The sequence below is a fragment of the Xyrauchen texanus genome, chromosome 11 (genome assembly GCF_025860055.1).
Source record: "Xyrauchen texanus isolate HMW12.3.18 chromosome 11, RBS_HiC_50CHRs, whole genome shotgun sequence".
NCBI lineage: Eukaryota > Metazoa > Chordata > Actinopteri > Cypriniformes > Catostomidae > Xyrauchen > Xyrauchen texanus.
In genome coordinates this window covers 21921145-22065323 of record NC_068286.1, presented here as the reverse complement: position 1 = coordinate 22065323, position 144179 = coordinate 21921145, and the positions used below count along the sequence as shown (strand labels likewise).

The window sequence follows — 144179 nt, the reverse complement described above, 5'->3', positions numbered from 1 at the left end:
GCGCTCTCGAAAAGAAGATCGTTTGTGGGGCTCTTGCATGGTTTTGGCTGAGGAGCAAGACACGGGTTGATCCCTTTCTCTCACTCTCTCCCCAAACCCAGCTGTTTCTTCACATGATCTCGACGCTTCTCGGATCATGAGGTGGATCGCTATTCTCTTCCCGCCTCCAAGCTTTCCGTCCGCGATAAAAAATCTACGGAGGAATTGCTCGATGTTGTTACTCGTGCGGTATCCAAATTAGGGGATAGATTTTATCTTCCAGTCTAAGAAAGGGAACGCCTCTTCCCTTCTTTGATAAACCTCCATTAAGAGCTTTTTCGCTCATGGAGAACCCCTAAAAAAAAATAAATAAATAAATAAAATAAAATATATATATATATTTTCTTCCCGTGTTCACATACCCTCGACGTCATTATATTCGACTGTCGTGGGTGCTGAGGCACGGCGGTATTCAGTGATGCCGCCAGTCGAAGAGACGCTTGCGGGCTATCTCTCGCCGGGCTCGGCATCGTCACTTAAGTAGCCCAATCTCCCCTCAAAGCCTTGTAGGACAACCTCCACTTTAGTGGGAAGGGCTTATCAAGCAGCAGGTCAGGCTGGTGCTGCTCTGCACACTATGCTGTTTTACAGGCGTACCAGGCTGACCCCCTGGGCGACCTGAGTGTGGGTTCTGCGCTTGACGAGCAAGCCGCAGACCCGCCTCGGTCCTGACTGAAGGGAGGCTCAAAAACAAAGCGTGGCAAGTCGTGCTCCTCCTCCCAGTGATTGGGGACAGTCTCGCCGCCCTCGCCAGCCCCGAAGCAAGACCCAAGAGAAAACCTTGATGGTCTTGCACCTAGATTAGGGGGTAGCTCCCCTCGGGACGGGGCGCGTGTTTCACTTCACCCCTCCCGGTACCCCCTCGAAGCCCTCCATTCCCGCCACCTCTTGGTGTTTCGGGTTGCAGAGGCTTCCACCAAAATTGGGTGTTTTTGCTGTTCCTGCATCTTATTCAGGACGCGAAGCACCCGACAACCCCTCAACAGGAAGTTTTAAAATATAATACCCATCTCAGAGATCCTGGCAGCGTGGAAACTCCTGCCGGATATATTCTTTTTGTGGGTCTTATAAGGGCGTCAGGATTTAATTCACTCGCCGTTTTTCCAAAAACTCATTCTCCTGGTTAAAGGGGCCACGGTATGTGTTCCCCTTCCAGAGAGAGAGTTAGGTTATTACACTAAATACTTCCCGTTACCCATGGAGGGTGAGGGGTGGCGTCTGGCTTAGATCTTAAAGCTTGAACTACCCGTGGGTGTTCAAGTCCAAGATGATGCCTGTCAAGACGGTCGTGTCTCAAGCCCTACAACTCGTTTGGCTGGTCACCATCGATCTTATGACGCACTTCTATACTTCATTTAGAAGTTCTGCCACAACATGGAAAGTTCCTGAGGTTCACTTCCGGGGGCGAAGTCTTCCAGGGTCAGGTTCTTTCACTCAGCCTACCCGCACATTCACAATGAATGATGTAGCGCTGGCTCCTTGCGACTCCGGGGCATCTGCATTCTGAATTATGTAGACGACTGGCTGATCCTAGCGCAGTTCCAGGAACTGGCAGTTCAGCACAGGGACATCGTCTTAGCTCATCTGTTTCTCTGGGGTTGAGGCTCAACGCCAAGAAAAGCATCCTCTCTCCCACTCAGAACACTGTCTATCGGGGCATCATATGGAGTTCAATCTCAATGCGGGCACAACTGTCTCCCGATAGGATTGAGTCCATTTAGATCGCCCTGAGCAAAGTCAGGCTAGGTCAAGGTTGCACTGTTATCAGTATCAATGATTTCCAGGTCTCAGGGTGAATGCGTCCACAGTGATCCCTCTGGACCTTCTGCTCATGAGACCGTTTTTGTTGTGGCCAAAAGCCAGGGGATTCTTCCAAGGGCCAAAAGCCCTAGGCTAAATAGGGTTACGAGCCTCAGGCTTCGTTCCCTTTCTATGTGGTTCAGACCCCGGTTTTCTGCCTTGGGTCCCACTCTAGGTGCGTCTTGTTGTCGCAGGCTGCTAACGATAGACGCCTCCCTGATGGGCGGGGTAGCGGCTTTAAGTGGTCGTCCAGCTTAAGGGGATAGGAGGGTCGTCAGCTCGGTTGTCACAGTCACTGTCTCGGGTTGATGGCTGTATTTCTGGCCCTGAAATACCTCCTCCTGAGGCTGCCATGTCTTGGTGCTTGGTGGACAATGCAGCGGTAGCCTCTTACATAAATCATCAAGGAGACCCACGTTCTTGTCAGCTGTATTTCTGACACGTTGGGTTCTCCTTAGGGCCCAGGGCAAGCTCCTGTCACTCAGGTCAGTTATATCCCTGGATGCCCGTATATGGGAGCAGATTTACGGTCCAGACAGAAAATACCAACGGGGGAGTTAAGAACTCCACCCTAAGGTAGTAGTTGCCCAGAGTTCGCCAGCAAGGGTTTCTGCCTCTTACTGATAGCACTGCGCTGGCCGAACAGGGCTTGGTTCTCGGAGCTAATCTCTTCCCTCGACGGCTCGCTTTTGGCGATGCCGAACAGGAAGGATCTTCTGTCTCAGGCACAGGGCAATATTTCATCCCTGCCCCAAATTGTGGAATCTTTCATGTTTGGCCCCTAAGGGTACCAACTGAGGGACACAGGGCTCTCTCCTGAGGTTATCGAGACCTTTTTAAATGCCGGGCTTTTTCCACTTGGAACAAGTTTGGGTGAGATCTTAGGGCAGAAGAGGACCTCTTCGCCTCTATGAATAGCACAATGTCTCCTCTACTTCTCCCTGAAATCACCCAGCCCCCTTGGGTCTGGACGTTAAGACACATACATGACCCAGAATGCGTCTGTATGCATTTCTTTCCCGGTTTCTCTGCTCCCGGAGTCTTGGCAATGTTCACCAGCAAGGGTCTTGCCTCCTATTAATGGCTAGCGCTGGCTGAACAGGATATGGTTCTCGGAGTTAATATCTCTCCTCGACGGCTCGCCTTGGGCAATTTCGAACAGGTAGGACCTTCTTTCTCAGGCTTGGGGACATATTCATCCCGGCCCGAGTGTGAAACCTTTCATGCTTGGCCCCTGTAGGGTACCAACTGAGGTTCACAGGGCTTTCTCCTGAAGTTATCGAGACCATTTCAAGTGCAAGGGTTCCCTCCCTTGGAACTGATCTGGGTAGATTTTACAGGGCAGAAGAGGACCTCTTCGCCTCTGTTGATAGCGCAATGTCTCCTCTACTTCTCCCCGAGTCACCCAGTCCCCCTCGGGGTGCTGATCGTGGTGGCGCATACATGGCACAAATGCTCCTGCATGCGTTTCCTTCTAATAAGTTCAAATTACAGAACCAGCTAACTGCCAGTTTGCTTCAGTTCTGGATTTTCTGTGGAAAGAACTGTCAGCGGGCACTTGCCTCGCCACTGCCAGGTTCTATGTGGCTCCCACTTCGGCTTGCCACGCCTTGGTGGGCGGGGTGCCCTCTAAGAGGCATCCTTGCTAGGACCTCTTCATAGGGTAAGACCCCCCCTTTTTAAAACCTCTAGAGTCAGCGTTTGGTAGACTTCTGACTCTCAAGGTGGTTTTTCATGTGGCAATTACGTCTCTAAGGAGACTTGGGTACCTACAGGCTCTGTCTCTTTTGCCAGCCTGTTTTGAGTTGCCCCAGGTAGGACCAAGAGCATTCTTTGCACCCTCACCCTGACTACCTGCCCAAGGTGCCTTTCTCGACCCTTGGCCAGTCATTCTCTAAGCCTTCTGCTCCCTGCCATTTGTAATGCCAGAGCAGCTAAAGACTACTCAGACTTTGTCCAGTCTGTGCCCTTCAGAATTATGTCCAACGCATTTGCTAGTGGCGTAAAGTCAGGGCAGCAGTTCTTCACTTTGAAGCCGTGACCGGGTTGTCACTTTGGGTGAGGGACCTTACTGCCCGGGCCTACGAGGCGCTCAAGCTTCAGCCAGTAGGTTTTAGGGCGCACTCTTCCAGAGGGCTCTCCTCCTCTAAAGCCTTGGCTAGAGGTCTCCCTCTGCAGCAAGTTTGTGGTGCGGCAGGTTGGTCCTCTCCGCGCACATTCATTAAACTTTTATAGTTTGGATGTTCTTGCCACTCTTGGCTCTTACGCCCTTGAGTTGACACCGAACAAGTTTGTGGTGCGGCAGGTTGGCACTCTCTGCACACACTAATCACATTTTATGGTTTAGATGCTTTGCTACTCCGGACTCTTATGCCCTTGAGTCGACATCTCAGCTCATGCCTGAACAAGTTTGTGATGCGGCAGGCTGGTCCTCTCCTCTCACATTCATCAGTTTTTATGACAAGTTTGTGTTGCGATAGGGTTCTTTTCGCACACATTCATCAAACTTTGTGGGTTAGATGCTTTGCTACTCTGGGCTCTTATGCCCTTGAGTCGACATCTCAGCTCATGCCTGAACAGGTTTGTGATGCGACAGACTGGTCCTCTCCGCACACATTCGTCAAAAAATTAATGGTTTAGATGTTTATGCTACTCCGGGCTCTTATGCCCTTGAGTCGACATCTCAAGCTCATGTCTGAGACCTCTCGCGTTTTTGTGAGTACACTGCACAACCGTTGGTGTCCGGACAGCCCCAAGTGCGGCGGCGTGGGTATTGCGTTCCCCGTAGCGCTTAGCAGCGCAACATCGTAGTGAAGCCTTTTGTAAAGGGAACGTCTCGGGTTACATGTGTAACCCTTGTTCCCTGAAAAAGGCGGAACGAGATGTTGCACTGCTTTGCCGCACTGGGACGTCCCAGGACTGCTCTTCAAAAAGAAGTATCTGACGACACCTGGTGACGTATCCATTTATAGCCTGGCCTCAGGTGCATCTAATGATTACATCAGCCGAGGCTATAAATTCCGGTCAATGTCCATTGACGTGTTCCACACATTATTCAGCTCAGCTCACAGCGAAAGCTGTTCCCCGTAGCGCTTAGCAGCGCAACATCTCGTTCCGCCTTTTTCAGGGAACAAGGGTTACACATGTAACCTGAGACGTTTTTTTTCTCTCAAACAATAAAAAAAAACAATGGACTTGACAACACAATGTTTGGTTCCAATGCAAAAAACTATGCAGTATTTATAAGTTATTATTCACCTGTCCTCTGTCAAAAATGACCCTAAATAATAGTGGGTTAAACACAAAAAGAAAACTTCATGGAACATTAAAAAGAAGCAACAGCTCAACTAAGTTAATTGGAATGCTATATTTTACCATGTTCTTTTAATCAAGTTGTTCAACTGTTGAATTTCACTTTGAAGATTATGTATTTAAGTTCATCACCAGGTTGCAGCAGTATACCAGTGTTACAGTAACAGACTAATTAGATTCAGACTAATTCTTAGCAGCTCAGATGCTTTACTGAACTGAATTTAAGCAGTGTGCCTTTTAACTGACATTTAGTATGACTGTGACAACAATTTCAGCTAAATTAAAAAATGCTGTCCGTTTTCCTTGGTGTTGTCTACATAAAGTGATCATGAAATGCCTCTTGTTACTGTCCTGTTTTCTCATTCATGTTACAAGAGAGGTTAAATCACCTTATGGGACTTAATAATTTTTCTGTGGCTATCTTTGAGACTGCTTATATAATTAAGATGATGTTGTGAAAATCAAACACAGTTCAAGTTGCATATTGGCAAAATATGTTCTAAGTAATATGACCGGTTTTATATAATTTTTTGTCATGGTATGAAGTGCCAGCGGAACTAGCTGATGACTTTCCTGCTTGATAACAATTAAGTTTCAGTATTTTATAAATGCACTATTTGTTTCTAGACTTATATACTGTAATGTAAAAAAAGCAGCTTCATAAAGCATGTTTTGCATTAATCTACAAGGGCCAGTGTGTCACCTCCACAACTGTCAGGAGGAGAGGCAAATAAATTGAGTGTGTTTGTGTTAGTTGGAAATAGATCCTGCATGTCTCAATCAGTACTTACTCTCTGATCTGAGAGGATGAGAAACACCTTATGAAAATATTGTTAATCTGACAGTAAAAACAGCAGTAAGGCTTGTTGTTCCCCTTTCCTCTGCCTCATAATCCAAACAAAATAATCTCTGTCATAACACAACCGCTGAGTTGTCTGCAAAACAGAGAATGTGTGTGTGTGTGTGTGTGTGTGTGTGTGTGTGTGTGTGTGTGTGTGTGTGTGTGTCCGTGCGTGTTTGTGTCCGTGCGAGTGCGTGTTTGTGTGTGTGTGTGTGTGTGAGAAAGAGAGAGAGAGAGAAAGAAAGAAAGAAAGAAAGAAAGAAAGAAAGAAAGAAAGAAAGAAAGAAAGAAAGAGAAAAATGGTGAGAGAGAGAATGGGAGGCAGGATGTTCGTATTTTAGTTGGCACATGCTTTGCTCTCTTGTCTTTCTCTCTTTTTCTTACTTTATCTCTTCAGAGAAAAATAATAGTCATAATTTTGGCTGCTGACTGAAAAAGTAATTCCACCTTTGACATTGCCTGTGCCTTTTACAGATTGTGCCCTGTTGATCAAAAGGCACATTTGCAGAACTAAGCCATATAATAAAAAATAAAAAATATCAGTGCTAAATAATATGCAGAAGCAAATGCATGAAACTCAGACGTTTGGTGAAGCACATACAGGTTTGAGCAAGAATTAGGTGCCCTCCCAAATCTCTGGTGCAATGCTACAGGTTTCACAACAGACCCCAGGGTGTCAGGAGAGCGCCAAGTCAACAAAACGTGATTGCAATACTCACACAACAGGTTGCCAGACTCCACAAAGTCTCTGTCGTGTTTTAGTCACAATTATACTGGTGCCATTATAGCAAAATTACGCCCAGAGGTTCAAAGGCTACACTGATAATTGTAAAGGTGTGCTTTTTATAACCACCCTATGAGTCACTCTTTGTTACACATAATGTTACTAAATGAACAAGCTTGAAGGTTTTGGGAGGTTGGTTTTATGGAGAGAGAGAGAGAGAGAGAGAGAGAGAGAGAGAGAGAGAGAGAGAGAGAGAGAGAGAGAGTAAATGTTTGGGATGTTGTCTTTGTATGGTGCCTCAAAGAATGTTTTTGAAGTCAAAGTTATATCATATTTTCAAGTTTGCTGTCCCATTCAAATGCCTTTAGATCCTTATTATACACAATAGACTATGAAGTCTGATAGCCTATACACTTCTCTTTGAAGTGAACATATTTGACCAAATAGAGTACACCAAGTAAAGTTGTAACACAGTACAGTTTTGACACTGAATTTTCTACTTCTAATGGAACTTTGAACTTATTATCAATTAGCACGTTTACATTAGTTTTCTCTCTCTGTGTGTGAAAATTGTAGCACATACAGTTGAAGTCAGAAGTTCACATACACTTAGGTTAAAGTCATTAAAACACATTTTTTGAACCACTCCACAGATATAATATTAGCAAACTTTAGTTTTGGCAAGTCGTTTAGGACATCTATTTTGTGCATGACACGAGTAATTTTTCCAACAATTGTTTACAGACAGATTGTTTCTCTTTTAATTGCCTACATCACAATTCCAATGGGTTGGAAGTTTACATACACTAAGTTAACTGTGCCTTTAAGCAGCTTGGAAAATTCCATAAAATGTTGTCAAGCTTTTGGACAATTAGCCAATTAGCTTCTGATAGGAGGTGTACCTATGGATGTATTTTAAGGCCTACCTTGAAACTCATGAAACTATTGAAGCAACATCTCAAGACATCAGCAATGAAATTAATGCTCAGTCACAAATGGGTCTTCCAAATGGACAATGACCCAAGCATACCTCCAGATTTGTGGCAAAATGGCTTAAGGACAACAAAGTCAAGGTATTGGAGTGGCCATCACAAAGCCCTGACCTCAGCATGATAGAAAATATGTGGGCAGAACTGAAAAAGCATGTGCGAGAAAAGAGGCCTACAAACCTGACTATAGTTCTGCAGCAACTTATTGTGAGAAGCTTGTGGAAGGCCGTTTGACCCAAGTTAACAATTTAAAGGCAAATTGTTTGTAAACTTATGAAGTATGTAAACTGGGAATGTGATGAAAGAAATAAAAGCTGAAATAAATCATTATCTCTACTATTATTCTGACATTTCATATTCTTAAAATAGTGATCCTAACTGACCTAATAAATGGAATGCTTTCTACAATTAAATGTCAGGAATTGTGGAAAAACTGAGTTTAAATGTATTTGGCTAAGGTGTATGTAAACTTATGACTTCAACTGTAGTCCACAATGATGAGCAATTAGAGAGCATCTGTTTCGGGGGTGTTTTTATAAAAAAAAAAAACATTACTTCCCTTTCAATGTGAATAAATCATTATTCTTTAATGACCATCAATGGAAACTTTCATTATAAGTAATTGATAGAAAGCCAATAAATGAGATATACTGTATAGTAAACAGGTATGTATGGATGGACGGACGGATGGTCGGTCTGTCGGACGATGGGTAGGTAGGGAGGGAGGAAGCAGGGAGGGGGATGGATGGCTGGCTGGATGGATGGATAGATAGATGTAAAGTGTTGCTGTACTCAGTCTACACCCTACTGTCCATCTCTAGAAGACAGAAGAAATTACACAAAATTGAACCACACAATTTTTTTTCCACTAGCTTCACATTTTATTTGGCATTGCGAAATCTCTGTCTCTGAATGAACAAACCCTTTTACTGACTCAGGAAAAACCACACTGTAACTGAAGTCACATATAATTGTGACAGAAATCTTTGAAAGATTGTGACAGATTGTTCTAAAGACCCTCACTCCTGGGTAACCAAATGCAGTCATATAAATGTTTACTTCCCATTTACTCCCTTTACAGGCAGCTTTGAGACTGAATTTGTCATTTCTGGTACATATCTGACAATTACTTTCTGTGTCAGAAACAAGCTGAGCCATATTTGTCCATATTTTTCAACTATGTTTAAGATCTTCAGATTGCAAGCATGGCTAATGCTGAATATTCAACCTTCAATCATAACAAATGTATGCCATGGTGATATTAGAGAGGAATTTATTAACAGGTTGTTAAATCGTTACAGGAAAGCAGCAGGTGTAGTGGTCAACAGCAAATGTGAATGACATAGAGTTGATTGACGTCAGGTTTTCTTTCAATCCCTCTTTCTCACTATCCTCTCTTTCTAACCTGTTTCCTCACTCACTGTCCTTAATGAGAAATGAATACTCTTACAGAAATAAGGGAAGCAACATGAGGTAGCCAAGGACAAACTGTATCTGCCTATGGAGAGATGTCACATATCCCTGCCTTTCCATCCCTGTGTTGACTCATCCACCTCCACCAGGTGTTGCCTTTTCCAGATTAGGAAGTTACTTCCTAAAGTTATACTCACCCTCATGAGGATCCCGAAATTCGCAATGCTGAAAAAACGCTAGAAAAAAAGAGACATTTTTTTATTCTCAACCATATAATGATTTACTGATTCTAAAAATGTCTATTTAAACAACCTTACAGCTCAGATAATACACAAGTTTTAACAGAAGAATTAAGTGCTGTTATGATATTATAAGCTTCAAATTTCTACCTTTAAACCCTCGAAAAAATTGCCACATTCCCTTTCATTAAAAGTCCCACATTCCCTTTCATTGCCTCACTGTAACTCAATTTTTGCTTTTTATAAAGAAAAGGAGTTACTAGTCTACATACATTTTTGTGTTAATCAACTGTATGCCACAAATGCTGTCGATTGAGCATAACTTTAACCTGGAATATTCCTTTTAAGTTTTTGCGTGTTAAGTTTTTAAGTTTCTTTGTGTGAGGTACAGACCCACATTTATGTTGTTATAAACTGAAAATATTCCCCTCCCCATTAGACCCGCTGCATCAGGTTTGACGTCATGACGTTTGGTGCTGAGACCGCAAGCATGTTTTGTATAAATGACATCAAGTTTTGTTAACTGGCTATTTTTGTTGTCCCTTGAACTTTTGTTGTCCATAACAGAGTTTTAGCAGAGGGGAAGATTACCAGTCAAATTTGTGTCTGTATAGCTTCAGAAGAGTCATATGGACAACTTGCTTTAATGACACTTTGGTGTCATTTGGAGCTTGATAGGGTTTCATTCACCTCCATTCTGGAAGTGTTGCCAGTATATTCTTCAGTATTTTTCCTTTTGAGTTCTTTGGTAGATAGAAAGTCATATGGGTTTGGACTGACATAAGTGTGAGTAAATGATAACAGAATTGAAATTTTCCTTTAAAAATTCCAGCCACAGGCTAGTCATTAAATCTTCTAAATTTACACTGTAGGCAAAACACATGCACAAAATATGTAGCTATCAGTTTTCTCTTGCCTGTGCAAGAGGATAGGTTTAGATATGTCAGTAATGCATGTTCAGCTGTCACAGACCATGAGAACATTCAAAGCGGTCTGAAAATCGTAACATTAAGCCTGATCTTACCAGTGATCCTGATGGGAGTGATTGAGGAACATCTGTATTCTTTCTAATGTGGAAAGAGCTGAGGAGCTTCATCCCACTCAGGTCAGTAAGTCAGTGAATATGTGAGCGTGTGTGAGGGCAGGAGGTAGAGGATCAGGGGTCAGCAGCAGAATTCTGTTAGGAGTTTTTATGCTATTGTGTCCAAGGTCCCCGATGTACAATTAGAAAGGGAGTTTTAAATGCTGTGTTCCATCAACACTGTAGAGAATGTGGAAAATTAAGACTCGACAGCTGTGTAAAGGGGTACAAATAAATAAACACACACACTCTTATACAGGTTTGTCAATCGATACCATTTTTTTAACCAAGTTAATTACATGACATGCTCATTAAGTAAATTAATTAAACAAATTTATCGGATACACTTTAGTTTAGGGTTCAGAAATTGACAGGAATCCATGACTAATAATTACACTTGTGACTATTTTGTACTTGTTTGGCATTATAACATTTTCATCAAGCCTTTGTTGGCTGATTTCTTATTCTTTATAGCCACTTTATATTTTCTTTTGTCATAACAATGAATTTCTTAGCTAAAAACAAAATGTATAAATAGCTAGTACGATACAAAATACATCCTTTATATGTTCTCAGTACTGTGTGAATGTGCAGCTTATAAGTTTGAAATACATCTAGAATGCATATAGTATTTCAACAAAGCAAGGAAGGGTAGGTTCAATTTAAACAAAAGAAGAGGATGCAATGTTGAAGGAATACTAAGAAGGTAACAAACCTCTAGAACAGTATGCTGGCAACTAATGCACTACATACAAACAAGAATTGACACAGGAGTAAAGAACAAGAGGGTATATGTAAACATGGAATAACAAGAAGATGAGGAACACCTGAGATACAATAGACAGGAAGACAGATATGACAGAGGAAGATCAAAACTTAAAACGAAGAGTCTCTTCATACTTTCAAAATATGAGTCCTAGGGGATATCATAAGAATGACATGACATGGCACCTATATATTGTATGGTAGAATTCAATCAGGGGTGAAAATAGTATCTAACTCTATTTGCCCTTAGTGCAAAGAGGACGTATTTTGTTGATATTTGCATTAAGCATCAAATATCTCTGCCTTCTATATTTATTTTATACTTATGATTAGCACATTCACATGGTGTAATGAGAACCAATAAAGGATGTATTTTGCAACTTACTAGCTATTGGTATCTTTTGTTTTTACCTAATAAATATTAGGTAAAAAATAAAACACATGGCAAGGGTAAGAAATTAACAAACAAAGGCCTAATAAATACCTTCTAATTCCAAACAAGTCCGTAACTAGTCTCTTACAAGTCCAGTTATTAATAATTAATTACAGTTGAATTTCTGATCCCTAAAATAAATACTAACTGAGAATGGCCCCCAAACAAAGATAATTCAATAATAGTAATTAAAATAATTATAAATATAATATGTATAATATATTCAGATTGAAATATATTGTATTATTGTGACAGATGAGAAAAGTATGAATTGAAAAATACAAAAAGTAGCTAAATCATTGAACTCAAGCTGCAATCCAGTTTGCTATTGAGTACTTCAATATTTTCTGTTTAAAGGAGTTCTTATGTTCCCGACTGTCCGTCGGACACTTTTGAAGGTCTCACTCTAGGACACTGCATTTTTATGATGCTAAGTCAGGTTACAAGTAGCTGATATTTTTAAAATCTCTAGATCCTTGCATTCTGTTGTGCTTCATAAAGCTGTCAATAATTCTGTGACTGTGCTGCTTGTGAGGCTCTTTGAGATGTTGAGGTTTGTTGATATTTACTTTTATTAAAGGGATAGTTCACCCAAAAATGAAATTTTCTTATCATTTACTCACCCTCATAACATCTAAGAGCTAAAAAGGTCTGATCACCATTCAGTTGCATTGAATGGACCTACCGAGCTGAGATATTCTTCTAAAAATCTTTGTTTGTGTTCTGCTGAATAAAGATCCTTTATGGCATGAGGGTGAGTAAATGATGAGAGAATTTTAATTTTTGGGTGAACTTTCCCTTTAAGAAATTAACATGTGGGTCTAGGGTGATGATTAATTGTGTTAATCTTTAATAACACATTCTTTTTTAAATAATAATTGCACTAAATTAGAATTTTTAATCGACAGCTCTGATATGTATATTGTATATTACATCCATAACCATAACATCAGTAATGGCAATTTGGGTATACTGTAAAAGGCAACATAGAATGATTTTTACGTGGGTAGATAGGTGGACCACTTTTGTGTGAGTTTGTGAGTGCGAATGGGTGTTTGTGCTTATCCACATGTGTATCGTGTTTGTGCGTGTGTGTTAAAAGTGAGGGCTTGTGAGAGCATGGGAAAATGAGAGCGGTCAGTTCATATTATGGAGCCCTCAGGAGAAGAATGAGGGGGAAGAGCAATTCTCTCTGAAAGTTTTGGAATGACTGTCCGCCCGCACGCTCAAATTGTCTTGCCACCTCCGAGACATATAGGCCTATGCATACCATAAACTAACTGAAAAGACATGTCTTGGGACTTTGAAAGACAAACAGACCCTTTTAACATCCTTACCACCCACACAAGCCCAGCTCCAGATTGTTGGAGTTCCGGCTGGGTTGAATAATTTTCTTTATTTATATATATATATATATATATATAGTATTGTTTTTTATTTTTAATGGTGACCGACAGTTCTGACCCAAAGGACCCTGAAAAAGGCTTTAAGCACATTGTTCATGCCTCATCAATCCATCTGCTGCTATGTCTTAGATCTTTAAACTGATCAGTTTAGTGTTACACCACCTTTCAACATTTGAGTCTATAAGTGGAGAGAGAGATTTATTCAGTTCATAAATGCCACAATACCTGCATGAGTGGGGTTCAAGAGGAAATCTGGCATTAAATAGCCTATTATAGGTTTTCAGCTAAATGTTAACAATAAAACAATTATAAAACACACAACAATTTATGAAATAACAAAAATGTAAAAGGTAATACAAAAAGGTAAACAAAAAATTTAAACCAAGATACCACATTGAAAATCTGGGATTCATAAACTAACCATAGTAACCTAACCCTAACCCTAACCATAAACTAATTTAAACTTGAAAAGATTAAAAATTTTGCAACAAATGACAAAATAAATATTTTAGAACACTATTTTAGGTCACTTCAGTAATCAAATAAGCAAATTAAAGACATTGACATTTTTTTTATCTTTTCTGCAATAGGTCCGATTTTCTTCAATTAAACCATACAGGATTATCTTTGGTATATTCTCAAATAATTCTAGGATATTATAGGTCATCATATTTTGCACATTTTAATGGAGTCTGTCAGCTCGAGTACATGCTGTTATTACAATGCAAATTATGAAAAGGTTGGGACAATATGAAAAATGCTAATAAAAAAAAAATGAGTGATTTGTAAATTATAATCACCCTTTGCTATATTGAAAGAATTATATGATGTTTTACCCTGTGAATTTCATTGTTTGATTTTTTTAAAATGTAAAGTCATTTCAAATCAGATGATTGCAACATGCTCCAAAAAGTTGGGACAGTCGAGTGTTTACCAATGTGAAACATCACCATTCCTTCTAATAATACTTATTAAGCATTTGTGCACTGAAGATACAAGTTTAAGTTTAGAAAGTGGAATTTTCTCCCATTCATTATGTAGGTCTTTAGCTGCACAATTGTACAGAGTCTTCATTTGCATCTAATGCGCTTGATAATGTGCCACACATTCTCAATTGGAGACAGGTCAGGACTGCAGGGAGGCCAATCAAGCACCCACACTCTCTGCTTACACAGCCATGCACTTGTAACTGGGCAGTTTGTGGTTTGAAGTTGTCCTGCTGGAAAATGCAGGGACGTCCCTGGAAAATACGGTGCTTAATGGCAATATATGTTGCTCCAAAGTTTGTACATATCAGTCTGTATTCATGGTGTTCTCACAGATGTGCGAGTTACCCATACCATGGGCACTGACACACCCCTGGCCCATACAGACACTGGCTTTTGGACCTGATGCTAATAACAGCTTGGATGATCCTTTTCCTCTATGGCCCGGATAGCACGATGGCTGTGTTTTAAAAAAAATAAAAAAATTCGGACCAAAAAACACAGTTCCACTGTTCTACTTTCCATCTAAGATGAGACTGAGCCCAGAGAATTCGGCAGCGCTTCTGGATAGTGTTGATGTAGGAATTCTGCTTTGCATAGTAGTCTTAACTTGCATCTGTGGATGCAGTGAAAAATGGTGTTGACTAACAAAGGTTTACAAAAAATTATCCCAAGCTCATGTTCATGATATCCATTACAGATGAATGACGTATTTTAAGACAGAGACATCTGAGGGATCAGAGATCATGTGCATTCAGAAATTGATTTTCCTTCACACACCGAGATTTGACCAGATTCCTTGAATCTTTTAGCTATATTCTTTGTCACTGTAATGGGTGAAATTAACCAAAATACTTCTAATTTGTCTTTGGAGAGCATTGTTCTCAAAGCTGGATCATTTGCTGAAGCATCTGTTGGCAAATTGACAAGTCTTGAACGATCCTTGCTTTTGAAGGTCTAGGCTATTTTTTGGAGGCTCCTTATACAGTATAAATTACTATGATATGATTGCTTCACCTGTTTAAAATCTCCTGTTTCACAACGCCTTGTTATTTCAACTCGTCAAATTGTTATTAGTCTTAAATTGCCCCTGTCTCAACTTTTTTGGAGCGTGTTGCAATCATCTGATTTGAAATTACTGTACATAAAAATATTTAAAACAAAGAAAATGCACAAGGTAAAACATCATATTATGTGTAGTTGTGGTGCTTTCAATTTAGCAAAGGGTGAATATAATTTACAAATCACTTATTTTTCATACTGTCCCAACTTTTTCGGATTAGGGGTTGTAGGAAAAGGGGGACATACCAAAAATACAAAATGAATGTAATATGGAAATTCATGTTACTTTTTTCAATCAGTTTCATTCAAATTGTTATGCTGATAATATAATTTGTAATGGAAAAATATATATACATTTAATTTTTTAAAGCATTGTGAAAAGCATTTTATGAGTGTACTCATAAACTTTCAAAACCCAATTTGTGTATAAATGCATTATTATGTTGTTTAATTATGGTGTTAAAGATGTAGCATCATAGTAACACATCCTAGTACCTGGAATAAAATATTTGTTTTTATTAATTTGACCTGTTTTGCACTGAAAAAAGGTCAACAACATTTGAACTTGAAGTAAATACACAGCAGACACAGAGATAAATTAAAATCGTTTTTAAATACAAGCAGCTACATCTGGTCAGTTTCATATGAGGATCAGCAAACAAAGGGAAAAACCTGACAGAGCAATTTGCTCCCCTGCGGCAGGGCAATCTGATGCATATCAGATGGATACTGATGTGTCAAACTTTGTGAATGACACACATTTAAATTCTGCAGAAATCTGATGTATATCAGATATATATGAGACGTTGCCCAGTTGTAAAAAACATTTTTCAGTGAATATCTTGACATCTGTTGCACATTTGTGAGTCCATAAGTGAACCTTGTTCACATTGGCATACATGATCACACGAGAACTTCAGTTGTTTTTGCACTAAACAATGCAAGCTCTAACATGAACACTGTGCCACTGTGAACACGCTCCTCTCATAACCCTCATGAACATGCAATAAACATCAAGATTTTCACTGAAATTATTTGTGAGTTGTTCCTCACCAAAACCTATTAGCCTTCAGAAAACCTGGAATATGACACAAGAGCCACATGGACTGTGTGCTCCATCCATGTCACAGCCGAACCTCAGTCTGCTCCATGCCATGTCTCAGCCAAGCCCCAGAATGCTCCATGCCATGTCAAAGCAAGCCTTTGCTCCCTTGTTCAGGCCCGCCTCTGCTCCACACTCCAGGCCCGCCTCTACACCAGGGTCCAGGCCCGCCTCTGCTCCACTTTCATGTTGATTCTGTTGGTTCATGTTTTCATGTCTTTTATTTTGAAAATCTTGTTCCTGTGTTCATGTCTTGTAATTTCCTGTTCCCTCATGTGATCTTGTCATGTGTTTCCCCTGTTCATGTGTCTTGTTTTCATTAGTCCATTGTTTGATAACTTTGTTTTCAGTTCTAGTTTGTCAGTGGTTTAGTTTTATAGTCTTGATATCTTGTATATATTTATGTCTGTTGATTGGTTGTCTTGTTACCCATGTTTTGTATTTAAGCCCTCATGTTTACCATTGTCTCTTGTGAGGTATTTTTAATTTAACTTTATTGTTTGGTTCGAGCAAGGTCAAGCAAGGTCAAGTTTATGTCAAGTCAAGACTAGTCTAAGTCTAGTCTAGTCTGGTCAAGTTCATGTTTATGTTTCACATTTGTAGTCAGGGTTTTTTGAATTCCACATTTGAAAAATACAACTGCACCTGGGTTCATCACTTCAAGTCATTGACTCTGCCTGTGTCCAACAAAGTTACACATGGAAAAGGTGGTGCTTTTTTGGACTAACTGGATGTAGCCTCCTAAATTATAGAGAATGTAAGTATAATGAATCATACTGATCTATTGACACACAACACCATTACAAGTTTTATCTCTTTTACACTTTTATGTGCCATTATAATTTTAGAGTTTAAACATGCACTTTGATTGCACATGCTGGAAGAACCCCCAAACTGTAAATGTACGGACTGAGATTAGACTTGCGATGAGAATATATGTTGTCCACATATGTCTTAAGTGGGATGCCATATTACTCACAAAATTAGTAAATTAGATTAGGTGGCACTTAATGTACCTGGACATTTATTTACATATATGCATCCACAGTTTGCACGTATTCAACCACAGAAAACGTAAGCACTCCCACTCACGGCCAGTTGCGCTTTGCCCTGGGCTGAAAATTAAACCTGGATGTAGCACTCTCAAGAAAATTGGATAAGATGTAGCGCATGTTCATCGCGCATAGCGCTGCTCCTAAAGCAGGTAGAAAAATAAAGCTCATTGGATTGAGAAAAAAAAAACGTATTCATTTAAGGGTTTTCTTTCACCTGGCTGCATCTTTTACAAAGAAAACAATAGGAACTGATCCATTAAATGAAAAGCAAAACTATCAAAACAGTGCTTCTCCAAACAAAACCAATACTCAAATCAATTCTCCGTAGGCATGAGTCTGTAGTGCTGATAACGCCATGAGGTCTACAGCTGGATACCCTTGTTTCCAACAATGTAAAAAAAATCATTATAATCTACAAAGGGAGAGAAAAAAGAGTGAGAGAAAAAGATAGAGAACTGGTTTGTGGCACGACACACATGTTTGGACTTTTAATATGAAAGGTTTAATAACACCTTTCACATTTGCTAATTGTGTGTGCATAAGTGTGTGCTTTGTGGCAGGTGTGTGGTCAATTGCAGACAGTGATGGTGCTCACCTTACACAGAGCTTACATAGAGTGAATTAAAACATCATGAGAACCCATTAGCTTCAATTGTCTGTTGTTATGGAAGCTTGGATTCCAGCCAGTCATCATAGCATCCGGATGAGGATTACCTATTTAAACAACACAGCTATTCAAGACAATGAACTAACTTTTTTGGATATATAAAAAAAAGAAGGTTGGACTGGTTGAACTGAGACTTTTATGAGTCTGGTAAAGCATGACGCATCTAGAGAAGCTTGCTCCTATTTGCGTGACATTTGCTTGGCATTTGCTTGTCTATTGTGCATGATTGTGTATTTTAAACTGTCATGTTGCTCACATGTGCCTAGTCTTGTTTCCAAACACCTTATGAACTAATACCTAGATAATGTGTTCACAAATTGTCCTCCAGCACTTCTCTATTGATAATGCACAGAACAAAAAAAAAAACCACTTCTCCTTGTAAATGATGTGTAATAAATGCTTTGTTTTGCAGTTATAAGGAGTTTGTGAACCCTACAAAAATATGCCACAGAGTAAGTGCAGCCATATGTATACATATCTATACAAATGGGAAATAGAAATATCTTTCTTTGAAATAATGAATTCTTATGTATGATGCTGTTTACAGGAGGGGAAATGTGTAATATCCAGCAAAGATGTATTGAAATCCCTTCACAGTTTTGAAATTGAATGGGGATTTAGCATAAACAACCCTTTCACCTCAAACTAATGCAATATCTGAATCACCACCATCAATCATTTATCTTGACTACAGGTGAGAACTGGATAGAGAGTGGGCTGTTTACTGAAGGAGGAGGTCCCCCGATCTGTGTGACTCCCTGTTCTACATTTGATAAGAGGCCAATGAGAATATCTGTCAGGTTTATGGCATGTGTTCAGTGTGTTTGTATGTGCGTGCCACAGTGGATATTAAATCAATAAATTCTCTCATTAACGTCTTGCTTTAGCTGTGGAAATGAGTACTTGCAGGCAATTCTTTTTTTCTTCCATAAGAACACTCAAGAGGGTCCTAACCTTAGATTTATATTTACAGGAACATTAACAGATAAAATGGTAACTTATTAGTTTGTACTTTGAGCAAAACCATATAGAAATCAATATAGATTAATGTTTGAATAATTATTAATGGATATTTGTAAAACTGATGTGAGGCCCACCAATCTTGACAAACTGCAAAACATATCTGGGATAATGACATGTTAAGTGTGCATGTTAACAGTGAAATGTTAACAGTGTTTTCGTTTAAATTTTTTAGAGCAGAGGGTTATGTATTGTCACTATGGATATTACTGTTAAGACAGTGTCATTTAATGATATGTTAAATTGCATACCTATAGCAAGTCAAGTCAAGTCAAGTGGTTTTTATTGTCGTTTCAACCATATACAGTTAGTACAGTACACAGCAAAACGAGACAACGTTCCTCCAGGACCATGGTGCTACATAAAAACAACAAAGGACCAACATAGGACCACATGAGACTACACAACGAAATAAAATACCTATATAAACTACCTATATATACCTATATAAAGTGCACGTGCAAACATGTGCAAAAAGTACAGGACAGTACAACAAATTACTGACAATGAACAGGACAATAGACAGTGCAGCGCCGACCAGTACTCAGTAGTGCAAAAAGATGACAGTTTCTAAAAATGTAAACATAACATACTACGAGATAATGTTCTATGCACATAGCAGTTATTGAGACAGTTGACAGTTATAAAGTGACAGTTATTAAAGTGCAACTCAGGACACGTGTGTGTCAAACCAGTCTCTGAGTATTGAGAAGTCTGATGGCTTGGGGGAAGAAGCTGTTACACAGTCTGGCCGTGAGGGCCCGAATGCTTCGGTACCTCTTGCCAGACGGGAGGAGGGTAAAGAGTTTGTGTAAGGGGTGTGTGGGGTCGTCCACAATGCTGGTTGCTTTGTGGATACAGTGTTTTTTGTAAATGTCTTTGATGGAGGGAAGAGAGACCCCAATGATCTTCTCAGCTGTCCTCACTATCCTCTGCAGGGCTTTGCGGTCCGAAGCGGTGCAAGTCCCAAACCAGGCAGTGATGCAGCTGCTCAGGATGCTCTCAATAGTCCCTCTATAGAATGTAGTGAGGATGGGGGTTGGGAGATGTGCTTTCCTCAGCCTTCGAAGAAAGTAGAGACGCTGCTGGGCTTTCTTGGTGATAGAGCTGGTGTTGAGGGACCAGGTGAGGTTCTCCGCCAGGTGAACACCAAGGAATTTGGTGCTCTTGACGATCTCCACAGAGGAGCCGTTGATGTTCAGCGGAGTGTGTTCACCTTGTGCTCTCCTAAAGTCAACAACCATCTCTTTTGTTTTGTCGACATTCAGGGACAGGTTGTTGGCTCTACACCAGTTCGATCAGCCGCTGCACCTCCTCTCTGTATGCTGACTCGTTGTTCTTGCTGATGAGACCCACCACGGTCGTGTCATCGGCGAACTTGATGATGTGATTCGAGCTGTGCATTGCTGCACAGTCGTGAGTCAGCAGAGTGAACAGCAGTGGACTGAGCACACAGCCCTGGGGGCCCCAGTGCTCAGTGTGGTGGTGGTGGAGATGCTGTTCCCGATCCGGACTGACTGAGGTCTCCCAGTCAGGAAGTCCAGGATCCAGTTGCAGAGGGAGGTGTCCAGGCCCAGCAGGTTCAGCTTTCCAATCAGGTGCTGGGGAATGATTGTGTTGAATGCTGAGCTGAAATCTATGAACAGCATTCGAACATAAGAGTCCTTATTGTCTAGGTGGGTGAGGGCCAGATGGAGGGTTGTGGTGATGGCATCGTCCGTTGAACGGTTTGAACGATACGCAAACTGCAGTGGGTCTAGTGAGGGGGCAGCTGGGTCTTAATCTGCCTCATGACGAGCCTCTCGAAGCACTTCATGATGATGGGTGTAAGTCGCGACGGGACGGTAGTCGTTGAGGCAGGACACTGAAGACTTCTTTGGCATGGGGATGATGGTGGTGGCCTTGAAGCACGTTGGAACAACGGCGCTGCTCAGAGAGATGTTGAAGATGTCGGTAAGAACATCTGCTAGCTGGTCTGCACATCCTCTGAGCACTCTGCCAGGAATGTTGTCTGGTCCAGCAGCCTTCCGTGGGTTGACTCTACGTAGAGTTTTCCTCACATCTGCCGTGGTAAGACAGAGCACCTGGTCGTTGGGAGGAGGGGTGGACTTCCTCGCCATCACGTCGTTCAGGTCATGTTGTAACATTATAGGGTAAGTTTTCGCAATGGGAAACTGGAATGACATAGCTTATTATAGGGTTTCAGCTAAATGTAAACAGTAAAACAATTGTGAAACACACAACAATTTATAAAACAGCGAAAATATAAAAGGTAATGAATAAACAATTTGAACCATGTGTGGTGGGGCACAGGGGGAGAATTGAAGTGAGGGAAAATAGAGAAAGGAAGCTGACTATGCCACCCTGGAGAATATGCCAGGGAAATGTCCAAAAGGACACACAAGTTCAAATTCCCTACAAAAGGACTTTGAGACATGGATATAAAATATTACAAAACATCTTTATTGGAACAAATATTAAAACTTAAAATACAAAACAGTCATAACAATTTCCAGGGAGCATCCAACATACCCACCAGTGGCGGCTGACACAAGAGACACTAATGACTTTAATAAACATAAATCACAGGGCTCAGGGTTACCAAAAGAAGGGCGAGCTAGGGCAAGACTTCCAAGATATCAATGAAGCACCCACACGTGCAGTATGCCTCACACACGCACTTCAATCAGGGGTCAATCACTAAAGGTTGATTGACTCACAGCCAGGAAATAACACACAGGTGCACGATTGCCTGTGTCCTAAATTAGCACGCAGGTTTACAGTGGTAAAATGAGACAATAAAATAACAATGAAACAAAAACAAACAACAGCAGTGCAAGTGGTGCTAGCATGGAAGAACGCACTCAGACATGCTGAACAGAACAAGACCGAGTAAATAAAACAAAACAAAACAGAATGAAGCCAACAACAGAAAAACAAAAACATTTAAAGTTCAAAGCATACAGCACTAGCATAGAAGAACGCACTAGGACATGATGAACAAAACAGAAACAAAACAAAATAAAAAACAAAACAACATTGAAACAACAGAGAGTTCAAGCTACACAGCACTGGCATAGAATGCACTTGGACAGGCTGATTAGTTCAACTGCAATATCAACAAAATATGAACTAAATTATACATACCAATCCAGTCATCACTGTCATACAAAGAGATTTAACATACCAAACATGTGGAGACCACGTCATTCATCCGGCAGCCAGCGGTTATTACACACAAAGACAACAGGCTGGAAAAAAAAGATCCCGCAACTGCATACACTAATATAACATAAAACAACCACCTACCTGAGAGCAAAGCAGCAATCCACCAATGACGCTTAGTGTAATACATGCAAACATACCATGTATCAGAGCAAGACGACGCAACGCTGGCAAGGGTAATATTTCAACGGGTAGCACAAAGCATTCACGCTGTAACCAGAACGGTTAATGTTAGAGGCCAAAATACGAGAGCGCATTGCTACAAATAGCAGCAGCAGCACATACATCCAGCAAGGGACAATGTGGCACCAGAAAGGTGGTCGATCAATAATGACGCAACACCCGTTGTCAAAACAGTCACCTTAATATAACTCTCCAGAATAGAATGCCAATAATCTACACATACTAGGGGGGTGGAGTAAACACATCCAAAGGGTAGAGATGCAGTAAAATAACGGCACTTCACTACACATGGTTTTGGTCAACAAATAATCTCTCACGACTTGCCAAGCATATGCCAGTGTGGTGTGAAAGTGCTCTTAGAGTGAATTAGGGGTTGGTAAGTCTGCTGTTGTTGCAATTTAACTCCTAACGCTTTCACCTAGATTTTACGGGGAGGTGTCATATCACCTAATTGACGTCCACCAAACGGAGAATGCAGTGAAATGTGCACATTACATGACAGTAGACAGTGTGTTTGTGTCCGCATTATAGTAACTGTAACACAACAAGCTATCAGAGCCACTGGGTCGCTAGCATTTTTACTGCACAGTAAAATGAGTCGCCAAACGCCCCATGTAGTCGGAGCTGAAGCTCCTCAGAGGTCAGGCGATCCAGCACTGCAAGCTGTGGTCGCTGCTGTCCTCCATCTCTCCGTAGAGGAGATAGATAACCTTAACAGCTACAATATTAGCCGTTGTGATGAAGCATTGCAGGAACTAGTTGATTATGTCAACAACTTGGTCGGGAAGCCAAAGCACACAATCCCGAACCTTGTTGGCTAAATGTTCCTCCTCCATCACCGCAGAACCCAACTGCAAACTGCAGAGAACCAGGCCCAGCTTTCCCAGAAGCAGAACAGCTACCAAGCAGTGCAGAGGGAAAATCTCAGCCTGTGTCAAGAAGGAAGGTGCTCTCAAGCTGAGAGAGTCCGGGCACAGGAAGATAATGCCCAGATGCTGGAGAAAAACGAAACCCTGTGCAGGCAGCTTCAACCTTTCCAGCTAAGAGCAGAGTCAGATCAGGTAAGTGCAGCTGAAACTCACAGCACAACATCTGCCATCGAAGAGGGCCCCCTCTTTAGCACAATGTGTAAAAATGTTTCCCTGAGAAACCCAAGGACACACGTTAGGAACCGAGCTGCCCCTAGTGGTACAGTCTCTGACTTCATCCTCCGAGACACCATTCAAGCTCCTCCAGCGGTCCACTAGTTGGATGCAGGTGCCCCTCCTTATGGTCGCCCCCTCAGTCAGTTTTCAGTAATGCCACCTTGCATTTCAACCCGACTGATTCCACACCACAGAGGGGAGAAAATTACTTCCAAGCTCAGAGTGGTGTAAGCGGCTCAAAGATCCCATTAACCAGGGAGCAGTATGCACCTGTGTGGGGGTCCACCATGTTGACATTATCAATTATCTTTGATAATAATTAATATCCTATTGAATTTGATAATTGATGGTTATCTTTGGTGATTGTTGATTTAAAGGATTAAAAAGCTAATTCTATTGATTTTAATCATTGATAATTATCTTTGATAATTATTAATTATTGCTAATAACCAAACCCGCTCCTGAACGTAGCGCACTACAAATGTCGGTTTTGAAGAAGGCAGAGAGAATTCAACAGCAGAGAATGAAGGAGCAGTAGAGGATGAAATTAGCCAAGGATCCTTTTAAATTTGCCAGAAATTGGAGTGGAAAACTGGTGATGCCGAAGCTAATTCTGGTAGATCACATGAAAGATCAACTAGGGGATCCCCATAAAGACAGCCCACTAAGCTCACCAGGATATGTCCCACAGCCAGTGAAACCAGCAGTGGGATTTGATGTAGCTCTACACAAGTTGTGGGTACCTTATAGGTTGTATAAGTGGTGCCCTATAGTTTTAAACTGTTATGGAGACTACTGAGAGATGCCTGTAAAAAGCAGTGCATACCCCTGGAATGGCAAAGGGCAGTGGCCATCTTTATACCCAAAGAACAGGAATCCACCAACAAAAGTTTAGGAGGATTGCTCTACTGAGTGTTGAGGGAAAGTTGCAAGGATGGACACTAAGGCCAACAGTTACATCAGGAAGTGGCTGGGCTTGCCACATTGTCTTTCAGATGCAGCATTGTTTGGAAGAAATGTCTTAAAACTGCCATTAAAGTCCCTCACTTTTTGTGGTTTTAATCAACAACAAAACAATTATATATACTGTGTGTGTGTGTGTGTGTGTGTGTGTGTGTGTGTGTGTGTGTGTGTGTGTGTGTGTGTGTATGTATTTTTTAATTAAAATGTTTTATTGATTAAAAGAAAATAACACAACAGACAAAAACACAACATATACACACTAAAACAACAATTAACTTTTAACCCTCATTAATATCCCTCCCTAAACACCAACCCCACCCTACCCCAAAGAACACCCCTGTGGTCACATAAAATAATAAACACACACAAACAATAAAATAAAAAATGAATGAATAAATCAATTAAAAAAATACAAAATAAAATATATAATAAATATGCATAATTAAACTAAATATCTCTCACCTCATCCCTTCCCCTAGAGTCCCCCAAAACTGCCAAATACCTACCCCACTTCCTGAAAAACAAGTCCTCCAGCCCCAGCCTTCTAACTATCATCTTCTTAAAAGCTGTCACCTTCCCCATCTCTGCACACCACTCCAGAAATCGTGGCGCTCTGTCTGACTTCCAGAATGTTACACAAATAATTCAAATATCTTGAATCTTAACACATCCACAAAAAACTTTTTCCAATTTCTGATTGGCATCGCCAGCAGGTGGGTGTGTCTTTAAGACCAAACCTATATAATCTAGAGGGGGTCAATAAAATCTTTGTAAAATCTTAAATTGCATAAGGCAAACCCTTGCATCTCTAGATGCAGACTTGACATTTTTCATAATCTTAGTCCATACTCCATCCTCCAATACCAAGTTCAAATCTTTCTCCCATAATCTCTTAATAGAAGATAAAGCTCCATCCCCCAGACTCTGCCTCATGACCTTTCCCAAAAGCAGTAATCACCTCTCCCAAATCACCTCACCCTCTCACAATCCACTCTGACCAACAGAAAGGGGACTTGTTGATACATCATTTTGGGTTAAGTCATATGCTTGAGGCAACATTTAAATAAATGTCCAAATTTAATACTCTGGCCACTCTTGTCCAAATCATGTGCAAATGTGAGATAACGGGGTGTGACTTAACTTCTGCTACAGGGTGTCTATAACGTAAATGAATCCATCCAATAAATGTACTCCAGAAACCATTAATTTCCAAAATCTTAAAAAGATAATCCCATTCTACCATATCAAACGCCTTTTCGGCGTCTAGCGAGATGGCAGCGACCGGAGACTGATCATTCCCTACTAACCACATGATATTGATGAAACGCCTAAACGCTCTGATGTTATCAGAAGAGCAATGGCCCCGAATAAACCTCATTTGATTTATATATATAAGAGATGTCATAACTTTACTTAATCAGTTAGCCAACATTTTTTCCAAAATGTTTATATCTAGCTGGATTAGGGAAATTGGACGATAACTTTTACACTTGCTTGGATCTTTGTCTTTTTAAAGAATCAGACTGATCCAGGCTTGTGTCATGGTTGGCGGAAGCTTTCTGTTCTTAAGATCTGAAAAATTCAGAGGCAAAACCATCTAGCCCTGGAGCCTTGCCTGTAGGTAAGTCCTTAATTACCTCGTCAATCTCCTCCAAGGTTATCTCAGAGAGTTTGTCTGCTCAGTCGTCAATTTAGGGAGTTCTTATGGTTCCACAAAGTTTCTAATATCCTCATCAGTAGATGAATACTTGGAACTATAAAGATCAAGATATAATTCTTTAAAGGCATTATTAATATCAATGGCCGAGGTAAACATTTCACCACTAACAGATAAAGTCCCTCACTCTTAGTTAGCTGGACAAGACCAATCTGTTATTTGAAATAAGGGAATCAACAGAACAGTTAGTGAGGGTTTGTCAAGCCCGGGTCTGAACAGGCAATGTCTGAAATGCAGAGGAGGTTGTAAACAGGGTGGTTTTAAGACTGAAACAACAAAAGATTGTTGGAAGAACCCAAGCAGGAAGAGCAGGCCTTGGATGGGAGATTGCTCCCAAACTATGGTCAGCAGCCTCTAAAAAACAGAAGAAATTTATGGTAGTGACAGAAGTAACTGAGATGGAAGAGGAACGGTATATGATTCAAGCAGTCAGTCAACAGCAGCAAATGTGCTGGACAGTATGGGAAGGTATATCGAATAGAGTTTTAGGATGGGCTGACCTGTGGAAGATACCCCAGGCCAGGCAAATTTTTCTAATAAGATCCACCTATGACACTCTTCCAAGCCCTGGAAATTTGTCTCTGTGGTATGGTAAAGAGGAGAGATGACCCTTCTGAGATGCCCCAAGAGCAAATCTGAAGTACTTGTTGGCTGGGTGCAAGACCGACTTGGCACAAGGACAGTACAGGTGGCGGCATGAACAGGTTCTGTGAAAACTGGCAGAGATCCTTGAGGTGTGTAGAATAAAGGCCAACAAAGAGCATCACTCTCCTCAGAGGAAGTACATTGAGTTTGTGAAAAAGGGAGGTGCAAGTCATGGCACGGAGGGAGGAAAGGTAAATCCTGGCACATGGAAGTGATTGGTCAATGGTGGTCGACCTTGGCCATCAGCTAAAATTTATTTAAAATCATCAGTTTGTTTATGTCTTCATGTAATGAAGTCACATGTACATAATTCTAACATTCTGGTTTGTGCCAGATGGGCTGTTTTGAGTATTTCTGTAACTGCTGATCTCCTGGGATTTTTACGCACAACAGTCTCTAAAATTTACTCTGAATGGTGCCAAAAACAAAAAACATCCATGTTGTTTACAAGCTGCATACGTGCTGAATTTTATAAAGACCTACTTCATCACTAGCAAACGATAGGATGCATTTGCAGGTTTGGTTTCTATTGATTGTAGATCAACTGCATCCAGCGTTATCTATATTTTCCGTATTTTACATATTCTGTGAGCGTGTTGGCAAGTGAGAGAAATGTAGTTAAGCTAATAGCTTCACTATTTTTAGTGCTGCTACTGCCCATCACTGCTCTTCAATATCCTGATACTGTTTTACTGAATGAGAAACTGCTACAAATTATTCTGTAAAATAGTGGTCAGAATGAATCAGACCGAATGGCATTCATTCATGAATTGGCCATCACTAGTTCTGATTCTACACACCCAACAGAAATATGGGGAACACGTGAAAGTCGCTGATATTGTCAGTCAGTGAAATGTTTTTCTGAAAAATGGGAGCGTTCATGGTATATTCTTCGAAGGGACTCAACTGGTCTCGGTAAATTCTGAGTCAGAGTCAAGACCGAGTCCAAGACAAAACTAAGTCCATACAAATATGGTCTCAAGATCAAGTCTAATACCAAGTCCTGTCTTGAGTTCTACTACACTGCCCTAAGCACTCATATGCTCACAGCATCAGCAGCTTTCTGATACTGTGAGCTGATACTGATTCTCAGCATTTCAGGCATGTCTGAAAGAGGCTGATCTCATTTCATTGTACTGTTGACTTAAAAACTGTTGCAACAGATCGTTCAGTCACATTTGTGAAGTAGTCGGTGCAGCCCATTGCAATGAATAGTTAACAAAAACAGACATCACTTATTCAAATATCATATTGCACCTGGTTATTGCCTCATTTCAAGTCAAAGTATAGGGCATGTCTTATAGACTATGATTGAGTAAACTGTGAAACAGTGTGAACTCAAGGCGAGAACTATTCCAACAGTGTGGCAGGGCGGAGGGCGGGCCAGGTTGTGATCCTACACACCCGGTCCCGTATTAGGCTAATTAAGCCTCCGAGAGGGATAAAGGTGGACTGCAGAGGATCGTGCGGGAGAGAGAGATCTTTTACGGACATGTCCGTCATGTGTGTGTTTGTCTTTTAAGTTTATCATTAAAACTATTATTTATATTGTCAAGCCGGTTCTCACCTCCTCCTTTCCATTGATCCCTTTACAAACAGATTCAGTCCAATTTGGGGAATTGGTTCAAACAGTTCACTGAAAAGAACCAGTTCAAAAGAAAAATTTGTTTACGAACCAGACATCTTTTTCATGCTATCCCTCAATAATCTTCAGATATAAAAATTCTTAATTAAAAAACACTTAATTTGTCAACTAAATTTATCTTTGAATAGTCTGTTTTGGACCATCCCTGTGACTTTACAGAGAAAGATAAATTTTAAGGCTATTAACAAATTCTTAAATCCTGTCCATTCCTACATAGATCACTGATTTAAGTTTACTTTATAAAAAGAGCCAGAATTTACAAAGCATTTACCATGTGAGAACATGTTTCTGCAATGACACAATCAAACTGAGGCTATAAAATGTTTCCATGCTAACAACTTTAGCCCCAACTGTTTTAGAACACCAGCTCATGAGATTGCCTCTTAGTGTCATGGAGAAACTGCCATATTCTTTCCTAACACAGAGGTGTTAGAGTACGGAGAGGCTGAATCACGGACACTAGCCCTGCAGGCCAGTGAATCACCCTCTGTTTAACACATATAGTGTATTCAGAAATTATTCAGACCCCTTCATTTTTTCACATTTTGTTATGTTGCAGCCTTATGCTAAAATGCTTTAAAAAAAAAATATATATACATATATATATATATATATGAGAACTTTAAAAATGTTAAAAGAAAAAACTAAAGTATCACATTGACATTAGTATTCAGACACTTTGCTGTGACACTTGAAATGTAGCTCAGGTGCTTCCCATTTCTCTGGATCATCTTTGAGATGTTCCTACACTGAGTCCACCTGTGGCAAATTCAAATGATTGGACATGATTTGGAAAGGAACACACCTGTCTATATAATGTACATTTGTGGCCAAAAATATTTTCACCCTTAGTACATATGAGAAAAGAAGACTGTGAAAAAATATATCCTTATAGTTTATCCTTTTGGTCTTTCATTCAAAATATTCACAAAAATCTATCCTCAAATATATATCAAACAATTCCAAACAACACAAATTTATACAAAATAAAAATAATTGTCAAATATATGAATGACACAATTATTGGCACCCTTGTATTCAATACTTTGTGCAACCTCCCTTTGCCAAGATAACAGCTCTGAGTCTTCTCCTATAATGCCTAATGAGGTTGGAGAACACATGGCAAGTGATCTAAGACCATTCCTCCATACAGAATCTTGCCAGATCCTTCAAATTCAGAGGTCCACACTGGTGGTCTCTCCTCTTCAGTTCACCCCACAGGTTTTCTATGGGGTTCAGGCCAGGGGACTGGGATGGCCATGGCAGAACCTTGATTTTGTGGTCAGTGAACTATTTTTATGTTGATTTTATATGTGTGTTTTGGATAATTGTCCTGCTAGAAGATCCAAACATAGCAATTTTTAAGCTTTCTGGCAGAGGCAATCAGGTTTTTATTTCTTTATCAGTTGGTATTTGATAAAGTCCATGATGCCATGTATCCGAACAAGCTTTTTTTTTTTTTACTGGCATAAAAAATGTCTTGGTTACTGTCGTAACCTCAGTTCCCTGATGTAGGGAACGAGAGGTTGAGTCGATGTAGTGACACTAGTGGTCGCTCTTGAGAGCCCCGAACACTTCTATTATTTTGAGAAAAGGCCAATGAGAATTGGCAAGTGGAATTTACATGCCACTCCCCCATACATGTGGTTATAAAAGTAGTAGGAATACCCACTCTCATTCAGGATTTGTGCCGAGGAGCCGAGACAAGATCAGACCATTTCAGCAGCTAGTACAGCGTTGTGACAAGAGGGACACAAATTCTTTTTCCCCCCACCAGGGAACGGGGTTACGACAGTAACCAAGACATTCCCCTTCTATCACTCACTTGACGTTGTGGCGATGTAGTGACACTAGGGGTCCCTATAGAAAAACGTCACAACAGCTGAACCATGTTACATGAACTGCTGATGCAGGTGCAAGCAAGCTGATGCGTGCATAATAGCAGGTGCATCAGCCTGCACGTAACCTCCCCCAATGCCCGATGTCAAAAAGACATCATGTAGCTCCCTACATTCCTGAGGGGGGAAGCAACGTAATTTGCATGGGAGCAGGTCATGCCAGCTGCAGCCTTTTCTCTCTATGTTTTCTCTCCACAGAGTATTAGATCTGGCTGAGGCCATCTAACGCTATTATACGCATCAAGCATTTCCATTCCTATTCTTTCAGGGAAAAAAGACACTGCGGAGACCACATCCTGCCCAAAGGGGAGGTCAACATATGGCAATAAGACACATGGGCTCACTAGCCGCAGATGGAAGGGCCGTGGTGGTAGGTCCTGCCTAGGAGGGGAGGAGCTCTACAAACATGGCGTCCAGGGGCAGAGAGGGCTCTGCCCAAGAGAGATGCAGGTCTGCCGACAGGGAGAACGTACAGTGGAAAATACATCAAAGGGTGTTACATGAGTAATCGGCAAGTGTGGAGCACCTATCCCAGTACAAGGCATATTATTACCCGTAGTGGGTCTGGCTGCGAACTCCCCCGCCGAATTCACGAGCCACAGGGCTAAGACTTTGTGAACTCAACTGGGAAGGGGAAGGGCGCTATATGCGAATGATACACCTGGCCAGTAGTTCTGTATTACCAAATTCTATCTGTTCGTACCTAACAAAACACGGGACAAAACTGGCTCAACACGGAGATTGTAAAATCTCACAAAAGTATTGGGTGTAGCCCAGTCCGCTGCTCTGCGGATGTCTGCTAGAGAGGTGCCATGGGCCAGTGCCCACGAAGATGCCACACTCCTAGTAGAGTGTGCTCTTCCACTGTACCCTTTGCTTGCAGGCTCTCCACCTGATCCCTGAAGGGGGTCGTGGGAACCTTGTGCACATAGCCTGGCCGGGGTCTCAGGATCACGTGAGAATCTGCTGGACTGAACTCCAGGCAAATGCCGCTGACAGAAAACTACCGAAGGTGAGTGCAATCAGGAGGGCCGTCTTCTAGGAGAGGGCTTTCAGCTCGACTGACTCTATCGGGCCCAGGAGGACCATGGAGAGATACCATGAGGGGAAGAGGCATGGCCAGTGAAGATTCTTGATGAACTTGATGACCAGGTCGTGCTTCCCTAGGGACTTACCATCCACTGCGTCGTGGTGGGCTGCTATAGCAGCTACATTTACCTTCAAGGTGGAGGGGGACAGCCGCCCCTCCATCCTCTCCTCCAGGAAGGAAAGCACTGATGCAACTGCACATCTCTGGGTGTCTTCGGCTCGGGAAGAACACCATTTTGAGAACAAGGCCACATCAGGGCATAAAGCTACCTTGTAGAGGGAGCTCTGGCTTGAGTGATTGTGTCTACCACTGCTGGTGGTAGACCACATAGGTCTTCCACATCCCTTCCAAGGGCCAGACGTGGAGGTTCCAGAGGTCTGGGCGTGGGTGCCAGATGGTGCCCTGTCCCCCTGAGAAAGAAGGTCCTTCCTCAGGGGAATCTGCCAGGGAGGAGCGTGAGGTCCGAGAACCAAGTCTGGGTGGGCCAATATGGGGCCACGGAGGTGACTCATTTCTCGTCCTCCCTGACCTTGCACTGGGGCCAGCTGTGTGCCAGTGTGTCTGTCCTGAAGGGGGCTCCTGTCAGAAAATACCAGAGCGGAGACTGGGAGGATTCCCGGTAAGCAAACAGGTCTACCTGTGCTTTGCTCAATCGACTCCATATCAGCTGAACCACCTGTGGTTGGAGTCTACACTCTCCGCTGAGCGTCGCCTGCCATGACAGCACATCCACTGTAGTGTTGTGTCTGCCCAGGATGTGAGTGGCCTGCGACGACCAGAAGCAGTGTCGTGAAATAAAGCGGAGCCATACCTGGTGTTCTGCTTGAGCAAAACTTGCCTGACAGGGCATCTAAAAAGAAAACACTATGCTGTTATATACTGTATTTAATGCATCCTTTATTAAAGTTCAAATAATAAGCAAACAGGCTGTATAAATAAGCACAAACTCCGAAACTGACATTTGTCTGTGCGGTCAAAGCCACTTATATGAGTCATGGGAAAAACAGCACAAGAGAGTTTCAAACTTCTCCCAGCTGATACACTGTCTTGCTTGGATACGCTCATCACTGGTGCACGCTTGCTGCAGCTAGATTTTGTTTATAGTGATTGCTCGTGTCATAGTGAATTACAATATGAGTGTCACGGTGTGTATCTTATGGTGAAGAAAACCAGCGATACGCAGCTCTATAAAGAAGAAAGAGTTTTTTTTTTTGTTAAAGATGGATCAAATCAAGTGAACAAAAAGATGAGAGGGGGTAGTCTTAGCCCATTATACAATGCAACAAATTATTTTGTTGATTTGTCTTTTTTGGCTTGTTTTCCAATATAAATATCTAAAAATCCTTATTTACATTTACTTTAGCATCTATACTGCAGAAGAAAAAAATTGTTATCGGAGAATTTTGAATATAATATTTAATACATTTTCATATTTTAAAATATCTAAAAATCCTTAAAACAAGATACATTACCCTGAGAAGAAACATATAAGATAGTAAGACTTGCTTTTAGAGCAAATATCTTGAATATGAGTATATTTTTTCTTTACTGCACTGGCAGAAGTATGAACAGTTGAAAAAATACACTTATCAAAATACACTTATATTTAAGACACATTCTCTTAAAGCAAGTCTAAATATCTTGTTGCTTCTCAAGTAAATGTATCTTGATTTAAGGATTTTTAGATAATGTTAAATGGAAAACAAGACAAAAACACTTAATAACAATAAGATTGTTTGCAGTGAAATTTGTAATTAATTAAACCATAAAAATCCAAGTAGTTTTTAACCTTTAATTCAGTGAATGTCATTTAAAGGTATTTTTAAAAGATGATTTTGTCCTCTTTAGTATTAGTAAGCACATTTAATACAACCTTTTAAGTCAGGCACAAGCTGAATAGTCAGTTAAAAGCTAATAATTAATATTTGCAATAATCACCCGAATAGTCGAATAATCATTAGATTAGTCGATTATAAAAATGATCGTTAGTTGCAGCCCTAGTGCCAACCCAGTCATGGTCCTGTCCAGGAACCATCTGCTGCGAGTCCGTTGCACACGGCACCCCAGCCCAACTTGGAGGCGTTTGTGATAACCACGACACATCTGGACACCTGCTGTAGGGGAACTCCTGCCCGCAAAAACATGAGGTCTGCCTAAGGGCTGAATAATCAAACTCGATGTGTGCCACGGTGCCATTTCCATCACGGGTGCGCCGGACGATCCCACCAGGTGGCACCGTTTTGCAGGCACAGGTGCATCGCATCCACCTTATCCACCTGAGGGACCTTTGTGTACACGTGGACCGCCCAGCCGGCGTGAGAGATAAACCAAGCCATAAGATCAAAGGAACTGCATGCAGAGCTCAACAGCAGGATTATGTTGAGGCACAGATCTTGGGAAGGCTACAAAATAATTTCAGCTGCATTGAAGGTTCCCAAGAGCACAGTGGCATCCATAATTCTTAAATGGAAGAAGTTTGGAACAACCAGGCCTTAATCCAAGCGTCATGTCTGGAGGAAACCAGGCACCGCTCATCACCTGTGCAATACCATGCCAACGGTGAAGCATGGTGGTGGTAGCATCATGCTGTGGAGGTGTTTTTCAGCAGCAGGGACTGAGAGACTGGTCAGGGTTGAAGGAAAGCTGTTGAAGGAAAGCTGAACGCAGAAAAATACAGAGATATCCTTAGTCAAAACCTGGTCCAGAGCACTCAGGACCTCAGATTGGGATGAAGGTTCACCTTCTAACAGGACAATGACCCTAAGCACACAGCCAAGACAATGCAAGGGAGGCTTACGGACAACTCTGTGAATGTCCTAGAGTGGCCCTGCCAGAGACCGAACTTGAACCCAATCTAACATTTCTGAAGAGACCTGAAAATGGCTTTCCACCGACGGTCCCCATCCAACCTGACAGAGCTTGAGATGATCTGCAGAGAATAATAGCAGAAAATCCCCAAATCCAGGCATGCAAAGCTTTTCGCCTCATACCCAAAAAGACTAGAGGCTTTTAGTGTTAAGGGTCTGTATACTTATGTCAATGTGATAATAATTTTTTTTTATTTTTAATACATTTGCAAAGTTATCTGTTTTTTTGATTTGTCATTATGGGTTATGTAGAGTGTAAAAGGTTTTTTTTTTTTTTTAAGTATTTTACCATAAGGTCTGAATAATTTCTGAATGCACTGTAGATGCGTACAAGCATCCAAACTGTCTAGGAGGCTTAAGTTTGTCTTCAGCTATGGCAAATAAATGTCATCAGCAGCCATGAGCAACCCACGACCCCTCAACCCCCCTCCGGAGCAGCACTGTTGATGTTTAACAGGGGGAAAGTACCCGTTTGAAACCACTGTCCATTAAAGTATTAAGAGCATTATTAGAATCATAAGCTCAAGCTCCCATGTGTTCATTCAATGCTTATTATGTTTTCACAGTGTGTTGGGAGCAGGTCCTCCTTTTCTGTGTGGGTGGTCTGTAAAGCTACACTGGAAAAATTGTACCAAAAGCAGAATGTGTTATCAGCCTGCAGACAGAAGCCCAGATGTGACATTAACTGATTTTAATCAGCTCAATAAGCCAGTAGGCCATTTTTACACTCAGTGAATACAGTATAAGGTGCACTTGACTGTTAAATAGTATAGTTTCATGTTTAAGTTCCAGAAAGAGGAACAGGAAATGTGATGTTTCCTTAGTAATTCAACCACACAGTTACAAGACCTCTACTGCGAAGACAGCCTTTAAACAAAGAATGCATATGTGATTTTGGATTGTATTGTATTTTCATGCTTTTACAGATGCATTTAAATGGAGGATCACCTTTAATATAGTAATATAGCTGAGGACTCAGTTTAAGATTTGTCCAAGAAACTCCCTCTGAGATTTTAAGAGGTTGTAGACTTGTTTTTTGAACATCTAACCCAACGATCCAGCTGCATGATTAGCACTAGAGGGCAGAGGTAATTGTGAAGTTGGGTGATATGTGGAGTGCTGTTAATCATACTGTTGTTCCTACCTAAAACATAATTAAAATGATCTTGATTGCTTTAACTTTACTGCCTTGTTTATAGGACAATTTAATCCTTTTTTGACTTGTTTTAATTTGAACCTGAATGTCTTCTGCTGATGGGTCTGAATGTTGTGACTACCAAATTCAGAAATGTAAACTTTTATTTTGCTGAGACTTTTTATCCAAAATAACTTAATTTCATTCTACTGTACAGTGCATTTTATTAGTGCGTGTGTTCCCTGAGAATCAAACTTTGACTTTGGCGATACCAGACTGATATCACTGACAAATTGGGGAAATTAAGTAAATTAGTTTTTAATTGATTAAGAAATTAATTAATTATTATTTTTTTTTTTTTTGATCTACTAAAATCAGTATATGCTTTCTGAATTTCTAAACTGCTCCACAGTGGCCGAAGCTGGACTGTCGTGTGCAAGCGAAACTGCTTTCTTTACTTCTTTGAATGGATATTATTTAAAAGATAAGCACATCATATACATGCAATACATGTACATTTTTGAAAGTTTTTTTCCTCTCTCTGTCAGACTTTGTTTGTTTACAGCATAGGAAGGCTCATTTGCATTGATCCGGCAGAGACAGGTTATGAGAAAGTGCAGCCCTGTGATGTTTTGAGGCCTGAAAGGAAAGGAAAAATAGGGGCTCTATGCATTAGAGCAATAATGTTCACCCTGGGAATTTAAAGACTCCATGTAGCTACGGAAAAGGGAGGTAGGGGAGGAAGAAAAGAGTGAAGGAGAGAGAAGTAGAGGACTTGTAGGAGTAACAATTCTCAGGATGATCTTTGACGAACCTCCTGATTGGGTCCAATGGAGCTTCCATTGTTTGCCTGTCTTTGACATCTGAAGTTCATTATGTCCAGGGTCTGAGGTTTGTCCGAGGATTCAAACTAAGAACATATGTAGCCGAGAGAGAGAAATTCCCCTTCTCTTTAAAAGCAAAGAAAGCATTTATTTTCCTTTGCGGTGTTTCCTGATCTCATATCAAAAGCTGTATTGTTTCTTTGCTCACAGGGGTCTCCAACGTTTTGGCAGCTTGTTATTCGGTTGCACCCTGAGAAACCACTGATGCCTCTGAAAGTAAACAGTGCAGTCACCAACTGTGTCCATCCACATGACTCAGGAACACAGCATTTGTATTCCACAATAATTGAGATAACTTTAAGGAATAATTGAGGCATAAATTTAGTTATAGATTTTAAATTTTAAGAAGGAACAATGAATGTGTAGGGGTTGGGGATGAGTAAGAGGATGTTTTCAGTAGTGACAGTGGACTCTGGTAAAGATCTATGAACCTATAAGCATAGACATAATCGGTTCTGGCAATGTGATCTACCATTAAGATGGCTGTGATAAGATGATAAGTGATGTTTGTGGCATCCATTCTGAACATAAGCTGCACAGAAGCCATACAAATGAAGTGGAATATTTTTACTGTAGTCATATTTTTGCCTATATTAAATAGAGCTTTTGTCAAATTACTTATTAAATTTCAACATTCATATTTTTACAGGTCACTAATGACATTTGTAATCTTTTCATAGCACCAATATATAAATAATTTCACAACGGCAGTGTTTGAAAGGGCAACATGTATTTAACCTCAGTAGCACTGAAGGTAAAATTCTGAATGGTTTGCCCTAGAAAATAAAAATAGACTTGAGACATTGTGAATACTTGTTTCACAATCAAAATTGCTCTTTTTTTAACATTGACCAAAAAGGAATTTCCATTCATATTAATTTTCAGCTATTATTTTCATTTGGGGGTTTGTTTGAGATTTTTATTTTCTTTATGATGACTAACATAAGAGACATTCGAACTTTGAGGCATGGGCCCCAAGTGATCTTTGAAATTAAAGTTTCTGCTTTGATAGTTTTATCTCTGCTTTTTGTTGGTAGCTACATTTCTTTTTTCTTGGGCTTTAGAATCATCACCAGATAGTGAAGAGATTGAACAACTACACTGCTGGTCAAAAGTCCTTAAACACTTGACTGAAATGTTTCTCATGATCTTAAAAATCTTTTGATCTGAAGGTGTATGCTTAAATGTTTGAAATTAGTTGTGTAGACAAAATTATAATTATTCCACCATATTAATTTATTTCATTATAAAACTTAAATTTTATAAAAAAATAAAAAAAAAGTTTTTGAAATTGATGACTTGGACCAAATAATAAAGAAGAGCAGCCAATAAGTGCCCAACATAGATGGGAACTCCTTAAATACTGTTTAAAAGCATCCCAGGGTGATACCTCAAGAAGTTGGTTGAGAAAATGTCAAGAGTACATGTCTGCAAATTCTAGGCAAAGGGTGACTAATATGAAGATGCTAAAATCTAACACAGTTTTGATTTATTTGGGATTTTGTTTAGTCACAACATAATTTCCATTATTCTAAAATGTGGAAAAAAAATATATATATATATATATATATTATAATAAAAACTACTTTTGACCAGTAGTGTACTTTATAGAGATTAAGAGAAGTGAACTGGAGTAAATTCCTAGGAATACACCTATGTAAACTATAGAAATGCCATTTGCCTGCTTGGGGGAGGATGATTAATGATAACTGTGTAACTTTTATTACTCCAGTGTAGTAAGAACCTGCCTGGATAAACATTATTATAGCTCTGCATTTACATAATTTCTGAGGAAATCTGAAAGAAACTGCAAAAAACTCAGTTAGTAAAAACCATTAAAAATTAAGAAGTTGATTTTATTAGGTTTCATTTCAATCGGTAGGCCAAAAAAAAAACACAAAAAAAACACTTTTGTCATGAGGACAAACAATTTAGAAATACAGTCTGAAAATCTACAAAGAAGTTTAATTGAAATATGTAATTTTTTTACTGTATTATATGTAAAAAAATAAAATAAAATCTTGAGCAATATGAGGCCCTTTTTCTGCTTTTCAAAAAAAAAAAGTAACAAAATATTTCAAAATAATATTTACAATAAAATGTCACAGTATTTACATAAAGGCATTTCAATTACACAAAACTTGTCAAATTCTACTTCACAAAGCCAATGCAATAAATACATTGATTTCACAAGAAAGAACCGATTGATACTTTAACCCTCACTTTACTCTTGAAAGGCAGCCAAATCGCTGTAATCGTGGCATAATGGTAACCTGCTGAATTTTTTACCTTCTGTCCATGTATAAACAAGAAAAGTGTAATTTTAGCATGTACTGCTGATAAAAACAAACATCAAAAGGCACTTTAAGATGAAATGTGTTTCAAAGGCATTACTTCAAAAGAACAGCCACTGTGGTCTCGCACATTCATATGAGCTTATGCATCAATGACAATAGGAAAACAAATGGTCGTCATGCTTCTGTGTGTATAAAGAAGACTGTACAAATCACACAACTGTCTAAAGCCCTTTTCCATTTCTCATTGCTTTTCTATAGCATTGTTTAATAATTCATGAAAGAATTGCTGTTCAGTAGCAGCACATTATCATCCACAGCTATAAATACTTCAGCAACTGAATCTGCCTGAAGAGGGAATTGCAGTATAAGTTGCATACTTGAAGGTCCTGTATAAGCAGTAACTATTCCAGTGATGTATATTTAAGGTCTTTATCTAACATATGTATAAATCTTTTCCAGTCTAATTCAAGTGCAAAGTAATAAGGGATTTGTGGCTTAGTGCTTTGAAAATGCACAAGATTTAACAAATCTTGTACAGTTTACAGTTTTATTAAATATGTTTAAAAACAAACGTAACTGTATATTTCCATCTTCCAGGGAAGTCTTTTTTAGGCTGTGAGTGATGCATTGAGGCTGTCTCATGTACCAGACAACTTATTTACATTCAAGAGAATGGTAAAATGTGAGGAGTGTCTTCAAGGAAATTTGATCTATGCATCCTCAAAACCATTTGTTATAAGGAGACAGAAAGAAAAAGTACAGATTATGATATCTGAAGGTATTAAACAACAAGAAATTTAATTTCATGGTAATAGCAGAAGTTTTGTCAGTTTATGGTCAACAGCTTGTTTAAACAGTGTTGACATTTCAAAGAGACACATTTTTACCCTAAATATTAGAAGGGACGTCATGGTAGAGAGGAAGAAATATGTTGTTCTATTATCTTTTCAAGTGCATAATAATAAGTAAGTGTGTGTGTGTGTGTGTGTGTGTGTTTTTTTTGGGGGGTCCTAATTCTGGTGCCTCTTCATATGCAGTGCGAGATGATCAGAGCGAGAGAAGCTTCGGCTGCACACGGCACACTGGAAGGGTTTGGCTCCTGTGTGCTTCCTGAAGTGACGCGTCAGCTCATCGGAACGGGCAAATCGCCAGTCACAGCCCTCCCACGTGCACCTGTACGGCTTCTCACCTGAACATAGAGCACAATGGGTACCAACTTTGTTGAGAGAAATGGGGTAGTGACTTGAGCAAGACAGAAACTGTTGTTACATCCAGAGTTAAAACAGGTTTGTCACTTTTCAACCTGTTTTCACATCACTAATACATTAGTAATACTGAATTAGTAATATGTGTAATCTTTATCTCTCTGTCATCGCTATAGTAACCACAGCAAACATGCATTCAGAGGTGTGGATCTAGCTCATAAAATTCACTTAAATCTATCTCTAAGATTAAAGTATTCAGCATTTCATTATGGTCATGGTGGTTGACCAAATACCCATTCAGTCATAAAAAGTCTTACAATGTTTGCCTGTGAAAAATGTGGGTTTAAAATTTTAAAAGTCTCCTTTCCACTACTTTCTTCCTTCTAAATCAGAGCCAGTCTAATAATGTCTTCAGTCTGCCAGCTGCACACACGTGCATGAAAATATAGTGCCCCTTATAGGTAAAGTCCAATGTTTGAAATTCATAAAAACATCAATAACAGATAATAAAACCTGTAACAATAAGGTTCTATTTGACAACATTAATAAATGCATTAGGTATCATGAACTAAAAATAAATATAATTTCACAGCATTTATGGTGACACTTTACAATAAGGTTCCATTCATTAACATGAGTTAATGCATAAGGTATCCTAAACAAACTATTAACAATATATTTATTCATCTTTGTTAATGCTAGTTAATAAAACTACAATTGTCCATTGTTAGATTATGTTAGTTCTTAGTGGATTAACTAATGTTAACCAATACAACTTTTGATTTTAAAAACACATTAGTGTTGAAATTAACATTAAGATTCACAAATGCTTAATAAGTATTGTTAATTGTTTGTTCATGTTAACTAATGTTGTTAACTAATGTTAACAAATGGAACCTTATTGTAAAGTGTTACTGCATTTATTAATCTTGGTTAATGTTAATTTATAAAAATACAATTGTTCATTGCTATTTCAAGTTTGTTCAAAATACATTAAATAATGTTAACTTATACAACATTTTTTATAAAAGTACTGTATATGTTAAATTATATATTTTTGGTTAATAAACATTAACCAAGATGAATTAGTGCTGTAAAGTACTGTTCATTGTTAGTTAACTAATGTTAACAAATACAACCTTATTGTAATGTGTTACCATGAAATAAATAAACAACTAATAAAATGCTATATTTAAAATACTTAAAGAGAGGTTGATAACAAATTGTTTGATCAGTACTTTAAGAGACTTAATCTTGTGTCTTCAACACCAGGGTAGATAAATAATAGTAATGTTTGTGCATTGTAAGCATTACGTTTTTAAAGATTTTATCAGATTATTTAACACCAGTACAAGCTAAACAGTACCTGCAAACAACATTACAACATGTTTTCATTTATCATGGCTCTTCCCTATAAGTACTAATAGAAAACAGGAGCAGAACAACTATAAAGAATGATGCAAGTTTAGCTGTTTCAACCTCATGCAATAGGTGCGGTGCTCCAAAAACAATTAACTACCTAAACGTCAGAACATGTGCCTGTCTTGGAGCTTTGACATGTGTGAGGAGAGCCCCAAACAGGAATCCTGTAATGACTTGTTTGGATTGCTTGTATCATACGCTGTCTGCCTAAGGCCTAACTCTTTTCTCCAAGGACTGGTTGGATTGGGTTTTTATCTTGGGTGGTTATCTGGTAACAGTGAGGTTTCTTTTAGCCAAATAAAAAGAAGATATTCCCCCATTATTAATCATAACCATTCAAATTACCAGGAAAGTAGGAGCGTACATATACACAGGTTCCAAAATTGTGCTAAAAAGTTGGGTTTCTGTTTGGTGTTGGAACACTGATATCCAAGCCACTTTTACCAGCTGTTGTTCAAGATTGCATGAATGTAATAAGATTTGTTTGAAAATAAAACCTGCAGTCTAATTGTAATGCCTTCTCTAACATGCTGTTTACTCAAATACAGCAACACTAAATTGAACAGTCTAATCCAGGCCACATCAAGTCCTATTGAGAAGAGTGAGTGGCATTATCTTATCATAATAGTACTTTAAAACCATTGTGAGTCAGTAATTAGGCTTACGACTTGGTGACATAAATAAATTTACGCCTGGAAAAATCGGAATGGGGATTGCCTGATAAGTCATAGTGATTAGGTGCTTGCTTATCCTTCACATACCAAAGGCCAAGTTCTGGAATGAATGAATATTTACAGAAATCCCTTTGGGTCAAATGAGGTGTGCTGTTCCGTTCATTTCCAAACAGATACTAAATATATTTTTGTCGACATGGGGGAGTGGAGATTAAACAATGAAAAAAATATTTTTTTCTACCGACAGTTAAAAAGTAGCCTAGAGGTCATTCAAATATTGGACGTTATAATTTGACATGAAAAAAGGAACTAGAAAAAGTTGTTATTGCTGATGTATTTGGGCACCGTTTGGTGCAACCTCATAATAGGGGGAGATGCAGGATTGCTTTCAAGCAGCGTGCGAGAATGAACACATGTGCATGCCAACAACACACTTCTGCCCAGCAACATGACAGTAAAGTGCCAAAATAGGAGCCAGGCCCAGCTTAATCGAGCATAAATAAAACCATTGTTAATTGGTGAACACTTACCAGTGTGTGTCCTCAAGTGAGCTTTCAAGTGTGATGACTTGGTGTAAACTTTCTTGCAACCTTAGAAAAAGATATGTTTTTTGTTATTCAAAACAGTTAAGTATTTTTGTGTTTAACAAAATGTTAGGTAATCGTTGTTAATAAAAAACAATGCAATTATTATTATAAATGCATAAATAGTATCACAAGGTGATTTAATATATTTTCAAAAGAGATTTAAAAACATCAAAGTCACCAACACATAATCAGTTGCTTTATTCATCACCACAGTCACAAATGAGAACATCCTGTTCTTTGGTTTCAGTTCACTTTCTTTACAATTAGGAATCCAAAAGTAATTTCATCTCATTAGCTGTAAAACCCCATTCAGTGAAGTAAAGCAGTGATGGGTTCTAAATTGCGGAGCACAATGCTTCAGACATGCAGCTTCTTAGCGTAAATGCACTATTAATGGCACTGTGAGGCTTGTCTGTTTTACAATTTGCCCAGTCAATTTGATGCAACAGGATTCAATAACAATCAGCCTGACGTCAACACTTTGGCATTTGTTTTAAGCACTGGTTAAAAGGCTTTGGCCATCTCTGAATTATTTAACAGCAGATTCAAGCATATGAGTAAGAAAGCACAGTAGAAGAAAGTGCAATGCTCCTGCAATGATACTGGGGAATGACTGTTAACAATTTCTGTACCTGGAAAATCACAGTGGTGTATCCGTCTCTTCTCGAGGTCTGGGTTTGTCCTTCGGTTGTAGCGGACAGGCATGGACCCAGTGGTACCGGGAGCTCGTGTTAAGGTGGGGGTCGGGTGACTGGGTGCATGCACAGCCATTTTGGAGGCGATAGTGGCAGCATAAGATGGTGGTGGTGTCAGATTTTGAAGCAGTTCCTTCTGTCTATCAGGACTGCCAGGTTCTGAAGAGGGAGGTGATGGGGGAAGGTAGGGCATTTTGAGCTGTGAGTGGGGCTGACCCTGGGGGTGGATGAAGTGACCCGAGCCCAGAGGGTACCCGGAGGCAGGCATGCCACAGTATGGCTTGGCAGCAGTCTGTTGTGTCGCTAAGTGCAGGTCATGGAAAGTAGGCATCTGTGAGGGCATAGAGTGAGAGTGAGCGTGAGGGTGGGAGTGAGAGTCTGTGACATTCTGATGGTGAACGTCAAGCTCTGAGCAGAGAAGCTGGAAAAGAGGCCCATCCTGAGGGATGTCAAAGCCTTGCATCTCCTGCTTGATGAAGACCCCACAATTGTCTTCCACAGTGTTGATGTCAGAGCCTGGAGTGGAATTCGAATTAAAAATGCTGGTGAAATCTGGTAACGTGGGCTGCGCAGGACCAGTTGTGCTCACCGGGCACTGCGGATGAGAGAAAGGAGCTGCCACAGGTTCAGTTTTAACCTGGCTGGGCACTGAAGGCCGTGCAGGTCGGCACAGCCCCGTTCTTAGGTAAGCTAAGTCAGGCAGGTAGACATTCATGTTGATACTGTAGGGGGAACCCTGGTCGTCCCCGAAAAACTGGTCCACTACGGAGGCACTGTCTTGCCGTGACTTGTTTGGCTCTGGGAGAGTCACATGTTGTGGAGACAGATATTTATCCATCTCTAATTTAGCCTAGAGAGCAAAAGAGAGAGGCGAAGGTTTTAAGATTGCATTGCAGCTGTAACTGCACTTAAGGACAAACACGATAAACAGACTTCAGCATAATAATTCTGCAACTGCTGAAATATCGCATACTCTGCTACTGTCAGCAAAGCTGGCAGGTGCTCCTGGGACATCTTGTGTTGGCTGAGCACATACTTATATTTATACAATTTTAGGAAAGCTTGCAAGAATGCATACTGTATATAAATTTACGGTCTTTAAAATGGCCAACCTCCCTGCTTACTCAGCAAACCAACTTGTTCAGAGACACTCTTGTGATTGAAAGCATGAGAGGCTTCAGTTTACAATAAAATCTCAGGTCTGTACATCTACTGTATGTGTTAATCACTGACATGAATGGTCGAGAATTGTCCCTCACATGAACAGACACGAACTTTGAAGTATGCGAAGCGAAATACATCATTCACATACAGTATCACTAGATTATATTGTCTAATTTAGTGAAAGACCCAAGAAACAAACCGTTCATGGGATGATTGCAGTGAAATAATTGCATTGTTACTATCTATCTATGACTACAGTGGAAAACACAGACACAAACAAGCCTCGAATGTCTCAATAAAAATAGCCGCAAATTCTAAATGCATTTCTTAATGAACCTAAAAATCACGAAATTGTGTTTTAACATATTATCTGTGAATTTGTGTTCATGAATACATTTTGTTGAGAGGATGAAGCGAGTGTCCTGCTCTATTAGGCTGTATATAGCAGTCAGAGGTAAAACATTTATCAAGTCCTCATTCAATACATTTGTGCTAAATTCCGCCTAAGACTGTAAAACAGCGCTCATACCACAAGCTCAAAACAGACTTTGCTGTTGGTGGAAAGCATGCTGAAAAGATTGCTCAGCCTTTCCAAATTAATGCCATGCAATTATCATAAAAATGTAATCAGCGGAAAATAATAAATCAGGGCCCGTTCATTACTCGCTGCTGTTTGTAACATCTACAGAGTCGCGTGTGCAATAAACAAGAGGGAAGTAAAGGCCCCGCTCGCGCACACATACAGCACACACTCGGAATGCCAGAGCTCTTTAAGTGCTCTTTACGCGGCTGCTACGCATTGCTATTTCTGGATTTAGATCTTCCAGCTGTTCGCCGGACATGTATCTCTTTCACAAGTTTTCAGATTGAGGGTCGGCGTTGCTGGGAAGTTTCAGACCGGAGCGCGAGAGAAACGCGCGTGGTGAGGAGGGGGAGTCAGTTGTTGACGGTTCGGTAGCCAAGAGACCAACTGCAAGCAACTGACATGAGACTGTGCGCTATCCGACCCAGCCCAAACTCTCCCTTCAGTGACAACCACGGGGAAATCCCAAAAAGATCACCAAATCCTTCTGAAATATACTCATGTAATGAGCAAAAAGCGCTTTTATTAGACTAGATTCTGATGCATTCGTGGAGCATGCAGACGTATAATTTACAACGGCCCATCTTTCACAAGCATCGATGCTTATCTTTAATTCATCCAGTGATGTAGTCCAACCTTCTCGCCAACAACGAAAAAGCGAAACTCCATCATACACAGAGCTCTGTTTAAAACACAATTACCTGAGAGTAGTCGTTTGGCAAGCACCTTTCCGTGATGGGATTCTTGGCTTCAAAGGAAAACAGAGAGGAGTCCTCCTGAAATCCGTCGGATAATGAGGGTTTGAGAAGGGAGAGAAAATCATCTTGTCCCGGTGCGAGCGCAGCGCTCATCGCAAGAAGCGTAGTGGCCATAAACCCGTGGATGTGACGGAGAGAGCGTTCGTAAAATGTGTTTTGATAGACGTGGAGTAAGAGGAGATGAGTGTGTGTGGTGCATGGAATGACACCCGTGCGTGTATATGCGTGCGCGTTTTCGGTTGTAATGTCTCGTTTTGCCTCCCTCCGCTCCAGGAGCTTCGGCATATGTATGAACGCTGACGGGGCGGGGCGTGACTGTCAGGGATCGAGAAAGTGAGACGGCTATACCTTACTACAAACTGAAAACAGAGTGCTAGCCTTACGTCTGTCAAGCCATATACATGTTTTATTAGAATGACATGATGGCTGTGAAGGATATAATAAACAACAGAGCTGGTTTTCACAATCCTTTAAATTGTGAATTTAAAGGATATTTTTTGACATCTACTTTCAACCTTGTTAACGGATGTTTGCCCGCAGGTCTGCTGTGTTTACAAAGCTGTAAATCGTATTTAGGCTACTAATTGTAAATCTAAGGTAGCCTACCATTCATTCTGATTGTGTCTGGCTGAAAGAAGAAAGTCATATACACCTAGAATGGCTTGAGGGTGAGTAAACTATGGGATCATTTTCATTTTGGGGTGAACTAACCCTTTAAGAGGATACAAATAAGCGTGCAATGCTGCTGCAATGTATGCACGCGCTACTCTATCTTTAACAACAGCGCGTCTTGCGTCTTACGGATACGTATGAAGGTAAAATAGTGCCTAAATGATTTGCATGCACAGAGTAACATTTGTAAAAGTGTAAATTATGTTATAATCATGATAGAACAATCTGCATGCACAGCGCTACGATTTGTGAAAGTAAATCAAATTGCAATCATAAAAATGAATTGCATGTGCATAGAATGTTTCGTAAAGGTGTAAATCAAGTTGCAAGCATAAGAAAAAAATATTAGCAATACTAATAATACAAAAAATTAACGCTTTGCATAAGTGTAATTCATGTGTTGTGAATCTAGTAACACAAAGTAAATTTGATGTGTATTCTTCTAACACTTTTGGCACTGTTTTTGTGCGTAAACATTGCCAAAAACATTTCAAACCTTTGCAAGGTTTGCAAGCATAGAAAAAGGGTGCAATGAACAGCTAAATGTATTGACCACCTGGAATCAGTCTGTATGTGTAAAATAAACTACATCAAACTTGTAAATGACTTGTGTTTGTGGTATAAATATTTTCCAGAAATAATCAGATATACACGGTTCTGTCTTCCCTTTGTTGCATTCACACTTTTGGCATGAATTTCTCAATGAAAATAGTTTTGCAAGTGCATGGGGGAAGACAGGTCTACCTGCTCCTAGTAACCAATCAAATGAGGTTTTCGTTGACCAGTTTACTTTGACCTGATTGGTTTAATAACGTGAACTGAACTAGGCACTAAAATAGTGTCAAAAGTGTAAGCGCAGTGTAAGTCAGAAGAATACACACCAAATTTACTTTGTGTTATTATGCTATTACATATTCACAACACATGAATTACACTTATGTAAAGCATTAAAGCATTGCAAAAACTGAAATTGAAACTTGATTTAGCCTACACCTTTAGAAAATGTTCTGTGTGCATGCAATTAAGGCACTATTTTACTATTTTACTGTTTTGCTCATACCACCTTTTGTTAATTGATCTAAAAACCTTAAATCATTTAAAATGCAATAGAGACAAGAATAAATTCACTTGTTTCCATAAACAGAATCAAATTATTAATAAAAAATAAAAACCTGTGTAACTAGTTATGTAATAGGTTCTCTATAACAAACATACTTTTATCAGTGATAAGAGTAACATTCTAAAACCAGCAGAACAAGTCCCTCATTTGGTTTTCCGTTTGAGTTTTCGGCACCACTCAGGAACCTCTTTATTGGTCTGTAAAAAGAAAAGAAAAAAAAAAATCAGTTAACATACAGAATTCCATGGACTTTGCTTGAGTAAATAATTCATAAAACTTAGGGTATTGCCACAAGTAAATAGCAAGCCAAATAAAAACGGAGATGAAATGTGTCAATAGTTCAAATATCTCTACAATGAGTCTTTTCTTTGTCCACAGAGAATATATTTTTTGTCATGCAATAGTGTTTAAATGGCTGTTTTCATGGCCAGCCAGGTAAAACTTACAAACACATGGGGTTTTGGTCCATCGTTGTTTTGCTCCTCAGTTGTGCTTTTTAAAAATCTGGGTCTGTGAACTATCTGCCATGAACTATCTACCATCTGTCTTGAGAACACCGTGCTGTGAATGCATGCTGATCAGGACTTGCTTCATTACCGACAGTTCCTGCAACAGGTAAGAACAAATTAGTTGTAGCCTAATGGTTAAAGATTTCAGCTGATTTAACCCAGAACATGGCCCAGTAGCACAACCCCCTCCCCAAATGCATACCATCCATACCATACTTACATAAAAAGTAACTTGTAGCTTGTTATTTAGCACTTTTTAAAAATAATTATAATAAAAAAAAGAAAACCTCCTGGAGTAGCCTGGGGGTTCATGTACCCATTATTGTACATCACTTAGAGGTGCAGTGGTAATAGGATGAAATGGAATTTGTAATTTCTCCAGTTCACAGGGTGCCATGAGAATACCTCAGGCACACAACTCTTCTGTAAATGCATGTACTTCAAAATCAATTGAAGGAAACGCCCTTTAACAACAAAGCATATTTTCACTACTCCAAAGTCATTGTATGCATAATAAAGTTCTGGGAATGGATAAAAGTTACTTCAAATGCTGGTGCTTACCGCTGACTAAAAGATGGAGAGTAAAGAAAAAAATGCCCAATATCCCATAATGTTTTAAGAAATCTTTGTAGCATTATAGACCACAGAATGTAAAGTGGTCTGAAAACAGTGAAGATACAATATCACTTTATTCTCAAGACAGCTCTGAGCTCTAAATATGTAAAAAATAAAAATAAAAATAAAATATATATATATATATATATATATATATATATATATATATATATATATATATATATATTTTTTTTTTTTTTTTCTGTCAGTATTTCTGTCAGATCTCAGTGATTTGGACCATGGCATGATTGTTGGTGCCAGATGGGCTGGTTTGAGTATTTCTGTAACTGCTGATCTCCTTGGATTTTCACACACAACAGTTTCATGTTTCAGATCTGGTCGGTACATAACATTTCTTGTTAATGACTGATCTAGTTTTATACTGTAGAGTTATAATCAATCAAAATACAGCTACTTGTTGACAACTGTGTATTAATGAGTTAATTTATGTTTGTGATTCTTGTTCAACCTCAGTCTTGTCTCAACTATAACTTATCAGCAATTTGTGGCTGCATTGAAGAAAAATCTCTTCATGCTTTTACCTGACGTGTGAATATATTAAATGTGTTTAGTGAAAAAAGTTAACAGCAAAAGTACAAAATCTTGTTCCAACATGCTGCTAAAATCATGGACCGCATAAAGCCTTTAATGAAGAAAAGTAGAAAATATACACTTCATTAATAAAAAATCTAATAAATAACGATCAAGTGATTCAATGTTTGAAGCTATTTTACACAAAAGTGCCTCATTTTATTTTTCTCCTGTAAACTAACTGTCTTGTATTGCTCTCAGAATGCAACACTATCTCTAAAAAAAATTATTGGAAAAGAATAATGAGGCCAATAATGAAAGTTTGGAAGAACAAACAGATTGACCCGAACCACTTTCACAAGCATGATTTGAGCAGGAAGTTTCACAGTTATAAGTTTTAATTTTGTGGCTTTCTTACAAGTACACTGTTGATTATTGTGAACCAAACAAATCTTCACTCTGCATAATTCAACACAGTTGTAGGTAAAAGTTGGCCTGCAGCTGATTAACAAATCTCTTTCAAAACAATAACATTAGCTAGCAGGTTAGCAGAGGCCTACAGCTGTGCACTGGGTGTGCACCGTAGCTACAACACAAAACTCTGCATTTGAACTCTCGGTAGTAGATAAATCCACAAATAATCAAGCATACTTACAGGTTGTGATCCTGAAGCACCAGATTGTCCCAAAAAAGTGGGAACTGCACCATCAGGAGTAACCTTTCAACCATCTTGAAAATCCGGCATCGGTTGTGGTTGTACTGCTAAATAATTTAAATACATTTTAACCACTGATTCTTCAATTTGTCTGCCTTTGGAAGTCCAAACAAAGAAGTTTTGCTTTCGCAGTGAAGAAAACATAGCCTTCTGGACATAGCATCAACACTAACCCAACTCATCCTGGTCTTGGCTATAACTACCTTTGTTTGAGGGTGGGCCAAAGTAGCTCTTAGGTGTGCATTATGCAATGTGTTACAGTATCTAGTGATGTAGATACTTTATGGAAGAAATGGCTGGACTACAATCCAGCCGTTTCTTGTAGTTCTTAAGCAGTGTTGTCTGTGGGAGAGAATAACTCCCTTTTGCATGTACTTTGTGCTTTGTAACTTTGCAGACCTTTTACATGGACAAACAGCTATATTACACACTAAAGGAAAGGTAAAATCCCAAAAATGTTACTAATCATGCATAGGAAAGTAATCTAAAATATCTCCTGCTAGCACATGACACTGCACTTCAGCAGTGAATGTAGATCAGCCCAATGCATACTCAGTCCGAGTCATTCAATATTGCTATTTATCACTGCATGGCCATATGCGCTGGCATGCAAAAAAGCGCCAGAGAGGAGCAGCTGTCTGTGAGGATTGCATGCTTTCTGCCAACATGCCACTGGAAGTTGTGAAGTCGGCACAGTGTGTGCCAGCAGAATTTGGTTGAAAATAGCTGCAGATTTCACCAGCGCTTAATCAGTTACGCCCTGCCCTTAACATCCTGAGAGTTCAGAATGTCAGAAGAGGTGTAATGTACCTTCACATACCTTTCAATAGAGCAGAAATAGGCTCACACCATTCATTTAATACAAACACAGCTAAAAAATAAATACCTAAAATTTGAAAAATCCAACCTAAATTGATTAAATTATCACAAGTGTAATTTCATGCACAGACTGCTGGTTTGGTGTCTTTCAAAACACAAAATTCAAAACTAATGGGTCAAGTAGATTTGACTTCACACATCAGTTCCTCATAATGAGGCAATCTACTAGCTGTCTGTCAGCAGAAAAACACAAGCTACAATGCTATTACTAATCTGATGACTTGAGCATGGGAAACAGTTGACCTGAGACACCTGAGAGACAGGATTTTCTAGTTAGTTAATGTATCTCTGAAACTTCTAGGAAATAGTGCTTGTCACAAATGAAAAAGATGTACAGAAATATAAAGAGCATCCTAAACACAAAGTTGAGGCATACATGGATTAATTGCAGAGTCACAGCTTCTTAATTTAAAGAAGCCATTTAAAAAAGGGATTACAGACAGCTTGTTTTAACATTTTACATGATGTGGCCATTGCTTGAAATTGCAGGCAAGGGTGACTGGATGACAATGAAAGAGGACACACCTAAACTACTAGACCGTGCGTTTGTCATTCTATTGTATGGGAGAACTTCCTTCTCACACTCACATGTGGATACCTTTAATGGACAATGTAAATGTTAAAATTGTAATTCCTGACCTAAGCTGAAAAGCACAGAGTCTGATTACATAGTGGCAAAAAGCGTGGAGTACTCATTTCCTGTAGAAAACCAAATATGCCTCAAAACATTTGTAATCATAACTTGGAATAGTATAAATGAAATAGGTTTTATTTGATTATTCCAATTTCCAATTGATTTGTTTCCAAAATCTGTTTTCCTTGTTTTAAAGTTTAATCAAATTGTATCATCATAAAACCTGTCATCAAATGAAAACAGAACCAATATTTAAAAAAAAAACATTATTTTTATCAAATGAAGTGCTTCTATACAGATCCTTACATCACAATCCAAAACACAACATTAAAGTTTTTTTTTTGTCAAATACATTGCTGCATCACAATACCAATGAAAATATCGATTAACATTTTGATTCAATACAATAGCAGACTTGCTTGTGAGACCTTGTTTAAATATAATGTAATTATTATTTATATATTATTATTCTTAACGTTATTGCTACATTCAATAAATCTTTTATTTTAGTGGAAAAGAAAAAGATGAACTTTTAGTTTGTATGTTTATAATGACAGCTAATTACCACTGGATAAGAAAAAGGCAAAACAGATTTATTATTCAAGTCCTCCAATTATGTAGTGTAACGGAAGTAAGGTAGGTTTAAACACTGTTAAAGTATTGTTAAATTTCTTTTTTGGAGAATTAAAAAAAATACTAAAACTTTGCCTTTTTCTTATCCAGAGGTCAGTAGCTGTCAATAAAAACATAAAATTAAAAGTCCTTTATTTGCCTTTATGCCAAAATAAAAGCTTTATTCAACATAGTAATGATAATAAAATTGAAATAATAATTCAATTATCCATCCATCCATCCATCCATCGTCAACCGCTTATCCTGTGTACAGGGTCGCGGGGGGCTGGAGCCTATCCCAGCTAACATTGGGCGAAAGGCGGGGGACACCCTGGACAGGTCGCCAGTCCATCGCAGGGCCACACATAGACAGACATACATTCACACTCACCTCCACATAATTCAATTATATTTAAGCAATATCTCACAAGCAAGTGAACTTTCATAAGGACAAGTACAATTTAGAATGAAAGGGTTTAAAGCCTGGACTTCCATGAGTTATAGACAAATTACTGTTTTTTCTCCTGTTCTATTCCACTCCTGTTCTGACTGGCCATGTCTGCCTTCAGATTTTCCAGGAGATGACTGAAAACATTAGTGTAACCCGCACAAGAAGAGACAGTCACAATGTAAGTCAAACTGCGTTTTATTGCAGGCAGGCAAAAGTACAATCAAGGGGCAAATCCAGTGAAGAGTAGTCAAGGGCAGCGAGAGGTCGAAGCCGGGGAACCGGAGAATATAAAAGGGGCAAATCCAAAGAGAGAGGTCGTGGAAAGCGTAGGGTCAAAGCCGGGGTAATCAGAATCAGCGAGACGGGACTAGAGGGAGCAAAAGACAGGGGAACAAGGGGAGCTGGCAAGCTAAGAGGTGAACGAGAGGAGGTCAAAACTAGACGAGACTAGCGGGGGGCAAAGACACGGGAAACTAAATACAATAACCAACACCCATGAAATGGATGTGCTGTGGTATTTATAGGGGAAGGTGCAGGTGTAAACAATGAAAGGTGATGAGACAAGTGCAGGTGAAACGAATAATGGGGTGATTGAGACGAGTGCAGGTGGTCATAATGTTTTGGCCATAGGAGCGTGCATGTGAGCCCGAGGAGAGAGACCTGCTAACGAGCAGGAGATCTCGAGGGAGCAAAACGAGCGTGAGAGCTCGAGGGAGCAAAACGAGTGTGAGAGCTCGAGGGGGGCGGAACGAGCGTGCGAGCTCGAGGGGGCGGAACGAGCGTGTGAGCTTGAGGAGTGAGTGCGTGTGCGACGAAGCGGGGATGGGGCAGAGGAGCGGGGTTCGTGACAGTACTCCCCCTCTAAAACGGACGGCTCCTGACGGCCGCTCGGTTGCAAGGAAGTGGTGCTGGACGATCCCAACAAACAAAAAAACCCTGAACAAACAACCCACAAAACACACAAACAAAATTGAGGGCAGTCCAAGGGGCACAGAGGGAAATGAGACAGTCCATGGGGTCAATGGGCAGTTTCAAGTCAAGGTCAGGGGGAACATAGCGGACAGGCGGGTGGTCGGGAGATCTAGGGGGCAGCCATAGGGCAGAGGCTGGGTCAGGGGGTCTGGAAGGCGACTGGAGGACAAGGACTGGGTCCGGGGGTCTGGAAGGTGACCAACGGACAGGAACAGGGTCAGGAGGCCAGGGAAGAGGCCACAGGACAGGGAGAGTGTCAGGGGGCCACCGGACAGGGTCAGGGGGACAGGGAAGAGCCGTGAAAGGCGGTGCCATCAGAGGCGGCACTGTAGGCGGCTCTGAAGGTGGGGTTCTGGAAGGCTCTGGAGGTGGAGCCGAAGGAGGCTTTAGGGGCGAAGGCCTGAAAGGCTCAGGAGGTGGAGCCAATGGAGGTGGCACCGTGGGAGGTCCCCGAGGCGACGACCTGGCAGGCTCTGTAGTCTCGGGGGGTAGAGCCATAGGAGGCCCGAGAGGCGGAGCCATAGAAAGCTCTGGAGTCTTTTGGAGCAGAACCGTGAGGGGCTCGGGAGGTGGAGCCGTAGGAGGCTCGGGAGGCGGAGCCCTAGGAAGCTCTGGAGTCTCTGGGAGTAGAGCCGTGAGAGGCTCGGGGAAAAAGGTCATGGAAGACTCGAGAGGCTCTAGAGGTGGGGCCCTGGAAGGCTCGAGAGGCTCGAGGGGGGAGCCATGAAAGACTCGAGAGACGAAGCCCTGAGAGGCTTGAGGGGAGGAGGAGCCCTGAGAGACTCGAGAGGGGAAGCCCTGAGAGGCTTGGAAGGGGGTGGAGCCCTGAAAGACTCAAGAGGAGAAGCCCTGAGAGGCTTGAGGGGAGGAGGAGCCCTGAGAGGCTTGAGAGGGGGAGGAGCCCTGAGAGACTCGAGAGGCGAAGCCGTGAGAGGCTTGAGGGGTGGAGCCATGAAAGACTCGAGGGACCTAGCCCTGAGAGGCTCGAGGGGAGGAGGAGTCCTGAGAGACTCGTGAGGCGAAGCCGTGAGAGGCTTAAGGGGTGGAGCCATGAAAGACTCGAGGGACGGAGCCCTGAGAGGCTCAAGGGGTGGAGCCATGAAAGACTCGAGGGACGGAGCCCTGAGAGGCTCGAGGGGAGGAGGAGCCCTGAAAGACTCGAGAGGGGAAGCCCTGAGAGGCGTGGGGGGGGAGCCCTGAGAGACTCGAGAGGAGAAGCCTTGAGAGGCTTGGGAGGGGGAGCCCTGAAAGACTCGAGAGGAGAAGCCCTGAGAGGCTCGAGAGGAGGAGCCCTGGGAGGCTTGGGAGGAGGAGCTCTGGGAGGCTCGAGAGGAGGAGTCTTAGGAGGCTCGAGAGGAAGAGCCCTGGGAGGCTTGAGAGGAGCCCTGGGAGGCTTGGGAGGAGGAGCCTTGGGAGACTCGAGAGGCGTAGGCCGCAAGGGCTCTAAGGGGTGAGCAGAGGCTGGCAGAGCCGTGGAAGACTCTGAGGGCAGAGCAGAGGCTGGCAGAGCCGTGGAAGACTCTGGGGGTGGAGCAGAACCCGGCAGAGCCGTGGAAGACTCTGGGGGCGGAGCAGAACCCGGCAGAGCCGTGGAAGACTCTGGGGGCGGTGCAGAACCCGGCAGAGCCGTGGAAGACTCTGGGGGCGGAGCAGAACCCGGCAGAGCCGTGGAAGACTCTGGGGGCGGAGCAGAACCCGGCAGAGCCGTGGAAGACTCTGGGGGCGGAGCAGAACCCAGCAGAGCCGTGGAAGACTCTGTGGGCAGAGCAGAAACCGGCAGAGCCGTGGAAGACTCTGAGGGTGGAGCAGAGGTCGGTAGAGCTGAGGAAGACTCTGAGGGAACCTCTGCGGTCTTGAGCACAAGACGAGACTGGGGAGAAGGGGCCCTCTTCCTTCTCTTGCATCCTCGGCCAACAGGGGACGTGGCCATGGGGATGGTCGAGGCTACAGGCGCTGGCTCGCTGACCGTGGCGGGCATGGGCGCTGGCTCGTTGGCCGTGGCGGGCATGGGCGCTGGCTCGTTGGCCGTGGCAGGCATGGGCGCTGGCTCGTTGGCCGTGGCGGGCATGGGCGTTGGCCGTGGCGGGCATGGGCGCTGACTCTCTGGCCGTGGCAGGCATGGGCGTTGACTCGCTGGCCGTGCCAGGCTTCGAGACTGGGGCCGTGACAGGCTTTGGGACTGGGGCCGTGTCAGGCTTCGGGGCTAGGGCCGTGTCAGGCTTCGGGACTGGGGCCGTGACAGGCCTCGGGACTGGGGCCGTGTCAGGCTTCGGGACTGGGGCCGTGTAAGGCTTCGGGACTAGGGCCGTTTAAGGCTTCGGGGCTAGGGCCCTGTCAGGCTTCGGGACTAGGGCCGTGACAGGCTTCGGGACTAGGGCCGTGACAGGCTTCGGGACTAGGGCCGTGACAGGCTTCGGGACTAGGGCTGTGACAGGCTTCAGGACTAGGGCCGTGACAGGCTTCGGGACTGGGGCCGTGACAGGCCTCGGGACTGGGGCCGTGTCAGGCTTCGGGACTGGGGCCGTGTAAGGCTTCGGGACTAGGGCCGTTTAAGGCTTCGGGGCTAGGGCCCTGTCAGGCTTCGGGACTAGGGCCGTGACAGGCTTCGGGACTAGGGGCGTGTCAGGCTTCGGGGCTAGGGCCGTGGTAGGCTTCGAGACGGGTCCGTGGTAGGCTTCAAGACGGGGGCCGTGGTAGGCTTCAAGACGGGGGCCGTGGTATGGAACGCTGGTTCAGTTTCTGCCTCCCCCACAGTAAACGAGGAACCAGCGTACAGTAGGGCGAGGTCAATAAACTGAGCCAGGTTGAGAGAGCAGCGACCACCAGGCATGAATGATGAGGCTGGCTCATTCAGTCCATATTGAAAAATGTCTTTTAGAGCCACCTCATCAAAATTCACCTGGTTAGCCAGGGCACAATAGTCAACCACATAAGCCTCCAAGGGTTGACTCCCCTGACGCAAACCCAAGAGTTGGGCCGCTGGGTCCATAATCTTAAGGGCACGGTTTAAAGTTCTACAACCACTGCCCTGCATAAACAACCCTTGGCAAGCGATCAAACCTCTCAGGGGGTTGAAGGCTTACGGCGCTCAGAAATGCACTGGAGGCATAAACGGGCTCAGGGGCAGACACAGGTGAAACAGGGTGACATAAATCAGACCAAGAACATACCTGCTGCCCCTGGGCATGAGCCTGGTCCTGCCTCCAAACTGTAGCTCCTCGTGCCGAATGTGACGTGCACCTCCGCTCTAGTGAGCTGCGCGAATCCTCAGCACGGGGCATTGTGACTGTCTTCGGTAACGGTTGGTTATTCTGTAACCCGCACAAGAAGAGACAGTCACAATGTAAGTCAAACTGCGTTTTATTGCAGGCAGGCAAAAGTACAATCAAGGGGCAAATCCAGTGAAGAGTAGTCAAGGGGAGCGAGAGGGTTCGTGACAATTAGCCCTGCATCCTTATTTAGATATAATGTCCAAACAAGTGCATACAGTTACATTCTCCAGTTTAGCTTTATCACTTTTTGTGGAATGGGGGATTTTGGCTTGTGAAAATGCTGAATGGCTAGTGACTTTGGAACAGCACTAGCCACAGTGACCAGTGAGCCAAGCAGTTAATGTCAAGCCTTGCTTAAAAGTATTCAGGTAGAGTAGATTGAGGTGAATCTGGTGGTGAAAGTGTCAAATAGATGTAAATAACAGGATGTGAAGCACGTCTTTTCATTTTCTGGTGTCTTTGACCATTGACTTTAGACACAGAGAACTTCAGAAACAAACAACAATATTTAAAGTGCTCACAGACAGCAACAATTCACTGACTTTTTACCAGCATGTCAATTTGCAGTGGGCCACCTTTACCTGGGTTGTTTTTAGGGCATTTTATAGAAGATAAATCTTCATCTTTTTGGTGCACGCATTCCCAGAAAAAATACTGATATGCTCGTTTTGGACATGATTTAAATCAATGAGAAGCTCTGGTAAGCTCTGGTAATCATTACATTGCCCCACATAAAATGAATCCCGTCCGTATAGTGGTTTATGACATCATATGGCTCATTGATACAGGGTTGCAATTTTACTGATGGTGTGTTAGAGGATGTATAATAGGAAGGGAATGTGTTTATTTATTTATTTTTGCTATTTGATTACCTTGACCTGTGCTATTATCATCTGTCCCTCCCTGGTTTCTGGCTTCAAGCACATGAGTAAACATTTCTTATGGGTGGACAGACAGCAGCAGAGGTTGGAGGGGGTGATAATTATGGGGGAAAGTTTAGGACAGCAAAAAAAAAAATCCCCAGATGATTCTGAGACTGCAGGAATGAACGATTCTCTCATTATCCGTTTTTCAATACTGGAAAAGCATGAAGCACAGCAATGATCATTTTCATAAAACATTAGGCTAAAACTGATTATATACTCCTTATATAAGGAGTCCCGACTGTAACTCCATTGGGATGTGAGACACAACTGGTAAAATTGGGACTGTGCCGATTTTATCGGGATGTCTGGTTACCCAATTAACGACCGACAAGCGAATCACATACACCTATATATATATATATATATATATATATATATATATATATATATATATATATATATAGGTGTATGTGATTCATATATATATATATATATTTGAATCAGCATGATTTATATTTATCAGCACAAATTCATAGTTAAAAAACAATGTACATTGTATTTTTCAATTGCCACTTGAGCTATGCATAAGCCAGGAACATATATACAAATGTAGACAGGAACCGTTGCAACCATTGCTACAAAACAATGGAAATGCTTTTACAGTGACTCCACCTTTTCTGTGTTGTTTCATCAATGACCGAATGTATCCCTAAATCCGTAATCTGTGTCCCTTTTTATAAAACATGATGCACTAAATGACTTTGACATTACAATAAATGTGTGAAGATTTACTTCCACCCTTTCCTCATTTCCTCTTCAAACTGTGTCAGATGCTCTTTCAAATTGTGGATTTGAGTTTCTCTTTGCCGCACGGTCTCAATCTGGTAGCTGTGTGGCTGCTGGGCCTGCTGATGAAGCTGGTTTGCCGCCTCCAACTGAAATACATAAAATAATCAACACAGACAGATCAGCCATTTTTGGGCGTCCTATTAATTTAATTAGTTAAAAATAATTCACAAAAGCAAATAACAAGAAGGATTTAGCTCAATTATATTTATTTATTGTTAAATACATGAACTGGTTATGATCAATGAAAGAATTAATCTAAAGAAATGTCCTTTTACCAAGCAATCATTAATCTCATCTTCATTTCACCAAAATATACAATAAATTCTCAAAATAATATCAAGCCATCAGTCAGTGACTGTCAAGGAAGATAAGATGGACCAGTTCACAGGTAGGATCTTGCTATCTTTGGAAGCAAATCTGTGCAGCAGTGGCAGGGTGGGGCTCTTAAAGTCTGCATGCAACAATAGGTTACAGCTGTGTGGGTGGCTAAGTGAGCAATCTACAGGAATTTTTGTAAAGAAAACTTGGTTTTCTTGCTCAGTGTATTACAAAGAAATTCAAAGTGCCAATCAGTCATGTCTGACATAGTAAAGGTCTGTTTGCTAACAGCGGAGGCCACCTTCATGGTAAACTCATTAACATTGCTTAACAGCTCCTCCAGTTGGCTAAGGTTAAGCCAGAGTGTGCGTCTGATAGGGCAAAAGAAAAGGATGATTACTTCAGTCACAGAACGTGAAAGAGATGAAACACGCGTCTGAGGAACGTGATGTGTGTAAACACGGTACAAGAGCCAAATACAATACATCAACACAGAGATGATTCAGGGCCTTTGTGAGAACACCAGGCATGACAGTTATGGTCTGCTTTAATCTTTTTGTGAGCATTTAAACACCAATGAAAGGAAAACCTCACACCTCACATGTTATGTCATTTTTAGCCTGGTGTGCCAGACAAACAGATCACGCAATAAAACCGTTCAGTACTATATATTCTTAGCACCCACCTAATAAGACAATGATAATTGTCTTTGTGACAATATATAAGTATCACCATTTAAAGAGTCGATCTTCTATATATTTATTCTTGAATCAATTAACTCCAAGTCGAGAACAGCATGTACCAGGGTTAAAATGTGGTGAAAAAGGGCAGAGAAGAACAAGCATAGACTTGTGGGGCGTCTGTAGTAAAAGTTGATCCTAACTAATCCGAAGACACTTTCTGTCTCTTATTTACAGGATTACAACATATCTCTTTCTATAGACAGTCAATTTTCAACAGTACATTTTTGCCATCTGTATTTGTCATGAATTTTGACTACTTTAGTGCACATATAGATGGCAATTTGAGAAATCTCTACAAATCCTCCACTGACCTCTTGAAGAGGGAGGGTATAATGACCTGACCAAGTGGATAGATCAACGTCTTGCCTTGGTGGAACTTTGTAGATGTAATCGAAGTCATAATTTTAGCAAAATATAATTTTGGTCTCTTTTCAAAAGGGACTTGCCAATAAGTTGTATTATTGGGCAGCCCAATGTAGATATTTGATGGTAGCCCATCTTATAAACAAAGTCTAAACAATCTAGGAGTCCATTACAAATTATGCAGGATCTTGAACTATAAAACTATTTCTTGAATGTAGCTCTCAAGTGAAATCAGTATGTAGCTGAGCCACACAAATCCAAAACTAGATGTGAGTCTGATATGGGTATAAGCATTATTGAGAGCTCTATAAAGAGATGGTGTGACTTTGAATTGCAAGTACAGAATAATGAAACTTTAACTTCTGGCATCGGCTTTGTATAATACTGTCCAGATAACACAAATTTAACATCAAATATTCACTCCTCTGCTGATGTGGCATAGCTGAAAGATCTTATTTTACATAGTACTCCTGCCCTAAAGAATATACACTACCAGTCAAAAGTTTTGAAACACTTATTCTTTATTATAATGTTTTTTTCACATTTTAGAATAATAGTAAAGTCATCAAAACTATGGAATAACATAAATGGAACTATGGGAATTATGTTGTGACAAAACAAAATCCAAAATAAATAAAAACTGTGTTATATTTTAGCATCTTCATAGTAGTCACCCTTTGCCTAGAATTTGCAGACATGTACACTTTACATTTTCTCAACCGACTTCTTGAGGTATCACCCTGGGATGCTTTTCAAACAGTATTGAAGGAGTTCCCATCTATGTTGGGCACTTATTGCCTGCTTTTCTTTATTATTTGTTCCAAGTCGTCAATTTAAAAAAAAAAGTTTTTCATAAAATGTTCGTTTCTCAATTAAAGAAATTAATATGGTGACACAATTATATTTTTGTCACGAGATCAATAGAAACATTTCAGTCAAGTGTTTCAAAACTTTTGACTGGTAGTGTAGATTTTGCAAGAGGTACTGTATACAACATCATTGTCTTTCCAGTAGGCCTTGATATCTGGGTACCTTTGCAAACTCCAACCACAGGCATAGCCCTTATTCTTATTTAATTGGAATAACTAAATGTAAATGGTTCCAGTAAGAAGGAAGCAGGAAGCCAGGGTTCCAGTCCAGGTAAGTGTGATTTTATTCTACACATTTAACTCAAGATGAGCTTTTCAGCAAGACTTTTCACGTCCAGACACAGCTTCACTGGCAACAGTCAGAACAAACTTAAAATTCTAAAAATAAACAGCTTCGCAGGATTCATCTTCAGGGTGTGTCAGGCTCAGACTCTCTCTGCCTCTGGTATCACCAGGTGATGGCCCTCCCCACTGACAGACACTCAACCATGTCCTACTCCACGTACCCCCACCGCCCGATTCAGGCCGGACCCCCCCCGGCCACAGCCTGTGTACCACCTTCAATTTGAATGGCTGAAGTGCCAGGTACCAACGAGTGATCCGTGCGTTGGTATCCTTTATGCGGTAGAGCCACTGAAGAGGGGCATGATCCGAGCAAAATAATGAAGGCCCCCCCAGCAGGTAATAGTGGAGGGTTAGGACAACCCATTTGATGTCTAGGCACTCTTTCTCAATCTTTCTCCCTCAAAGAGAGCTTACAACTAATGTACAGCACGGGCCGCTCCACCCCCTCCACCTCCTGTGAGAGCATGGCCCCTAACCTCCTCTCTGATGCATCCGTCTGCAAAATGAAGGGAGAGAGAATTTTGGAGCATGTAAAAGCGGCCCGCCACAGCGTGCAGATTTCACTCTCGTGAAAGCCTGTTGGCATGCCTCCGTCCACTGGACCGGATTTGGCACCCCCTTTTTAGTGAAATCGGTCAAGGGGCTGGTGATATCAGAGAAACTAGGCATAAACCTTCAGTAGTAGTCAGTCAGCCCCATAAACTGTCTTTGGCAGTAGGGCAGGCCACTATCGCCGAGGTCTTACCAATTTGGGGCCGTACCTGCCCATGACCCAAGTGGAAGCCCAGATACCATACTTTCACCCATCCAAATGTGCACTTTTCGGTTTTTCTATGAGCCCCGCCCACCTCAGCAACCTCAGGACAGCTCTATGATGCTGCATATACCTCTGCCAGTCATTACTCTATATAATGATGTCGTCTAAATAGACAGTGGCTTATGCAATATATGGCCGGAGAATCTTATCCATGAGGAGCTGGAACGTGGCGGGAGCCCCGAACAAACCAAATGGAAGAGTGACGAATTGGTGTAATCCAAACAGTGTGGAAAATGCTGTTTTTTCAGGATAATGGAGTTTAGGGGATCTGCCAATACCCCTTTGTTAAATCCAGTGTAGAATAAAATTCACCGTACCCAACCAATCGAGCAGTTCATCAATTCAGGTATGTGTCAAATTTAGACACTGTGTTGAATTTCCGGATATCTACACAGAACCGGACTGACCAGTCAACCTTAGGTACAAGAACAACCGGGCTGGCACAGTCGCTGTGCTATTCTTCTATTACCACCATCTCGAGCATTGCCTCTTATTCATCCCAAATTGTTTTCTTGTGTTCGGGCAAGCAGTATGGCCAACTACGCACTACCAATTCCTGTGGGGTCTCAATATGGTGTTGTATTAGGTTCGTACGACTGGGAAGAGGAGAGAACGTGTCTGCAAATTCATTTTGCAAATTGGCCACCCTCGTGAGCTGGGACAGTGAGAGGTGGTCTCCACAAGTAACCGGGGTGAATGGATCGGCTTTGAACTTAACCTTCTGCCTGAGCTCCACCCTCTCCGGAACTACCATCATCACGGACATGGGGACCGCCTTTCTCCATAATTTAAGGAGGTTGAGGTGGTAAATTTAACGTGCTCCGCCTCTATCCATTAGTTTAACCTCATAATCGAGATCCATGACTCGCCGTGTAACCTCAAAGGGCCCTTGCCACTTGCCGAGTTATTTCAAGCTCAATGTGGGTAGTAATGCTATACAAGTATTTTGTCTCCCGGTGCTAATTCCCATAGCTTGGCACCCTTTGTCTATCTTAAGCTTGGAGCAAATTTTCATGTGACAACCAACCCAGTGTGTGTAGCTTTGCTCGAAGTACAAGGACATACTGAATTAAATTTTTGCTTTGGGAAGGTGCTTCCTCCACACCTCCCTTATGACATCAGGGTTCGATTAAATAGTTTAACCAGCCCATCCGTTTGTGGGTGGTAAATGCTGGTGCGAATCGATTGAATCCCCAGCAATTCATAAAGTTTGTGCAGTGTACGTGACATAAAGTTTGTGCCTTGATTGGCAAGGATTTCCTTCGGAATCCCCACCCGAGAGATCATTTTGAAGAGTGCCTTCGCAACACTGCGTGCTGAGATGTTGTATAAAGGCACCGCTTCCGGATATTACATTGCATAATCCACCAGGACTAATACAAACCGATATCCGCGTTCTGACCACTCTAATGGCCACCAATTCTTTCAATGTGATCACCATCTTTCACAATCTGACATTCGCAGCATGATGCACACCATATGTGCACATCCCCGCAAATGCCCGACCAATAAAAATGGGCCATTAACTGGTACAGTGTTCTTTCTTGTCCTAAGTGACCCAAAAAGAGGATTATGATGAGCGGCCTGGAAAATTGTTTTCATGGGTGTCCTGCATCACTCAATACAACTTAATGATCTGAAAATATGGATATTCGAGGGCAACGTCAGTCTGGAGCTGCTGGCCATTGATTACACTCACTTGGTCAAAGGCGTGCCTTAGGGTTTTGTCATGTGACTGCTCTAGAGGGACCCCCCCGGGAACTCCCCTTAGGGCTGGGATGCCGGAGGGTCCCCTCCTGAGTCACTCTGATGCTGAGCAGACGTGGATCAACACACAATGCTTTTAGTAAACATTTAAACCCCGGCCAATTGGTCCCCAAAATTAGTGGATGGGTGAGGCGGGAATTAACCACAGCCTCCACTCTATGCTTTTCCCCCAGAAATTGAATAATGGCTGTCACTACCGGATATTCGTGAATATACCCATGCACACACCTCACCATCACCTTGTGTTTTGCACACAAAGCCCCATCATGAACCAAGCCATGGTGGATCGAGGTTTGATTACAGCCGAAACCACTAGAACTTGGTATGTATACCCCTTAATTCTTACTGGTATGCGGTACATCACAGCTCGATCTGGGTCAGTCTGTGGCATGTTGGGGTCCCGGATCCACGTCCCCACCTCCATTACTGGACACCGGTCTTGGACGAGTCACAGCTCCCAGAAACTCAAACAGACTGGCCCAGGCTCCCCGGCTGCACTCGTGGTGGTGAAGATATCATCCTGGGAAGGGCGATGGACAGGGGTAGGGGAGGGGGTTGGCGCATAGTGCAGCCCACAGAAGCGGTACACCAGTCTTGGTGGAAACACTCCCCATTTCTGGGGAGTGGTTATAGGGCGAGAGGGAGGAGGGGGAGGGGCAAGGCGGGAGGAGCAGCAAGAGAGGGAGAGAGAGAGATATTGAGAGATTTAGACTGCTCGCCGGGTTCCGGGTAGGCCGTCGTGTGGGCTTCGGCCAGCTGGACGATGTCATCCACTGACATGGGGCGATGGTACTGGACCCATTCTGTGGTTCTTCGGTCAGTTGCCCAGTACCATCAGCTCGATGACATCCTCCATGTTGTTGTTCTGGGGTGCCAACCTGTTGGACAGTGGTCTTCAGGTTCATGTAGTCCACGCGGTCCTCAGTTGAGGACCCTGGTAGTTGAGCCGTGAGCTGGGCCTCCCTGGAAATCAGTTTGAGGCCAGCCGGAGGCCATTTTCGAGAGCAGCAGGTGTGGCTTTATTGCTGCTTCCGGGGCCACGGTGGAGGACCCGCCTGGAGCTAACAAGCTCTGTAAGGCCTGCCGATCCTCGGCCTGGGCTTGGAGGAGATCCTAGAAATGCCACTCCTGGGTGAGGAGGGCTTGGTGGTGAGTCTCCTGGAAGCTAGCCAGGGCATAGATGACTTGGCCCCGTAGTGAGGTGTCCATGGCAGCCAGTCTTCTTTCCGGTCCCTGGTTTCGGCACCAGTGTAAAGGGTACCAGTAAGAAGGAAGTGGGAGCTGGTGTTGCAGTCCAGATAAGTGGGATTTTATTCTACATGGTTAACTCAAGAGAGTTTTGAATGTTCTTTATCGCATTTGCTGAGCTTGTAAATTGCATAGCATTAAGGTATTAAGGCATTAAGCGAAAGGTACACAATTAGTGATATATAAACATTTCTGTATGGAAACAGCTTAAGGGCAGATTTATTTTGCGATAAACCAAAACGTATGTGAAAAGTGTTTTTTAAGCACTTCCGTCATCACGCACACCGTTTTTATCTATAAAAGGCCATTTCAATGGAAACAGGCAGAAGACGGCAAATTTTGCAAAAACGTTTTATGCATTTTACTTTGTTGATAACAAAACAGTGTGAAAAGTGGATGGAAACTAGGTTTATCAGACCTGCCCAAAAAATATAAATTAGGCAGGTCAACGAGCCAGCACCCATGCCTGCCGCTGTCAATGAGCCAGCACCTGAAGCCTGGTCCATCCCAGAGCCAGCACCATAGAGGCCGTTCCCCAGTCGCTGCCAGCGCTCCAGGCCATGGGGGTCATTCCCCAGTTGCTGCCAGCGCTCCCGGCCAAAGAGGCCGTTCCCCAGTCACTGCCTGTGCCCATGACCATGGAGGCCGTTCCCCTGTCACTGCCTGTGCTCACAGCCACAAAGGCTGTTCCCCTGCCACTACCAGTGCCTACGACCACGGAAGTCATTCCACTGTCACTACCTGAGCTCACAGCCACTGAGACTGTTCCCCTGGTCCTGCCAGTGCTCATGACCAAGGAGGTTGTTCCCCAGTCTCTGCCAGTTCTCACGGCCACAGAGGCCATTCCCCTTCCATTCCCAGAACGTCAGACCCCACCACAGCCCTGAGGCCTCCTCCCAGCCCGCCAGACCCTGTGCACCCCCCCGTGACGTTTTCCCCTGTTAACCCATTTGATTTCTCTCCCCATTTTAGCCTCATCATGTGTGCTGTCCAGTGCCAGTTTGTCTTGATTGCCCCTATGCTGGTCCTGTTTGTCGGTCCTGTTTCGTCCCAGCTCAATCTTCTCGGTCCTATGCCACATTCTCTCTGCCCCAGTCTGGATTGTCTGCTTCCCCTATGGGCTAGTTTATGTTTGTTTTTCCCCCTTGTGGAGTTTATGTTGGATTTTGCCTTTGTTTTTGTTTAAATAAATCCCCTTATTTTTCTACTCTGTGTTTGGGTCCTGTTCTTCTCTGCTGATTTGTGACAGAATTCACCCTGTATGATTTACATGAAGCAGTTCTATTTGGATTGGCCACTTTGTAAAACCATCTCAAGAAAGCATGGTCATTTTTTACATTCAGAGATGTACTTTCTGTGTCACTTCACAAACTGCAACTGCACTAACAGAACTTAAGGAAATTCTATTATTCACTGCCAAAAAAATCAGACATATCACCTGGAATATGGACCTCAGAAATTAACAGCTGGATAACCAAAGAAAAAATAACTGGCTTAGAAACCAAACCAAAACATTCTCAAGAGCATGCCACTTGTCACAAACCCCGCTCCCTCGCTCCGCCCCCTTGAGCTCGTACGCTCTTTTTCCTCCCTCGGGCTTCCACGCCCGTTTTGCTCGTTCGAGATTGCACACTCGTTTTGCTATTACGAGCTCCCATGCTCATTAGCAGGTCTCCCTCCTCGCTCGCTTCCCGCTCCCAATCCCCAGAACATTATGACCACCTGCACTCGCGTCATCTGCACTCCTGCACATTAGTTTCACCTGCACTCGTCTCATCACCTTTCATTGTTTACACCTACACTCGCCCCTATATATATCACCACTCTTTCGCTGCACGGGTGTTGGTTATTGTATTTAGATTCCCGTGTCTTTGCCCCCCGCTAGTCTCGTCTAGTTTTGACCCCCTTGTGATTCGTTACCCCTTAGCTTGCCAGCTCTCTTGTTCCCCTAGCTCCCCTGTTTATTCCTTCCCGCTACTCATTCTGATTACCCCGGCTTTGACCCTACGCTTTCCTCAACCTCTCTCTTTGGATTTGCCCCTTGTTTATACTTTGATTCCCCGGCTTTTGACCCTACGCTTCCCTCGACAACTCTTCACTGGATTTGCCCTTTTTTTTGTACTGTTGCACGCTTTGTAATTAATAAAGCTGTTTGTATTCGACATTGTGACTGTCTCTTCTTGTGCGGGTTACAGAATAACCAACCGTTACCGAAGACAGTCACAATGCCCCGCGCTGAGGATTCGCGCAGCTCACTAGAGCGGAGGTACACGTCTCATTCAGCGTGAGGAGCTACGGTTTGGAGGCATGACCGAGCGCTCACGGCCCAGGGACAGCAGGTACGTGCGAATTTTGATTGGTTTCACCCTGTTCCGCCTGTGTCTGTCCCTGAGCCCGGTTATGCTCCCAACACATCCCAGAGCGCCGTAAGCCTTCAACCCCCTGAGAGGTTTTATGGCTCTTCGGACGCTGACCAAGAGTTTATTATGCAAGGCAGCGGTTGTGTAAGTCATAACCCCGCCCTTGACATTATGGAGCCAGCGGCCCGACTCTTGGTTTTGCGTCAGGGGAGCCAACCCTTGGAGGCTTATGTTATTGATTTTTGTGCCCTGGCCAACCAGGTGAATTTTGATGAGGTGGTTCTGAAAGACATTTTTCAATATGGACTGAATGAGCCAGCCTCATCATACATGCCTGGTGGTCGCTGCTCTCTCAACCTGGCTCAGGTTATTGACCTCGCCCTGCTGTGCGTTGGTTCCTTGTTTACTGTGGGGGAGGCAGATACTGAACCAGCGCTCCACGACACAGCCCCAGTCCCGAAGCCTGACACGGCCCCAGTCCCGAAGCCGGACACGGCCCCAGTCCCGAAGCCTGGCATGGCCAGCGAGTCAACGCACATGCCTGCCACGGCCAACGAGCCAGCGCCCACGGCCCACGAGCCAGCGCCCATGCCCGCCACGGCCAACGAGCCAGCGCCCATGCCCGCCACGGCCAACGAGCCAGCGCCCATGTCGGCCACGGTCAGCCAGCCAGCGCCTGTAGCCTCGACCGTCCCCATGGCCACATCCCCTGTTGGCCGAAGACGTCAGAGAAGGAAGAGGGCCCCTTCTCTCCAGTCTCGTCTTGTACTCAAGACCGCAGAGGTTCCCTCAGAGTCTTCCACGCCTCTGCCGGGTTCTGCTCCGCCCTCAGAGACTTCCACGGCTCTGCCGGGTTCTACTCCGCCCTCAGAGTCTTCCACGGCTCTGCCGGGTTCTGCTCCACCCTCAGAGTCTTCCACGGCTCTGCCGGGTTCTGCTCCGCCCTCAGAGTCTTCCACGGCTCTGCCGGGTTCTGCTCCTCCCTCAGAGTCTTCCACGGCTCTGCCGGGCTCTGCTCCGCCCTCAGAGTCTTCCACGGCTCTGCCAGCCTCTGCTCGCCCCTCTGAGCCATCGCGGGCTCCTCCTCCCGAGCCTCCCAGAGCTCCGCCTCTCAAGCCTCCCAGGGCTCCCCCTCCTTCCAAGCCTCTCAGGGCTTCTTTTCTAGAGTCTTTCATGACTCCACCCCTCAAGCCTCTCACGGCTTCGCCTCTCGAGTCTCTCAGGGCTCCTCCCCCTCTCAAGCCTCTCAGGGCTTCCCCTCTCGAGTCTTTCAGGGCTCCTCCTCCCCTCAAGCCTCCCAGGGCTTCTCCTCACGAGTCTTTCATGGCTCCACCCCTCAAGCCTCTCACGGCTTCGCCTCTCGAGTCTCTCAGGGCTCCTCCCCCTCTCAAGCCTCTCAGGGCTTCCCCTCTCGAGTCTTTCAGGGCTCCTCCTCCCCTCGAGCCTCTCAGGGCTCCGTCCATCGAGTCTTTCATGGCTTCACCCTTCAAGCCTCCCAGGGCTTCTCCTCACAAGTCTTTCATGGCTCCACCCCTCAGGCCTCTCACGGCTTCGCCTCTCGAGTCCCTCAGGGCTCCTCCACCTCTCAAGCCTCTCAGGGCTTCCCCTCTCGAGTCTTTTAGGGCTCCTCCTACCCTCGAGCCTCTCAGGGCTCCGCCCATCGAGTCTTTCATGGCTCCACCCCTCAAGCCTCTCACGGCTTCGTCTCTCGAGTCTCTTAGGGCTCCTCCGCCTCTCTGGCCTCCTACGGCTCCCCCTCCAGAGCCTCCCATGGCTCCACCTCCCGAGCCTCTCACGGCTCTGCTCCCAAAGACTCCAGAGCTTTCTACGGCTCCGCCTCTCGGGCCTCCTACGGCTCCCCCTCCAGAGCCTCCCACGGCTCCACCTCCCGAGCCTCTCACAGCTCTGATCCCAAAGACTCCAGAGCTTCCTATGGCTCCGCCTCCCGAGCCTCCTATGGCTCCGCCCCTCGAGCCTCCTACGGCTCTGCCTCCCGAGCCTCCTACGGCTCCGCCTCCCGGGCCTCCTACGGCTCCCCCTCCAGAGCCTCCCACGGCTCCACCTCCCGAGCCTCTCACGGCTCTGCTCCCAAAGACTCCAGAGCTTTCTACGGCTCCGCCTCTCGGGCCTCCTACGGCTCCCCCTCCAGAGCCTCCCACGGCTCCACCTCCCGAGCCTCTCACGGCTCTGATCCCAAAGACTCCAGAGCTTTCTAGAGCTCCGCCCCTCGAGCCTGCTACGGCTCTACCCCCCGAGACTACAGAGCCTGCCAGGTCGTCGCCTCGGGGACCTCCCACGGCGCCACCTCCCTTGGCTCCACCTCCAGAGCCTTCCAGGCCTACCTCGCTAGAGCCTCCCACGGCGCCACCGTCATCGGCTCCACCTCCTGAGCCTTCCAGGCCTTTGCCCCTAAAGCCTCCTTCGGCTCCACCTCCAGAGCCTTCCAGGCCCACCTCGCTGGAGCCGCCCACGGCGCCACCGTCATTGGCTCCACCTCCTGAGCCTTCCAGGCCTTCGCCCCTAAAGCCTCCTTTGGCTCCACCTCCAGAGCCTTCCAGGCCTCCGCCTCTAGAGCCTCCTGCGGCACCACCTCCCTCTGCCCTGTCTCTTGGGCTCCCCATGGCGCCACCTCCTCAGCCTCTCAGTACCCCGCCTGCCGAGTCTCTCACGGCTACGTCGTCCAAGGCTCCGTCTCCCAAGTCCTCCACTGCTCTGCCTTTCACGGCTCTTCCCTGGCCCCCTGACCCTGTCCGGTGGCCCCCTGACACTCTCCCTGTCCTGTGGCCTCTTCCCTGGCCTCCTGACCCTGTTCCTGTCCGGTGGTCACCTTCCAGACCCCCGGACCCAGTCCCTGTCCTCCAGTCGCCTTCCAGACCCCCTGACCCAGTCTCTGCCCTAAGGCTGCCCCCTAGATCTCCCGACCACCCGCCTGTCCGCTATGTTCCCCTTGACTTTGCCTTGAAACTGCCCATTGACCCCATGGACTGTCTCATTTCCCTCTGTGCCCCTTGGACTGCCCTCAATTTTTGTTTGTGTGTTTTGTGGGTTGTCTGTTCAGGGTTTTTTTTTGTTTGTTGGGTTCGTCCAGCACCATTTCCCAGAGGTTGCGCTCCTCGCAACCGAGCGCGGCCGTCAGGAGCCGTCCATTTCAGAAGGGGGAGTACCGTCACGAACCCCGCTCCCTCGCTCCGCCCCCTTGAGCTCGTACGCTCTTTTTCATCCCTCGGGCTTCCACGCCCGTTTTGCTCGTTCGAGATTGCACACTCGTTTTGCTATTACGAGCTCCCATGCTCATTAGCAGGTCTCCCTCCTCGCTCGCTTCCCGCTCCCAATCCCCAGAACATTATGACCACCTGCACTCGCGTCATCTGCACTCCTGCACATTAGTTTCACCTGCACTCGTCTCATCACCTTTCATTGTTTACACCTGCACTCGCCCCTATATATATCGCCACTCTTTCGCTGCACGGGTGTTGGTTATTGTATTTAGATTCCCGTGTCTTTGCCCCCCGCTAGTCTCGTCTAGTTTTGACCCCCCCTGTGATTCGTTACCCCTTAGCTTGCCAGCTCTCTTGTTCCCCTAGCTCCACTGTTTATTCCTTCCCGCTACTCATTCTGATTACCCCGGCTTTGACCCTAAGCTTTCCTCGACCTCTCTCTTTGGATTTGCCCCTTGTTTATACTTTGATTCCCCGGCTTTTGACCCTACGCTTCCCTCGACAACTCTTCACTGGATTTGCCCTTTTTTTTGTACTGTTGCACGCTTTGTAATTAATAAAGCTGTTTGTATTCGACATTGTGACTGTCTCTTCTTGTGCGGGTTACACCACAAGACCAGATCACTTCCTCTGAAACTTTTAAAATCTTATTTGCTTTATGATATGTCTGCATAACCATACAGTATATCTACCTAAATCACTATATTTCCTCCCTTTTTCTACATTGAATTAGATTCATTTTTATGTAATGTGTAGTGTAAAAAAAAAAGAAGAAAAAAGTTCCTACTGTGGATTCCTGCATCAAAGAACTTGCAATCAGTGAAGGTGATGGACTGATTTAATATGGTCTACTGAGTCTAAATGGTTTATAGTTTTCTTTTAAGAACAGTGCAAATCTAAGTACATAGCACCTTTTTATAATCTGCTGTTGTGTATTGATTGTAGCCCTGTACTAAACAGCAATTAGAAAAGAGAATCCTTGTTGACAATGTAATCTAATCCATGGGTTTGGGTTAGTCTGAAAGAAAATAAATGACTCTGATATTGCAGTGTCTGTGATTAACTTACGATATGATATGTTCCAGTCATGTGAAAATCACAGTAAATAGTATGCCTGTTATCACAAGTACTACACAATTTAATGAGTGTACACTAAACATTTAGTGTATTTATCATAGGCAATACATCATATCTATGTAATAAGCAGCTGATGTGCTTTTAATCGCCCACTGAAACCAATAACGTGTTCTTACTGATGACTAATAGCTCAAAAGTGCAAGGGCTGGACCATTTAGTAGCTTCTGTACATTTTAACAAGTCATTCTTAAACTGGTATTTAATTTAGAAGTGTATAGCCCCAAAACTGAGAAATGTATTTTTTTTTTTTTCTTCTTTTATTTAAATATATTCAGTGGGCGAAAAAAACAAAAGTTTGTCAGTGGTAAGAATAAGAGTTGCTGCACAATTTGAAAAATCTAATTGAATGCTTTTAAAGACCTGCCTTATAAGACCTTTTACACACACAGGCTCTGGAAAGGCTTTCAACTTCGACAAGGCCTTAGAACTTATAACATACTGTTTGTTGACAAAATAAACAAGACAACCAAAAGCATTCTTGGGTATGTTCACACAGTCAGTGTTTGGGATTGACAACTGTATTTACTTACAGGTGAGTCTTGAATTGTGCCATTCATACAATTGTGTACAGTAGCAGTTCAAATGATGTCTGTATGAACGAACAACCGGAGTCACATCCGTATTCTAACAGCTGTAACCATAGTGACAGTGACTAAAAATGGCGATGTCCATAACACCAGAATGTCTTATTACAATTAATCGAGGTGCAAGCTCATCCATCAAATCAAAATGAACCAACACGCATGCAGAGCACAGCTTTTGTGTGGCACGGCTCACGCCCGTGAGCAGCCAGTGGAAGACAGTGGCTGAATCTTTGGATGACATGCAGCTAATTTTCTCTGTCTCCGTGAGTTAACTAAAACCCACATAAAACAAACGACCCACACGTGTACAGTGCAGCTTGTCTCTCACTGTAGATTTACATACAACTAGTTGTCCAGTACGATTTAGATCACACAGCACAAGGTTTGCAGAGAATGTGGTTGTGAGACCTAATAATAACCCTCCTGTGTTTGAACGTGACCGTATTAAGCACTCAAAACTGGTCTAACAACCGTATTCTGCTGCTGTGTGAATGTGGCCATTCTGTAACGGTTTACTCACGCTCATGTAGTCCTGAATGATTCTCGTTTGCTTTCCATGCAAGCTTTCTTTTTATTAAATGGAGTGATACCAAGTTTGCCTAAAAATGTGGATTTGTGTTAAAGTTACAATATAGATATTGTGTGACTAGCCTACACAAAATCGTAACTCCTTAATAAAGTAGTAGTTCAATTCTAGTTATTAGATACAGCCTAACTATCTATGACAAGTGTTGGCAACCTTTTTGACATGAAGTGCAAATTTTGATTTTCCTGGTCAATTGCTGTGCTAACCCCCCTTCCCAAATCATTTATTTTTCATTACAAATTATATTATCAGCATAATTATGATATAATCATGACCCTGCATGTGAATTTTCACAGAGCATTGTGTGAAAGTGCTTTAATGAAAGAAAACCTGTTCTTTTGTGCAAAATGAGTCACAAAATTTGATTACTGATCCTGAAATTGTGTGGAATCTTAAATATTTCTTATATTATGTTATATATTAGTAAATATATTTTACTAAATCACACAGAGCTGGGTAATCACTAGTATGCAAGCTACAGTGAGAGAGAAGCAGGCTATTCTATTTATACGTTTTTCGCACCTGCATTCCAGTTTACATCTTGATGTAATCCTTCTTCATGATCACGCAGTGTGCTTTTATCAGAATGGGAGGCCAAACAAAAAGTAAAAATGTGACGTGGCATGTGCAAGCCTTTCACACATCACAAGCTGATCAACAAGCTGATCATTTAGCCCTTTTCAGTGAATTGCACCTGTAAAATCCTAAAACTGTATTTCCAGGTTTAATTTATATTTTAATAGACTCAGATTTTTGAATCCCATGATGGGGGTTTATGTTTTCTATTTGAATCGTTTAATCTACTTTTGAATGTTTGACGTGAATGACTATTGTTTATTGAGGGTATAGGCTACCTGTATGCTGAGTTAGAAATCTCAAGGATTGATGTTTTCCTTATTACATGATGTGTTGTTCTGTAAGCAAAAAGAAACAAATGAAACATGAAATGAAGGCTGTCTTCCGCTCATCCTGACCGAAGCAAAGCAGGTGCGTTTACTGGCGTGATTTACCGAAAGTGAAGGGCTGTCATGATTTGCAAATGGCTTGCACGCTTTGCAAGAGTCTGTTGGGTATACTGCAGTCTCGTCACATTTATCCTCCCATTCAGCTCATGAAAACATGCTGTGTGATCATGAGGAAGTATCACATCAAGATGTAGATTGGAACGCAGGAGCAGAATTTATATAAATAAAATAGTCTACTCCTCTCTCACCGTTGTAGGCTTGCCACTGTTTACCCCTCCGCGTGCCAACACTGGCGCGCATGCCATAGGTTGCAACCCCATATCTATGATTTTGCAATTAGATGTAAATCATCATCCTAAAATGTAATGCCGTGTAGAAAAAGAGATATACATTTAAGACATTTTATGACCTTAATTTTTAAAGATTCTATTTTCATAAGTTTTAAGCCTTTTTAATGATCTGTGAGAACCCTGTAAAAGTAAACACAATTTGTATTTTAATATTGACAAAATTCTATTGTGCTTTACCCTTGCTGTTTGCATTGACATAAATTATGTGATCATCTAAAATGTAGTTGTTAACACGAAAAACACTTTACTATTTTAAGTTAAGAACAGGCTACAAATGTTCCTAGTCTTTACTAGAGTTTAGTAGAGATATAACCATATGAATCAATCCATGTAAAGCATTAGGTTGGAATTTGTGAAGCACTATTTTAGGTGAAAGGGAAAGCTGATCCTTCTGGTAGCCTAAAGTCAGTAGAACTTTCTGCTGTTTTTAAAACCACACATTTGTACAAATTAACAAAAACATTGGAAAGCCCTAAAAGTGTTTCTAAATCCAAACATAACACAAAAATTATTTAAATAAAGAGAACTCAAAAACAAATAACAGACACTGTGCCAAGTTAAATGTAAACCCTGTTCTCCATCTTAATTCTGAAAGGTTCCAAAGTTTCAAAATGTTCCTCAATCTCTAGGGGCATTTTATTTCCCGTACCATTTTAAGATGGTTGATTTTGGTTTTGTGTGAGCTTTGGCCCAGAGCTAACAAGAAGACCGTATGCAAATAAAAAAGATCTGGAGTGAAACTGAAAACTGAAAGGTAATTAAGCATTAGAACAGACTGTGTGTATCACAGTTTACAAGGCAACAGGCAATATAAAAACCTCACCTTTTCAGTGAGAATTATAGCTTCAGAATTTGCTGTAATTATTGGCCATTTGTAGACAAAGCATGGTGGAGGTATGCATATGGATGAATAGTGTTTACCTTAAAATCCAAGGTCATGCTGACTTTTCTTTAATTGCTTTTATTATTAATGGACGATGGATGGATGGATGGGAAGTGATGGGATTGGATGGAGATTCCAACAACAAGCAACTGAATGTGAAAATTGCTGCACTATGCAACACAGTCACAGCCAGTCAGAACATATTTGATGGATAATATAAGCATGCAGCAGAGTTTTAGACCAATGACATAGAACTGTGGTGCTGGCTACCCAGCACGATGCCGCATAAATCAAAGTGACCAACATAATGCTGTGTTCTTTGCCACGATCACGGCTAGTTAAGGTCAATATATACTTCTGTGTCGAACCTTCACCATAGGCTACATGTAGCTATGGCGCTTACGGCATAGCTAACACCATAGCCTGATGTGCACCACTTCAAAAATGTAACAACATGTACATATTTTGATTAACTAATCTTTAATGATATATAATTTTAAATCCACAAATTGCATTTGCCGTTGCTTATTTATGAAATATATAATTATTTTAGAAATTAAGGCACTTTCTCTCAATATACTAATACTAGCACTTGGCTGTGTACTCACAGACACACTGATACAGATCTATAAATGCAAACCACCATGTTGGCTACTACGCGGAGCCTACTGCATGGGTTTGGCACAGAAGTATAAATCGGCCTCTAGGATGAAAACTTATATTAAAACATTTTATTGCTTGTTGCTTAAATGCATAACATGGTTAGGACACAGTGCAACACAGAGCAAGGACCAGTGCAAACCTAGTTTACTCAGTGATGAGACATAATTAAAACTCATTTATTTACCTCTCACAGTTAGTAAGAATAAAGGAAGCAAACAAATCAATTTGTCTGTTTCTTACACTTAAGCATAACATTTACGGTTTGTACCAACTATTGTTTGTATTGTCTACTCTATTGTCTGTGCTTTGAAGCCTTCTACAGAGCAGGTTTTAGAGCATTCAAAGCATTGTGTAAAAAGTGAAACTTAGCACCTGTTCAGAGATTTGACTGCTGTGCGCTGTCTGTCTGTCCAGGTCTCTCCTGAGCAGTATGTTCTGTTTCTCCAGCTGCAGAACACTTTGTGCCAAGTAAACACTACACACACACACATTCAGAAACCTATGATTAGACTCACATAGACATGAAAACATCATCAATAAATACAAAGATGAGCTTCTGTTTTCAAAGAGGAGTGACCTCCTAAGACTTCACCTTTGCTTCAGTCTTCTCTTGGCCGTTGTTGGAATTTATGCACCATAATCATATGAAAACAGCCAACTCTCTGCTTCATCTTCATTTTCCACAAAAAAAAAAAGAGACAAAAAGTGTTTAAGAGTAAGCATGTCTTTAGACCACCCAACTCGCAACATGGCCAGAAGGGAGAGCACTACAAGGACACTAAACAATGTTCTATCTTCTTACAATGCATAGAGGTGTGCATATAAGTGATGTGGTTTTTAAACATTAAGTCCTAGGGACTCGGCCAGGTGCAAGCTATTACAACCAAATAAACATTCAAGAGTGTGAACCAAAATTACATGCAATCTGGGAGAAAAGAATGTAAAAAGACAGAGGGGTTTGACTTGAGAAGCACAATCCTAAGGCCTGCATGCAGTACCAACCTGCATTCCTTTCTCATGGCATTCTTTTGATGTTAGATCTTTTTGGATTTTAATGTGGATTTGAGCATATTCACTTAATCAATACTTAAGCAGATGGTTTTAAAAACCTGTTGTTCACCTAATTAAAAACCTGGCTTGATCGTTTTTTTCACATCACCTCAGCTCAGCGTCAGCATATTCAGTGACGTTCCAAAGAGGGTTGTGTAAGGACAGGGCCCTAAAGGTATTTTGTCAAAGAATATTTAGGTCTGATAAAGTGTGGCATTATGAACATGCAAAACATTTTAGCTGTGGAAAAACAAACATGCAACTTGTTTAACCTGCTTTGAATTCAATGGCTATGATAATGAATTTAATGATAATGGCTTTTTTGTGGTATAATAGTAAGTACATTGCACTTATGTGGTTTTAGCAGAAGAACTGTTTCACAAATAGTAATAAAACAGATTCTTCAACAGCACTCATTTGACCTTCTTCCTTAATTCTAGGAACTTTTCGACATTTCCTTTATAAAAAAAAAAAAAGTGAGAGTACAAAAAAAAGAAGATAGGAGATAGGGAAACAAGATCAGAAAACTAAAGACAGGGTTGCCTTTTCAAGGCATATTTTATACAGGATATTTTCAGGACATTTTTTGTGCCCAACAAGTGTAATATTAAGCATCAAGTTAATTTAAATCGAGCTTTTATTTAGGTGTTTCTGTGTTTTTGATGGTAGTTTCTCACCTCCAGATAAGTAGTTGGTTACATGGCCAAGTGTGATTATTAATCCCTTTAAAGCTGTGATTTAATTAAATAAATACATAGTCTGTATGTGCTGCGCACTTCAGAGTCCTCTTCTCTACGTCATCTCACACATACAAGAACACTCGTGATAATCATGATGAGGTGTTTTCAGTGTATGAGCGGTGTGCAGTGTGTATCACTTGCAGGTTGTATATTTATTCAATTAAATCATAGACTTTTGCAATTTAATTACCACACTAGGACAAATCACAGTTTTAATTTTATTAATTGTGCATTCAAACATTAATTTCCATTCAAATATGTCATAGTTAGAGACACACATTCGAATGCTGGCGGAGGTCAGTGAGAAATAGAACATGGTAGACACTGTTTCAGATGCATGGAGCACAGCGAGCACCACACACACTTTGGTTCCAGCAATAGAACCCCTGCAGCTGGCTGTTTGGGTGACGTCTCGACAGCATACTCATAGGGCAAAGCGACACCACCCTCCCATTCCTGTTAGGATTTCCTATCGATTCTCCCCACCCAGTGATGCACCCACTGAGAATCATGTTGAAAGCGCCCTTGTTATTGGTGACTCTAGAGACTCCAGCCACTATTGTTAAATGTATTTCAGGTGCCAGAGCATCTAACATCAGATCAAATTTACAAGTGCTGGCTAATGCTAAATGTAGATTTTCTAAGATTGTTATTCATGTTGGCACTAACAATGTAACAATTAGAAATCTCTAAATATAATGTTAAAGAGGTGTGTGAACATGCAAAAATTATGTCAGACACTGTAATATGCTCTAGCCACCTCCCTGCTCATCATGGTGATGAGGTTTATATTAAATTAGTGTCACTGAATGGTTGGATGTCTGAGTGGTATACAGAGAATAGCAAAGGATTAATTCATTCATTTTGCTCTCCTCTCTAGTAATATGGGTCATAATCTTCATAGTGATAGTATTTGACTAACTGGGGCCCAGGTCCGGAAGCAGACAAACTGGCTAATCTGAACATCTGCTAGCTGTCTTCAGACATTGCACAGGTCACATAAACTACAACACATAGAGAATGAATCACCTATAGAGCATATCATATAGAGACTGTCTGTTCCCTGGACTACCAACAAGTATTTGATGTCAAACTTGAAAATAACAAGATAAACATCATATAAAGGTAGGGCTACTAAACATTAGATCACTTTCATCCAAACCACTAATTGTAAATGAAATTATTACAGATCATAGTTTGGATTTGCTCTGTTTGACTGAAACCTGGATTAAAGAGATGAATATAGTTTAAATGAGTCTACTCCCTCAGTTTATTGTTATAAACATTAGCCTCGTCTGAAAGGTCGAGGAGGAGGTGTTTCTACAATTTACAGTGATATTTTCAGTGTTTCTCAATGGTCTGGATAGAAGTTTAATTATTTTGAACTGGTAATGCTTAATGTGACATTGTCAGATATAAATAAAAAAATCTTTGTCATCTTTTATTCTCTTGGATAGGCTTGAAAATTATATTGGCATTTGTGGACAGGCATTAGCTTGGTTTAGGTCCTATCTCTCTGACCGGTACCTCTTTGTCTGTGTAAATGAGGAACTTTCAGATCAAATAAAAGTTAAGTATGGCATGCCACAGGGATCAGTTTTAGGGACTCTGCTTTTCTCCCTAATATTCTCTTCCTAGGAGACATTATCAAGAAGCATGGAATTAGTTTTCACTGTTATGCCAATGATACCCAACTTTATATTTCTTTGAAACCCGATGAAATTTCACAATTTTCCAAATTAACAGAATGTATAAATTATATAAAAAAGTGGATGGCTAGAAACTTCCTTCTGCTCAATTCCAATAAAAATCAAGTACTAATTATTGGACCAAAAACTTCAGGGACCAAAAACGGTTCAAGGAACGAAGTCTAAAACTTTTTTTTAGCAGAACGTAACTGAAAACTGGAACAAAGTGAGTTTCAATTGTTCTGGAGTGAAAACATTTTTAATTGTTGGTAACCAGTTAATTTTGTTCAGATAATTTTTTCATGAAACTAAAGGCCAAAGGGCCACAGTAAAGTTTTGGAACTACACCAGTTCTTGCCCAAAATAATTAAAATTTGCTTTGATCCTGAAGGAAACTGCTACATCACACATTTCTTTGCCTAATTGCCCGTTGTGGATGTCACATTCTGTAAACAACTACAATTACTACATACACATGCATAGTTAATCCAGATACAAGGAAAGCATTATTAGAGGTACAAATTACATTCCTCAGTTGTTTCAAAGTCTTCACTAAATTATTGTTAGACATAATGCATTAATACAGATTGATGCTGCTGGGTTTTGACTCAGAAGCAGATCTGTAAAAACATTAACTGTTAATTAACTGCTTGTGATGATTTCTATTCCGATAATCCACCACACAGGAAAAACATTTGGAAAAGTGTCTTATTTTGGGCTTGTTTTTCCAGACCATGCCACTTGTTTCTCTTGCGAGATCTGGCAACAATGTAATTGGTACCACTTAGAGTACTGTCATTTTAAAAGAACGCTATTAACCACTAATTTATTTTGTTCTAACTGGTAACCTTTTGGAAAGGAGACTGCGGGACTTCTGAAAAATACAGTTTTTGCTCAAAACGAACCGAAATGAAAAACATTTAGTTTTTAGTCCCTGCTAAAATATAACCTGACTCTTGATGGATGTAATGTAACATCAACTTCTACAGCAAAAAAAAAAAAAACATTTTTTTGTTATATTTGATAGCATTCTAACCTTTGAAAACCATTTCCAATATTTGTAGAACTGCGTTCTTCTACCTCAGAAATATTGCTAGGTTATGACACATGCTATCTGTTTCTGATGCCGAAAAATTAATTCATGCATTCATAACCTCAAGACTAGATTATTGTAATGCATTACTAGGTGGATGTCTTGCAGGTTTAATAAATAAACTTCAGTTGGTTCAAAATGAGGCAATGAAAGAGCCAACTAGAACCAAGTAATTCTATCATATCAGCTCCCAGAACTGTAGCCTAGTGGGCTGCACTCATGACATGTGGTGCTGACGCATTGTGGGTAACCTGAGTTCAAGTCCCAGCTCATGAGGTCCTTTCCTGATCCTATTCCCTCTTGTTTCCTGTCACCTTTCTATCCCATTAAAAAGCCAAAAGGTCTAGCTCTGAAGTATTTCATAACCTTCTATTATGCTATAATCTGTTGCGCTCACTACAAGCGCAAAACTCTGTCCAGTTAACAATACAGAGAATATCAAATCCACAAAAGGAGGGAGATTGTTTTCATATTTGGAAATGCTATGGAATATTTTTCCTAGCAGTGTTCAGAACTCAGACACACTCTCTCATTTTAAGTCTAGACTAAAGACGTATCTATTCAGCAAGGCATATACCTAATTTATTCCTCAATTGATAGTTATGCTGCTTTAGTTAGGTCTGCTGGAACCGAAAACACTTTTTTTTTTTAACCCTGCTTTAAATTGAATGGAATCTATGCTAATTTATTATATTTCTAAACCTCAGGATTATATCCAGATCAATATCCGGTCCTGCCTGATGTCCGATTCCCACTGTCGCTGAGTGATGATGACCAACTGCAGCACTTCAGTCTACTAAGATGGACTTCACAGTGGATGAATTGATGCAAACTAAAAGACATGGAATTCTTCATGAGCCACTGTCTGAAGCATGGGCTCAGGATTGATTTCACCAAAATTACCTGCCATAAGCTTCCAGCCGGATTGCGATGCTCCTCACTGAATGATACATAAATCAACTTGGTCAAAGGAAGGAATAACAAAAGCCTTCATTGGCCAAAATCAAAGGACAATGCATCTGCATGTATTTCCTCTGTTAACTCGGTATGACTTCAAGGTCTTTAATACTCAAAATTATAGTTCATACAAAATCATTTTGTTTAATCGTTGACCTACAACACTTAGTTTACTCATTTTAGCCACTAATAGTTCTAAACATAAATAACTAATATTGGAATTATATATATTCTTTTATAGCATAATTTAATGTATAGCTGCTTTGAAACAATGCCTGTTGTGAAAATTGCTATACAAATAAATTTGACTTGACTTGATGTGCTGTTTTTATCTAATCTTTGGTCTTTTCGTTGGTATTCAATTACATTGACTCATGATCACAGCAGGAGGAGAACATCTGACACTGGATTTGTCTCCTGTCTTTCTGCAGCCTGCATGGTGACATCATCTAGCTCCTTTTCCAATTGCTCGTATGTCTCGTCATGCTTGCTGCTCAGAAGTCTGGGCCTGCAGTTCAGTGATGCAGCTGATGATAACTGAATCCTTTAAAACTCTTTTGTTAGAAACTGTCTAAGGAAATGAAGAACAGGACAAAGACTGAGAAACTGACTAACAAGGGTGGTGACATAACATCCCATTCTCAAAGGTTTTATGATACTGAAAAATATGTATAATTATTTTCAGGGGTGAGATTTCTTTTCTACCCATGCCTAGTGTTTAGATGTTTGCTGTTTGAATGGTAGCGAGGTTAAGTGCAGTGCTCATTTTAAGACTTTCCCATTCAAATTTAAAGGTGAACGTGAAATTATAATACTATAAGTAAATTAAATAAATAGGTTGATACCATTAGCATTTTGGCACTGTGTAGCTTTCAAAACAGTGCTCTGTTCATTTGAGCATCTCGACCAGGCTCAACCATTGCCGTTATTCTGTCCAACCAATGCCAGACAGATGAGTGTTTGAACATTTTGTAAAAAAAAAATTTGCAATTCTGTTTGATGGTGCAAAAATTACATACTTGACCTTTAAATCTATGATGGCAGACACTAATCATAAGATAATGATAATTTGATAAACCACAATTGGCTTAAGTCTTTAAAATATAAAAACAATTAACAGCTTATTATCACTCTAATTGGGTTTTGTGGGCATTGTCTGAACCCAGCTGCAACTGCATGAACCTGGACAAAGGCACCAGATTATGCACAGTTTATCCGTTTATCCATCCATCCATCCCAGCAGAAGTAGCAAAGATTCTGCAAATTTGCTCATGCAAACTTAAAGGGATAGTTCACCCAAAAATGGAAATTCTCTCATTATATATTCACCCTCATTCCATCCCAGAAGTGTATGACTTTCTTTCTTCAGCAGAACACAAATTAAGATTTTTAGAAGAATATCTCAGCTCTGTAGGTACATACAATTAAAGTGAATGGGTTCCAAAATTTTGACACTCCAAAAAGCACATAAAGGCATCATAAAAGTAAACCATACAGCTACAGTGTTTTATTCCATATTTTCTGAAACTATATGATTTGTGTTGGGCCTCATGTATTCAGATACAAGACAAAGGCCTAACACAGTCGTAAAGCCTGACTGAGGTCCATAAAAACAAAGTCAGAAATCTTGCTGATAAAAACCGCGCAAAATCAAACAAAGGGAGTACAAAACCTACTACAAATCCCAAGAAGCCTTGCTCACTTTACAACTGTGTGAAATTTCAAAGGATCGAACTCTTAACTCCTATTAGATGAGGTACTCAACAGAACGCACCTCAACTATGATGTCATCAGGAGTAGAAATACTTCGAAAATCGTCTGTACCTCGCTTCCAGTTCTGTGCTCGCCGTGCGTAGACGTAGCTCATCGCTGCTCTCAGGTGTTGCCTCATTGCACTAGGAAGTAACGTGCAACTTGAAACTGCATCCATACAATGGACGAGTTGAGATTACATGGACGAGTTGAGATTACATTGTGTTCCACCTAACACTTTAACGGATCCAAAGGAAACCACCGAGCAATCCGCATCTTCATCCGTTTGCCTGCAGAAGTGAAGACAGAAGGATCCCCTTTCCTCTTCAATCAAGTTGACTTTGCTGATTTCTCCGCCAGCCCGCCGAGAATTAGCAGCCGTTCCGCCGGCCGACAGAGCGAGGAAACGCCCCCCTCATCACCCGAGCCTCGAGGAACCGGAGTCGGAGTCAAACAACGGATGAACACACGTTCTACATGCGTCCCCACGTGATACAAGTAAGAGGTTAACGTCTGGGCAGAGATAGGATTATTTAGGTGTGTTATTCTTGTGGATCAAGTTTATTGTTTGTACAGTTTATGGACCACGGAGTCTGCTCATTGTTGTTAATAATACTCAAGCTATTGATGTAACAAACTGTTACCACAAAAGAGAGTTTTCTGTGTTGTAATCAAACCACTGTGTATTTACGCCATCGCGGATGAGACCGGCACACTGTGTTTATCCATAACAGTTGCCTTCTCTACCACGATCGCGAAACCGGCTTCGGCGCCGCCACTTTCACTCTCTCTCTCTCTCTCTCTCTCTCTCTCTCTCTCTCTCTGTCGTACTAACCACACACACACACACACAAGTCGTACAAATGAAGACACTCTGCACACGGACAGACGCCATTACCCGGCTTCTCTCCGCCCACATTCGCGGCCATACTCTCTGGCCGGAAATCTCACGTGACGTACTCTCCACGAGAGTCACGTCCGCCATATCGTGCGTGTCATTCCTCTCACACAAACAAACACACACACACACACACACACACACACACACACACACACACACACACACACACACACACACACACATACCGTCCTCTCATGTGTTATAGGCTCATTTTGGTTACCATATCTAATCACGTCACTGTTTAGTTTGTAGTTGAATGTCTGGTTATTAGTCCCTGATTCCGGGGTGGTGCCCCGTTGACATTAATTATAATTAATATTCTATTGACTTTGATAACTGACAATTATCTTTGATGATGGTTGAATATGAAGGATCAATAAGCTAGTGTTAAGTCTAATCGATGTTTAATTAATTTTAATAATTCATTATTATCTTTGATAATCCAAAGTAATAACTTGAATCATTACTTCCAAGTTTGGTTCTGTTTGACTTCTCACGACTTGCCAAACATAGGCCAGAGTGGTGCGAAAGTGTTCTTAGAGTGAATTAGGAGTTGGTAAATTTACGATAGTCTGCTCAACGCCTGCTGTTGTTGTTATTTAACTTCTAACACTTTCACCTAGATTTTACAGAGTGGTGTCAGGTCACCTAAGTGACATCCACCAAGGAGAGAATGCAGTGAAATTGCATAACAGTGAAACATTACATAACAGTAACTCGTAAACCATAGGTTGAAGCCTCTCACCTGTGTGTTCATGTTAGCATTACAGCAACTGTAACTCAACAAGCTATCAGAGCTACTGTGTTGCGAGCATTTGTACTGCCCAGTAAAATGAGTCGCCAATCACCCCAAGTGGCCGGAGCTGAAGCTCCTCAGAGGTCAGACGACCCAGCACTGCAATGTGTGGTCGCTGCTGTCCTCTATCTCTCCGTAGAGGAGATAGATAACCTTAACGGCTACGATATTAGTCGTTGTGATGAAGCATTGCAGGAACTAGTTGATTATGTCAACTAGTTTCAGTTTCATCATACCACGGTGGTGGAATGACCTTCCCAACTCAATCAGTGAAGCTAACTCACTCTCTCTATCTTAAAAAAAGGCTAAAAACACATCTTTTCCAAAAGCACTTAACCGGTCACAAAAAAACCCAAAAAAATACAATTCTTGTTGCACTTAAATCTGTTTTGTATACTATTCTGATGATAGTGAAACTTTGTAGTATGGTACTTTTCGTACCACTGTCTCCTTAAGACGATTCGCTTATGTTTTCCTCTTTTGTAAGTCGCTTTGGATGAAAGCATCTGCCAAATGAATAAATGTAAATGTAAATATTTCAACAACCCGGTCGGAAAACCAAAGCACACAATCCTGGACCTCTTGGGCCAAATGTTCCTCCTATATTAACGCAGAACCCAACTGCAAACCGCAGAGCAGCAGGCCCTGCCCGCCCAGCTGCAGAACAGCTACCAAGCGGAGCAGAGGGAAAATATCAGCCTGCGCGAAGCAATTAGGTGCACCCAGCTAAGAGCAGAGTCAAATCAGGTAAGTGCAGCTGAAATGCACAGCACAACATCTGACAACACATGCTAGGAGCTGAGCTGCCCCTAGTGGTACAGTCTCTGACTTCGTCCTCCTAGACGCCTTTCAAGCTTCTCCAGCGGCCTGCTGGTTGGACGCAGGCCTCCCTCCTTACAGTCACCCCCTACAGTCAGGTTTCAGTCACGCCACCTTGCGTTTCAAACCGACTGATTCCACAGCATGGAGGGGGGGAAATTACTTCCAAGCCCAGAGTGGTGTAAGCAGCTGGAAGATCCCATTAGCCAGGGAGCTGTACACCCCATACGTCGACTGGACTCCACCCCCACAACGAAGGGGAGGAAGTCGTCCTCATCACCATAGCGATCTGAGAGACTATGGTGCTTCGGATGATTCTGACGACACATGATCATACCTACACCAAGGCATGCGCATTCGACAACTCGAGTCCCTCGCAAGGGACATAGAACGCTTTGACCCGAGTAATCAAAATTCAAACATCGACGACTATCTCAGAGAAGTTGAGCTCTGTCTGGTTGAATTGCCTTATGCGTCGTCGCGTGAAAAACTCAAGCTCATATGGAAGACCACGGTAAGGAGTGGCCATGTGTTCATGCTAACACTACCGACTGGTACTAGAGACCGCTACTCTGCTATGTGTAATGCCCTACGTGAAGAGTATTTGCTTTATATCGACGAAGCCTCCGCTATCATAGCCGCTTTCGCCATCACACAGAAGAGGCATGAGCCTCCGTGTGAGTATTACAGATGCCTGAGAACCACGTACTTCCAAGAACGTAACACACCAGGTCTGGAGGAGGAACGAGCTTTCAAGTCTCTTTTCCTTCACAACCTCCATGTGTGTGTGCGATATGACGTCACGATGCACTGCAGAATGGGCAACCCCAACATGCAGGAAATCAAAAGGTACAATCAACTGGCATGGGAGACACGCATGTGCCCTGCCCGATGGCATGCAGACGATGCCAGAGTCCTGGGAATCAAAGCCTCAGAATATGCAGACCTAGCGCTTGAAGGCAACTAAATGCCTTGCGTTAAGGGGAATGCAAAGACAAGACCCCAGAAGCGTCGATCACCCCGCCAGCGGGGTGGGCAACAGAACCAGGGGTTGGTGACCAGACACACCACCAGGGTCACACCAAGCCAAAACAGCTAAATGTTCGCCAGACAAAAAGAAAGGTACGGTTCGAACAAAAATCCAAACAAGAAGGTGAATGGGTAGACAAGGGTTCAAACCCCCTCAGAGTACGAGATTTGAGAAGGTAAATGGAGGATATAAGGAGATGCTTGATGGAGTTAGAAAAACAGCTTGACGCTCATCCATCATTCACCAGGTCCGCCAACTCCTCAAAGGAACACAGCACTAAACCCCGTTAGCATGACTTGACAATGTACCCCCTCCCACTAACGCCAAAGTTTACTTTGTAGGTTGGGGAAAGGGGAACAGGAGAGCCCAAGTTGCTTCCCAAAACAGTCACTCCTATTATGCCACACCTTCCTTTTCTGACCTTCTTGGGCTTCCTTGTCCATAAAATGCCCAACGCACACATACATTAGTAGTGGTAGTGGGGTGCATCAGCTCCAATGCACTACTAGACACTGGTTCCGAAATAATGGGTTCTAACACCTTCGCAGTGGTGGATGGAGCAAAGCTTTCCCATGGCAAACCGTTACAGACAGAGAGAGACCTGCAACGTAAGCATCACAAGCTACACGCAAGTTAGGTCGTCTATCATAAAACGGGCCTGGATCAACATTACCTTTCAAGGGATGATGCTAACACACCGTTTATTTATGTCCCTTTAATACAGAACCACTGTTAATTGGCCAGGACCTACTGAACTGACCTGATCCTCTCATTGACCGCCATGATGGACACATGGGCTCAGGTTGACACACCGAGACCACTTGGTTCAGAAAACAGTTTGCCAGCCTCAGGTGGACAAGTCGCCATCCAGAAATCCAGCAGAGACTCCAAGAACAATTACAGTGCCTGGGTAAAACCCTCCAGGATACTATAGTCACTGTAAATTTGTACTTCGCTCTTGTCAAAAAAACTTTGCATGCTTTAGGGACTTTAGAAAAGGTTGTCAGAAGACATAACATGTGCGTATCGTTAGATAACTAATGCAGAACCTCATCAGGGAAATTAGCTCTTCAGTCCACAGTCTGAGTGGTGGAAGGATTCCAGCTCACCTAGTCTCCCTAGACCATGTCGAACAAATCCTTAGATCTGCAACTACCTCCGTTGTGCAACCTTCACAGATACACCTGGCATATAGTCTTGGCAGTGCAATTCAAACCCATGTAAATCCTCAGAACCTCAAAATATGATTTACTCTCAATCTACCCATCATAGAAAGGCAGAATATACCGACTAAAGTCTGTATTGAATGTTGGTTTTCAGAGAGGTATCACACACGTTCACCTCGAAACACTGCCAACATTCGCCTACCATGATAGGGACCCCTCACTCTACCTTATTCCTTACCTAAGCATGTCTGTCAAAGAATACAAAGGAACAGGGTCGAGGGTAGAGAGAGCAGGCAATCGCTGGCACGTTAACACATCAGCCACCGATGTCCTTGTCATTCGACCGCCATGATACAGCCACTAAACTACGCCAACCAAACCAAACAGTGTTCTTAAAGGTTCCCCAAGGACCATGCACAGTGACTATACTGTCCTCCATTATCTCAACAGCGACAAACATGACGCAGAAATTGAGATCATGGACGCATTTAGAGGTCACAATCTCACCATTGATGACACCCTTTAACAGCAGCTTCAGGCTGAAGGGACGTAATTAGTGAAGTTCAGTCTCAAACCGACTGGCTTGACCACTATATTTCCTAGTCACATAAGCAGATTGTCATCTTACCAAGAACACCCTATCAGTTTTGTTTCAGTTATCCTCCTTAGTGGTTGGATCATCACGTCATTTATTGCACACACAATGTACAGGTACATTCAGCACCTACAGGCCAGACTGGACTCCCTCCGCATACAGCTGCATTTGAGTCCATCCCACAGGTTAACCCCAACCATTTCCAAGGAAAAGCCTTTTAACCTTTAACCTACCTTTCATTTACATTTACATTTATGCATTTGGCAGACGCTTTTATCCAAAGCGACTTACAGTGCATTTATTACAGGGCCCTGGAGCAACCTGGAATGTGTTCAGATACAAGACAAAGGCCTAACACAGTCGTAAAGCCTGACTGAGGCCCTCAAAAACAAAGTCATAAATCTTGCTGATAAAAACCACACCAAAATCAAACAAAGGGAGTACAAAACCTACTACAAATCCCAAGAAGCCTTGCTCACTTTACAACTGTGTGAAATTCCAAAGGATCGAATTCTCAACTCTTATTGGATGAGGCACTCAACAGAACGCACCTCAACTATGATGTCATCAGGAGTAGAATTACTTCGAAAATCAGCTGTACCACGCTTCCAGTGATTGTGCTCGCCGTGCGTAGACATAGCTCATCACTGCTCTCAGGTGTTGCCTCGTTGCACAAGGAAGTAACGTGCAACTTGAAACTGCGGCTATACAATCTCCATCTTGCTGGACGAGTTGAGATTACATTGTGATCCACCTAACACTTTAATGGATCCGAATGAAACCGCCGAGCAATCCGCATCTTCATCAGTTTGCCTGCAGAAGTGAAGAAAGAAGGATCCCCTTTCCTTTTCAATCAAGTTGACGTCCCTGATTTCTCCGCCAGCCAGCCGAGAATTAACAGCCGTACCGCCCGCTGGCAGAGCGAGGAAACACCCCCCGTCATCACCCGAGCCTCGAGGAACCGAGTCGGAGTCAAACAACGGATGAACACACGTTCTACATGCGTCCCCACTCGATACAAGTAAGAGATAGGATATTTAGGTGTGTTATTCTTGTGGATCAAGTTTGTTTGTACAGTTTACGGACCGTGGAGTCCGCTCATTGTTGCTAATAATACTCAAGCTATTGATGTAACAAACTGTTACCACAAAAGAGAGTTTGCTTTGTTGTAATCCAACCACATTGGGCTGTTGTGTATTTACGCCATCGCGGATGAGACTGGCACACTGTGTTTATCCATAACAGTTGCCTTCTCTCTCACGATCGCGAAACCAGCTTCGGCGCCGTCACTTTCACTCTCTCTCTCTCTCTGTCGTACTAACCACACACACACGCACACACACACACAAGTCGTACAAGCAAAGACACGCCGCACACGGGCAGACGCCATTAACCGGCTTCTCTCCGCCCACATTCGCGGCCACACTCTCTGGCCGGAAATCTCACGTGACGTACTCTCCACGAGAGTCACGTCCGCCATTTCATGCGCGTCACTCCTCTCACACACACACACACACATACCGTCCATCCATGTGTTATAGGCTTATTTTGGTTACCATATCTAATCACGTCACTGTTTAGTTTGCAGTGTAGCGAATCAGCTCTATATTCTTCCACCATTAGGTAGCGAATCAGCTCTATGAAATATTAATAATCAATCATAACTTGTTATAATCGATTATGAATATTTGGATCAGTTAATCGGGTTAACTTGATTTAGCTACATTAACATTACAACCAAATACTCGGTTCATCCCGTGAACACTCAATATTGGTTATTCATTAGTTAATTAATAGAAAGGTACATTTCCGGGGCATGGGAAATGTCTTTCTTACTAAGTATTAAGAGCAAGTAGTCAAAATCTATGATTAGTGACTTTAGATATGAGCTTGAGACACAGACAACTTTACATGTGACATGAACAAGACTTTATTAACTAGACTAAACATTTAAACTACTCTAACATACATATACATACATTCATACAGTTTACCAAGGGAAAGAGGGCTGAAGCAGAATACAGGAAGGCAAGAAGTTATAGCATTGTTTGAAGTTCAGCAGATCAACAGCCTGAGCAAACCATCATATTAGTTCTGACACGCCCTTTTTAGAAAGGGGTTAAGGATACTTAATGTATCAAATAATGAGACTAAGTTTGATACTTGCATGTCCCATTTGAATTAAACTGTCCTGATGCAATTTGTTGATGCTCCAGTTGATCTTTGATGATGTTGTCTTGATGAGAGAGAACCAGTGAGAGTCAGAGGATCTTGGTGAATGGGCAGTCGAGGCCGTAGCCTGGCACATGCTTGGGAGTCCTTGGGGCCTTTAGTTTGGCATCATTCAGCGAGAGAGTGAGAGAGCACGAGGCTCAGAGAACCAGAAAGGCAGGAAGCCGGAGGAGCATAACAGAGCGAAGAGATAAGAGAGAGGATAGAGCTAAGAAGAGAAAAAGAGCATGAGAGGAAGTGGGCGCAGCAATTTTATACCCTCGGGAAACAGGTCCCACCTCTCATTGGCTCGACCAATAAGAAGGGTTTGAGTTCTAGGCGGGAATTTGGTTTATTGCTCTTTGTTGTAAAATTGCCCATTGCATGTGCAAGAAAGAAAATAGGAAATATACTTTTAATACTAATATGTTGTTGTTATCGACATATCATGTACACAGTCATTTCGATCTTCAAAATACCAAGTTATAGAGACCAAATATGCCACACATATGATTTTGGTTAACCATAGTATGCAAAGTCTGAAACATTAACCCATTAGTTTGCAAGAAAACATAGATCAAGCACATTTAAGGGAAAATGTGAGATGGCACACTAGATATATGTCAATATTTATCACATGGATATATAGAATATATATATAGGATTAACAGGGTTCATTTCTCTTTCTCAGTAAGAGAATGAAGGGAGGGTCAGCACTTCTCTGAACATTCCTTTGGAGGTCGTAAAGGCCTCCATTACTCTGGGCAGGAGAATGATTCCTTTGTTCCGTCACGGCTCATTTGCATGTTTCTGGCTGGGTTTATGACGGTAAGAGATTTTGGGCTGAATGACTCAAAAGATGGCAAAACATAACGTAATATCATTCTACGAAGATCTTATATTCGAATTTAGCTAGGCCAAATCGTAAGGTATAATTTGATACCAAGAAAAGTATATTTAGTACACTTAGAAAGGGAATATACACTGAGGCTATTAAATATGAGGCCTCAGAGTTTAAAACACACACGAAACAGTTCTAATGAGTTTGATATACCTCAGAAATACACAACATACAGGGATTACACGTATTTCATTAGCAATATGCAGTTCTGTGTTTAACTGGAAAACACACACACACACACATTTTTACGTTCAAAGTTTCCCCCTTCCTGTCCACATGATAAGCACGTGGTGAGCATGCGGATGTCACATGCGGTTCTCTGTCAATAGTTCATTGTCTCTTTGTCAATACATTTATTGTGCTTGTGGAGGCTGGTTGGCGCTATTTCAGTAATTAGGGGGGTTTTTAACAGTAAGTTCTTGTTTGTTCGGGAATCTGTTAAGGCACTGATCCTCCGCCATACCTTACAGCAGTGATGGGAATAACGGCGTTATAAATAACGCCGTTACTAACGGCATTACTTTTTCCAGTAACGAGTAATTTAATTGATTACTCTTCTCATCTTAATAACGCCGTTACCGTTACTGCCAAAAAATGCAGCGCGTTACTATAACTGATGAAGCTGGTTTTTTTTCATCAGACCAACTAGATCTCTGAGAGAGGCAAATACTTTTTTTACTGTTCTTCCTTGGTTAGTGGGCAGAGCACAAGACAAGCGCATAAATGCTGACGATTGGCTGAGGTAGAGTAAAATGTCATTGTAAGCCAATCAGAGGTAGAGTTGGGCGGGTGTTCGAAAACACGCATAGTAGTGATGGGCATTCGGCTCTTTTGACTCAGCTCACTGAAAAGAGCCGGCTCTTTTGGCTCACAAACGGCTCTTTAAATGACTTTGACTATAATATTTCAATTTTTATTACATAATTATTTAATTTCTATAGGCTAAATTTGTAAAAATAGAGTCGGCTCTTCAGATATGCGAGCCAGCTCCCGACGTTCACCTAAAAGAGCCGGCTCTTAGAGTCAGCTCATTCGCGAATCGCGAACGACCCATCAAAAGCTCATTCGCGAACGAGTCGATCCATCATCACTAAAGCTGCGTACACACTGCCAGCGACTTTATCGCTGCAGGTCGCCAGTGGCTGGCGGTGAAGTCGCTAGTGGGTGTTCCCACTACTGGTTGCCTAGTAACGTTTATAAATGACATTCACGGATGTCATTCCATTGCTGTTGACAGCGAATCTCTTTTCTTGCCACTAAAAACAAACATTTTGTAGGGAAAAGACTAAATATAAATGGAATCAGTACATAAAATGCTTTATATCAAAGATGAATGAGAAACAAGTCGTGCTGTTTGCCAGAGTGGCTGTTTATCTGCGGCGAAAATGCAAATGTCGGTCTGTCTGGGTCCATAAAATCCCCGCGATCTCAGATACACCTTTCCACGCAGTATTTTTCTTTAAAATGTCCTTGTACGTGGGAAGAGACATATCATAGAGCACTGGAAAATTTCTAACAGCAAGAATTAGCCTTTCATCCATCTTTCCGTTACTGCAGGAGAGAGAGAGAGAGAGAGAGGGATCACGTGAGCTCTCCCGTCGTCTCTCCTATTGGCTGTCGCTTCCGTTAGACGCTCCAAAGTTGAACTTTTCTCAACTTTGTCGCGTCGCTGGACACGCCCACATCTAGCGGCAACGGTCGCGACAGCTCGTGTCGCCGGAAGTCGCTGTGCTCGCATTGAAAATGAATGGTATTGAGTCGCTGTCGCGCGTGATGTCGCTGGCAGTGTGTACGCACCTTAACGCTCATTCGTGAACGACCCATCATCACTAACGGCTAACGCTCATGAATTGCGAATGACGCATCATAACGCATAAGCCAGTCAGTCAACGAGAGACAGGTATGGCGACGAGCCCAAATAATCCAAAAGTAGCCTTCTCTAAATGGAAGTATAGACATTACTTTTTCCTTCAAGAAATTAAAGGAACGAATGTAATCGTGAAATGCACATTATGCCCTGGGCAAAAGTGCCTATCCACGTCAGTGTCAAGTAATTCAAATTTACTCAAACATCTTTCAACGTTGCATGCTTCCACGAAATTAGTGGCCATGACCACCGAAGGAGAAGGAGACAGTGCCACAAAACCTAAGCAACTGAAGCTTGATTTTAAGGCCCCACCAAACATTTTGTCTCAGACCGAACTGAACAAACTGGTAGCCAGGTACGTAGTGGAGGATATGCTGCCATTATCTACGGTTGAGTCGGACTCATTCAGGGCTCTAGTTGCCAAAATACCGGTCAGAGGAGGGGTATCCCTACCGTGTAGAAAGATGTTTTCAAACTATATAGACGCCCAATATTCTCAAATGAATGCGGAGCTCAAACAAACGTTTGAGAAGTTAGAATATGTGTCTACCACAGCAGACATATGGACTGCATGTAACAAGAGCTATCTAGGCGTAACGGCGCATTGGATAAATCCGCAAAGCATGGAGCGAGGTAAGGCAGCCCTGGCATGCAGGAGGTTCAATGGACGCCATACATACGACAAAATTGCAACGGAGCTTGATCATATCTACTCCTCATATGGAATATCATTCAAAATCACCACAACAGTCACAGATAATGGCTCAAATTTTGTAAAGGCCTTCAAAATGTATCAGATGGAGCGGGATGATGAGGATGATGATGAGGATGATGAGGTGACGTTTACTGACATCAGTGAGGCCTTGCAGACCCGTGTTGTTTTTGATGATGATGGTGGTGATGAAGATGATACTGTGATCACGTTGCCGCCACATCAGAAATGTGCATCACACACCCTAAGCCTGGTATCATGCACTGATATTGACAAGTGGTTACTGTCAACACCCGGAACAAAACCTGTTTACAGAAGTGCCACCACAAAATGCACAGGGTTGTGGAATAAGGCTAGTAGGTCAACGGTGGCTGCAGAGACTGTGCATGATGTCATTTCTAAGAAGCTGTTAGTCCCATGCACCACAAGATGGAACTCATTTTATGATGCCCTGGCTCGTATATCTGGGATTCCTATAGTTGAGCTGAACACCATCTCATCCAAGTTTGGATTGACAGCCATCACAGAACGAGAACACCAGTTTATTAGGGAATACTGTATGGTCATGAAGCCACTTACAGTTGCTTTAGACATTCTTCAGGGAGAAGATCATTGTTTCCATGGCACACTCCTACCCACGCTGGAGACATTGATATTCAAGACCCTGCAACTGAAGAGTGGCCTGCACATCCTAATTGACCTTCCAGAGGCAATTGTCACAGTAAGAACTTTAATTTATTTTAGATCTTCAACACATTACCCAATAAATTCATTTTATTATATGAATGGGAAAAGAAACTCTATTCTATTCTAGCCTAGCCTTTACAGTTATGATACATTATGACTACAGATGATGATGGACCTTTAAAGCCTTGTTGTAAAGTAATGAATGTATAGGCATATAGGGAAATAAATATAGGCTAATGTAAAATTAAACATCTATAAATATGTTCATAATGGTCTATAATGCCTCTCTCTCTCTCTCTCTCTCTCTCTCTCTCTCTCTCTCTCTCTCTCTCTCTCAGATAATATAATATTATTATAATAATTATAATAATATAATATAATTGCATTCTTATGTATCATTTCAGGCAGTCAAGACAAGATTTGCAGAGGTGCTGGAGAGCGTGTGTGCTGTCTTGGCTGCTGTGACTTTGCCCAAGTTCAAACTGCGTTGGCTGTGGACACAGGACAGGAAGGACAAGGCCAAGGCAAGTCTGCTGGAAGAGTGTCGGAAAATTGTCCAAGAAGACCAGCAAGCAGGTACCAACCCACCAACACGCCACCTCAGCACAGACTCTGCCATAGAGGATGAGTTCTTTTCCTTTGAGGATGAGGATGACACCTCTGCTACTGCTGAAAGTCAAATTGCAGACTATTTAAAATCAGGAGAACAAGGGATAGACTCTCTTAATGGTTTTGCACTGATAAAGAAAATTGCACTCCGTTATAATGCAGCCACTCCATCCAGTGCCCCAGTAGAGAGACTTTTTAGCCTGGGGAAGCTAGTCTTGACTCCACTGAGGAACAGGCTCTCTGACCAGAAGTTTGAGAAGCTTTTGGTTTTGAGATACAACCACTGGTTCAATGACAAGAATGGGTGGATGGATAGCTAGATAGGGTAGCTTGGATGAATGGGGAGAATAGAATGATGGATGGATGGATGGATGGATGGATGGATGGATGGATGGATGGATGGAGAGAATAGAATGATGGATGGGGAGAATAGAATGATGGATGGATAGATGAATGGATAGAATAATGAATGCATGGATGTATAGATGAATGAATGAATGTTCAGGAGCTAAAGTTGGATACAGTATGTCTAAAGTTGTGTTGCATCTTTTTACATTTGCAGTTTTGCACTAAAAAAGAGTGTATTTTTTTGGTTTTATACATTTTTTGGTACATTGCTTAAAGAGCATAATTTAATTTAGATTTATTTGTTGGCTGGCTGCAGCCTCTTGAAGTAAGATCAATGGCCAGAGTACGAGATTTATTGTTATGGAGATGTATTTTTTATTTTTTATGTATTACCTACCTGTATATGTATATCCTTCGTTTTGCTATACATTGCACTTTCCAGTTACATTGAAAGCACCTAATATTGTTACACAGTTCTACTTGAAGTACAGCATTTTTTCAGTAATTTTTGTTTGTTTTATTTGCACTACAAAGAGTGTATATATTTGTTATTTCTTTTTGGTATATTGCTTAACAAGCTTAATTTAATTTTGCCCAGTTGTGGCCTGTTGAGGGGCAATAAATATCAAAAGTTCCAAAACATCTATTCTGTTATTTGCATTGATCCACTATATAAACATAATATCTACATACATGGCATTTGATTGGAGGCTAGTCTCACTTTGTCCCACAGCAACATTTTTTTTTTTTAGATGTGTGTACAATACATAATAAATAATAAATAATAATGTATTGTATTAAGTGTCCATTTCATTATAATATTCAGATTTATCATAAATAATTGAACATGCACATGTATTTTAAGTTCCGTTAAAGAGGGATAGAGGTGGGGTCACATTTGAGCATTTAAAATTTAATTTTACTTGAAAGTAACACAATAATTACTTTCTTAAGTAACTAGTTACTTTTAAAATGTGTAACTGAGTAACTAATTTAGTTACTTTTTGGAAGAAGTAACTAGTAACTGTAACTAATTACTTTTTAAAAGTAACTTTCCCAACACTGTTAGTTTGTATTTGAATGTCAGAAGTTTATTGACTGCATTGTATTGATTATTAATTGATATTATATTTTCAATAAATTTTGTTATAATTAAAAGAGAAGTGTTGTGGTTTGTTTTGCATACACATGTGTCAAAGGCTGGCAGGGGATTCCAGTGCTCGAATTCAACCCTTCGTTGTTCCCTTTTTAATCTTGATGATCTACGGACATCAATTTTCCTAAGAGAACAATCTAATATTGAGACTGTTATACTGTCTGTTTATTAGTCCCTGATTCCAGGGTGGTGCCCCTTCGAAATTAATCCTAATTAATATTCTATTGACTTTGATAATTGACAATTATCTTTGATGATGTTTGAATTTGAAGGATCAATAAGCTAGTGTTAAGTCTAATCGATGTTTAATAAATTTTCATAATTATTATCTTTGATAATAATTAATATTCTACTGAATTTGATTGTTGATTTAAAGGATTAAAACGCTAACATTGATTCTAATATTGATTTTAATAATTTATAATTATCCATGATAATTATTAATTATTGCTAATTATAATCCTTCTCCCTGCCCAGTAGGTGGTGGTATGATTGAAGTATATGAATCACCAAAAACACATTAAGAAGAGTGTGAAAGTGATCTGTTTCTCACCTACACCTATCATTTCGCTTCTGAAGATATTGATTTAACCACTGGAGTCATATGGATTTTTTTATGTGGATTTATGTGATTTTTTGGAGCTTCAACATTTTGGCACCCATTCACTTGCATTGTATTGACCAAAACAGCTGAGAAATTCATCTAAAAATCTTAATTTGTGTTCAGCAGATGAAAGAAAGTCATTCACATCTGGGATGGCATAAGGTAAGTAAATTATGAGAGAATTTTCATTTTTTGGTGAACTATCCCTTTAACCTGAAATCAGAATTAAACTATTTATCCAAAATTAAATAGACTAAAACATTTTTAGATATGCCTGTGATTAAAACAAAACAAAAAAAGTTTTGTACAGTCAATTTAATACAATCTGTATAAACTTAATTGTATAACATCTTTCCTCTGGCTCTCCTTAGGCTAAACGAAGCTACTACTGAATCATTGCGATGCAAAGCTTGGATGTGGTTGATTCTGACATACAAAGTATATTTCCTAGGGCTCAAAGTCAATGTTTTATCTTGAAACCCTAAATCTTAACATGCCCCAACAAATTGAGTGTCGTTTGCATCTTCCTACATATACAGCTCAGATCTCAGAAGGATTAAACTAGTTTTACTGAAAGTGGGAGAGCTCCAGGGGTTTTGGTTGAAACCATCACCACACTTATGGAGGGGCCAAACTGGCATGTCAAGATTTTCATTTGTTTGTGCTGTTGCAAACATGCAGCCAAATGAAAGCATTTTTGTAAAGATTTCAAAGAAAATGTTACCATCATAATGACCAACACCTATAGAAATATTCGTGACAAATCGGTGTGTAATTTGACAACTCCCAATCATTTGTTGTACAATAAAATAGGATATTGTTTAGATATTTCATGGTATAAAGTCAATTAGGGTTGGTTGTTTGTATAAATTCAGAAAAAAAGAAAGGGTGAGGATGCAGGCTGTTGGTTTACAACAGGGTGTTGTAAGGAGTGGTTGCCTGAAACTGAGCACTAGTAAATATTTTTGATTGCTCAATTCACTTTACTATACAAGCATGCCATCTTGGAATCACAAACTTTTGGCACAATTGGAAAAACTTTTGAACTTCTTGGGGTGATGCATTGCAATGCAACATTTATTTCTATTGTCCCTTCCCCCAATTAAATTTGCCCGCCCAAAAATAGAGTCGTTGGTCAACATGTTCACTGCCCGTAGACTTGACCTCCCAAAACCGAGGGGTAAAGGAGCATCTGTCGTTTTTGCCCTCAATCCAGCTTCTCTTTGAATGCGAGCAATCCGTTCCCCGGTACTGAAAAATGCAGGGTATGCCCAACAACTGTGCACAGAGTATCTGCTGGTATGCAAGGCATGTGTCTGGAGCTCAGTGACACCGTGAGCCTCTGACATGGGCAAATAAGGGCTGACCACTCAGGAGGAAGGGGAGGGGCAACAATCAGTATGTCTAGACACCTATTTGAATCACTTTATTTAAGTGGGTGCATGTAAAAACTTGAGATAACAAAATAAAAAACAGAGATAATGCAGAGGAAAAGAAAACGATGACAGACAAAGAGATAACAAAGAGAAAATGACAATAAACAAAGAAAAAAACATAGAAAGTAAAAAAGACAAAGAAAGAGAAAAGGACAAAGAAAGAAAAAAATCATTGTCAAACTAAAACTAATGATAGGGAAAGGGCCGATATCTGGTTATTATGAGATGATCTGTAGTGGTTGATGGATACAGGTTTTTCAGTGGCCGATGACAACTGAATTCTACATCAGTATTGGGATCAGCCATTAAAAACACATATACTATAGGCTGACCACTAATCATAAGCAATTTTCAGACTTAAATCATCTATTGCTCATATTACACTGGCGGACAAAATGTTTGGAATAATGTACAGATTTTTCTGTTTCGGAAGGAAATTGGTACTTTAATTCACCAAAGTGGAATTCAAATGATCACAAAGTATAGTCAGGACATTACTGATGTAAAAAAACATGCCCCATTGGAGCCATCACTCCAATGCCTTATTCTTGAGTAACCATGCTAAATTGCTAATTTGGTTCTAGAAAATCACTTGCCACTATATCAAACACTGCTGAAAGCTATTTGGTTCATTAAATGAAGCTTAACTTTGTCTTTGTGTTTGTTTTTGAGTTGCCACAGTATGAAATAGACTGGCATGTCTTAAGGTCAATATTAGGTATTAATGGCAAAAAAAGAAACCGCTTTCTCTAGAAACTCATTAGTCAATCGTTGTTTTGAGGAAGGCTATACAATGCTTGAAATTGCCAAAAAAACAACTGAAGATTTCATACAAAGGTGTACACTACAGTATTCAAAGACAAAGGACAATGTGGAAGGCCAGATGTACAACTAAACAAGAGGATATGTACATCAAAGTCTCTAGTTTGAGAAATAGACACCTCGCATGTCCTCAGCTGACAGCTTCATTGAATTCTACCCGCTCAACACCAGTTTCATGTACAACAGTAAAGAGAAGACTCAGGGGTGCAGGCTTTGTGGGAAGAATTGCAAAGAAATGGTCAGTTTTGAACTCAAAAAGAAAAGGTGTGGCCAAAGAAAAATAAATTGGACAACAAATAATCAGAAACAGTGTTATGGATCTTAACCCCATTGAGCTTTTGTGGGATCAGCTAGACTATAAGGTGCATGAGAAGTGCCCGACAACATCTATGGCAAGTGCTACAGGAAGCGTGGGGTGAAATGTCACCTGAGTATCTGGACAAACTGACAGCTAGAATGCCAAGGATATGCAAAGCTGCCATTGCTACATGTGGAGGATTTTTTGATGAGAACACTTTGAAGTTCTGAAAAAATTTTCAAATTGTAATAGTAATTGTTTACGTTATTATTTACCTGACTATGCATTGTGATCAGTTAAATCTCACCTTGGTAAATAAAAGCACCAATTTCTTTCCATAAGAGCAACATCTGTACATTATGCCAAACTTTTGACCACCAGTGTACATCCAACAGCATAGAATCCATGATGTCTCCTTGCTCCCTAGATGTACATGTCTTCACAAAATCAGAACAGCAAACAGTTTCTCACTGCAAAGATCTGATCAGCACATAAACAGTATCTATATATTTATTTTATTTTTTAATCTTAGTTTAGTCTGTTGGTTGTGTTAAGACTGCAGTAGTTGTAAATATTTTTAGGTATATAAAATAGGTATTTTTTTCTAATTGCAATTTTTCAAGCCTTTGCTTCACTGTCACTGCTTCTGTTATGGTTGTGTACACAGACATACACCTGTAGAGCATGCAAAAATGCAAATACTGTTTGTGTCTTGTTTTTTCCAGACTGCTTAGCATGTTGTCTTTCACCAATGGCATTTACCAGTACTAGCCCTGCTAAAACCAAAGCTCAGAAACCACATTAGCCTGTGAGAGACACACCCTCATTGGGCTGCACTGACTCACTGCTAATGTTTATGTACTTGACTAGAAACTACATTAATTCAAATGTCCTAACTAGTCACATTAATCAATGTTTAAAATCATCTACCACAGCCCAGTATCCAGAATCTGATATTGCTCTTTTTCCAAGTACCAATCTTCACAGTTTCATTCATCACCATTGAGTGATTAACAAAGGCATGTTTGACACCTCTGACACAGTCGCTCCAAAGCTGTGGGAAATTTACTGTTCTACAAATTCCTTGCTGAAGAACGCAGGCTCCAAAAATAATTACAGCTATTATAACAAGGAGAACAACAGTCAGCATATTTTAAAATCTTTGGCTTTGATTGTTTACTTGTCACAGGCAGGCATGTTTTACATAGACAAGATTTAATGTTCACAATGTAGAACACTTTCTTTTTTTCTCAAGGCAGAAGTTGAAATAATGTGCGTCTTCCCGCAACTTCTGTCGTTTCAAGTGCTTATTATTGTACAATGGCAAATTCTCTGCTGACCTAACATGCCAAATAAATAACATTCTCAGTCACCTTTTTGCCGTATTTTTAATCGCTTTCCACTCTTAATAAATCTACAAACAAATAGATGAAAACAATAAGTTTATACAGTTAGAATTTATTCCTTGATGCTTACAGGTGTAGCGTGACAACTGTTTCACAAATCACATGCCCAAAGTCAAGCTCATTATCTGAAGCAGCGCGTGAGTTTGAGCTCCACCCTGTCAGGCCTTCAGAATTTCCACAGAATCCCTCAATAGTGCAAATGAATGGGCAACTAAAGTCAGATTATCAGGTTCATCAGTAAATCAGATTGATTTATTTGTTCTTGTTGGGTGTGATCTTTAGGATATGTCCCAGTTGAGGCCTTCTAGCTGGCCTTGAGTAAAGCAATCACCCTTTAAGTGACGTAATTTGAAAGTGATGAGCACGAGATCTTACTGATGAGTCGACTGTCATTACTGCCGGTATCGCCATTGAGAAAGATCCTTATGGATTTAAAAACCTGAGATGTTCTGTGTGATTGCTTAATTTATGAATCATGAAAGGAGGACTGATTTTCACTTCAAGTAAATTGGTAAGTGCTTTTTGCATTGTTATAGCAACATCAGGAGTTTTCTAAGTTTAAATTAGGCTGCTGGGGCATTCAGTGTCAGATCAAGTTTTAAAAAGTAGTGCTGCGTTCCATTCAGCTTGGAAAGTCAGATTTTACAAGTTCCTACTAGGAAAAGTGCAATGGAATGCATCTTGAAGTCAGAATTACAACTTGTAGACTCATGCAGAAATTCTTAACTATGATTTCGTCGAGATGCAGGTGCTTGATGTCACACAAACATGTCGACACTCAGGGAGATATACAAAGTAAGTGATAAACATTCACTTTATTAAGTAATACTGTAATGATAAATGAGTTCTTTTCCAAATTACATGATATTAAATGCCTGCAGAAAACATTATAATATAATAGTATATAATAGTATAAAACATTATAATCTCTTTTGATAATCGTACACCTGAAGCACAAATGCTAGCACAGCAGCATTGTTTATCAGTTGGGTTGCTAGGAGATATCACTTATGAGAGTCAAAGCCCTGCTAAGGAGTGCTGCAGTTCTGAATATCGGGCAATGGAATGCATTTTTGGTCGGAGATATTAAGTAGGAATATCCCACATCCAACTTGAATGGATCCAACATAACTGAGTACCCTCACAAAACAAAATTTATTGCAAGCAACATTTAAATGCTTGCTTGAGCATTAAGTGTAATTTCAAGTTCTGGCTTTCGTGCATGGATGTGTTTTTAAAATGTCAATTGGTATTTCTAGTTAGCTGCGACATAATGTATGATCAGAGGCGGATAAAGGTGGTCAGGGGCTCCTAGGCTGCTCTTTGTGTGAGGCCCCCCATTAATGATTGCTTTACTGGAAAAATGTATTTAGTGCCATACATGGTCCACACGCAAATAGTAAGGTGAACTGGCTTACACACACACACAATGAGACAGCCAATACTACAGTGTTTCCTCTACATTACTTAAGTGGTGAACCACCACAGTAAGAAAATTACCACCACATAAGTAAAATGAGAAATTGAACATTACAAACAAAACACAAATACAAACGAGCACAAGGCCCAGTGCTTAGAAGCAGCCCTTTAATTATGATCAAGAAACAGTGGCACTACAACCAAAATTAACATCAACAGAGATTTAAGTCAAAAGAATACCAGAATACCCTCTGCCACCACAGCCACAAAACAATTACAAAGGACATATGTAACTATAAACAGCAAAGCAACAGAATTCCCTGCATTCACAGTTCATCTGCAAGCTGGTAACCGCTTTTAGCTTTATAAACCAACAGGTAGGCTACAGGATCTGCATCAGTGCAGAACACCCTGTTTTACTGAGGCAAAATCACAACATCATTACTGAGACACAAACCACTGTGCAATACACTAAACTGTGTATAAAACAGCAGCACAGCAGCAGCACATATTATCACTGTTATTATAACAGCAATAATGAAACAGCAGCACAATAATACATATGTACATATTGTTGCATATTCCTACCCTACTTCTTGATTTTCTGGCAGAGAAGTCTTTAATGAGGCTGGTAAAATCCAATTTGTGCAGAACGTCATATTCAATGGACACCAGAGACAGGTGGTTTTGGGCCATCGTCAGGGCTGGACTGGAAAGATAAATCGGCCCGGGATGGGGGGTGTTTGCTGTCCTGTAGGGTATTACATATATAATATAGGGATGTGGACAGATCAGTTAAAATGCCCACATTCTCACACCATAATATGTAGGGTATGTTGCATGCATTCTACCACCATTATATGTAAGGATATTTGGTATGCTACATTTAGAAGGGAATTTAGGGTCTTGAAATATGTGAGCTATGAACTAAATTAAACTGTCCTTATTGTACCTTATTAGGTAATGAAATGTTTAACGGAAACAGTCTCATCGACAACCATTATAAATTAGATAAATTACAAATAACTAGATTATTTGTCTTAATATATATCTCCACCATTGAAATCGTAATACAACGTCTAGTTGTATCAGCTCACAATTTCTACTGTAAGGAATTAGCTTTAATAAGTGAATTATGATTAATTCACTTATTGGAGTGATATTATTCTCATGGCTTATTGAAAATAATATCATGCGTATTTAGGTACAGCTTTGAAGCGAAATCTTTCAGAAACAGGGATGAGATTATTTATCAAAATATACCACAGTCATGTCGTCTTTGAACACAGACCAACTTTATTACTATTTTAAACATAAATCTAATCTAACACATATATACATGAGACAGGTTGGTGAAAAGTGACCAAATGACCAGTACAGTGAAAATGTACTTTATGGAGTCTGTTGACGATACCTTAAGAACATTTTATCCTTCTTTGAGTCTACATCGATTTGCTATCAGATTACCCAAATTATTTAATTAATACACCAGCACTTTGAGCCCAGTATTGGAGATGTACTTGCTTGTCTTTGTGGTGTTTCCTTGCATTCTTTGTGTTGCTTGGTTCTTGGCCGAATGTTTGTTCCATCGATATTTTGGATCTCTGTATGAATGATGATTTATTGTCTGTATGAATTATGGAGGCTAGCTGTGAAGCGAGGTCTTCTCACTCCTTCTCGGGACATTGAGTCCCGAGCTTCCATGGATCTCACATCGGAAAGAGTCAGCGCGAAGTCTGAGCAGTCAGCGGAGCAGAAGATGAAGCAGAAGAGAAGAGACAGGAGAAGCGTATTCTACTGTTTGGAAATATTTGAACAAAAGAAGTGACTTTTCAGAGTCACATGGTCAACTAGGCTGTTTTTTCCAACGGTTGATTTATGGTCCTTTGTTAGAGATTCTCACTATTTTCCCACTTAAAAATAGTGCATATTTAATCATAAACTTTATATCTTGCAAATGGTACAAGAGACATGATATTCGTTGTCATCAGCTTTCTCCATGCAACAAAACAAACGCCTACAGTGGGTACGGAAAGTATTCAGACCCCGTTAAATTTTTCACTCTTTGTTATATTGCAGCCATTTGCTAAAATCATTTAAGTTCATTTTTTTTCCTCATTATTGTACACACAGCACCCCATATTGACAGAAAAACAGAATTGTTGACATTTTTGCACATTTATTAAAAAAGAAAAACTGAAATATCACATGGTCCTAAGTATTCAGACCCTTTGCTGTGACACTCATATATTTAACTCAGGTGCTGTCCATTTCTTCTGATCATCCTTGAGATGGTTCTACACCTTCAATTGAGTCCAGCTGTGTTTGATTATACTGATTGGACTTGATTAGGAAAGCCACACACCTGTCTATATAAGACCTTACAGCTCACAGTGCATGTCAGAGCAAATGAGAATCATGAGGTCAAAGGAACTGCCTGAAGAGCTCAGAGACAGAATTGTGGCAAGGCACAGATCTGGCCAAGGTTACAAAAAAATTTCTGCTGCCCTTAAGGTTCATAAGAGCACAGTGGCCTCCATAATCCTTAAATGGAAGACGTTTGGGACGACCAGAAGCCTTCCTTCCGTCTGGCCAAACTGAGCTATCGGGGGAGAAGAGCCTTGGTGAGAGAGGTAAAGAAGAACCCAAAGATCACTGTGGCTGAGCTCCAGAGATGCAGTCAGGAGATGGGAGAAAGTTGTAGTAAGTCAACCATCACTGCAGCCATCCACCAGTCGGGGCTTTATGGCAGAGTGGCCCGACGGAAGCCTCTCCTCAGTGCAAGACACATGAAAGCCTGCATGGAGTTTGCTAAAAAACACCTGAAGGACTCCAAGATGGTGATAAATAATATTCTCTGGTCTGATGAGACCAAGATAGAACTTTTGGCCTTAATTCTAAGCGGTATGTGTGGAGAAAACCAGGCACTGCTCATCACCTGTCCAATACAGTCTCAACAGTGAAGCATGGTGGTGGCAGCATCATGCTGTGGGGGTGTTTTTCAGCTGCAGGGACAGGACTGACTGGTTGCAATCGAGGGAAAGATGAATGCGGCCAAGTACAGGGATATCCTGGACGAAAACCTTCTCCAGAGTGCTCTGGACCTCAGACTGGGCCGAAGGTTCACCTTCCAACAAGACAATGACCCTAAGCACACCGCTAAAATAACGAAGGAGTGGCTTCACAACAACTCCGTGACTGTTCTTGAATGGCCCAGCCAGAGCCCTGACTTAAACCCAATTGAGCATCTCTGGAGAGACCTGAAAATGGCTGTCCACCAACGTTTACCATCCAACCTGACAGAACTGGAGAGGATCTGCAAGGAGGAATGGCAGAGGATACCCAAATCCAGATGTGAAAAACTTGTTGCATCTTTCCCAAAAAGACTCATTGTTGTATTAGATCAAAAGGGTGCTTCTAATAAATACTGAACAAAGGGTCTGAATACTTAGGACCATGTGATATTTCAGTTTTTCTTTTTTAATAAATGTGCAAAAATGTCAACAATTCTGTGTTTTTCTGTCAATATGGGGTGCTGTGTGTACAATAATGAGGAAAAAAATGAACTTAAATGATTTTAGCAAATGGCTGCAATATAACAAAGAGTGAAAATTTTAAGGGGGTCTGAATACTTTCCGTACCCACTGTACATACTAAACATGAAATTTTCATGGATGTTATACGTGTAGGTAACAAAACATGAAAATCCCTGGTTACAAAATAATACTGGTTAATTAGTTGGTTATACAACATGGATGAAACATTACACATATTTTAAAGAGGTATATGAGTCTATAATCATTAATTTGTCAGTTATACAAGTTACCACAGTTCCAAGCAATTTTATAATTACCTAGCAAGATTAGGTCTTGTATAAATCGTGGATTTAAATGCATTCTGTACATTCTAGAGGGCTAAATTGGTAAAGTATTGTGCCTTTGTGTGTGTCTTGGTATTCGAGTCGTGCAAATCTGATGGTCTTTTGGAAGCCTTTCAAAGAGAACTCTGCTTTAACTCTGTGTGGAAGATCAGAAGGTCAGGCTGCGGAGGGGCTCTTCTGACCAATGAGGATGCCTGGGCCATTTGATTTATGACGGTGAAGAATTCCAGGATTGCAAAGGTTGAAAATCCTGGATTCAAGTTATATAGTAAATTCTTCTGCATGTATAATACTACAGTCCTTTTCTGCATATCGCCGACACCATTTTGTTGTCCGTTATGCATAATGCATTTTAGCTTATCTCGGCCCATTCGGCACATTTCGCGGCCGACCCACCGGCCCGCTTGGTTCTCCCGATGGCTAGTCCACACCTGATTAGCCCCAAAGTGCGGTGGCCCACCAGGAAATGCCAGATTACCAGTCCAGCCCTGCCCTTCGTGGATCTTTTTTAATTAGTCCTTTAATTTTCAATTAGTCCCAGTTTTGAAAAAGAGTGCTCCCCACTGGCATTAGTTACAGGCAAAGTCATAAATAGCCAGAGTGCTATATCAACATTTGGAAACACTGATTGTACTTTCCTTGCTCTTATAAATTGCAGCAGTGACCTTGCTGAGGTGTCCTCGTTTTTTTTTATAAATTTTCTGAAGAGATCACCTGCATATTTCTTTTGCAGATTAGCTGCTCCTGTGTGAAGATCTTGAAGTATCCAGTCAATTTAGGGATTTTTTTCAGTATATCTTGGTCACATTGTTCCTTTAACCTTTGTATTTTCCGTTTTTGTGCTCCACTATCATACTTTCTTTCGGACATTTTGCCGCTATGCCGTCAAGCAATAACAGTGACATAAATGAACACGATTGACATGATTTGACCAGCAGATGATTGGACAGATTTGACTGCTTATTTAATTTTTTTTGTATGTTTCTTATGGGCCAATGAGGGTCTTTTTTTTGTTTGCGCTGAAGTAAATTTAAAATAAAAAAAATTGTCTGGCTTATCCTGGACCCCTGCACACGTGGGCCCCTAGGCTGCAGCCTATACAAGCCTATGCGTTAATCCGCACCTGTGTATGATACTCAAAGGCATAGGGTGTCTTATTCATTGTGAAACTGTGTTTTCTTAATGGCATGAATCACACTGAAGGCCTAGATTTAAATGCATGGGCCACCACTGTTGTACACAAACATTAAAGTAACAGCCAAACACCACTACACCCACTTTTACTTACAGTGACAATATACTGTAAGGTCATGTCAGTCATCAGTTTATTCAAAGACTACTTGTTTAGGTCTTGGAGGAATCCAGTCAAGCTTGAAATGTAAGGCTCAAAAAACAAACACAAGTCCTAAAGGAAGGTCATTTTCAGTGATCTAAAAAGTACATGCATAGACTAGAAAAGTGCGTGCCACATCTAATGTGCTTATTAACGTAAACATTTTATTTTATTAAAATTGTATTACACTAACTTTTTCATTGTTTAAAAACTTTCTCCTATTTGAGCTTAATATGCAAGACAACTAAGTAGGACATACAGTTGATATCTTCGAAACCTGTATAGATTTTAAAACATTTTGTACTGTATGATTTAAGCACAGTAAGCTGTCATGCTTCTTCCACTGAACAATGACACGGTTGTGAAAAATGTCTCAAATGCATTTACTCAATCATTTTAAACACTGAATGAATGGTAGAGAAAAGATCAGGACAGTCAGAGATTATGATGTATACTGTATGCCCTTGGGGTATTTAAGAACTCACTGCTCCAGGAGTTGATCATATTTGGCTTGGGCATCTCTTTCTGTATTAAAAGCTTTGTCTTTTCAATGACAATATTATCTTGGGTTTCACAAAGTTTTCTGTTAGAATAACAATCACATACAGATTTTGGTTTGTATTATGCTAAAACAATACTGTATTACAGAAGTGCTGGTGGAAGTGTCATTTGCAGTCTTGTTATTTGACATTAAGAATGCAGATTATAAATGGTCATTCTTTGTTATAATTACATGTAAGAAACTGGGTTTTATTTCAGTATTTCATTGTTATTTGATTCTGAGTAATATCAGAGACTATTTAGCGGAGACAGGCCACTTATATTAAAATGAATGGGAAAAATCAGAATGTCCAAAAGTCAATGGATGGTCAATGGATGTAGAAATGACGCCTTACAGGTAAAAGACCCAATCACCTTTTAGATACAGACATCAACTGTCAATCAACTCAAGAACGTGCATGCGCATTAGCTAAACAAGCTGGGAAAACGAATCGGTTACTAACGTAACCTCGGTTCTCTCTAGATGAGGGAACGAGTATTGCGTAAGCTAGCTTACGCTACGGGAAAGATTCATCTTTTCTGAGATATTGAAGCCAAAAAATTATCCTTAATTTTGTATCCATTGTCAACGCAGTGCGGCAGCTGCAGACCTTGACCGGGCTAGCTAGCGAGCTCATCGGTTGCTCTGCGGCAACTGCTGCAGCCTATAGATGAGCTTGGGCGAACTCGCATCCAATGAGAGGCGTCCGCGCGCTCACTGCATCAAAGCCCGCCAAAAAGGCGTGACTAGAGTGCATATAAGCATAGTTCGTAGGCTGGAACCCTGGTTTTCATTGAATTACGCGAAAAATAGCTCGTGGCGTGAGCACGGCCGGTTACGCAATACTCGTTCCCTCATCTAGAGAGAACCGAGGTTACGTTAGTAACCGATTCGTTCTCTTACGAGAGGTTCTCTCGTATTGCGTAAGCTAGCTTACGCTACGGGAACCCTTTGTCAACGCCATGCGCGCCAAGCATCCACTGCATGAGCCCCAGGGAATTAAGGGGGACCCAGGGGAGCCCTTGTGAGTGGGGAATTAATATTTGGCCGGCAAGAGTGCGGGCCAGTGTGTGTGTAGTACATAAGCACATAGACAGAGCGGCGGTGCCGGTCTGTGTGGACTGTGTCCCATTAATGCAGCTCACCAGGGGAGCTGTAGCGTGATAAACCGCTAGCAGTTTAGCCTGCAGAGCGGGTACTTCCAGATTGTAAAATCTGACAAAGGTGGAGGGGAAGCCCAGCCCGCTGCCACACATATGTCGTGAATGGAAATCCTGCTGGACCATGCCCACGAGGAGGCCATGCCTCTAGTGGAGTGAGCCTTAATGCCTGGCGGGCATGGTAGGTCTTTTGACACATACGCGGCAGCAATAGCGTCCACTATCCATCTGGACAGTGTCTGTTTCGAGGCGGCAAGACCTTTGGTGCGCCCTCGAGCGAAGCGAAAAGCTGCTCGGAGCTTCTGAAAGATGCGGAGCGCGCAGTATACAATCTCAGTGCTCTGACTGGGCAAAGGAGATTGGCGTCGCGTTGCTATCAGATGCTGGTAGCGCCGACAAGGAAATGATCTGTGCTCTGAAAGGAGTACCGACCACCTTGGGGACGTAGCCGTGTCTAGGCTTTAAAATGACCTTGGAGTCACTTGGTCCAAACTCAAGACACGCAGCGCTGACAGATAGCGCGTGAAGGTCTCCCACCCGTTTAACTGATGATAGGGCAGTTAGAAAAGCGGTTTTAAGTGAGAGGTGTTTCACATCCACGGATTGAAGCGGTTCGAAAGGGGGCTTTCATAGCTCGAGAACTATAGAAAGGTCCCAGATAGGAACCGATGGGAGCGCGGAGGGTTCATCCTTCTAGCTCCCCTGAGGAAGCGGATGACCAGCTCGTTTTTACCCTGTGACTTGCCGTGCAGGGGTTCAGCGAACGCCGCGACGGCCGCCACGTACACTTTGAGCATGGATGGGGATCTGCCCTTATCCAGTAGCTCTTGTAAAAACACGAGCAGCGGCGACACCCCACATGTCCGTGGGTCCAGGTCTCTGTCGGTGCACCATTTTGAAAACACAGACCATTTTGACGCATAGAGTCTTCTCGTGGAGGGGGCTCTAGCGTGTATGATGGTGCTTATTACTCCTTCTGGCAAAGCGACGGGTAGTCATTGATCACCCACGCGTGTAGCGCCCAGCGCTCTGGTTGGGGATGCCAGATCATTCCGCAAGCTTGCGAGAGGAGATCTGCTCTCACTGGGATGGGCCACGGCGCTGTCAGTGACAGCTGCGTAAGCTCCGGGAACCATGTTTGATTCTCCCAGCGCGGGCTATGAGGAGCACCGAGTGGCGCGTTTCCCTGATCCTCTGCATTACCTGTGGCAATAGCGAAACGGGAGGGAAGGCGTAAAGCGGGCGGTTGGGCCAGTCCTGGGCCAGCGCGTCCTCGCTTTTCGAGAAAAATATTGGGCAGTGAGAGTTCTCTTCTGACGCAAAGAGGTCTATCTCTGCTCTGCCGAATATGCGCCATAACGTCTGGACTGTTTGAGCGTGCAGGGACCATTCCCCTGGGGGAATATTGTCTCTGGACAGTCTGTCTAGGTCGTTCAGGTGGCCTGGCACGTGCGTCGCCTTCAACGAGCGCAGGTGGCGCTGGGACCAACTCAGTATGCGTTTCGTCAGATGGAAGAGGTTCCTGGATCTGACACCGCCCTGACGGTTTAGATAGGATACCACAGACCTGTTGTCCGAGCGGACCAGGACGTGGTGACCCTGAATGATCGGGAGGAAGCGCACGAGTGCGTACTCGACCGCTATCATTTCCAGACAATTTATGTGAAGGACCTTTTCCTGAACTGACCATAGGCCAAAAACCGGAGAGCCCTCGCAGATCGCGCCCCAACCCGTGTTGGTCGCGTCTGTCGAGATGACTTTTCGGCGAGATACAGCTCCCATCATCACACCCCGCTGATACCACTCGGCCACTGTCCAGGGCTGCAGAGCTGAAATACAGGTCTGAGTCACTCTGATTGGCTGGCGGCCTGTGGCCCAAGCCCGGCGAGATGCGCGGGTGTTTAGCCAATGCCGAAGCGGGCGCATGCGCAGTAAACCCAGTTGAAGTACTGCTGCGGCTGAGGCCTTGTAGCCTAGCACTCTCTGAAACTTCTTCAGAGGTGTGAGGCTGTTCATCTGAAATGATGCGGCTAGTCAGCTGCACACGCGCGCAGCTGTGTAGATAAGCGAGCCGTCATTGCCACTGAGTCTAGTTCTATTCCAAGGAAGGAAATTGTCTGACTGGGCTGTAGTGAGCTCTTGGTCCAATTGACTGCAAGGCCCAAACTGTTCAGATGACTGAGGAGAACTGTTCTGTGAGACAGAAGCTCCGTATGTGATTGTGCCAAAATCAGCCAATCGTCCAAATAGTTCAGAATTCGCAAACCCTGACTCCGCAGGGAGTGCGGCGCCAGCGTCCATGCACTTCGTGAAAGTACGGGGTGCTAAGGACAGGCCGAGCGGAAGGACGGTGTATTAATAAACCTGGCCGTCGAGCTGAATCTCAAGAATGGCCTGTGACGGAGATTTATCTGAATCTGAAAGTATGCATCTTTCAGATCGAGAGAAATAAACCAGTCCCCCCGGCGCACATGCGCGAGGAGTTTGCTGGTTGTAAGCATTTTGAATGGTCTTTTTGCAAGCGCTTTGTTCAAAACCCTGAGATCTAATATTGGTCTGAGGCCACCGTCTTTCTTGGGGACAAGAAAATAACGGCTGTAAAACCCCGACTCAGCTCAGGGAGGCGGCACTCTCTCTATGGCCCTTTTGCACAGAAGGTTTGCTATTTCTGAACGAAGCATGCACGCTGCTTCCGTGTTCACAGTAGTTTCGAGCCAGCTCTGAAGCGAGGAGGACGGCGATCGAACTGTAGCAAATAGCCCTGTTTTATTGTGCTTAACACCCATTCGGATATCCCTGGAATATCTTCCCACGCTTTGAAGCGTAATGTTAGAGGGTGAGTGGCCAAATCGCTCTGATTGCCGCACACAGCAGCTGAACAGAATGTGTGGCGCGCTTACTGTGCTTATGCTGGACTGCTCGCAGACAGCATGGACAGGCTGTTCTGTGAGTGACTTCCCGATTGAGGTGAATGGGGAAAGAGTCACGTCTGTTAAGTGATACGCAAGCATAGTCACGGGCACGGGACTTACATACAGAGAAGTGTTTGCTGGCCGTGTGACAGAGCGGGCAGAGAATGGGCGCGCGCACGGATTCGTGGGTGCGTTTATTAACCCTAACACTCGAGCGGTTTATGTGAGTGTGCCGTGATAGGGCCACGGGATGTGTAATGCTTGTGTGTAGGGGTGAACACTGGATTGTGGGCACATTTTCTACACATAAGACATGTTTGCTCTCTGGTATGGACACGGGATGTGTAATGCTTGTGTGTAGAGGTGAACACTGGGTTGTGGGCACATTTTCTACACATATGGCATGCTTGCTCTTTACCAGATTTATTTGGGTCGCCGTGAAAACGGCGTTTGAGCGCAGGCGTTAACACCGGCTTGTTGGCTGCTGAATCTACCACTGTAGTAGCCTGAATGAAGGGGACTGACAGGGGGCGAAGCTTTGACGGCGGTCCGGCCGCAGCGGGACTGATCCGTCGTTTTGTCAACAAAGCTAGGAGGACTTCGGTTGTTCAGGTTTCAGCGCAATTCTAGTCCGAGGCCCGCGGGGGGGCGGCAGTCTGCGGCGGCTGTCTGAGCGCGATCGAGGGCGGCCGCCCTGTCGACGCTGAGAAGTCTGGCTTTGTTGAGCTGGGCGCTGTGAAGAGGCTCGTGCAGGAGGCTCACGTGGGCGGCCTGCAGAGGAGCTACCGCGACGAGGCAGAAAGAGATTCATGGCTTGTGTGGCTTTTTGGATCTCTGAAAACCGGTCAATGATACCACTCACCGCGGAGCCGAAGAGACCGGATGGAGAGAGCGGTGCGTTGAGGAACGTAGAGCGCTCTGCTTCTCCCATGTCGGCTAGCGTTAGCCACAGATGTCTCTCGGTCACAGTCAGCGTGGCCATGCACTTCCCTATAGCTTGGGCTGCAGCTTTGGTAGCGCGGAGGGCGAGGTCCGTAGCACTCTGTATGTCTGCAACCGCCTCTGGATGCCTGCTTTCCTCATCCCACTCCCGCAGAAGGTCCGCTTGGAGGATCTGTAGGACGGCCATAGAGTGCAGAGCAGATGCAGCTTGGCCGGCGACGGAATAGGCGCGGCCAACACAGGCGGAAGTTGTTCTGCAGGCCTTAGATGGGAGCACTGGTTTAGACCGCCATCTCGCGGAGGGCGGGCAAAGGTGTGCTGCTACCGCATCCTTGACTGGAGGGATGGAAGCGTAGCCCTTCTCAGTGGCGCCGTCCACCGAAGCAAGAGAGGTGGAGACGTGGGATCGGACCCTGGCCGAGAAATGCGCGTTCCATGATTTGGAAAGCTCGGCGTGGAGTTCCGGCAGGAAGGGAGCGGCCCGGGTAGCGGGTGCTGCTGGCGGCGCTCTGTAGAAAGCAGCCGTCAAGTCTGTTGGGTGCCTGCTCAAGGGGCGGTGACCACTCGAGCCCGAGGCGGTCGATGGCCTGTGTGAGGAGGCGTGTTAGTTCCCCTCGACTCGGCGCGGGTCCTGCTGGATTCCTGGGCCGAGGAGGAGGCGTGTGAGCCTGACCACTCCTCGCTGTCCGAAGCCATGATGGAACAGCCCTTATCCTCCGCTTCTTAGTCCGAGATGGCAGCAGAGCAGCCGCTCGGCGGCAACTGCGGCGTCCGGGTGGGCGGGGAGGGTGAAGGCGATGCTCGAGGGATGGGCTCCGGCGAGGCAATCGCTTCTACAACTGTTTCCGGCAGCCTTTGAGAGCGGCGCTTTTTTCTGCGCGGCTGAACGGAAGGCGGCGCAGCGGCTTCGGTCCTGAGCGCTTCGAGTCGAGCCCGCAGGGTCGACATCGGCAGCTCCTCGCAGAGATCGCATCCGCCTTCGGTGAGGGCGAGCTCTGCATGCCCCAGTCCCAGGCAGAGAACGCAGAAGATGTGGCTGTCTCCGGTGCTGAGAGGAGCGAGGCATCTTAAAAAAGATGCTCGTACTCTTTTGTGAAGTTCTTTAAGAACTAGCTTGCTTTTAAAAAGGATACGTCGCCGGATGGCGTAGCTCGCAGGACGGCTGAAGGTGGCGAAGACGGCCGGCTTCTTCGAGCGCTGTCCACGCTTGCTTGATGCCCCCCCTCGAATGGCGACGCGGCTTCCGGTTCAGTGATGCGAAGAGCTTCGCTGAAGAGATGAAAATCAGGGTTCCAGCCTACGAACTACGCTTATATGCACTCTAGTCACGCCCTTTTTGGTGGGCTTTGATGCAGTGAGCGCTGGACGCCTCTCATTGGATGCGAGTTCGCCCAAGCTCGTCTATAGGCTGCAGCAGTTGCCGCAGAGCAACCAATGAGCTCGCTAGCTAGCCCGCTCAAGGTCTGCAGCTGCCGCACTGCGTTGACAATGGATACAAAATTAAGGATAATTTTTTGGCTTCAATATCTCAGAAAAGATGAATCTTTCCCGTAGCGTAAGCTAGCTTACGCAATACGAGAGAACCTCTCGTAAGAGAACTGCATTTTTCAGGGCAATCTTAGGTAAAGCAGCACAATTGATGGTACCATTGTTGTATGATTTTAGTGCTGATTTAAAATATATTATTTGATCGTTATCTCGACCAACCATTTTTGAGATTTCAGTGTTCCACCATTCAAGTAGATATTGTCATTACTGGAAATACCCTCCCAGGAGTGTTCTGAAGATGGCCAACAGTGGACTGACTTGCTAGAGAGACTTTGGTAGTATACTTTACTAATTTAAATAAAAATAACTGCATTGATTTAAATGTTCTTAAAGGAATATTCCAGGTTCAAAACAAGTTAAGTACAATAATCAGCATTTGTGGCATAATGCTGATTACCACAAAAATTAATTTTAACTCGTCCCTCACTTTCTTGAAAATGACTCAATGACTCAACCTCTTGAAAAATATAGGTTACAGTGAGGCACATATGATGCAAGTGAATGTGGCCAATTTTTTAAAAGCAGAAATGAGAAGCTTGTAATATTATATAAGTATACATTCATTCTTTGTTAAAACTGGTGTGCTATTTGAGCTATGTTGTATAAATTGTAATTTTTACAGTCGTTTTAGGATTTGCTTATATTAAATCATTGCAACAAAGTTGTACAATTGTATATAACTTTACACAGAAAATGTTAGTAAGCACATTTATCACATTAAAATCATGTTAACACACTTATTGTTTGTCTTGCGGCTATAATTTTGAAACTGTAAGTGCGTTCACGGTTGGCCTCATTGACTTCTATTGTAAGTGCTTCACTTATGAGGGGCAAGTCCAAATACATTTTTTGTGGTAATCAATATTATGCCACAAGAACTATTGATTGAGCTTAAATTGTATTAAAACTGGAATATTCATTTAGCTTCTGTAGCTGGATGACAATTATAAAATAAAGAAAATAAAAGTATTGGACAAGCAGTAACAAGTCTCTGTTTTTAAGGATGGAAGGAATTTGATCATCCCCAGTTTAATTGGTCAGCTGAAGGCATGAACTCACCTGTTCTCTCTCTCAAACATCTTTTTAGATGCCCTCTGCAGGCTTTCAAACTCAAGACTGGTCTTAAGGCGAATGCGCGACAGTTCATCAGACAGTTTGTTTTCATAGTCTGTCTTATAGTGATCTCTGGTGGAGGGATGCATTTGTTACATAGTGTTATACTCTAATGATTTCAAGATTTAAGAGTTTTATTAGATCTAGGATATCTATTGGAAATACAAGTATACTGAGGTTCTCATATAGTTACATAATCCTAGTTTAATGTCCTATGAATGCAAGACTTGCAAGATCAAAGAACTTTGACATGGTTCATCTCTGACCATCATATTATTAAAGGCCAATGACATATATCCACAAAAATAGACAACTGAGAAAGGCATGATTTGCATTTCCAGAAGAAATACCAGTGCTTGCAAGGCAGAAAAAGTGTTCAGTAAGCTTAGGTTTTTAGGTATTGGCTCAACCTCTTTAACATTATTGGCCATACAGCCATGCACTGACAAAACCCATTAACCACAAACTACAGCTACAATAAATTTTTAGATTTATGAGTCATGTCATAAATCAGGGCTCTTAGACTATGATCTGTCTTGTTACAGACGGTACTGGATCAACTACACTCTGATTTAGAGAAATGGACCGTGAAAATTTAGTAACACTTTCAGTGTTGGTGTAGTTACTGCTCTTTGCATTTGCAGGCCGGTTTAGATGATTAAATGGATGCAAGGAGAAGGTCAATCACAATTTAGTATGCAAAATGAATGTAGAAGACTAATTGGAAATCATATGCAAATATTATTATGACATCCTTTTTATTGTTGAACATTACATCAAATAAATTCAGCAAAAAAAGAAACGTTCTCTCACTTTCAACTGCTTTTTTTTTAAGCAAAATTTACATGTGTAAATATTTGTATAAACATAAAAAGATTCAACAACTAAGACATAAACTGAACAATCTTTACAGACATGTGACTAACAGAAATGGAATAATGTGTCCTTGAACAAAGGTGGGGTCAAAATCAAAAGTAACAGTCAGTACTGCACCCACTGCATTAAGTACTGCAGTGCATCTCCTCCTCATGGACTGCACCAAATTTGCCAGTTCTTGCTGTGAGATGTTACCCCACTCTTCCACAAAGGCACTTGCAAGTTCCTGGACATTTCTGGGGGGAATGGCCTTAGCCCTCACCCTCCTATCCAACAAGTCCCAGATGTGATCAATGGGATTGAGATCCGGGCTCTTGGCTGGCCATGGTAGAACACTGACATTCCTGCCTTGCAGGAAATAATGCACAGAACGAGCAGCATGGCTGGTGGCATTATCATGTTGGAGGGTCATGTCAGGATGAGCCTGCAGGAAGGGTACCACATGAGGGAGGAGGATGTCTTCCCTGTAACGCACAGCATTGAGATTGCCTGCAATGACAACAAGCTGTCCGATGATTCTGTGACACACCGCCCCAGACTATGACAGACCCTCCACCTACAAATCGATCCCACTCCAGAGTACAGGCCTCTGTGTAACACTCATTCCTTTGACGATAAAACCGAGTTCGACAATCACCCCTGTTCAGACAAAACCATGACTCGTCAGTGAAGAGCATTTTTGCAGTCCTGTCTGGTCCAGCGAAGGTGGGTTTTTAAAATAGTTGAGTTTGTATATTAAGGGGTTCAGACAGGCTCTATAATAAAGTTAAAAAGCAAAAACAAATTTATCACATAATCCATAATTTAGCACACACACACCTAAATGCCACATATTTTTCATAGGCATCTTTTGTAGCCTTTTTGATGTCCTCGAGCTGGGTCTGCAATCTATCCAGACGGTCTTCTTGACAAGCACACCATACATTAAGGTCCATATTCTGCCTGTTTAGGTATTCCTTATCCTTCTGCATCAATGTTACTGACTGCTAAAGAGTGGCTACCTGAATATGAAGAGAAGAGTGTGGAAAGAAAGACTAAGCAAGTAAAAGAGAAAATTAGTGACAGACTGATTTATAAGCTGATTTTCAGCCTACTGTTGACATATGTGCTTGCTTGCTTGGCCAAATAACAAATGCGAGCCTGTTCCAAAATCTACTAGCAGACAACTTGCTCTCAAGATACTGTCAATTGAACAACAGTCAAGCAATAGACAAAATAGAGTGCCAGGAAACACACATCCCTATGATCTTGAGTAATGGTTGACCGATATGGGTCTGTCAGTGTCAAATGGTAACTCGTACATTCATTGATCTTATAAAAGTTTCATTTTTGGACTTGCAAACTTAAACATTTGGATTTCTGTGGTTTATGGAGCATTATTGCAAATCCTGCTGATAATAAATAAATAAATGTCAGCTGACTGTTTTGTTGACATTGCAAGAATTACTTGTGACAGTCTTGGATGCATCAATAAGAATAACAGTCATGTTTTTTATCGTATACCATCAAGTTCTAGAGAGGCTAGTTTTTAGGGTTTTTTTCCTCAAGAAAATTTCACATTCAATGAAAAATATAAATATTATAAAATACCTTGTTAAAAATAAAATATATAACTTTTTTGTGATTGGTCAATGAAAATTTTGTCAGGGCAAGTAAAAACTAATATAATGGCCCAACTGGGCCAGTAGAAAAAAACAATAATATGGAGTCCTGCTATATATAATACAATTATAACAAATGTGTTGAAGCATCAGAAATGCACTCCTAAATAAGGGTTTTTGATTCAACAAAGAGTCAGTGATCCACAAGTTTTCTGTAAATAAAATCAATTTAATTTTGGCAAAAGAACACCACATGCCTGAACACTACACCAGGGGGTTTCAAACTGGAGTGAGGGGGCTGCAAGGGGGTGATAGTAGGTCCATAGCAAAAATGAGAGAAAGATTTTCCAAAATGTATAATAGAAAAATATAAAAACCTTATCTGTAAATGTATTGTTAATGTCTTGTTCCTTGCAGCATATATACAGGTGCATCTCCAAAAATTTGAATATTTCGGAAAAGGTCCCAGAGTCTGGGAGCAAGACTGGAAAACAGTATCAATGACATTTCTTATAATTTCATATATATAATACAGTTTTCGTGAACTTTCAGTGAATACTCCCTTTTTTACTTTTATTTGTACAAAAGCAAGAAAGTGATTGTTAACAATGAAACAGAGATTTGACAATAAATTACGATTAAACTGTGTTATTGTATCAATGCTGTTGTTTAATAATAAATAGTGTAGTGTAATATTACAGTTTATATGAATAAAAACAATTTAATTAAACCTCAATCTTTTCCTACAGAAAAATAGTGAGCTTACGAATTTGTAAACTCATCCTTTCAAATGATAATAATTTACAACAACAACTTTACTGTTCTCATGTTTCATTGTGATCATTGACACCTTGGAAATTGAAAATCTCATGAAGACGTTTATTAGCAACACCCCTGAGCATAAGGCCACATTTGGGGTCTTCAAGTAACAGGTAGGGAATTTCATAATAGCTTAATATTTTAGCATATGGGTTCATTTTAATAGCTATTTTGTCTGAACAATTATATAGTGTTTTACGGTTAACCGTTCGCCGCAGCAACCTCAGGACCGCCCTCAGATGTTGCATGTGCCGCTGCCAATCATTACTATAAATAATGATGTCATCTAAATAGGCAGCAGCGTAAGCGGTGTGTGGTCTGAGGATCCGATCCATGAGGCGTTGAAACGTGGCCGGGGCCCCAAACAAACCGAACGGATGTGTCACAAATTGGTGTAATCCAAACGGCGTGGAGAAGGCTGTTTTCTCACGGGAAATTTGTGTCATGGGGATCTGCCAATAACCCTTCATTAAATCCAAGGTCGAATAAAACCGAGCAGTACCCAACCGATCGAGCAACTCATCAACACGGGGCATTGGGTACGCGTCAAATTTAGACACCGCGTTGACTTTTCTATAATCCACACAGAACCGTACAGACCCATCACTCTTGGGAACAAGAACAACCGGGCTGAACCAATCACTGTGGGATTCCTCTATTACGCCCATATCGAGCATCGCATCTAATTCCTCCCGCACCATTTTCTTTTTATGTTCGGGCAAGCGATAGGGGCGGCTATATACCACCACTCCTCGTCTCGATGTGGTGCTGGATGATGTTCTTACGACCCGGTAGAGGGGAAAACACATCTGCAAACTCCTTTTGCAATTCAGAAACCTCTGTGAGTTGACGCTGTGACAGTTGGTCTCCACAAGTAACCAGGGTGCGAGCTCCACCCTCTCCGGAACTACCGTGGCCAATGTCACAGGGACCTCCTCCCTCCACAATTTCAGGAGGTTGAGGTGATATATTTGACGCATGCCCCCCCTATCGGTTCGTTTAACCTCATAATCGAGATCCCCCACTCGTCATGTGACCTCAAAGGGTCCTTGCCACTTGGCGAGTAATTTAGAGCTCGATGTTGGGAGCAATACGAGTACCTTATCTCCCGGTGCAAATTCCCTTAGATGAGTACCCCTGTCATACAGCCGGCGCTGACGTTCTTGAGCCTGGAGGAAATTCTCCTGTGTTAATTGCCCCAGTGTGTGGAGTTTTGCTCGAAGATCAAGAATGTACTGAATTTCATTCTTACTATTCGAAGGTCCCTCCTCCCAAGCTTCGCGGATGACGTCAAGCACTCCACGCGGGCGCCGCCCATACAGCAGCTTGAATGGTGAGAAGCCAGTGGAGGCTTGCGGGACCTCTCATACTGCGAATAACAGGGGGTCAAGCCACTTATCCCAATTCCTAGCGTCTTCGTGTACGAACTAACGAATCATATTTTTGAGCATTTTATTAAATCGCTCCACTAGGCCATCGGTCTGCGGATGGTACACGCTAGTGCGAATCGACTTAATGCCCAACAGTTCGTTAAGGTCGCGAAGTGTACGTGACATAAACGTTGTGCCCTGATCGGTGAGGATTTCTTTCGAAATCTCCACCATGGAGATTATCTTGAAGAGTGCCCCTGCAACACTACGTGCTGAGATGTTGCTTAGGGGCACTGCTTCCGGATATCGCGTTGCATAATGCACCAGGATTAATACAAAGTGATGTCCGCGTGCTGTCCGTTCTAATGGCCCGACGAGGTCCATTCCGATTCTTTCAAAGGGGACCTCGATCAGTGGAAGGGGGCGCAATGGCACTTTTGGGGTGGCCGGTGGGTTTACCAGCTGACATTCTTGGCACACCGCACACCATCTGCGGACGTCGCCGCCAATGCCCGGCCAATAGAAACGGGCTATTAGACGTAGTAGTGTCTTCCTTTCTCCTAGGTGACCCGCCATGGGATTATAGTGAGCCGCCTGGAAAACCATTTCCCGGCGGCTCCGTGGAATTAACAGCTGTGTTATATTTTCCTTTGTTTGAGTGTCCTGCGTCACTCTATATAACCGGTCATTTATAATGGCAAAATAAGGGTATGAAATGGCGATGCCCGGAGTTGTTGACCATCGATTACACTCACTTGGTCAAAGGCGTGCTTAAGGGTTTCGTCCCTCGACTGCTCCAAAAGGAAATTCCCCTCAGGGAATTCCCTGAGAGGAGAGGCGGTAACCCCGCCCCCTCCCTCGTAATTCCGACTTGAAGTGGTCGAGGACGGCCCCGGCTCCGCCTCCCCTGCAAAAGCATCGCACATCGCACATCTCCTTATTTTATTGCAGGACCCATCCGCACAAACTCCCTCTAATACATTTCTAAAGCCCGGCCAATCGGTCCCCAAAATTAGCGGATGAGTGAGAACTAACCGCTGCCTCCATTCTATGTTTTTCCCCCCGGAATTTGATCACCAAGGTCACCATAGGATACATGTGAACATCCCCATGCACACACCTCACCCTCACCAGTTTAGCTGTGCCCAAAGCCCCGGGTTGAACCAAGCGTTGGTGGATGGTGGTCTGATTACACCCTGTATCCAGCAATGCTTGGTAAGTACCCTCCTTGATTCTTACCGGAATCCGGTATGCGCCAGCCCGATCAGGGGCAGCCTGCTGAATATCAGAGACCCGCACCACCGTCCCCACCTCCATCAGCGGACACTGATCCCAGAAGTGGTCCGGGTCTCCGCATCTCCAACATGCCGGCCCAGGCGCTACGCCCATACCTGCGTCGGTGGGCGCCCCCACCTGAGGGGGAGGGCGGCTGAAGGTTGGGGAAGGGAAATATGTTTCTTCCCATGGCCGGGAAGCTGGTCTCGGGAATCCTCCTCGCCTACGTGGGGCAGGAACAGGCCCTGGGGAGAGAGCAGAGCGAGAAGGCAGAGAGGAAGGGGAGGGAACAGGGGAATATACAGGGGAAGGAGAGAGAGAGAGAGAGAGAGAGAGAGAGAGAGAGAGAGAGAGAGAGAGAGGGCCCTCGGGATCGCCACCATGTAGTCCTCCGCGAGCCGGACAGCAGCCTCCAGCGACGCCGGGCGGTGACACTGGACCCACTCCGCCGTTCTCCTGGGCAAGCGTTGGATGAACTGTTCCAGCACCACCTGGTCGATGAGTCCCTCGACGTCGCGCCCCCCCCACTAGCAGCCACCTCCGGCAGGCGTCCCGGAGCCGTTGGGCGGTCGGTCTTCTCCAGCTTCATAGCCCGGAAGAGTTGACGGTTCTTTTCCGGGCTCCGACCAACCCGTTGCAGGATGGCTCTCTTCAGGACAGCATAGGCCAGAAGGCTCGTTGCCGGCAATTGTTGAGGCATGAGTTGGGCTTCCCCGGACAACAGAGGAACAAGGCGAGCTGCCCATTGGCCAGCCCCAAATCTCGGCGGTGCGCTCAAAGAGGTCGAGGAATGCTTATGGATCGTCCGCCGCCCCCATCTTCTGTAACGCAGGTGGGGGCAAAGAGGTGTGGGGGTCCGGGGTCGTGGCTGTGGCTGGATCGGCCTCCTGGCTGAGAAGACTCCGGATCGCATGCCGATCCTCTGCTTGAGCCTGCATAATCTCAAAGAACCAACGATCCTGGTCCTGTCAGAGCTCAAGCAGGGACTGTCGGTGGCTCTGATGCAGCGAGGGACTGGAGGACCTCCGTCAGCTCTACGGTGCGATTACCTTCTTGCAAAGAAATAGAGATGAACACTTAAAATAATAATAATAATAAAATTCACAAAACTAAATACAGATTTGTTTTTATTTCTTATTATTAAAAACTAGGGTTGTCAATAGACTAAAAGAATCAATCTTCAAGCAGAATTAAACAGTATACACTCAACAAGCACTTTATTAGATACGCATGTACACCTACATATTCATACGATTATATAATCAGCCAATCATGCGGCAGCAGTGCAATGCATAAAATCAAGCAGATACGGGTCAGAAACTTCAGTTTATATTCACATCAACCATCAGAATGGGAAAAACAAAATGTGATCTCAGTGATTTCGACCATGGCATGATTTTTGGTGCAAGAAGGGCTGGTATATTCACAAACAATTTACCCTGAATGGTGCCAAAAACAAAAAACATCCAGTGAGGGGCAGTTCTGTTGACGGAAACACCTTGTTGATGAGAGAGGTCAACAGAGAATGGCCAGACTGGTTCGAGCTGACAGAAAGGCTACGGTAACTCAGATAACCACTCTCTATGATTGTAGAGAGCAGAACTGCATCTCAGAATGTACAACATGTCGAACCTTGAGGCGGATGTTCTACAACAGAATGCCATGACAGGCAGTTTATTTCTGGCACTTTTAGGACCATAGTGTTCCTAATAAAGTGCTCAGTGAGTGTAAATGTTACCTTTTTGCTTTTCCCCTGAAATTTTCCACATATCCCCTTGCACCCCCTTGTGGCCTCCCAGTTTGAAAACCCCTGCTCTATGCAATAAATCATCCCTTGCCTTAGTCAAGTGGTCCACTTTGAGGTTGTCAATGAGCAGATTATTAGGTGACAGCTCTATCTTCAGTTTTCAAAGGTTGTGGAGGAGCCCTTTTCTTTCCAGGAGCTTTTTTGTGAACTTCCGTGCACCATTTCTCATCCGAGGACGAGATGTCCTCTGTGGGGACTGTTGTCTTCAGACTGAAGTCCTCAGACTCAATGGAGCTGGAGATGTTTGCTTTGGGGTCCTTCTGCTTCATGGGTGGTATCTTAAAAGATATACAAGACGAATCTCCAGTAAAAATGTATAATGTGGGACCATCATCAAATGCAGAACAGAACACATCTTCTCAGCACATTTAATTAATCATGGCCGTTCCTGAATTATTATTCAGATTTAAAAAGACGCACACAGATGGTACAATATTACTGAAAGTAGTACATCAGTAGGTCAAGCGTCAGGACAACAGCTGTTTTAAGCCTCCCGCCGGTTGGTTTGTGATGGGAAGTTTCTTGCCAACTACTAGAGTTCGCCTGAAGAGGACTCTTATTTTGAAATGTACCCAAATTTTGAGACCGGAAATAAGTGAATGGTTTCAATAAGCCGTGGCATTTATTTTCATTTTGTGAACGAATAAATGTGTGTTTGATTTTTTTATGAGATGAAAATTTGGAGGTGTCGAACCAAAACACAATTGGACCCGCTTTGCCACCGACTATGGGAAAACGCAGTGATTATTCAGACGAAGAAGCAAGTATGTTTAGTGTTTACACATTCACGTTTTGTTTGCTCCTTTGTAAACTGCTCAATATTAAATTTCTGTTCATTCTGTATTTGCATAATCATAACAGAACTGTGGAATGTTGCTTTACTTTGCTTGGTTGCAAACAGGTTTTTTGTTTGTTTGTTTTTTCAAACAGTTAGGTCATTCTTGCTCTGAGTTTTGACTAGAAGGCTGAATTAAAAAAATACTTCGCCTTGTCTCCAGTCATAGGTCCAGCTTTGCCTCCACTGTATAAAGCTGCAGACTCTTCCAGCTCATTTGAGGACAGTGATCAAGAAGAGCTTGTGTTCAAGAGGGCCAAATACTCATCATCTAGAAACCGTCCTTCTTCAAAGTATACAAATAAACACAAAATGTTTCTCAAGGTTTCATAGTTAATGAATTGTTTGGGATGCCACTTTATTAATGTTTTAATAACTCATTTATGATGTACAACATATAACTGGTAATACTGTTTGCCATATGACTTAATTTATCTTGGATGAAAAAGCGCTCACTTCTACTGTTATGCTCCTTTTAACAGCATCAGAGACTTTGTGGACGAAGAGATGGATAGAAAGCAAACTGAAGAAGAGGAGGAGGGGATGATGATGATGATGATGATGATGGTTTCTTTGGTCCAGCTCTTCCCCCAGGATATCAAAAGCAAGACATATCACCTGAACGGTAACAGGATTTTTCCTATTGGTGCATGAAATGCACTGAAATGGTTTTAAGTGTAGTGCTCTTAGAAACAAGTTAAAAATTAATAGTAAACAGCTATAGTATCCCATATGGCCATAGCCATATTTAAAAAAAATTCTGAATACAAATCTAAACTAGAGGTAGACCAATATATCGGTTTTACTCATTAATAAGTGCAGAAAGTTGCTTTTTGGAACTATCGTTATCGGCAAATCTATGACGATAGTTGCCGAGTTTCATTTAGCAATTTTTAGATCAGTTCATCATTTAGTAATTTCAAAATAATAGTTTTGTATTATTTTAAATAATAATAATAGTCCTCAGTGTGTTTCAGCTTGTTTATACTGAAAAGATGCGTTATGTATTAAATCTAGAAAAATATTCTGGATATTTTGGGGATTTCGGTTGAACAATATCTGCATCTGGGATTTGATTCATTTAGGACTCTTTGTCTGTCCTTGTCATAGTAAGGAAATAATAAGAAATGTTTTGACATTCCACAAATAGATTTTTAAAACTATCGTCCAATTAATTGTTTATCGGCCTTTCCCACCACCTTAGTTATCGGTATTGGCAAAATTGGTTGACCTCTAATCTAAACCTTAGATTAAATAAATCTTTTTGCTTTTCTAGGCCACTTGTACTAGGACCTGCACTCCCTCCGGGATTTAGAAGAAAGGATGAAGGTGAAGATGAAAATGGAGCAAAAGATAACACCAGAGGGTTTTTAGGGCCAGTTCTACCTTCAGGATATCAAAAGCAAAAGGGATCACCTGAACGGTAACAGGAAATGAGCTATGGATGTATGCATAAACTGCATGTATTGATATAATTTCAAAACTCCCATAAGGTAAAGAATTATTTATTGCAATCTTTTTTATTGTGTTTGTGGTGGTAGTATCACACACTGCCATGCTTAATCTAATTTTACATGAGAATATAAACTTTTGATTTGAATATATTTAAAAAAACAAAAATGCATTGTTGATTTATTTATTTTTTTCTTCAGACTACCTGTTGTAGGACCTGCACTCCCTCCAGGCTATAAAAAACAAGATGAGGATGAAGAGGGAGAAAAAGATGATGACACGGGTTTTTCAGGGCCAGCTCTGCCACCAGGATATGAGCCAGAGTTTTCAAGCAGTGAAGAGGAGGATGACAATGTCATTGGACCCTTGCCAGCAATAGGAACAGCCCAGGACTCTGTGGCATTGGACTTTGAAAGAAGAGCTCAAAAGATGAAAGACAAACTTACAGGAGTGGATGTAAAGTGTGTTTTATTTACTTTGAGGAGTTGTCATTCATGCAGCTGGTACTTTAATTTAATTGTAGTATATTAGTTTTGTTCACCACTCACCAAAAGAGAAATCGCTCTCCTAACGCCTGTTTATTAGGTTTATCTAATGCCAAGTATGAATACTTAACTTTCAGAAAGCTCTTTATGAGGGCGATTGACTCCTTGCCAGCAATGAAAAACAATGAGACTGAACAATCTCTTTTTAGACTGGACCAGCAGTGCTCACCAGAGAGAGCTGGATGACCGAGTTGCCTCCTGAGTTACAGCATGTAGGCTTGGGTGCACGTACTTTTAAGAAAAGATCGGGCCCGGAGAACAAAGACCGCACAGTCTGGACTGACACTCCCGCTGACCGTGAGCAAAAAGCCAGGGTGAGTTGGCAAAAACAGTGATTGAGTTCAAATGTGTAGATGATGTAATGTGTAGCATCCTGGACAAATTATTTTCCAGTGATGTTATGTGATTTTTACAGATGGTGCAAGCCTGTCCAGCATTAGAATGTTTTGATATTATTTCTGAAATTATTTGTGTTCTCTGCAAATGATTTAGATTTAAATGACTTGGTTTACATTCTTCTTGTTATTTTTTCTTAGGAGCGACTAGAGGCTAAGGAAAAGGGAGAGTCAGCCAAGGATGATGGCCCTCGTCTCTCTCGGAAAGAGCTTGAGATGGCTGAAAAAGTTTCAAAATATAATGTAAGTTCAACAAACTGCATTTTTCAACTCTTACACTAAATGTGATAATTTTAAAGAAATGTTCCTGGTTCGATACAAGTTAAGCTCTTTGTGGCATTATGTGGATTGCCATGTAAATGGTACTTCTCTCAACAAAAAAAAATCATGATAACGGTAAGGCAATCATTATAGAAGTGCATAGGGCCTGGCAATATACATTACACATACTGTTTAAAAGGTTTAGCTACATAACTGCAATAAAAACATTATATGTGTTTGCATGAGACTTGTTTGACAGAATTGCTTACTATGTATGTGTTAGATCCAGATTTTTAACTCCAATCTTATAACAACGTATTTCTAGTAAACCTGATAATTTTTGCATGATATGATGGAAATGATTTTACCTAGACAAGGATTCCCACTTCAAAAAAGATTTAGAAAACCTTATAGCTCAAATAATAAGCAGGTTAAATAATTTATAAAAGTGCTTTTAGCAAGATTGTCAGCATTTCGTTTTTGCTTTTAAAACCCCTTTTCCATCGAAATTGCAATGGTTCTCGTGCCAACCCTGTGCTCTACTGGTTCACGGCCGGGGCAATCTGGAGCCTATCGTAAACCAGCCGTGCTTTTCCACTGAACTGAGACTCGAACGGTGACGTAACGGGCACTGTCTTCGTGGTAGTTTCACATGACTACCTCAAACATTTTTTAAAAATGGCGCGTCATAATGCGTTTGTATACAGCTTTCACTATTGTTTTTGAGGACATATTTAAACATATGGATTAATGCAATCCATCGTTATTACATTGCTCAATGTATTAATATGTAAACAAGATTGTCAGAGGTGAAATCTATGCTAAAGACGACAGGTACTGTAATTAAATTATATTGTATGAACTCTGGCTTAACTTGCTAAGTTCTGTGAACTGTTAAGGTGTGTACACACTGCCAGCGACTTTGTCGCTGCAGGTCGCCAGTGGCTGGCGGTGAAGTCGCTAGTGGGTGTTCCCACTACTGGTTGCCTAGTAACGTTTATAAATGACATTCACGGATGTCATTCCATTGCTGTTGACAGCGAATCTCTTTTCTTGCCACTAAAAACAAACATTTTGGAGGGAAAAGACTAAATATAAATGGAATCAGTACATAAAATGCTTTATATCAAAGGTGAATGAGAAACCAGGCGTGCTGTTTGCCAGAGCGGCTGTTTATCTGCGGCGAAAATGCAAATGCCGGTCTGTCTGGGTCCATAAAATCCCCGCGATCTCAGATACACCTTTCCACGCAGTATTTTTTATAAAAAATGTCCTTGTACATGGGAAGAGACATATCATAGAGCACTGGAAAATTTCTAACAGCAAGAATTAGCCTTTCATCCATCTTTCCGTTACTGCAGGAGCTGAGAGAGAGAGAGAGAGAAGGATCACGTGAGCTCTCCCGTCGTCTCTCCTATTGGCTGTCGCTTCCGTTAGTCGCTCCAAAGTTGAACTTTTCTCAACTTTGTCGCGTCGCTGGACACGCCCACATCTAGCGCCAACGGTCGCGACAGCTCGTGTCGCCGGAAATCACTGTGCTCGCATTGAAAATTAATGGTATTGAGTCGTTGTCACTGGCAGTGTGTACGCACCTTTACAGTGGAATAATTATTAACATTGGTGTAGCAGAATTTTGCCATAGCATATAATATTATTGATTGAGAGGGGTTCCTGCATCTAAGTCAGTTGCATACCGCCACGAGGGGTCCGAGTCCACTGCAGCGCCCCTGGGTGGCCACTAATGTCCAGTTTACCGTGGCCGTCAAAGAGACTGTCCAGTTTCCCGTGGCCGTCGAAGTGATTGTCAAGTCCCCCTTGGCCTTTTGAGCTGGTCCTGTTCCCCGTGGCTGTCGACAAGCCTGATCTGTCCCCCGTGGCCATTGACGAGCCTGTTCAGTCCCCCGTGGTCGCCTACGAGTCTGTCCAGTTGCCAGCAGCCACCACTCAGTCTGACCACGTCCAGCTCACTACGGTCAATACCCAGTCTGTTAAGTTTACAGTGGCTGCGGGTAGTGTCAGGATCCTGTCACTTTGTCAGTCATGCTTATAGTAGTGACAGGATCCTGATACCCAGGTTCTGTGTTTTGGTTTTCATGTTCAGAGCATGGTGTCTGGGTCCTGACTATTCAGCCTAGTTCGGTTTCTGTTCTAAGTCAGGATCCGGACATTCACGCTCCATGCCTCATCTTTTGTTAGCACATGGCTTCAGGTTCGGTCCTCCTGCCATGTGTTCTTCTATCAGTCTTGTGTTCTGTGTGATTGCACATGGCTTTGTTTGGTCCTTCATCACCATGTGCACTCGTGTCTGTTGTAGTCTCTTGTGTTAGCGCATTGCTTTGTGTTTGTCTACCATGTGCTTCCCTGACCCTGCTTCCTTGTTTCCTCATCACTCTCCCTGTCTAGACCTTTTCATGTTAATTGCCTTCACCTGTTCCTCATGTTCTTTGCCTCTATATAATGTGCCCTCTTCCATCTTGTATTTGTCAGATTGTTTTGTGAGTTGGTTTGTTTATTCCGATCACGTTCCTATTTCCGGCCGGTTCCTGTTTATGTCTTTTTCTGATTTTGTTTGTTTCCTCTCCCCCATGAGTTTTGTTTTGCTTGTTTTTCTAAATCTGGTATGAACACTAGACATTCCAATATTTTTTTACATTCTGTGAGATCTTGATTCTCACCTGAAGAATTGTCTGTAAAGACAGCAAGGGTCTGTCCACCAAGAGTCTGCAGAGTGAATGGATGTTCTCTAGGTGCTCGTAGCTTAGAGGATTTCTCCACTATGCCATCTATGGTGGTCAGCTCCACGTTGAGTGTGAAAGACACCTGTTAGTGCATAAAGTATTGAAAGAATCAGAAATCCACTGAATAAACTTTTTGTTGTTTAATAAAATAATTTTTCACAAATTTCTGCATTTGGGTCCTCGTTCCTGAAACATTCTGTGACACTGGAACACTGTCACCCTTTACTTATATTTTAAGAGTGTTATAGTCTTCACAATTTATGCTTTAAAAAACAAAAACTCATGGACGAATCAAGATTATTTCTTTGGTAATTGATACAATATTATTCAACAAATTCTGGTGATGGAGCTTACCTTTTATATTGAACCTGAAACATTCCTTTAGGATCTAGGGTACATTTAAATCAGAATTTGATGTACCTCACTACAATAGTCCTTTAAATGGGTCACACCCTTAGTTTGCTAAATGCAATTGTGATTGAAGTCGGACTTGAGTTCAAAAATTTGAATTTCAAATGCCCTTGTCTTTTTAGGAGTCCAAACGTGGAGAATCTCTCATTAGTATGCACACTAAAAAGATGAAGAGGAAAGCTGAGGAGGATGCCAATAAGCCAGTGGAGAGAAGACCCTTCGATAGAGACTCAGATCTCCAAGTCAATCGCTTTGATGAGGCTCAGAAAAAAGTCTTGCTCAAGAAGTCACAGGAGCTGAACACACGCTTTTCACATAGCAAAGACCGCATGTTCCTATGAGGGACATTAACCAAATTAATGTAATTATTTTTAAAGAACATTGTACTACATTGGAATCATCACCTTGGATGTATTATCAAAATAATATCAATCATGTTTAAAGTATATGTAAATGTGCTGGTCTGACGAATCCTCTTCAATTTTAAGAACAACATTTTCTGTAAATATATAACTATTCTGTAACTGTATAAGGCATCTGTTTTGTACTAATACTGTGATACAGAATGATTGTTCACCTACAATAAAAATCTGTAATTTACTCAACCTCATGACATACTCAACGCATATGACCTTTTCTGTTTCCGTGGAACTTAATGAGATTTTAGACAGAATGCATTTAACTTCACTTTCACTGTATGGAGAAAATGAAGATGGGTAGGCACGACAGGGTTCCTGATCGATCGCCCCTGAACAGAGCTTGCAAGATTGCGATGGCAGAATGGTGCTCCGAATCGTGCCATCCTGCCCCTGGCTTGCAATCGGTGAAAGGTGCCTCAAATTGTGGCACCCCATGCTCGATGGGAAAGAGGTGCTTCTAATCATGCCGCCCCACAGAGCTTGCAAGATCGCAATGGGGGAAAGGTGCCCTGAGTTGTTCCTGACAGGCTACTCAGCCTAAAAGGCTCTAAATGGTTAGGATTATAGATGTTCTTAATGCATTTTTACACTCTGAACAAACAGAAGATAACAATAATCAACAGTATAGGAACACTGTGATTGACTCAGTGGTCTTGAGAAAATAAGGATCAACCATGTGATTGCTGGTCAGATTTGTCAAAGTCATTAGGAATTATGTGCAATAGAACAAGCAGCAATCTGCCACAGGTATTCTGCCATTTTATTTATTGACTCTATAATTTAATTGTGCAATTTAAGTTCTGTATATTTAATGTGCATGTTAATATAAATTGCCACACACACACATACATATATATATATGTGTGTGTGTGTGAACCGCCACTGAGCTCAATTTCAGTGATATCTACATTTATGCTTTTGTAAATGTAGTGTTAATGCTTTTGTAAATGTAGTGTTAAGATCTGAAATTAAAGTGATTTTAATAAATACATCTAAATCATATTCACTTTAAAGGTGCACTCAGTAGCTTTTTGTTTGTCATCTTGGATTTACAGTGACGCTTAGTGGTGTGGATGCAGCATCATTCAAACTCAATAGTTTTTGTTACAAATGCCACTGTAGAACTGCACTATTCACAATCAGCCGTGATTACTTTAAACCAAGCGTGAAAGTGTCCAATAACAAGACGGATACTGAGATTAAACGAGTATAATTCATTTGGTCATGTGATGCTAACATGGCAGCCACTATCAGGGCGCCCCTGCCCCATGTAGAATAAAACCGATTTAAAAAGGTCAATGAAATGACTAGAGTCCTCATCTCATGTGAGTGGTCATGATTTTATACATATGTTTCAAAATTACAATTAATTTATTTAGGAGAAAAACTTTAACCACATTTGGATAGTATTGTATTTTCTCACAAAATATAAATATGTATTCTCAGAAAAGTGAGATACATAAAGGCATTGTTCGTTTAATGCTACCTAGTCCTAATTAATCTAATACGTAGAAATGTCTTATTTATTTGTTAATTGTTTCTCAAAATTAGGGGTCGTGTAGCTGCGTAGCAGCCTAAATAACCGTATTCATCAACGCAATTTTGGTACTAACGGGCCACCGTATATCCGGCTGTGTTTTGGTGGTACATTAGCAACTAGTTTAGCAACTAGTTTTTGTGGCGTGACAGAGGAGATCCATTAAAATCCACATGAAATAATCCGCTTTTAAATATAATAATAATAAAAACAAGAATGGCAGATAAAGGAGAGGTGGATTTAACTGGGACAAAACAAAACACGGGTGTTTGGCTGGTCAAAGTAAGTGCTTTAACTCGATGAAGAGCACGGCAAGCTAGAGCTAATGCTTTAAAAAAGTCTCTCATTAATAGCATAGGTTTCGTGTTGTTGTATATAGTTCGTTGTATGGCTTCACCATCTATAAATGCCGTGCAAACCCAGATTATTTGTTTATATGGCTTTGCATTGTGAGTAACTAATTGAAACTGAGTTAAAGAGTTCCTACAGCCATGTAATATCAGGGATTTTTAAATGCGTTATCTTCATGCCTGGAAAAGTAATGTAAATACTTTGAATAAAAACTTACGGAGTCAATATTCATTTGTCATGCACATTTTTAAAGTTTATTTAATATATGTTTTATTTGAAGTATTATTGAAATTACACCTTGTGAGTGCAATCTCTATAAAAAAGTATTATATATTTTTTAATCCTTATACTAAAATCTCAAAAGTCAGGTAAGTAATGTAAATTCATTGGTCAGATATTTGGGAACCCTAGAGTTAAATTACTCTCTGTCTGCTACTGAACTGAGCTTAATTTGACTCGCAGGTCCCAAAGTATTTGTCACAACAATGGGCCAAAGCAACAGGGAGAGGAGAAATCGGAAAGCTCCGAATTTGCAAGTATGTAGCAAAACATTATGCTTCTACATGATTCAGAGTTCTACATCCACATCATAGAAATTTTTTTGAATCAACACTTTGTTGTTCTTGCTTGTACAGGAATCAAGGCAAAGCAGAGGTAATAACAATGTCTTGAAACATCAGTCTTCTATTTTGGGTTTGAAGTTTATTCAGTGTATTTCTGATTTGTTCAATACTTTATGTACTAACAGGTGTCCTTCACACTCAACGAGGAGCTAACCACCATAGACGGCATAGGGGAGAAATCCTCTATGGTACGAGCACCTAGAGAACATCCATTCACTCTGCAGACTGTTGGTGGACAGACCCTTGCTGTTTTTACAGAAAATTCTTCAGGTGAGAATCAAGATCTCACAGAATGTAAAAAATTATTGGAATGTCTAGTGTTCATACCAGTTTTAGAAAACTCAGACTGAAACTAATTTGTGAGAATAATGTATTTAAACTTGGTGAATTGGAAAGTTATTAGCTGATGGGTCACTGACAAATAAGGTTGACCGAGGGGATAAAAATGAGAAATCTTTTAAAAATCTAGTTTAAGTTTGTAGATGTAATCATTTAGTGTTTGTTTCACAAAGTTTTGAAAAACCTTTATAGCATTTTCTGCAAGTAATTGATTTAATGACTTTAAAAAATCTCATGTGGATTGACCATCAAGTAAATGGCATTAAATCCTTGCATTTTAAACATGTACAAAAAACAATTTTTTTTTTAATAATTGTCAAGGTAATAAATACATTATTTTATATTTTAAATACAATATGACAAAAAAAATGTGCTGTTTGTTTTTAACCAAAATGGCTACCTAGATGTTGGTTACACCACATGGCTTTGATCTGGTGGACAAACATTTTTCAAATATTAATCATATTTTAAAATAAAATTATTTTGGTGCTTAATTTTCTCATGGCTATATACAGTCCATCTGGAAAGTATTCAGAGCACTTAATTTTTTCCACATTTTGTTGTTACAGCCTTATTCCAAAATTGATTAAATTCATTATTTTCCTCAAAATTCTACAAACAATACCCCATAATGACAACGTGAAAGAAGTTTGTTTGAAATCTTTGCAAATTTATAAAAAATAAAAAAAAGGGACAAAAAAAAATCACATGATTATATAAGTAATATATAAGAACAGCTCTGAAAAAGTTAAGAGAGCACTGCAAAATTATCAGTTTCTCTGGATTTACTATTTATAGGAATGTGTTTGAGTAAAATGAACATTCTATAAAGTACTGATAACATTTCTCCCAAATTCCAAATTGGAAAAATAGAGCATTTATTTGCAGAAAATGACAATGGTCAAAATAACAAAAAAGATGTAGTGTTTTCAGACCTCGAATAATGCAAAGAAAACAAGTTCATATTCATTTTTAAACAGCACAATACTAATGTTTTGACTTGGGAAGAGTTCAGAAATCAATATTTGGTGGAATATCCCTGATTTTCAATCACAGCTTTCATGCGTCTTGGCATGCTCTCTACCAGTCTTTCACATTGCTGTTTGGTGACTTTATGCCACTCTTGGCACAAAAATTCAAGCAGCTCAGCTTTGAATTTTTGTTCAATGGGGTTCAGGTCTGGAGATCGGGCTGGTCATGACAGGTTCTTGATCTGGTGGTCCTCCATTCACACATTGATTGACCTTGCTGTGTGGCATGGAATAAAAAATAAACCTCAGAGTTGGGGAATAATATCAGAGCAGAAGGAAGCAAGTTTTCTTCCAGGATAACCTTGTATGTTGCTCGATTCATGCTTCCTTCACAAAAACGAATCTGCCCGATTCCAGCCTTGCTGAAGCACCCCCAGATCACACCAGGCTGGAATCGGGCAGATATCAGAGAAACTGATAATTTCGTAGTGGTCTCTTTTTTTTTTTTCCCCTTCAACTTTCTCCAGATGGTTACTCCACATTAAATTTTTTTACTTCAATCCCCAGAACAAATATCTAAATTACTTTTAACTCAGTGAACATGTTCATCATGGAAATAATTGTGTTGTGTGAATTGCATTTGTAATGTATTTTTTAATAATAGATCGGGGCAACAAAAAAAAAAAGAGCTTCTCGTAATTGACCCTGATAATGTTTGAAAACAATTGAACATGAAACCAATGTTATTTTGTTAAAAGTAGATTATCTCAAGCACAAAAAATTAATTTAAGCATAATGAGTAAATGAGATTGAAATGCAATTATTTTCTGTAATATATTCTAATAACTTTCATTAAAAAGTTGGACTCTGGAGTCGAAGAAACAAATAAGTGACTATCAATGTGGCTTTAGACGTGGAAAGTGCACCTTGGATCAGTTAATCCGACTGGAAACTTATATTAGAGATGGTTTCATTAGAACAGAACATGTTATTGCCGTCTTTTTTGACTTGGAAAAAGCATATGATACAACATGGAGATATGGGATTTTGAAAGATCTTTACCACATGGGTTTTAGAGGACGATTACCCATTTTTGTTTCCAATTTTTTGGCTAGAAGATATTTTAAAGTCCAAGTAGGAAACACTTTGTCGGATATTCACAAACAAGAAATTGGAGTTCCTCAGGGAAGCATTCTTTCTGTCACTCTCTTCAGTATTAAAATAAACAGCATTGAGAGCATCATTGGATCTAATATATTCTGCAGCCTGTATGTGGACGATCTCTGCATCTGCTATAGAGGGAAGAACATGAGTACAATTGAAAGACAACTGCAGTTATGTATTCACAAAATATATCAGTGGTCAGTTGAAAATGGATTCAAATTCTCTAAATCAAAAACAGTCTGTACCCACTTCTGTATCCAACGATCCCTTCATCTTGACCCAGAGCTCTTCATTAATAGAGAACTGATTAGTGTCGTTAAAGAAATTAAGTTCTTAGGACTTCTTTTTGACAACAAAATGACTTTCATTCCCCATTTGAAAGCACTAAAAAACAGGTGTCTTAAAGCTATGAATATAATGAAAGTACTGGCAAAAACAAAATGGGGAGCAGATTACATGGTTCTTTTGAGACTCTATAGAACACTAATTCGTTCCCGGCTGCACTATGGAAGCATAATTTATGACTCTGCCAGAGAAACATATAAGCAGATGTTGGACTCAGTACATCATCAGGGCTTACGACTCGCCTTGGGAGCATTTAGAACTTCGCTGATGCAAAGCTTGTACATCGAAGCCAATGAACCTTCACTTCAAAACAGACGATTGAAGCTCTCACTCCGATATGCTATCAAAATAAAGGCAAATAAAACCAACCCCGCTTATTCTTCAATCTTCAACCCACAATTTACTCCTTTGTATGAGAGCAAACCTAAAAGTATCAGATCCTTTGGTATTCGTATTAAACCTCATTTGGAGAACTTGAATATAAATTTGAGCATTTTAAACCAAATACAATTCAATTCTATATCTCCCTGGAAATTAAAGAAGCCTAATATCAATTTGGACTTGACTCATCAGAAGAAAGGGGTGACCCATCCAAATGTATATAGACAGCAATATTTGGATATAAGAAACCAATTCCCCTACCATGTACCTATATTCACAGATGGCTCAAAGATGGAAAACAGTGTAACGGCAGCAATGGTGACTGGAAATCAATGCTATGGAATTCGTATTCCAAAACAGTGCTCAATTTTCTCTGCTGAGGCACGTGCTTTACTTTTAGCTCTGGAGCACATTGAAAATTCTCTGCAAAAAGTTTTTATAATTTTCACTTACTCTAAATCCTGCCTTCAATCAATGGACACTTTAAAAATTGATCATCCTCTAGTGGACTGCATCTTAACCAAAGTGGATTATCTACTAAATCAGTTCTTCAGCATTATTTTTTGCTGGGTTCCAGGACATGTTGGTCTTTCAGGAAATGAACAAGCTGATGCAGCTGCTAAGGAAGCTCTTAATCAGGAAGTTAACGAATGTCAAATCCCTCCCTCAGATATCAGACCGATTATTAACCGATACATTTTAATTAAGTGGCAAGAAGAGTGGAATTTGTGCAAGAACAATAAGTTGTATGTAATTCATCCGGAAATTTTAAACAGACTTTTTATCAATTTTAAAACTAGATTTGACCAAGTGGTCTACACCAGATGCCGTATAGGTCACACAAATCTGACCCATGCCTTTTTGCTTAAAGGTGAAGACCCAACCCTATGTGTGTTCTGTAATATTCCCTTATCTGTCAAACATATTTTACTAGATTGTCCTGGTCTTAACGCAAGTAGAATGCTCTTATGAAGTTACCTCGTTAAAAGACTTAATGAGATTGTGCCTGAAAAGGTTTTGGATTTCTTGTCATATGCTAATCTTAAAAAAAATATTGTATAATATGACTTGCTATCTATATTTGTTTTGTTTTTATTGTATTTATATGATATCTGTATTTTTGTAATTGAATTCTTGCCATGAAAATAGCTTTGATTGCTGACATGGCATTAAACAAAACATACTACTACTACTACTCATTAAAAAGTAATTGATAAAGGTTTTATTAATCCTTAGGTAATTCTTTGCAGTTAATACAAAGAATGCTTAGAAATATAAAACTTTGATTCATGTGCTTTAATTTAATATTCATATGTCAATGATAGTAACTATGGACATTGTAAAATTACTTTTTAATGAAAGTAATTATAACGTGTCACAGTTTTTTGCTTTTGCTTTCAAAAAGCTCATATAGTAAGTCATTCTGTGCAATCTTCTGGGTGTCATGCACATCCAGTAATTCAATTACCTCATGCTCTGTCAAATTGCTTTGTCTTTCATTGTTTTCTTTACAGTTCTTTCAGTCTGTACTGTGAGATTAATTAGATATTGGGGTGTATTAGCTTTGATCTTGTCTTTGTAAGCATTTGCTGTTTCCTGACCTCTGCCTCTCAATCAATGTGTGTGTCTGGTGTTTAGATAGATGCATTAGAGTGGGCCTTCCTGGTTTCTGGAGCCAAATCTACTCAGTCTTAATTGTTCCTTTTATTAACATGGAGTTGTTTTTGTTCTCAGCTTGGGTGGAGCCTATGCATGAACAACTCCATTTACTTTGAATGCAAATTATTATTTTTCTCTGTGGTGACATGATAGGATCAGAGGATTTCTTATACCAGTTGCTTATATATATATATATATATATATATATGTATATGTAATTATTAGCTTAATTGACTAGCTTTTTGGCCAGCAGCTTAGATGCTTGTTATTTGTCATGGACATATTCTGTCCAAATTGACTAAAGCCGGCATCACACTAGCTGATGTTTTTAGGTGTAAGCTTAATTTACATGATCGCCGGCCAGTAGGTGAAGATAGTCTGGAATTCCTGCTAAGTTAACGGTTCCAGTATTTGTTAAAGCACATCAAAATTGCTAAATAACAATTGTTTCTGACAAAATGCATCATACGGCAAACATTTTGGGAGTAAATACACAATCACAACCTTTTTGTATAGGCAAGTGTTACATACCTCCGATCTCAGCCAAACAGTCAGCATCTGTAACACCCTCGGCCAAAATATTTGTTTGAAGTCCGCTAGTGTGATGCTGGCTTAACAGAATTCTTACAACTGGAAAAATCCTTCTGGAGAAACAAAGGGTTACTATTATTACCTTGCTCAAGGGTACAATGGTGATCACCTCAACTATAGTTTAAACCTATGACTTTGGTTAACTGCCAAGATGTTTGCAGATTAACAGCCAACTATGCTAATTATTATTTTTAAGGAATCATTGGTTTATCTGTTGGTTGATAGATATGATTTTTTTTCAATGGCCAGTACTGGTAACTATATCTAGAGAACAGGTTGGTCGATGACTGATGTAATGCCAAAATATATTCCCCAAAAAGTAAAGGTGCACTCAGTATTTTTTTTTCCTCCATTTAAAATGTTTTACTCAAGGAAAAAACTTCATGACCACAAACATAAAATGAAGACTCCATTCAGATCAGTGACCTTATAAAAAAAAAAAAAAAGCTGTTTTATTCTACATGGAGAGGCTCCCCTCATGGGGGCTGCAATGCTAAAATCACATGGCCTGCTGAATACTACTTGCTTAATCTCATCAACCGCCCTATTTGACTCTTTGATCACATATACATCTGGGATTAAGATGCATCTTTGGTGATCCGATCACATGTGGTCAGGCAAAAAGACACTGTTTCTTGTAAATTTTCCGCACCTTTACACAGATTTGCAGGGAAGGGACTCTGTTTCATTACGACATGCATCAATCACTATGTCATTGTGTTGCTGCATGACATTAAAGTGTAACAAATTTAGAAAAGACTTTGACCCAGATGCAGCTGAAATTTAATCTAAGCACAAAAGCAACATTTCAAGCAAAATTGTGTTATTTTAATGGTTTACCTGTATTAACCTGAGTTGCAGATGTTCAAGCTTTTCATAAGTGTCCGTGTTGGGGGGCCTGGCATGCTCGGCAATTAAATACGCTGACTACCACACTTGGAGTTGGAAGTTCAAATCCAGGGCATGCTGAGTGACTCCAGTCAGGCTTCCTAAGCAACCAATTGGCCCGGTTGCTAGGGTGGGTAGAGTCCCATTGGGTTAACCTTCTCGTGGTCTCTATAATGTGGATCTCACAAAATGTTTTAGATCCCATTTACACCTTTAGAGCAAACCACATGTGATCATATAAAAAAAAATGACAAATTGTGACCAAAAAAATCTTAATACCAGGTGTAACCGTGTCTTTCACTCATGCATTAAAGTAATCATGGCTGACTATGAATAGTACATTTGTACAATGGCATCTGAAACCAAAAACTATTGGTTTTGAATGATGCTGCATCCAAGACACAAGGTGTCGGTGTAAGTTAAAGATGACTCAAACTAAAAAGTTACTGAGTGCACCTTAAATGATTAGAACTGACACTGGGCAGAATGACACCTGATAATTGGCCAAGCAGGCTGATGCCGATAGTCCCAAATTACCCTGTCCAACATATAAGTTTATCACTAATACCTGTATTCTAGTGAGATTTTCATGCCATGGACCACAGGAAGTTTTCATTTCTATCAGTTCACTGTCCTGAAAAGTCTTTAAAGAGCTCAAGAGAAGGGAAAGGCAAAGCATAATTTCTTAATTATTTAATCAGTGGTTTCAGTAGAGCTAACTCATTAACTAATTGATTTCGGGGGTTGGGTGTGGCTCGCTAGGTGTTTGTGCGTGTGCTTTTGCTGATTGCTGTTTAAGAAGCTGCCGTAAAGCTTGGCGTGCCGTAATTATTTGGCGTGTAGTCCCCCTTGTTCTTATGTTGCTATCCCTCTCCTAGGGCAGTCAGACGCTGAGGCCAGCGGTTCAGTTACAGGTACAGGCCCAGGTGAGTACTCATCGTCGCCCCTTACTTAAGTTCAGGTCCAGGAAGGAACAGGCAAGCCAAACCGTATGCAGAATGATCATAATGATTAAATAGTCTGATAGTTAATAGTCTAATTGATAAGACATGAAGCTGCTAAAGATAAAAAAGAACATGCAAGAATATCCACTGTGTGGTTATGGTTTTGTTACTAACATTGATGCAAATATCGAACCTTTGGTGGTACAAACATTCAGCCAAACGGCACATAAAAACATCCTTTCTATAGCTTAATTTAAAGAGTTGGTGTGTTAGATTTGTGGTTGCTTGTTACCTCACACCCAACAATCACTCACACAGCCTGCACAATGTGGTTGCAGCAGCGACTTCCGAAGTTATGACTGTCATTGAGTGTTATGTCTCTTTTCTTTCACAAAGACAAAATTGCACTAGAAGGACTGGTGGTGCAAAGAGCTGAATGTAGACCGGCTGTTAGTGAGAACTACATGAAGCTTAAGAGGTATGTATATGTACACCGTTAGTGCATGCTTGCACAATTTCACACACACATTTAACTAGCTGTCTAAATGAGAACATATCGTAGACTTCTGTTGTTGTTAAATAAAGCTATTTATGTTGGCTTGATAAAACCAGTAAACTTAGTTTTGGGGGTTTTCAGAATCCTCAACCCGAGATTCAAATTTCAAAATCTAACCCATCCTAGAGTTTCACTTGGGCTGTATTTTCATTTCTAAATGATTGGACTAATGGTTTTTGGAAAAAAATTCTTTAGACTTCCATTGAAAATTTCAGACTCAAAAATCCCATAGACCGATATTAATTAGATGTTTGTTCTGTCCATAAGACCTATATGACTTTTAAACCTTTTAAAAAAATGATTTTTAAACTATTTTAATCATGCAAAGCCAACATACAAGGATTGTTTGGGTGAACTTTCGTTTTTTTTTTTGTTATAATTACTGAAGACTTAACACGAAAAGAAAACCTTTTTGTATTTTTACAATTAAACAAAAAACAATGTTTTATTTTAATAATGTTTTAACTTTTAAAGGAATAGTTCACCCAAAAATAAACATTGTAATCATTTACTCACCCTTATGCCATCCCAGAACTTTAACGTTTTTCATCTGCTTAACAAAAATTACGATTTTTAGAAGAATTCTCAGCTCTTTTGGTCCATACAATGCAAGTGAATGGGTGCCAAAATTTTGAAGCTCCAAAAATCACATTAGTCAGCATAAAAGTAATCCATAAGACTCAAGTGGTTAAAACAGTGTCTTCAGGAGAAATGTGATAGGTGTGTGTGAGAAACGTTTCACACTTGATTTCTTCTCGTGTTTTTGGTGATTCACTTTCGTCATGTGTATCGCCCCCTACTGGGCAGGGAGAAGAATTTCAAACAAAAAGGACTTGAATATTGATCTGTTTCTCACCCACACCTACCATATCACTTCCGAGACATGAATTTATCCACTGTAGTAGTATGGCTTACTTTTATGATGCCTTTATGTGCACAATTTTGGCACCCATTCACTTGCATTGTGAAGGCCTACAGAGCTGAAATATTCTTCTAAAAACATAATTTGTGTTCTGCAGAAGAAAGTCAAACACATCTGGTATGGCATGAGGGTGAGTAAATAATGAAAGAATTTACATTTGTGGGTGAATTATCCCTTTAAGGAAAAAATCCCCCAAATCATATGTTTAACACATTGGGTACACTTGGTAAGGCATATGGCCAAATTAAGTTTGAAAAGGTCTATAAGCCCCTAATGGGGGGTACACACAATCTTTTAGATATCTGCATTGTCATTAGTGGTCAGGTGACTATAGGTTCTTGTATTGTCATAGTGAAAATCTAATAAGATTAAAGAGGTCACTACATATAACACAATGTTAAGTATGTTGGTAGAGCTCAGAACGAAAATAGTTTTCTGTTGCAGACTGCAGATTGAGGAGCTATCCAAACCCCTCAGGTTCTCTCAACAGCTCGACAAGGCTGTTACCACCAACTACAAACCTGTGGCTAATCACGCCTATAATGTAGGTTAAGAATTTGCATTATCGTACAGAGGTATGACTGTGTATCTAGTGTGTCATTGAAAGATGATATACAGTACACTCTTTGTGTTCCCCTTCTGTCTCAGCTGGACTATGAGAAGAAAAAGAAAGAAGAAGGGAAGAGGGCAAGAGCGGATAAACAGCAGGTCTTGGACATGTTGTTCTCTGCATTTGAGAAGCATCAGTTTTATAACATCAAGGATCTAGTGGACATCACAAAACAGCCTGTGGTGAGTAATACATGTGGGGCACAGGTTAAACATTAAAACGACTGTATCCTTGTTCTACTCTGTCTAGTTTTTTTACTGCCATCAACAACCATTTTCAAATGCAGCTGTTTAGTTTTGATCTCAAGCCAAGAGTGCTGTTTAAAGATATTCACTAAACCGTTTTCTTTGCCTCTAGATTTGTTATAATGATGCAATTTCAGACGAATAAGAACAACTATTCTATGTACCAATGCATTTTGCAGTGACATCACCTTTCATGTTCTTTCTGTCTTATAACCCCTGATGTCATTACAAACTTGTGTAGCTTTTTTCTTGTGCAAAACAAAAACATTTTTAATGAATATACTTGACTGTAAATTGTCAATACAATGGTAGTTGATATTTACCTACTTTAAATACTTTTACTCACATAATAGTCCTTTTTTTTTTTTTTTTTTCATTTTCTGTAGATTTACTTAAAAGAGATTCTTCATGACATTGGGATCTACAATATCAAAGGCACTCACAAAAACACCTGGGAGCTCAAACCGGAGTACAGACACTACCAAAATGAAGAAAAGAGTGACTGATCATTTTTTTTTGTCATGTTGATATATAGTTTTATACCATTGAAATCAGTGACTTTCAAAACAGGTTTTGAAAGTCACAGAGTTCAAAAACAAACCATTACCCTACCAAATAAGTACACAATTGTGGTTTCTGGATTTCTTCAAGAATTACTGTTTTTAGAAGTGTATTGGAAACATTTTTAAGAGTTTTCCAAAGCTACGTTATATTATGTTAACCCTTATATTTTGGGATTCATGAGAAACCACAATAGACTCTTCAGTCATCATGACTGAGGTTTAAAGAACTTCTAACCTTCACCAGTTCAGACTTGTGTATAAAACAGTTGATGTTGTATATGATCATTGATAATGGCAAACAGTTTTTTTTTTTTTTTGATAACTGTTTGACAGGCTTTTATTTTGTATGGTATTTTATTAAATTCTGTTGAAATAAACGTTTTGGTACCAAAGAAGTATTTATATTTCTTTCAGAAATCCAAAAGCTGAAGACAAAACTCACTACAAGATAAACATTGTTCTACATTGCAGGTGGCACTACTGGGGTTAAACATTCAAATAAAAATTAAGTATTTCACATTTTGTCACAAAGGTTTAGACATTTCTAAACACTTACCAATTAATG

At 41.5% G+C, this 144179-nt stretch overlaps 4 protein-coding genes across 6 annotated transcripts in view; 2 read left to right on the top strand and 2 right to left on the bottom strand.

The window, feature by feature from the left end:
• Positions 1-38190: 38190 nt before the first annotated feature.
• klf5a (Kruppel-like factor 5a) lies at positions 38191-45968 on the bottom strand. Its single transcript, XM_052138227.1, has 4 exons — positions 45660-45968; positions 43149-44061; positions 42460-42519; positions 38191-39817 (listed from the first exon to the last, which is right to left on the bottom strand). The coding sequence occupies exons 1-4, from the start codon at positions 45828-45830 to the stop codon at positions 39639-39641; spliced, it is 1323 nt and encodes a 440-aa protein (XP_051994187.1). The 5' UTR covers positions 45831-45968; the 3' UTR covers positions 38191-39638.
• A 1683-nt stretch (positions 45969-47651) lies between these two features.
• Positions 47652-122762, bottom strand: pibf1 (progesterone immunomodulatory binding factor 1). Its single transcript, XM_052137106.1, is given in 11 exon segments — positions 47652-47705; positions 47955-48047; positions 48049-48114; positions 76002-76104; positions 76222-76312; positions 81580-81665; positions 108391-108451; positions 108454-108488; positions 116068-116193; positions 117817-117980; positions 122694-122762. Coding segments are annotated over 11 exon segments (948 nt in total).
• Positions 122763-124049: 1287 nt separating this feature from the next.
• On the top strand, positions 124050-131111 carry gpalpp1 (GPALPP motifs containing 1). The gene is given in 10 exon segments (XM_052137105.1): positions 124050-124143; positions 124541-124633; positions 124868-124997; positions 125187-125259; positions 125262-125329; positions 125981-126127; positions 126357-126612; positions 126851-127015; positions 127238-127339; positions 130629-131111. Coding segments are annotated over 10 exon segments (1347 nt in total). The 3' UTR covers positions 130848-131111.
• A 1440-nt stretch (positions 131112-132551) lies between these two features.
• gtf2f2a (general transcription factor IIF, polypeptide 2a) overlaps positions 132552-144179 on the top strand; it is a 14739-nt gene continuing 3111 nt past the window's right edge. Inside the window, exons 1-9 of one of the 3 annotated variants that reach the window (XM_052137213.1) lie at positions 132552-132744; positions 133276-133349; positions 133449-133467; positions 133562-133706; positions 140653-140700; positions 141115-141196; positions 142641-142740; positions 142845-142988; positions 143438-144179. The exon at positions 143438-144179 is cut by the window's right edge and continues 3111 nt beyond it. In XM_052137213.1, coding sequence (XP_051993173.1) covers positions 132679-132744; positions 133276-133349; positions 133449-133467; positions 133562-133706; positions 140653-140700; positions 141115-141196; positions 142641-142740; positions 142845-142988; positions 143438-143557 — 798 coding nt within the window. In that variant the 5' untranslated portion in view covers positions 132552-132678 and the 3' untranslated portion in view covers positions 143558-144179. Of the gene's footprint in view, positions 132745-133275; positions 133350-133448; positions 133468-133561; positions 133707-134400; positions 140701-141114; positions 141197-142640; positions 142741-142844; positions 142989-143437 lie in introns of those variants that run through there. The other 2 variants (XM_052137214.1, XR_007971577.1) reach the window with 2 other exon arrangements.

What these genes read in the sequence shown, in the direction of transcription:
- klf5a (XM_052138227.1), bottom strand. Translation starts at nt 45,830, where the DNA reads ATGGCCACTACGCTTCTTGCGATGAGCGCTGCGCTCGCACCGGGACAA. An exon ending in TGCCAAACGACTACTCTCAG is followed by an intron (nt 44,062 to 45,659) that starts GTAATTGTGTTT and finishes TTTGCTCTCTAG; the next exon opens with GCTAAATTAGAGATGGATAA. An exon ending in ACACCACTGTGATTTTCCAG is followed by an intron (nt 42,520 to 43,148) that starts GTACAGAAATTG and finishes TCTTTTTCTAAG; the next exon opens with GTTGCAAGAAAGTTTACACC.